Source organism: Phycodurus eques, chromosome 1 (assembly GCF_024500275.1).
Source record: "Phycodurus eques isolate BA_2022a chromosome 1, UOR_Pequ_1.1, whole genome shotgun sequence".
NCBI classification, from domain to species: Eukaryota; Metazoa; Chordata; class Actinopteri; order Syngnathiformes; family Syngnathidae; genus Phycodurus; species Phycodurus eques.
In genome coordinates, this window is record NC_084525.1 from 10,143,470 (window position 1) to 10,282,419 (window position 138,950).

The following is a 138,950-nucleotide window of genomic DNA, read 5'->3' on the forward strand; positions in this document are numbered from 1 at the left end:
CGCCATCGGACGAAAAAATAACCTCATTCTTTAAATGTGCGATAATGTGGGATTGTGTAATAGGTAGGGCTCGGACTCGCTGCCTAAATCCCTATTCGCAGTGACAGTAACAAATAACTAGCAAATCACAATCAAACTGTTACTCCTTGTACTATTCCGAAATAAAAACATGACATTGTCCAACAAAAGAAAACTCATAAAAAATCAGCAGTGACTCCCAACCAGTGTGCCGTGAGAGATCATCAGGTGTGCTGTGGTAATTTATCCAATTCCACCTAATAGGTCTGAAAATTATTATTTACAAATAATGTATCATTGATCATCTATCAGCTACGTATAGTGGCAGGGAGACCAATTAAATGCTCTTCCATTAGATAGCGGTGGATGCACAAAAAAAGTCTGGCGGACATTTTGAGGCTTATGTCTTAAAGGGTTAAACGTAAGAGTAGCAATAGAGGATGTCCGCTCCAGAGGTGGGTAGAGTAGCCAAATATTGTACTCACGTAAGAGTACTCTTACTCAAACAGCACCCAATGCGGAAGTTGAAGTTGTAGTCTCAAGCACAAAATAGTTGATAAATAAGCAATGATTGATAAATAAAAGTAGCGAACGACATTTAGATCATTGTAACGGAGTAAAAGTACCGTTACTTCTTAACAGCAGAAGTGTTTTTTCTGGTCTCGTCAACTCCTGTGACCTATCCAAAGCAGGTCCAAGAGCGCACACAGGCGGAACCTCAGGCCAATGCGCTGGCATATTAGTCCGCCGCGGAGTAATATTCACAATTACATTACATCTGTGTGTGGATGGTGGATGTGTGGAATGGATCTAGCTGCCACAGTTCAAGGAGTACGAAACAGCCTATGACGACAGCGATGACGACCCTACCCACCCAGGAAAAACTCATCGGATCTTTACGATTCACGTAAATGGCATATTTTGAGTTCTAAACTGCGAATTTCACCGAAAGGCGACTGATTTGCATGTATGTTGTTTGCCTCTTCCACTAACAAAGCACAAAGACCTCTTTTCAATCTGGAAAATAAATAACATACACGGTCGCGTCCACCTCCTTTACTATCCAAAATGAAGTGGCCAACCCACGATCGCTACTTGAAGTCACCACTAAAAAAAGGAAAACAAAACTTATATGTTGTGTTAATGTAGTTAACTTCGCTTGTGGTTGTTGGTCAAATGTCAATGATTGGGTAGTCTTATAGTTTTGACCAAAGAATGAGGATGAACTAACATTAGCTAAGTTACAAGACTATTGGTCCACATTTAACTTGTATTGATGTGGACGAATTAGCTTAAATAATAGTACTCACGTCGTTCAGCAAAATATTCGGTATGTCTTGAGTAATCTTTTGAAGAATGCAGTCATTTTGCATGGAGACAAATGCGATGAAACAGTTTACTCCTTAAAAAAAATGGAAGTCCGTGGCATGATCAGAACAAATTTTTCTATAATCTATGTACTTTACTAGCTACTCAAGATGATAGCTTTAAATCACAGCTTTTGCATGATACGATCCTTAAAGCAAATAAGAATTTTCAACCACTTATAATGAATACTGTATTTCCCAAGATATTGTTGTCAAGGTTACAAAAGACTAGCTTTGTGTGTTTGGGGGGGGGGGGTACAACTTCAGGCATCAAGTAGTATTAACTTTGTAGCAGCAAAATTCATAGTTACACACAAGAGCTTTATAAGTTGGCACATTTTGACAGATTCTAATTTTTGGGAAATCTTGTTACTTTACTATTTCTTGCTGGGTAGGCCCATTTTTCAAATCCATTAGCACAGCTTTACTGTATATTTTTCTATGCTTCTGCCAAATTTGATGTAAATTGGTCGAGCTGCACTCATTTTTGGACCTACTGCTGGCCAGGTCCCTTGTGATGTTACTGTAACCTATCATTATGGCTAAAATTTTCTGTCGCTTATAGCACTAATTTCATGAATTTTAACTCGTAACTGTGCTATATTTATTTGTTCTTATGTATTTTAACAACTTATGGAGTGTTTGTTCTTTCTGGACAGTAAATGTTTTTTTTTTTCCTATGCATGTTTAAGTGCCAAATAAACCACACATCACCTGACTGTCATGATGACCATGGCCTTTCGCTTTCTTTGTACCAATTCTAATTTCTTTAAGTTCATCATTATTATGTTGTCTATATGTGTTTAGCAAGCTGTCCAATGATTCTGAAAGTTTCACACAACAACGTTTTTCCCCAACAAAAAAGGTCACAAAATCTCGATCCCTATTGTTTTTCCATTGAGACGTTGGCCAGAAACTGGTGCATTTGAATCCGTTTTAAAGATTAATGACTTCCTTAATATTTGTCGCAAGATAATTATAACACTGGAATAGTCTTTGAAAGATCTGTCTGATAATGTTGGTCTCTTGTAAATGAATTAATCTTTTAAATCTCACACACAGAATAAAATAAGAGTTGAAAAACACTGCAGGCACATTACTTGACAACAAACATTGCAGCCGTGTTTATGGCCTGGTTTGCAGAGAATTAGCCCAAATGCTTTCGACGTGCGCGGCTAGCTGACGCTTCACGTCAACTTTCGCGAATGGATTTTGCGATTCCAAGCGAAGCAGCTACAGTTATTGACGGTCATGTCATCTCACGACATACGTCGACGTACTTGTGACTAACAAATAATCTTGGTGACCAAACGCAGGAGACACTTCGGCGTTCAGTTAGCTGTCAGGCCACGGAAGTTGCCAAGCGATGCTAAAGCTAACTGCGGGCAAATGGTGAAGCTATTCAACGCTCTCTTGCTGTGGGGTAACATAATTGCAATAAAACTCCGGCTTTGATCTCGTATTTCAGATATCTTACTTGGATGGAAGGGAATTCACCCCGTCATCCACAGGGCCGGAGCTTGGCGCCCCGGGCCCCGCGGAAGAGCCGCCGCCGCGAGCCGAAGTTTGGCACCGAGCTGACAAGTTCGCTCGAGACCTGCTCGGGACACGACGACGACGAGGCCCTCGGGCTGTCACGAGCCCCGTCTGTCCTGGAATACGAACGTCGAACGTGCCATTGAGCCAACGGTGGAGCCCCTTCTCTGTAGATTTTTTTAACGAAGTTTATTTTTATTTTATGCTACTTTTCGCCGTGTTGGCTGACTGCGATAGCTTTTGCTTGATTTGGCCTTAACAGCATCAAGTTACTGGATTGTTGATAGTGAGTGCCGGAAGTCGGTTCACTTTTAACAAGATAAACGTGTAATACAATGTCATGTAATGGGAACGCTTTTATTTAACACAAGAAAGTCCGTTTTTTTAATAAAAAAAACCAATTTATTATGCTTACCTGACATGTCATAACCTTCGACCAATTTGGAAGAATGTGCAAAAATACAGCTAAAGATTGACAATAATTTGAGAAAGTACATCCACTAAATGCAACTTAAACTATGTGAAACAGTGTTGCAGTCAACAAAATGAGCAAAACTACTTCTTTTTTTTTTCTATTTCAACACAATGGACATTGACAAAATGAAATCGTTTTCAAATGACTGCACACTTTCTCTTACTGCACAGTTTCACACATATTAAAACGATCATGACCAATAATGGATGACTTATTCCAAAGCACTTTTTTTTGTCAATTTACAAGCAAAACAGACATAACAACAATAACACGCCCAGAGTCAGCTGGGATAGGCTTCAGGACGCCCGCGACGCTGGCGAGGATAAGCAGTATGGAAAATGAATGAATTAATGAGTCCACAAGAGGAGCCAGGAATGTTAAATAAAAACAATTAAACGAAGAGAAAGCTACAGTTTCATTCACTTTATTTTGTTGTTTTGTTTTTAGCGTTAAATATGGTACTAAAGTATTAAAAAAGGTTTTGAATGACTAAAGTTTGATTCGTGAATATGAAATTATGAAAAAATAAGTATTCAATCTATAACACATCTTGTTTACTTTTTTGCTACCATTGTTGAAGAAACCAAACAATGCATTTTTCCAATGAAGAGTGAAGTCAGAGTCATAAACCGATATAACCCCTAACGGAATTTATCAGTCGAGGGATATCCAAACGTTTTCTTTGGCGGACATGATATTCTTATTTTGAAAGTGAATTCGTTGTTTTGAGATCATTCCGGTGTTTGACGCTAAAAAAAAAAAAATGTTTATAAAAAATATTTTGAAAGTGAAGCGTTGGTGTGCGTAATTTCCGTTTCCTGTGAGTCACATTAACAACATCTCGTCTGAGTTAAGCTAAGTGTGCTTATGAGCTAACCTACTCTCATTCTATTAGTGCATTTCTCCCATATAGGAAAACATGTCAGATACGGTGAGGTGAAATTATTTACTAGCGATTGAAGTTCTTCACGTGCATGCAACGCAAAACGAGACACCACAGTACCTAGTGGTTGCCACTTTGTATCTTGTAGCTCTCGTATGCTAACTGTTAGCTCACGCAACTAGCCAGAGGCCCAAAACTCCCCTTAAACATTACCCAGTTTAGCATATAGCTCAAACTTCGCAAAATCTGTTTTCGCAACGTGAATTTTCGACGGTGTTCGAAATACAACTTTCATTGACGTTTTTACTATTCTCCGTTCATTCTGAAGGGATCCTTTGTATACTTTTCACGACAATGACGATTAATAGTGTACTCGTTGTTGTTTTGTAGGAGACAAAACCCTCGAGCCAAGACTGCGGTGATAAGAAGGATGGGGAGTACATCAAGTTGAAGGTGATCGGGCAGGTAGGAGCATTTCTGAAATCTCCAAAATATTGTAACGTTAGTGCTTGTTATCTTGGCACATGACACATTTGATAGGTTTCATGGCAGGATGGACAAAAAAATACATATACCCTCCTTACCTAATAACAGTTATTAGCCTTATTGTTTGATGGACCCACTCTTGTGTCCACAGGACAGCAGTGAAATCCACTTTAAAGTGAAGATGACAACACATCTGAAAAAGCTGAAGGAGTCTTACAGCCAGAGACAGGTTAGCACTCACAAAGTATATCGGGACCTGAACCTCAGATTAAAAAAAAAAAAAAAAACATTATTTCGCAATGTGACAAGTTTTCCCAAAAATGACAGTCTGTCAAAATGCGAAGGAATGGCCACTTCAGCTTAAGTTACAATGCACCAAGAATTTTTTTACTCAGATGATGGAAATTGAGTGTTTTTGTTTGTGGTAAAAAATGCCTTTTTCAGGCTTCTTTTTGTGTGATATTGCCTCGAGAAAATCTGGTACAGAAATGCCTTTAAATTTGAGTAAAACAGCATAATTTGATTATTTCTCAACTTATCTCTTTGACCGTTTAGTTTCGTCTGCTACTCGGTGGACCCCTTCTTGGATTGGCTGACAAGTTTGAGTTAACAATAGTATAGAAATTCTGAGTGGTTCTTAAAGTCAACGGTTCAAAATGACCATGACAGCACAAAGGGAACATTATTCTTGAGAAGAGTATTGTTGGCAGTAGAATACGTTATTTCAGTCATTCAGAATTCAGTCATTTGTTTTTAGAGGCGTGTGAACTGCTCATTCAATGTTTCTTTGAAAATTCCACAAAGATGGTGGCCACTTCTCACATTGATAGTTTAGTTTAATGTATCTTTATCTTAATTAACTCAAGCGGTAGAAACTGGATCTTAAGGTGTGTGCATGTTTTGCAGGGAGTCCCGGCAAGTACACTCAGGTTTCTGTTTGAAGGACAGAGAATTGCAGATAATCAAACTCCAAAAGAGGTGCCTGCCATTAAAAATGATAACCACTTTGGTGTGCTCATCAACTTTAGGCACCTTAATAAAACACATTTTCTTCTCCTGACAGCTGGGAATGGAGGATGAGGACGTCATTGAGGTATATCAAGAACAGACAGGCGGACTTTGGAACGATTAAACCGCTTGTATTCGTACTTTGTATCTTGTTTTTTTATGAATTTATTTTGTTCACTTCCAAACCATCTGGATCAAAACTATCTGGGCTTCCATGCAGTGGGACAGAAAGGTGAGGATGAGGACTGGAGTGTGTTGCAGGAGGGCTCATGAGCTCACCATCTATGTCATGTGATGACACAACTGGGATTTGTATGGGAGTCTCTCTGGTTTCATCTCTCTCAAGGAAGCCATGTCCTGTAATGTCACGTACACAAACATTCTGCAGCAACGGCATCAGGATGTAAACAAGTGACATACAATTTTTGATGTACTTAATTTTAAGCATTGCATTTCCCTTGTACAGAATTGCAAAGCCCAACTGTTTGCTTTGGGGTGGTGATGCAATAATTTGTAAGAGACCACTGTCTACATTTGCAAATGTTTCCCATGAATTGATGTGGTATTGGGTATGGATTGTTTCTTTTTTAAATAACAATGTTAACTGTGCTTGTACATGTTGGTCTCTGTTTTAGAGTGTTTGAGAGATAAAAACATGTTTATCTCCTGTGTGGTCTACTGCTCATATTGGAAGTTTTCATTGTGTAAATAAAATGCTTGCTGCATCTGTTTGGACACACTTGGTTGGCTTGAACTGTTGTGGTGGCAGCTCCTCTCCATGCTGCTTCAATCCTATATACAGTAGTGTGAAGTTCCTAGAGAAAATTCATGTTTGCACACACACGTATGAACAGTTGAACGTCAGCTTCACTTCAACTGCAATGTCCAAGATGATGATCCAGGGAAAGGTCACAGTCTCCCAGCGCTGTGTGCTGCAACCATTGCAAGCTTTTACTGGATTCCAAGCACTGATAATTCTCCAGAGGAACTTTGATACAGATGGTTTGAGATTCTGATAATTTCCAAATAAAATATTTATGAAAGGAGAATGTAAGATCTTGTATTTTTGTTTTGACTTAGATGAGGAGCTATACCCCGTGTGTCAGAAATGTTCCAGGACTGTTGTTACAAATAGATTTCAGTGGTTCTTAGAGGTCCTCTATTTTGGCTATTTAGATCTCCATAGAGTGACTATCTGACATGTACTTAGTAAAAAAAAAAAAAAAAGTAATTTTCATTATTTAATTTTTTTAAACACCTTGGTTTTATCATACGAGTGTACAAAAAAGGCACCTCTGACACGTTATTAGGATTATTATTATTATTAGGATTCCACATAGTTTCTAGGCAGCAAACGCCCCACCACAACATGATTAGTTCCTGCGTCACAGGAAAGCCAGGCTACGTAGATGTAATATGACGACCATCCCAAATGTGTCACAGTTGTACAAAATAAAAACAAAAAGTTTGGTATGGTTAGGTTTAGGGCTAGGGTTGGTGATTTAGGATGGCTTAGTGGGAAACATAATAAGGCCACCACACTTAAGTCACATACTGTACTTTTACCGTCTGGAAGCAGTTGGCCGTTTTCTACAGGGATACAACAGCCAATTATAGTGCAACGGTGCATTTACTGGAGCCAGTAATATTGGAGCAGGGCAAGTCCTGCCTAGAGTTGGAATCCTAATAATGCCCCTCTGACAGCAACAGTACCTCTGTTTGACCCAGTTTTGTATCCGCTTTGTCCATATTTGGCTAAGACCGCCCCATTTCCTCTGATTGGTTGCCTCTGTGTAGAAGACCTACTTGTAAGAGCACACGTGTTTGTTATGTTGACAGCACTGGCTCGGGAATGGAAAGGGAAGACGGAGATCTTTGCTAGTGACGTAGATAACCTTGAGAAATAAAAACACTTTTAACAACGTATTGAGTGTTTGTTCATCCCTGCTCTTAAATTGTTTTTCTATATTTTGTGCTACATTGTCTAATCTCACTTTGGAATTAATTAAAAATGATTAACATGATTATTATGCAACCAGTTCAGGGTGTACCCCGCCTCCTGCCCGATGACAGCTGGGATAGGCTCCAGCACGCCCACGACCCTAGTGAGGAGAAGCGGCTCAGAAAACGGATGGATGATTATTATGTGTTGCCTGTTCCTGTGTATAGCAAGCTTTCAGGTGATACCAAACATTTGATAATAGAATGAAGATTAAGAAAGTTATTAAAGTTTTTTTGAAGCTCCCTTTCCATCAGAATCCATTTCTTTTTTTACTGTCTTATGCATATAAAATCATGAGGAATAAAGTTCAACAGCTACAAAGAGCTGAAGTCACAGTTATATACTCCAGGGAAATGAAGTTGAAGTGGAAAACCAGTAGCTTGGGTTTGAAATATATCTTTCTGCTGCCACAGTAACATTACATTGTTTTCACATGGACTTGGAAAACACCAATTTGGACTTGGAAAACACCAATTTGAAACAGTTACAGATTTGACTTCCTCAGAACTATCCATCCATTTTCTGAGCCGCTTCTCCTCACTAGGGTCGTGGGTGTGCTGGAGCCTATCCCAGCTATCATCGGGCAGGAGGCGGGGAACACCCAGAACTGGTTGCCAGCCAATCACAGGGCACATATAAACAAACAACCATTCACACTCACATTCACACCGACGGGCAATTTAGAGTTGTCAATTAACCTACCATGCATGTTTTTGGGATGTGGGAGGAAACCGTAGCGCCTGGAGAAAACCCACTCATGCACGGGGAGAACATGCAAACTCCACACAGGCGGGGCTGGGGATTGAACCCCGGTCCTCAGAACTGTGAGGCAGACGCCAGTTGGTCACCGTGCCGCCATCTTCAGAACTAATGATCTTAAATTTCACGACGAAGTTAATTCGAATCAAATACTGGGTTATCTTTTTCAACAAACCTGTCACATGGTGACTTCACTGGTAGGCATAACCCAAATCTACAGAACATAAGCCCAGACAATACCATGAGGACCGTGCCCACCATTCCCACTGTGATGCCACACCCCACGTACTGAGAATCAGGGGCCCGGGTCATCTTTAACCCAGGGGGGAATGTGATGGTCTGATTGGCTATCACTGAGCTCTGATTCCATGCGAGGGGCACGAGTGACATCCCAGAAGCTGACAAGAACAGTGCTCCAGTGATCCAGAAGCAGCTGGTTACATTTTTCTCCAAGCCAAAGTCGACGTTCCTCAGGGTATAAACACCACCACCGTTCCCCACCAGGCCCGCTAGCAGAGACAGGAGCATGAGGACTTGAGCCGCCGCAATCTCAGGTGGTGTGGACGAATCCGACAGGCTGATGGATCCGCAGTGCCTGACCATTAAGCTCGGGCTTACCTGTCATACACCAAACAAACTCTCCACTGGACCAGTCCCAGGGCTACAACGGTTAGAATCCAGCCCACACAACCCAGCCATAAAGCACAGAGCTGGGAGGGAGAGGGGCTCATAGTAAGTGAACAACCTCACAAACAAGTCCACATCAGGATCGTCAACTGACTTCACTTCCACCGGAATCTTTTGTTATGCTCCATCTCTTGGACTCCAGCATGAGATGATGAACACACACAGAAGAATGAGGAAAGTAAATCCTGGACTAACATTTTAATCCAGGGGTATCCAAACTACAACCAACATGTTAATCCAGTAGTATCCAAACTACGGCCAGGGAGCCATTGGAGGATTTTTGGATTGGATTGGGTTTTTTAGGCCTGCGGCATACACAAAAAAAAAACATTTGACACTGCCTGTGAAGTTATTTTAAGAAAAAAAGGTTGGGGGTGGGGGGTCAGTGCAAAAAGTGTGGGTGCTGATAAAGTGTGGGGCTTGTGACACCTACATCCTCCACAGAGGTGACTCCCATAACAACTTCTACTACTCCTACGACAACAAATACTAATAATAAATTGGTTTCATCTATTGTTTTTCTTTATATGCAAAGATGCAAAAAAAATACTATTAAAATTGTCATAGAAGGTCAAATAATAATAAATCAGTTCCAGAAGTACAGTAAATACTGTCAAACACAATTGACCCTCCGTGTTATATTTGTGAAACATATCACACGAATTATCGTAATGCAGTAAACACCCCAATAAATACTGTCAGCTTTCTACAGATTGCTCCTGTTTTGGCTCTGGTGTTCTCCCCTTTACCAGAAAGCTGCAATTTTAAATGTTTTTCATTGTGTATATATATATAAATATATATATATATATATATATTTACCTACACTGATGGATTGGTTTATTGTTCAGTAAATTAAAGGTGAAGAATGTCAAAGTGACCCTTGCAGCCTTCGTTTTTCCTGCACGCGGCCCTTGGAGAACAAAGTATGTACACCCCTGATTTAATCAGTCTAAATGGAGTGGACAACAGGAAACAAAAAGAAGTGATCACCTGATCTTTTATTGCATTTGCCCCGGTGAAAGGGTGCACATGAGGTGTGGCTTAACAATGCCAATGGACAGATATTGTGTACAATTCCTGGTTAAGCACCAGGCAAGGGATACTGTATCCCGTTGGAGACTTTTAAATCAGTGTCACACATCAGTAAACACCTGTTTGTCAGTAGAAACCACCTAGATGTTTTAAGTCTTCCACTGAATAGAAAACAACAAACATCATGCATTTTAAGGGATTACAAAAGCAAAAAAAAAAAAAATAATAATAATTTCTTTTGTGGCATTGTGTCTCCACCGAGATTTTAAACAATATGTAACAAATGAGAACAAAATACCAAATACAAACCCAGGCAGTGATTTTGCAACTTGGAGATAAGCATATCAGTACTGACATGGACGATGGAGAATAAACCTGTTTTTTGTTTCTGTGTATTTTGGCTGCACGATTCACAAAGATAATTGTGTCCAGTTTCTGGCTTTCTTTCCCAGCTAGATGCAGCCATATAGATATGATTTACACCATCAATGACCTAGGAGATGCAAAGCATCATTTCTCATTTAGCAGGCATTTATCTCCTATCGGCATCCATCAAAATGAAAAGTATGATTTTGGGGAATATTAAAATTTTCAGTGTTTTCAATCCAGCCTTCCATCTTGAGAGATGAATGTCAAAATAGATTCAAATCAATAATCCCATTGAAGTCATAGGATGGCGGCACGGTGGATGACTGGTTAGAGCGTCAGCCTCACAGTTCTGAGGACCCGGGTTCAATTCCCGGCCCCGCCTGTGTGGAGTTTGCATGTTCTCCCCGTGCCTGCGTGGGTTTTCTCCGGGCACTCCGGTTTCCTCCCATATCCCAAAAACATGCATTAATTGGAGACTCTCAATTGCCCGTAGGCATGACTGTGAGTGCGAATGGTTGTTTGTTTCTATGTGCCCTGCGATTGGCTGGCAACCAGTTCAGGGTCTACCCCGCCTCCTGCCCGATGACAGCTGGGATAGGCTCCAGCACGCCCGCGACCCTAGTGAGGAGAAGCGGCTCAGAAAATGGATGGATGGATGGAAGTCATAGGACTAGAAGTGCATTGATTCAGTAATATTGAGCACTGTCATATACAGTACGTGCATAACAGCATGACACATCATGTGCAAAAGAAATCCTTCATGGGATACACAGCCAGTGACAGCGTAACCAGTTAAAAGAGTGTAACCAGTCCAGAGGCCAGTGAAGAGCTTCTTCTTGCACTCTGGGGTTGGGTTTGGTTCCAGGACGGGGGTATTAAAACTGTGACCTCTGCTGTAGTGGCAGACTGTCCAGTAGGCACTTAAGCTGCTCCTCACCCAGATTGATTTTGTCCTCAAGTTTGCGCTGCTCGATGATGAGGGCGGACTTCATCTTGACAAAATGGCGATAGTCGTCCAGGCGTTCAGGGTCCAAGTGGGCCTCCATTATAGTGGACACCAGACGCTCCCGTCGGTCCAAGTTGTCCTTCAGCTCTTTGGCATCCTCATACTGCTGCATTAGCAGTTTGCGCTTCTCAGTCAGGGTGCGCTGATAAGAGGAGAGAAGAGACATCTGTCACCTTAACAGGGCAATTTAGAGACAAACGTAACCAGTCTTCAGAGACGTCTCAAAAGAGCAGCAACCCAGGCTGTAACCTCGGCTCCCGAGTTGAAGGGCACCCCGAAAGATGTCTGACACTGGCCCATATATCAATGACAAAACAACGGCACCGCTTTATACACTCCGAAGACAACATGTTGAAAATCCAGGGCCCTTTACCAGCTATTGATGGCTGGTGGCTAGTAGGGTATGGGGTGCCTCAGAGACTGCTGATATTGGTCAACAGCCCATAGTACACTCATTTTTGTTTTTTATGGGCGCTTCCATGGTCCTTCTTGTGAAAGGTCCCGAGGAGGTCAGGAAACACCTCTGGCAGTATTGTACTGTAAACGAGTACAAATACTGTACTTCATCACTGTCATTTTTTTCTCTCGAATTTGTGCTTTACTTCGTTATTTATTGTTCTGACAATTATCTTATTTACTGCCCTACATTTACTACATAAAATACTACTTAATTCGTTACTAGTTACTGCAAAATAAAATCATAAGCAATTGTTTGTTGACAGAATCCCTGAAGCACAGGGCGTAAAGCGGAAGAATAGTCCTGCCTGTGGTATTCACTATTATTATTCTTGTTTTCTGTGAAGTTTGAAGTAAATCTGACGATGTGCTTGCTGCCAGTTTGACCACACATTTTCGTCTCAACTAATAACAAACATCTGGGCATTTTTCTACCAAAGAGTCAAGGTTTCAGTCACACGTTTCGTATTGATTTACATGGATTTCTGGGGTAAGAAAATTTGGGCCAATTTGCGACATAAAAAGTGACATAAAATCCTTAATCCTTATCCGATTCTTACAAACTAGGGCTCATTTGATTCGTGTATCACGTCTATTTTGATACATAGGTATATGAACATATTTGTTACATACATACAGTAATAGACAAGGTGACTTACCAAATTTTTTCCTGTTAAGATACCCGTGCTCGTACTTAGAAGTAAGTCACTTTCAGGTACTTTATACGAGTAGCTACCTTCTCCTCCGGGGGCGCTCCATCTTCCAGACCGTTGAGCGCATTCTCCACCCGCGCCAAACGACCCGACAGTGACAGCAGCAGGCTCACGACTTTGTCCAAGTCGCCCACAAACATTCGGAACTTGTCCAGCTGGTTGGCCAGGCAAAAGCGCTGCACGGTTGTCTCCACCTCGCTACCCAAAGCCTCGTTGTCCTCTACATCCTCCTGTAGGCTTCGTCGTGCCTCCCGTAGCACCTCCAGCTTCTTGGCCAGGCTTGAGATCAGCTCCTGCTGGAGAGATTCCAGAAAGAACTCACTTATCTTCAAGATGACTTCTTTAAGGCAGTGATTCTCAACCAGTGTGCCGCTGGAAATAATTCAATTTTACCTAATTGGTCTGAAAATTACTCATTTAACACAAATAATGTCTCTCTGATGTATATGAACAATTAAATGCTCTTCCACTAGACACATTACACTACATAATTAACTTGTGCCTCAATTTTTATATGACATTTTTGTTTGGTGGTGTGCGGTGAGAATTGTTTTTCTGTAAACATGCCTTGGCTCAATGAAAGTTGAGAAGCACTGCTTTAAGATCATGCTTTGTAAGGAAGTGAAACCTTTTTACTGGCCAAGTCCACATCCACCTCATCCTCAGAGTCTTGTTCCAGCAATTGCTCCTGCATGTCCTTCATCTTAATGAGGAGCTCAGCTTTTGGAGCTGATGTGTTGTAGTAGGAGGAGCTGGGAACCAGCGAATCTGCTGGAGAGACATCCTCCTCATCTCTCCTAACAGCACCCACACACACACACACGCACGTACACACGCGTGTGCACGCATATATACACACACACACACACACACTTTAGAGAAAAAAAAGTGATGCTGCACAATATATCGAAAACTATGTCATTGCGATTTTGGCACGTGCAATATGCAAATAGCAAAGACAGTATTGTATGCTTTGTTGCATGTGTGTGACATTTATCTGAGTTAAAATGTGCACCCCTCCATACTGGTCTCCTATTGGCTAGAGCGGACTCATAGGCGTAAAGTGAGAATCTCAGCAGCAGGGCAGAGGAAGCATGGCAGACACCAAAGAAGAGGAAATGTACGAGGGCGAAAACAACAAACAACTTGTGCCTAAAATGAATAACATGTCTGAGATCTGGGAGACTACATATAGCTTATTTTTGCCACATTAAATGAATGTATTAAGTTCATTAGATAATTAAAATATAATTTCTTTCCGGGCATATTAAATATCGCAATATCGATATCGCAATATTCCACACCGATATCTCATAATGTGTGTTTTTCCAATATTTTGCAGCCCTAAAAGGAAGATCAGTCTGACTACACTTTTGTTGTTGTGAAAGTATTGAGTTTTTCATGTCTCACCGAGCGATGTGGCTAAACTTGTGGGCACTGGACAATCGCAAACAAATTACAACTTGTTTCAACAAAATAATTGCGAAGCCTGGTGTTCTTATTAGGAAACAATGTTTTGATGCTCCACGCTTTGGTTTTTAGCCACATGTACATAGAAAGTCTTGTTCACTTGCATTGCTCCATGTGCGGCGGGCATTAGACAAACCTGCTTGTGCTGGGCAGCTTGGAACCACTGGAGGGTCTCCTGCGTTGCTGGACCCCCTCCAAGATCTGTTTCTCTTGGAGAAATAGTCCCTCCATCAAATCCATTGTAGTCTTCCTTCCACTCTGATGTAAGATCTCCATCAGGGATTTATCTTTGACCAAGATGTCCCTGACCAGTTGCTCTGTCTTGGCGTCTCCTTGTCCTGTTAGGTTTGACTCTGAAATGCTATCTTTGACTCTGAACTGTTGCGATTCAGGTCCCAGGTCCTTAGTAGGCTGCTGTCTGCAGACATTGAATACTGAGGAGGGCCACATCTCACTGGCATCCACCGAGATGATGTCGGCGCTTGGTTTCATGATGCCAGAGGTATTGCAGCTCTGAGATGGGTTAGTTGGGACCACCCCAAGAACTTTTCTCCCTGACCTGTTAACGTTCATCACAGTTTTTGAGAGCTTAGAGTCATTTTCAGACCTGAAAAGCAACACAATCCCAACATTTTCAAAAAGATTGTGCAGAAATTTGGTACTGGGCAATTAAATATATTTTTCTTCAACTGAAGTTGGTATTACTAGAACAGCAAACTATTAGGTAACAAAAAGCCAAATAGATGTTGCAGACTTGAAGCACTTCTAAAAAGCCTCTTACCAAAGAGGTGAATCCTCCTGCATGGACAAAGCCAGCTGTTTGTCCATCAGCCGCGAAGCGTGACTATGTGGCGAGGGAGAGTGAGGGAGCTTCATTGCAAGATGAGACGAAGAGAAGGAAGATGCTATCTGCTCCTTCTTGCTTTCTACATCTCCTGTGCTCCTGTCAGATTGAGGCATCCTGCGCGGAGAGCCAGGAGGGGTCGGGCCCTTCGTGGTGGTGTCCAAACTGGACGGGGGATGAACCATCACTGGGTTTGCAAGTTTTGCTGAAAGGAAATCCTGGGACAAGCAAGTTGTTTCTGGGCCTAAATGGGGCCTGGATGGTGAGACAGCATTGGCTTGTAAAGGCTGGGCTGGGAGCTGGAAGCCAAGGAGAGGGCCCAGGCTACAAGGACCAGAGGAGACTGCAAAGGTTGGGTTGACAGCATCTGGACCAGGCTGCTGGTCAGTGAAGCTGGAGACTGGAGAATCGTTTCTAGTAGTCAAATGCAAAAGAAGACATTCAGACATACAGCCTAGAAACTTGGGCTCTTTTTCCTTTTAATTTAAATAAATTCTATATTTAATTATTTGAAGAATTGTCAAAATGCTTGATTCTTGGAACAATGTTGATAAAAGTTTTTTTTTTTTAATTGGTTCTCCGGGTTCCCCCCGCAGCCTGAAAACATGTACTTAATTATTATTGTATTGTTTTAGTTGATGATGTTCTCCCTCTTTCATCACTAAAGAAATATTCTCTCATCTTACCTTGCAGGGTCATTGCTCTGCTTCTTTTGAGGATCTCTCCACAGGGATGGAATATTCTACAAAAGAAATTTAAGTTTTAGTGTTGTTCAGCAAAAAAAAAAATCTAAAATGTAAATCTTCATTAAAATAATCATGCGAAAGAACCTACATCCTTGGCTCACCTGAGTACAGAAATCTGCAGAGGGAGAAGATCTGGATCTCTCATGAAAGGACACTGCCTTCTCCTCAGCTTCAGTTTCCAAGATGTTTTCTGCTGAGTAGTACCTGCCTTGAATCTTGGCTTCAGATGTCCTCTTCTGTTTGTTCCACGTGGCTTGGTACTCAGCAAAGGTTCCAAGCTTCTGTTGCTCCAGTAGGACCTCCTCCCCTGGGGGGCTGAGACAGTTGGTTTCTACTGACCGATAAGTCTCCTGAGCCTCCTCTGACATACTTCTCACTTTGGTTTGAATTTCCTTACCTCCACTTGGATTTAAATCTGTGTTGGATGTTGAATCTGGCCTACATGGTTTTGAAAATGCTGGCTTGGGCTCAAAGAAGGTCATTTGGTCAAAAGCTTTTTCTTGATCCTCTCTGTCCACTCCTACCAGATCGATCATGTCAGGTTCTGAGAAGGAATGCATACGTTTGGCCAGGGGAAAATGCTTACGTCCTCTAATGCGTTCATTAGAGTTTTTAAGCACTGGTGCCTCTGCTCCAAGGGGTTCTAGATCACGTCTCTGAAAAGAGGTAGCCTGTAGGACCCTGGCCTGCACCTCTTTCAGATTGTCTTTGTAGGTATTTGAGGAGGAGATGCTGCATGATGAAGAAGGCTCTGCATATTTCCACTCTGCAGGGTCCTCCTCCTGGACATCGCAAGTCAGCGTTGCAGCACTACAGCTTTTTTGCAGCTGAGCTCGCTTCTGCTGCACTTCATTCCGTAGTGTAGTGGCATAACGGTCACCACGCCGACTGGATTTCCCAACACTGGCGACCATGGAGTCGCAGACATTCTGGGATGACACAATACTTGTTGGTTTAACTCCCATTTGAATTCTACTTTCATTTGTCAGTGAATGAAGCATTGGTGTTTCTAAGGGGGATATTCGGTGGTGCTCTTGTGGCACCCAGGGGTCATGGAGCCTTGAAAGACCTATCTTGTGATTACTACTTTGATGAGCTGGGAAAATTCTTTGTTTGTTAGTATGTCTTTCATTTTTCTCTGTGGCCTCCTCTGGGTCACGGTAGTGAGAGCATTCAGAGCTTTGGGCGTCAAGCAGAAGGACATTTTTCAGAAGACCATTGTGCCCTATATTTTCTGTGTGGGCCATCTGATGGTTTCCTTTTTTGTTTACCGGACCAGTGTAAGTGTCATTTTCTAGGTTTGTGGGAGCCCTGGAGGCTGAAGAACAACAGACCAATTTACCGCTGGAGGCCTTCATTGGCAGATCCTGTAAACTGCGATAGTAACTTCCAACACTCTGAATGTGAGGAGCTAGGCTTGTCTGGAGATACAAGGGGCTCTCATCACTGTACTGTTTCGGATGGTAAGGTCTGTTGGTGTACTGAGATTGTCTGACATCATTGCTAGACAATGAAAAATGTTTGTTTGGGTGTAGTTCGTTGTGTTCACCTACTCTGCTGGGATGAAGAAAGTCTTTGTCTGACAGTGAGGTGACGCTATAACTGGACTTGGTGTTTTTTTCTGGGTGAGATATCTTCCCTTCAGTCAGCTTTTCAACTGACCTGCGATGAGTGTTTGGATTTTTTTCAGATCGCTCAGAGTATGGAAACACCCTTGTGGCAACACAACTGTCATTGTGCCTTAAGGGAGGTGGAGGAGACTTGGGCTTCTTCTTTTCTGGTACCTTCCACACTGAACCAACGCTGGGCCTAAATCTACTTGACATCCATGAGGAGTTCTGCTCGTCCAACCATAACCCCTCCTGGCAAGGAGTCTGCAAGTACTCTGGGTGCGCCACTGTAAAGGGCCCTTCATCCTGAACACCCTTGAAAAAAATGTTTTCCATCCTGGTTCCCTTCCTGCCAAGTGAGCTTGAGTCTAGAACCAGAGTGTTGGAGCCACTGGAGAAACAGCTAAATGTGTCTCTTTTGCTTTCTGTACCACTGGGAGGCTCGCTGCTGCTCGTGTATTTAGTCAGGGAACCACGATGTGGTGGGAAAGGAGGAGCAGGATGCCCCAGTTTCTCCATGTGGCTCATTGAGTTGAGATGGCCAGTTAGCAGATGCTGGTTATTGTGGTCTTTTTGACAGGGTGACTCTTTGAGTCTGGTAAAGTCAGATGAACATTTAGGGTTACAGCACCATCATAACTACCACCATTATCATCACTACAGTAGTCCATAACAATTACTTTGAGTTGTTGAGTTTTAAAATAAGCTACAGAATCTCTAACAAGTGAGGCTCACCTTGCTTCTTTTTGTTGCCACACCGACACTGGGGTGGTTTCTCTGCCAAGGGGCTCGGACCCCTCCTCTGTCAGCTTAGAGGAGTGCCAGGAATGAGGCCGTGAGCTCTGATCATTCTTCCTATCAAGCCGAAATGCAAGAAACCATTTAGCTTCTTCTAAATCCTGTCATAATTGCTGCACATTTAAGAATGCACCACTACAAGGTGTAATTATGGAGCTTCTTGTTTGTCTTCCAGAACACGATTAAAATATATGGAATACATATCATTATGAGCATTGCTATATGACCATAACAATATGACACATTGGAGTATTTACCTTCACTAAGTATAACACCATATATTTTGGTCTCACATACCCTTTGAAGCGATTCTTCCTAGGTTGCATGTTGCAAAACAAAGACATGACGGTTTATAATTTTTTTGTGAAAGTACTAAAATGTCAAATTCACTTGCGCAGTAACGACAGACAAGGAATGGGCTAAGTATATAAAAACTAGTGAAGCAGGACAATGGAGAATACATCATCCATCCTTCAGCCCAGAGCGCTATGTGAGCCGAGGGGGCTAGCTACTGTATGTAATTGTACCTCATAGAGCTTTGCAAAATCTTGGTGAGAAAGCACCTTGCCACAAGAACCTCACTTTCCGATGGCATGGTGTGTGGTGATACAACATCAACCATTTTAGCCCTGATAATGGCGAGCAAGGAAAGAGAAAAGGGAAAAAGAGAGAATGATTTCCCAACAGCAATTATTATCCTGAAGCATTTGTATGTGTGAGCTCACTATAGACACAGTAACAAATTCGCCTGGTTGTGCGCCTCTCTCTCTCTCTCTCTCTCTCTCTCTCTCTCTCTCTCTCTCTCTGTCTCTATCGCTCTTTGTTTTTTTTGTTGTTGTTTTTTGTTTTTTTGGTTTTTTTTTTGTTAAACCAGTCCTGTTCGGCTGCTAGGTCAATTATGCTGGAATAGTTTTTCAGTGCAACAGGGGAGGGTTTTTTTTGTTTTTGTTTTTATAGTGCCACTGAGGTTGTTTGCATTATGACAGATATTTATTGAAAATTTCACTCGGATAGAATGAGGTTTTACAGGGGATTGACAGAAAAGAAAAAAGCAGAGGACTGAGAAAAATCAAAAAGACAAGACAGGATGCTAGCTGTAAGCAAAATAAACAAAACAAAGCTTTATACTACAATGCCACATTGGATTAGAATTTTATATGGGACAGTAGTGCAACACCGTTTGAGGGAAGAACAGGACAATATGGGACAGGATAGGACATTGACAGGAGGGGAAGATAATAGGACAAGGGTAGTGTATCCGGCAGTGCAACTGGAGTATGGTGGCAGGAGCTATGTAAATTCTAAACACCTGTCAAAGCAGAGTGCAAGTGGCGGGACATCCCAAGAAATTCGCAAGGTCACAAGAGTCGTTTATACAGTAGCTTTTAAAGAGCGGTCCTGCACCAAGCAACTGAGTCCCATGGGTGTGTGTCTGCGGACACATGCAAGTGAATTGACACCGTGGTTATGTCCCTATCAGCCTTAATTGAAGCAGAAACTCAAGAGCAAGCCAGTCACAAACACCATGACGCATTTTGTCAACTCTGAACGCTAAAGTTAACACTGAACTAGCCCACACTTTCAGTAAAGGAAGGGAGGTCATGTGGGTCAAATGAGGCTTACAGCGATTTGCTTGGAAACCACTGAAACTTGTCAGGATGAACAAGAGAAATGAGTTACTGTTGCAGGGATGTGAAGATTCTATTTCACCAATTTTACAGCATGACTACAACATTTTTGGTTGTTGCTGTCCAAGTTTTAATATAATCGTTAAACAGGCTTATCCAAAAGTTTGACACTGCCAGGCTATGATGTAAGCACATTCTTTCCACTGAGGAATGCAAGGAGGTATTTTCCTTTCCTGCCATTCTCCGGTTGCATGTAGAAAATTTCCTAGCTTTCCTGGTGTTAAAACAATCAGGCTAATACTGTACATTAATGAGCGCAAGCCAGAAGGTAACATGAAAGAAATGTAGAGGGAAAAAAACAACATTATAATCTATGTCCGTATATGATTGGAACCCATCTGTCTCTTCTGCATCTTCCAGAAAGCAAACAGTTGGTATTGAAGAATTGAGACAGATTGTACCATAGTTTGGGAAAAGTTGTTGCTACTTTGACAGTCAAACGTCAGCGTGATGCACAAAGTACGTGTTGTGTTGCCTCCCAACAAGCTGGTCCACAAGGCAAATGCAAATATGTGTTTTAGTCCATTGTCAGGGGGTCTCAGATATCCCACAGGGGAGGAGACACTCTTTTTTCCCAAGAAAAACTGATCCATAGATTTAGGATATCACTCCAAAATGACACATTCACAGTCCACCCAGTTGACCAAGAATCCTTGTGGTTCTGACAGTACTAATTCAAGCAGAGAGCTACTGAGGGGTATCAAAGCTCAACGTGATCAACTTGTGGTATCTGTCTCCAAATTTTTCAAATGCTCCAATTTATCAAACAGTGAAGAAAAAAACTTACCTAATGCATGGCTGTTTTTTGTTTTCTGAATGGTCGGCTAAAATGCACGTTCATGTCACTTTCCCGCAGCTAAGCCTGTAAAGAAGTTATACTTTCACACTAGTGTGACACAAGAGTCTGTGCCATGTAGGCCTACAAACAAGTACAACACACCTTATGCTGCTGGCAGATATCTGCAGGGATTATAAAGGGGGATTTGAGAGAAGGGGAGGAGTTATTGTCCAGCACAGTGTCCTTGCTGTAATCTAGGATTTGGGAAAGTAGCTCAACACTCCATCAAAGGTAATAAGACTGTATTCAATTTTCATAAACAAATGTGTGTCAAATTTCCTGTGAAGCTTCACAGGGGTGCAGTTCAGTACAAATGTAATTCACGGGCCAGAGTTCTTCTGTTTTTCGTCTGATTCTGTGCCCTTGTGGGCAGGCAGGCGCAGCCGAACAGGAATGTTTGCCTGTGGAGATAGCAGACAATTTCACCCTGAGCTCCCTTCACTGTAAAAGTCCTCCACCAGGGGAGGAGACTGCGAGTTCTGCACACTTAAAAGCACGAAACGTCACTACATCATCCTGTCATCTGTCACACAACATTGCCTGATGATTGATGTTTAAACTTCAGTCACCTGAGCATGTGAGCCCCTCTGATTCAACAGCCTGCTGACAACAGGGCCCAAACATGCAGCCTAAGGGGCCAAAAGGGCACCACGCATACAAACGCAGTAACACAAAGCAAAGTGTCACAGTCATCATGGCTGGGCTTATCTGGGTGCCGTTGGTTGTAACAGAAAATAAGGCATGAGAGTAGAACAATAATGTCCTAAACACATCTGCCAAACCTGACACTCTTGCTTTTGTTCAGTTCTAAGCACAATCGAACAAAGCACCAAACACTCACACTAAATGTTCACGCGTTATCTAGCTATTATTATTGCTTACTCACACACTACCATCTGATCTAATCCCTCTTCTCTTTAAAGCCCATGATTCTATCACAGCAGATGAAAGAAAGACACAACATGGCGGAAGGAAAGAGGAAGTACCTGTGAGTGGAATCCACCAAGTCCAGATAGGGTCAAAGCAGCCACTCTGTGTGAACACAATGAGCTGGGTGGGTATGGCCTCTCCCACTCAGCAGTCCAGCTCACCTAGGCAACATGGGCCATACCATCCTCCTGCAGCAGGGGAGGATGCTTGGATACACACACACCTGAGGGCAACTCTAAAATCTCGTTTTACTGAGTCGACCTATTCATATCAGCTGCTTTATCATTACTGTGATTATTACATCAAGTATATTTGTCTCTCCTGGTGAGTAGATGAGTAGATCCCGCAATCTGTGCCCCCCTCACCTACCCCCAAAACAAACCCAATCCAACCCTCCACCCACCTCCAAAAGCTGAAGCCCAACCAGTGGATTTGCAACTCATAATTGGATTCAAACGTCACCAAGCTAAGCAGCCCAGCTCTGAACGATGTCTGAGTACAAGATAGTGAAACACAAAGAAAAATGTTTGCCTGCTTTATCTGGGGACATTCTTGGCATAATCAATTGACAGCACACAATAATATTAAAAAATAAAAACAAATGTACACGTCAAGGTTATTATAGTTAGTAGTCATCGTTAATAGAAAATGAACAAAGTAACAAAAAATAGAATTGAAAAAACATTTTCGGTAACTGAAATACAAATAAAAACAGGAGTTTAAAAAACGACAACTGACTCAAACTGAATTATCTAATAACATCCATCCATTCATCCATTTTCTGAGACGCTTATTCTCACAAGGGTCGCGGGAGTGCTGGAGCCAATCCCAGCTATCATTGGGCAGGAGGCGGGGTAGACCCTGAACTGGTTGCCAGCCAATCGCAGGGCACACATATAAACAAACAACCATTCGCACTCACCTTCACACCTACGGGCAATTTAGAGTCTTCAATTACCCTACCAAGCATGTTTTTTGGGAGGAAACCGGAGTGCCTACTTTTTGACACTATAAATCCATCTGTCAAAGGGGTGGTGGAGGGGGCAGTGGACGGCCACTCGTCAATGGGGTGGGGGTGGGTGATGAATATTCGCTGATCATAAACGGTTCATAAATGTGAGGGGTAACGTTGAAAGTCCTTTCAGCAAAGTCGAGTGTGTGGGGTTGGGGGGTTAGGGGGACGGCCTCTGCCACACATTTCAAAAGCCGCCCCTGGTTCCAACCCATCATCTGGGAGCAACCTGAGAGATCTGATTAAAAATGGAGTCCTGTAACCTGAGAATGTCTGCACTGTCTATGTTCTTATCCTGACACTGTCAGTCGGAAACATTGTATGACACTGCCTTTTCATCTTAGTGATGATCACAGACTAGGGGTGAAACTCCAAGGCTGACAACTTTTAACTTTTTGTCCCTATATTTCAAAACAGACATCTTTACTTTTTAATCCTTACTTTGTCAAAAGAGGCTTGTTACTTTTTTTTCAACCGCCACAGACGACGACACAACGCAAAAAAAAGACTGGTTTGAATTGACTGATTGAGACCTTTGGGACTTAAGGCAGAACGTGAACCAGGGCACATTAACGATTACCCCACAGATTCAGAAACACAAGATGGTCCACACCTGTGGGTTAGCTTTAGTTTAAGAATTGATTAATTTGAGAATTGTTTGATGTTGTCGGCTCCAAGACTGATTTGTGGTGAGAGTTGTCTTTTGCCAGCCTAAAAAACACCAGGTTTTGGCATTCTAAATAGATCTGTCTCATCTGTATAAATGCATACAAGTAATGTGTAATTTTTCAGTTATCATAATTTAGCAGGTTTTCAGGGTTATTGTACAACATTCCCAAAGCTATGGGATGCGTATTGTGCGTATTATGCATATTAACATCATAAAAGGCTGAGCCGCTAGCTTTTTTTTCTTCTTCTCGGTATGAGCACTATGAAAGTTATTGGAAGAGGTAAATTATTTTTTGTGCAGATTTGTTTTCCTCATTGTGCCAATTTATCAAAACGGGTATGTGACTGGGGTAAACTGAGTATATGTGCAAGTTAATGAGCCAACCCTTGTTGCTCAAACAAAATCACAAAATGTCACATATGAACGAAAAAATCGTAATAGACCTTGGCATCATTCCCCGTGTGTATAAGTGCAAAACAAACAGGGGTTCAGCCCCCACTGAAGTCCTTGACAAAGCAGCCAAGGAAGCGAGGGAGAGATTCTGTTTGTATTCTCCTGTAAACTGGACAAGTGGAATGTAGAGTAAAGTGGGGAGTTTGAAATGGATGCAGAAAAGGGACGAATACTGTTGATCAGAAGTGTCAATTCCCGGCCTGCGGGCCACGCAGCAATTTCAATTTGAAGTCAGTATGACATTGGCCCGCACAACGGCATCAGCCAAACATGGAAAGATGACAATGTTTCTTGTGGTTGTTAGAGCACAAATGTGACTGCAAAAAGTGTTTTAGGCCTTGAAAATCACATTTATAGGAATCGTACACAACAGAAAACTTTATGGACGTGATTCACTATTATTATTCTTGCTTTCTGTGAAGTTTGAAGTAAATCTGAAAACCCGCTTGCTCTCAGTGTGACCCAGAAAATTAAATGGCTCGAGTGCACGCTGCCATTGTTTGTTTTTTAAAGGTAGCTTGCTTGGCTAGCTCGGCGGCAATCATCGTAGTTACGAACTCAAAATCACTGGATGATCGCAATTTCAACAAGTGCTGGTAATCATATGTTAAATTACTTTGGATATTGACTATTTTTGGTGTAGTATTTTGTTGAAAATATCAATGACTGTGTTAAGCGGCAGCCGCTGCTGACATCCCCATTAATTTGTGCTGTAGCTGCTACGTAATCATCCTGGGGTCCACATATGATCAACAGTCCAAATAATAGATTAATACAGAACATAGTACATCAATACAGTAGTTACACATAATTCATTGATACAGTATTCACTAAAAATACATGCTGCAGTCGAACAAGTTAACAACACAAAAAACACCAATTAATAATTTGATAAGATATGAAATGAAATAGTTACAAATATATATATATATATATATATATAATTCAAGCAAGACTTTGCAGATGAAAAGAGCATCAAGTGGATATAATAAAACCAAAGCAGGCATGTCAAACTCGCAGCCCGGGGGCCACACCCAACCTGCCACATCATTTTATGTGGCCGGCGAAAGCAAATCATTTGCGTAAACCTCCATGATTCTTGCTAAAATATGTACCAAAATTTCACATCGTAATATGTAATAAATAATAACATTGCTATATTGCAAGCATTTTTGTTGTTGATACCAAACCCCTTTTTACAGTAACTTGAACATTAGTTGAACAAACTATTATCCTTGACTTCGGGTTTGAAAACTAGTTATCCATCATTTTATTGTGTGTCTATAATACTATGATCAGGCGATGAAACATTTATATAGTTTCACGGTCATAACGGCCCTCTGAGGGAAATCGTATCAACAATGTGGCCCACGACAGGTTGGACACCCCTGCTGTGGATAAAAGGAAGGGATATGGAGGCGCAAGGGAGGATGAAAAAAGATGGATGATGAGGATGAAAAGTTCTGTTTGGATCATGCAAATGTTTACTACAGATGTTCGTGTTCACAGGCACACCAACAAGATTTAAGAGGATTCAATCAGCTTTTGGGTTTTCTTTTAGGGCACACACGAAAGCATTCTCAGGCCTATGTTGAAAGAAAAACTAGTAGTATAGGCCTCATTGTTGAATTGTGTTTAATACATAAATACATACATACGTATTTCAGAAAATGACTGATTTCATTCGGTACAGATGTATTACTATGGAATAGCTTCATCCAGGAAAGGAAGGATGAGCAACGCCACATCTGAGGCCATGATCCGTAGTCAGAAAAGGGTGGAGTGGCCTCTTCGGGTCGATAAAGAGATCCTACATGAAGTGAAGGAGTTCAAGTATCTTGGGCACTTGTTCACGAGTGACGGAAGAATGGAGCGGGAGATCAGGAGACAGGTGGATTGGTGCAAGCGTCTGCTGTGATGTGATTGCTGCATTGGTCTGTTGTGGTAAAGAAGGAGCTGAGGCAAAGCTTTCAATTTACCAATCGATCTACGTTCCTACCCTTACCTATGATCACAAAATGTGGATCATGACCGAAAGAACAAGATCACTGGTACATACTTTCCTCTGCACGGTGTCCAGGCGCTCCCTTAGAGATAGGACGAGCAGCTCGGTCATTCTGAAATAGATATTCATATTTAAGTTTGCCCCGCAAAAAACACCTTCCTGTGGTGACCCTAAACAAGAAAAGTAGCTCTTGTAACTTTCGTACTCCATTTTTTATTTTACTCTTAATTAATCAAGGAGTTGAATCAATAGTTTTACTTTTACCAACCCTAACCCTTACCGAACCCCAAACCTGGCTCAATAAAGGTTGGGAAGCACTGGACTAGAAAGAGAACAGCTCAACTAGAGATGGTTGATGGCGCCCCCTGGTGGTACTAAATTTGAAATAGCTATTAATGCACTTGCACCTCCAAATTACCAGGAACATTTAGTTCCTGCGACTCATTGTTGTTTTGCATTCATAGTGAAACGAGGTCCCTAAACATTTATGAAAATCAGGTCAGGTACAGTGGATATAAAAGGTTTACACACCTTTGTTCAAATTCCAGGTTTTTGGGATACAAAAAAAATTGAGACCAAGATAAAAAAAATTCCAAACTTTTCTACCATTAATCTGACCTAAAAGCTGTATAACTCAAATAAAACAAACATTTAAAAAAAACATATTTTCGAGAGGGGAAGTAAAAATAAAGAACTGAGCTATAACTCCTCATAACTGGGGATGTTCCTGTGTTCAGAATTAACTAATCACTTTCAAACTCATGACAAATGGGAGTCAGGATATACCTGTCACCATTTAAAGTGCCCCAGATCGACCTCAAATAAAGTTCAGATCATCGAGTTGGCATTTCCTGACATTTCTTTGCTTTCTAGCAGAAGCCTAAACATTGCCTGGTATTTGGAACTGTTCATAAGTCCCTCCACCTTGACTGAGGCCCCAGTCCCAGTTGAAGAATAATGACCTCAAAGCATAATGCTGCCATTCACATGCTTCACTCTTGGTATGGTCTTCTTTTAGTGATGAGCAGTGTTGTTTTTGCACCAAACATACCTTTTGGAATGAGTTCAACCTTGGTTAAATCTGACCAAAACATATTTCTCCCCATGTGTTTGGGAGATTTCAAGCGGGTTTTTGCAAAATGTAGCTGAGCTTGGATGTTTTTATTTGAAAGATGAAGCTTCCATCTTGCCGACATTCCCAAGACAATATACTAAACATTCAGTATTATTATTATTTTTTTTCTGAGCCGCTTCTCCTCACTAGGGTCGCGAGATAGGGTTGGAGCCTATCCCAGCTGTCATCGGGCAGGAGGCGGGGTACACCCTGAACTGGTTGCCAGCCAATCGCAGGGCACATAGAAACAAACAACCATTCGCACTCACAGTCATGCCTATGGGCAATTTAGAGTCTCCAATTCATGCATGTTTTTGGGATGTGGGAGGAAACCGGAGTGCCCGGAGAAAACCCACACAGGCACAGGGAGAACATGCAAACTCCACACAGGCGGGGCCGGGGATTGAACCCGGGTCCTCAGAACTGTGAGGCTGATGCTCTAACCAGTCGGCCACCATGGCGCCTAAAGTAATTGCTGGAAATTTCTGCAGCTCCTTCAGTGTTGCTGTCAGTCTCTTGGCAGCCTCCCTGACCAGTATTCTTCTTATCTTTTCATTCATTTTAGATATCGGCCTCTTGGCAACCTCCCTGACCAATTTTCTTCTCATATTTTTGTCTTCATTCATTCATTCATTCACTCTTTTAACATGTTGAACTGTTTTCTGATTTTCAGTCTTGTCTTGCAAATCTTTAATTTCAAACTATTCAGTGAAGTCCTGTAGAAAGAAACCACTGAGATCTATCCTCAACCAGCATATTAAATGGGAAAACATTGCTACCTCTTTAAATCTGGTTCGAGATTAAAAGGGGATCTCCTAAGCAGCCAATCATAGAGTCCTGAGGGCAGAGACAAAATCACATTCGATAGCGTCACCCCACCAAGCACTTGTGTCCAAGATGCTCCTCTTGCTTGGTGTGGCTGCCCTCCTCTCTGTGGGCTTCTCAAGGGAATTGAACCGGACCGCCGGCCTGCTGGCAGACGGCACAGAGCCGTGCTCAGCCTGCGAATTCCGGGAGCACAGCAAGCAGATGAGACTCTACAGCATCAAGTCCCAGATCCTCAGCATCCTGCGGCTGGAGCAGGCACCCAACATTAGCAGGGACATGATCCAGCAGCTGCTCCCCAAAGCACCACCTCTTACGCAGCTCCTGGACCAGTACGACCCACGGGTGGAAGATGAGGACCACGCCACCACAGAAACCATCATCACCATGGCTACCAAGTGTAACTAACCAAATACATTCATTTCATAAACTTTTGTTTGATAAAAATTGACAGAGCACCTGAGCACAAAGCAGAGCGTAGCACCTTAGGCTTTACAAAGCACGTGCAACATGGCCTCAATCAAATTGCCATTTGAATTTTCCTTTTAATAATGTGCCACTAGGAGGAGTGGTTCCCACATACGCCTCACAATCTTGAGGTTGGGGGTTTGACTCTGGGCTCTGGCCTTCCGGTGTGGAGTTTGAGTGTTTCCCACTGTGCTTGCTAGGTTTTTTTTTTTTTTTTTAAATAGGTACTCCGGCTTCCTCCCACATTACAAAACTATGCATGTAAGCTTCAGTGAAGACTAAATTGTCCTTAGGTATGAATGTGAGTGTGAGTGATTGTTTGTCTCGATGCACCCTGCGATTGGCTGGCGATCAGTCCATGGTGTACACTGCCTCTTGCCCAAAGGTCAGGTGGGATAGGCTCCAGCACGCCCGTAACTTGAATAAGGATAAGCGCTGTAAAAAAAAAAAAAAAAAAAAAAAGGATAGATGGATAATGTGTAAATAAAACATTGTATGTGACAAAGCAGTGATTTTCAAAGTGTGGTACGTGTACCACCTCTGGTGGTATGCAAAAGAATCACTGAAATATAAAGATAAAATCAAATTTTATCTTTGTAGTTCGTAGGCAAAACATGAAATACAATCAAACTTTTAAGAATGAATTAAAATATCGCATTGAGTTAATAATTTTTAAAAATTGCAAGTGCATTTAAAAGCGTCTGAAACAGTGGAAGAAGCAACCTCAATAGAGTTCACTTGTATATAACTTAAGTACAATACATTCACATTTAATCTTTAAGACCTGTTTGTTTATAAAAATGTCCATCCATCCATCCACTTTCCCAGCTATCATTGGGCAGAAGGCGGGGTACACCCTGAACTGGTTGCCAGCCAATCGCAGGGTACATATAAACAAACAACCTTTTATAAAAATGTATTCAGTACATTTTAACTTATGTGAAAAACATTTTGGTGGCACGGTGGGCGACTGGTTAGAGCATCAGCCTCACAGTTCTGAGGACCTGGGTTCAATCCCCAGCCCCACCTGTGTGGAGTTTGCATGTTCTCCCCGTGCCTGCGTGGGTTTTCTCCGGGCACTCCGGTTTCCTCCCACAGTCCAAAAACATGCATTAATTGGAGACTCTAAATTGCCCGTAGGCATGACTCTGAGTGCGAATGGTTGTTTGTTTCTATGTGCCCTGCGATTGGCTGGCAACCAGTTCAGGGTGTACCCCGCCTCCTGCCCGATGACAGCTGGAATAGGCTCCAGCACGCCCGTGACCCTAGTGAGGAGAAGCGGGTCAGAAAATGGATGGGTGGATGAAAAACATTTTAATTGAATCATTATTTAAAGTAGTGTTTTTCATATTTCTGTATTTAAGCAAATTCTTAGGCTTATGTTCATTCTGTGCATAAAGTTACAGTGGATTTTTTTTTCAATCTATGCTTTTGGGATGTGGGAGGAAACCGGAGTGCCCGGAGAAAACCCACGCAGGCACGGGCAGAACATGCAAACTCCACACAGGCGAGGCCGGATTTGAACCTGGGCCTTTAGAACTGTGAGGCAGAAGTGCTAACCAGTCGCCCACCGTGCCGCCTCATTTGAACCATTTAATTACTATTTTTGTATTTTCCTATATTTAAGTGAGGCAATGTCCAAACTGTTCATAATGTTACAGTAGCAGTAATAATATTAAATATACTCTTTAGGAATAATGATCGTTGTTGATGAACAGTTGGACCTACTATGCAACTGCACTTCAATTTTGGTGGTATTTTTGGCCGGGCGTACTTGAAGTAAAAAGCTCGAGAACCATTGTGATAGAGGAAATGACCATGTAGACCAGAGATAGTAACATTTATTTTATCAGGTGAAAGAGGATTCCTGTCGGGACCCTGACTATACTGGATGGTGAACTTGGAAGTTGTTGATATTTAGTTAAACATTTGCTGTGAATAATGTCTTCCAGCAGACTCCATTGCAAATGGAAGGTTGTCCTATTGTCTGTTCAGCCTCAGTCCAAAGATCCACACTGAAAACATCCTGAGCGCTCAGCTGTGGGTTCACCTGCGGCCAGTCCATATGGTCACCACAGTCTTCCTGCAGATCTCCCGACTCAAACCCAACAGGGAGGGAAACAACACCTGGGTCAGAGTTCGCTCTTTAAAGGTGGACACTGATGCTGGTGCTGGCTCTTGGCAGAGCTTGGACATAAAGTCTCTCCTGCAGGCATGGCTGCGTCAGCCAAACAGCAACTATGGTATTGACATCAATGCTTTCGATCCTCAAGGAGAAGACCTGGCAGTCACATCTGCAGAGCCTGGAGAGGAAGGCCTGGTGAGTGAATCTTGCATGATTTACTGAGACCAACTCAGTCAGCCTCTTGTTTAAGAGATCGTATGTACTGTAGCTAACTAAACGTTTTACAATGTGAAAATACGTATAGGCAGGACAGTGTATAGTGGTTAGCATGACTGCCTCACAGTCAGGAGATCTGGGTTCTAATCCCCGTTAGAACGTGTTCACATGTACATGTTCTTGTGCTTGCGCTGGTTTTCTCCGGGTTCCACCCACATTCCAAAGACATAAGTTACTCTTGGGTTGAAAGAAGCCTCCAAATCGCCTGTAGGTGTGAATGGTTGATTTAATGAGGCATTGGAAGTTTCACTGTGCAGGCCGTGTGTAGTTACACTTGCATGGCTTAACCTTTGAGACAAGCATATGCTATTGGCAGGTTGCTTACATATATGTGCTCTGTGATTGACTGGCAACCAATCTGATGTGTATCGCATCTTTTCCCTTAATTCAGATGGCATAGGCGCTAATGAGGAAATTCGGCATAGAAAATACAGCTCTGGAAACTGCAAAATTATAAATTTATATCTTTTATATCTTTTCTAAATTTATATATAAATAATATCCAAATTCCATATACGAAGTGTCATATAGCATTTCTTTACAGAAAATTTAATGTCAAAATACCAAAAGAAGCCAGGTGTTTTTTTCTTTTTGTTTTGTTTTTGGTCTTGTGATTCTTTTTTTCCAGAGCTGTAGCTGGGTAGATAGATATTCAGCTATCCATTTTCTATACTGCTCATCCTCTTTTTGGTCACAGGCTCAATCCCAGCCGAGCCCAGCACACCCCGGACTGGTTACCAGGTCGCAGGGCACATGTAGACAGACAGCTATTCACACTCACATTCACAGCTGTGGACAAATACCTGCAGAAAACCCACTTAGGCGTGGTGAGAACATGCAAACTCCTCACATGAGGGTGTCAGCTGCGAATTGAACCTGGGACCACACAAGCATTTTCTGATGACTTAACCCTAAGTATAGTGAAACCTCTGAACTCAAACACCATGATTATACTGATTCTAACCCCTAACCACAGAAATGTGAGGCAGATGTGCTCACCACTTGATACTTACAACTGATTCCTTTCCAGCAACCGTTCATTGAAGTCAAGATCCTGGACAGTCCAAAGAGATCTCGTCGTGACTCAGGCCTAAATTGCGATGAGGAGTCATCTGAAACGCGCTGCTGTCGTTACTCGCTGACCGTGGACTTTGAGGAGTTTGGCTGGGACTGGATCATTGCGCCCAAGCGCTATCGAGCCAACTACTGCTCAGGGGAGTGCGAGTTCTTGCACTTGCAGCAGTACCCGCACGCACACCTGGTAAACAAGGCCAACCCACGTGGCACGGCAGGACCTTGCTGCACGCCCACAAAGATGTCGCCAATTAACATGCTCTACTTCAACCGTAAAGAGCAGATAATCTACGGAAAGATCCCGTCCATGGTTGTGGACCACTGCGGCTGCTCCTGATAAACACAACAGGCCAGCATGAAATCATAATTTCATGCAACCATTAGATACACTCGTGGATTTGTAGCACCTTTACAGTTTTAAAAACAATGTCAACAGTAATAATATAAACAGCAGCACAGTACCGTATTGTTGTCCAGTGGTACCTTGACTTACAAGTACACCAATTTATGATTTTTTTTTTTTTTAAGGTAATGACCTGTCATCGCTTGATGGATGTTTTGCTTTATGTTGGGAGCCATAACTAGACTTACAAGCAAACTTCAGATACTCTGAATTCAGATACATGAATGAAGTTAAAAAAATGTTTTTGCTGTAGTTGTAGCTGCAGTTCAATACCAAGCGCTGTTAGCAATAGTGGTGGTGGTTCTGTCTATTGTCTACTATCTAAGCACATAGCATTGACTTTAGTTACTGAGATCAGTTTTGGTGGCATCTAGCAGAATGCCGCGAGTACTTACACGTATGCAAGGGGCAGAGGCTCGCCTTAAGACAACATTGTTGGATGAGTCAAGTCGTTGAACAGAAGTATAACAAGGGTGCACAAGGGAGTTTGGTTGTTTAGTGTCAATTGAGCATGGATGATTGTTTTCACTGGTGTTGTGTTGCTAATCTGGAGAGGGAGTTGCTAACCATGAGCAGCTAAAGAGCTAGGAGTGATTTTTGTAAAAACGTAGAGCAGTGATCCAAGGAGTGAATTCTTGACTGATACGCTCTGATGCTAGTCAACTGGAAACCGCGTAACAGTGGGAAATAACCGCTAAATTACCAGAAGTATCGAGGGAAAAAATAGACAGCTTCAGTAAATACGAATCGTGTAATGCTCACACAGTTGTTGCTGTTGTTGGAGCTTTCCGCTTGTCCCAGTGTACAGTAATCACACTTTATGAAACCAGTTTATTTTGTTGACCTTCTATTTTATGTTTTTATACTACACAGTGTTTTTTTTTTTTTTTTTTTTCCCAATTGTAGTGTTTTTGTTTTGGGCTGTTTAAATGGCATTTCAATTCATTTAAATGGGGGAAATGTATTTCATATATGAGTAAAGTGAGTTATAAGCTTGGCCACAGAACAACTGAAACTCATAAATCAAGGTACCACTGTATTTGGTTTGATAGAGGGATGCAAGATCTGTTAGGCTGTGATTGCTCCCTCCTGCTTCCTGTCCTTTCTGTCTGATTTGAGCTTTGACCAAAAGAAAAGCCTGCAGGATGTCGAGCATGTGCTTTTATTTGATAAACAATGAACTGAGTGCCTTTCCTTCCCTGTGCATGTTTGCAAACCCCATGCTGAGAATCACAGACCATTAATTTATCAGAACATTTCACAATTTTGTTCTTTTTATATCTATATATATCATGCAATTTTACTGCTTTGTGTTGTAAGGTCTTCAAATGGGAAATGGGTTATATACAACTGGTGAAATTAAGGGAGATGTAGCACTTTGGTCCTGCAGCTGCAAGAATTAAACCAAGAGGACGGAAAAAAAAAAAAAATCTCAGAGGGAGGTTTTGTCTTGGTTTGATGCTGAGTGCAGATGTCCTGGCTGTTGATGTACTTCATGGGTATTTTTGACCCAAACATGTTCCTGGAACATAAATGTCCACATGTGACATTTCTCTTATTGCACTGAACTTGAGTTCACAATCTGTGATGTCGAGTTGCAAGCAAAAATATCGACAGTATATTAGAGTAGTTACTATACTTAACTAACACTCATTCAATAAGGAAATGGCTCATTCTTGGCTATTGGTTACTTTTCAGTGTGATAACTTTTGGGAACAATTGAGGGTTTTTTAACATGATATCACCAGAAGCTGGAAACATCCTTCCATCCATTTATTTTCCGTACCACTTAACCTCACTTGGGTGGTGGGCATGCAAAATGTGATATTGGTTTGGTTCGATAGTAAGTGTCGATATTTTCTTGCCTTTTTTAATGAATTTTTTAAAATTACCAACATGTAAAAATATGAATAATAAGCAAATGTAACTGATGGAGAAATCACCCATCTTCTGCGGTGCAGTCTAAGCAACAGAGTATATTTTACAAATAAGTGGTTCCTTAGAAAATAAAAGTTATACCATAACTAGCTCAGCAGCTGTGACAGCATTATCTATATTCTTGGCATTGTCATTATTCACAGCTATAGTTGCAGGTACATCTACAAATAAAAAATGTAATCGTGTCAAAAGCTTAATTTAGTTAGGTAGTTCAATTCAAAAAGTGAAACTCATATTCTATAGAAATGCACTTACACACAGAGTGAAATATTTCCTGATGTTTTTCATGTATTTGTACAATTTTGACGATTTTAGCTTAGAGCAAACGAGAATCCAAAATTCACCATCTCTCAAAACTACTATATTACATAACAATCAAGAAAATGATTTTTTTTAATGTAGAAATTAGGCAAGTATTTTCCCAAGTGTTTAATGACTATATAATGCATGACTACTGAAATAAATTGACTTTTCTACCATATTCTAATTTATTGAGATGTACCTGAATATTTGGAGACAGAGAAAGTTGGTCGGATGTTTGTTATTTGCCTGACTTTCAGTTCTCACAAGCTCGTACTCTGCCTCATAACTACATTTTCGACTATATCACATATGTAGTATGTGGAGGACAATTTTTGAAACTGTCTGTATAAAAAAAAAGTTTTTAAAAATCGCTGCTGGATTTGTTTTCTCTACAAACGGCGCTTAATTCTACATTTCGCTTTAAGTCTGTGTTATAGGAACTGTCTACAAATTACAGATCCCAGGGTGACAAATGTGGAATAAATCATCCATCCATCCATTTTCTGAGCTGCTTCTCCTCACTAGGGTCATGGGCGTGCTGGAGCCTATCTCAGCTGTCATCGGGCAGGAGGCAGGGTACACCCTGAACTGGTTGCCAGCCAATCGCAGGGCACATAGGAACAAACAACCATTTGCACTCACAGTCATGCCTACGGGCAATTTAGAGTCTCCAATTCATGCATGTTTTTGGGATGTGGGAGGAAACCGGAGTGCCCGGAGAAAAGCCGCGCAGGCACGGGGAGAAGATGGAAACTCCACACAGGCGGGGCCGGGGATTGAATCCGGGTCCTCAGAACTGTGAGGCTGATGCTCTAACCAGTCGTCCACCAGTGCCGCCGGAATAAATCACCATATATAAAATAAAAGACGTTTTTTTTTTTTTTTTTCCTTTTTCATTGTGTTTGCTGTAGTAGTCTGCAATGGGAGTCCACTACTTACTACAGGTCAAATTTTGCTGATGATATATTTTGGTTAAACTCTGCAATTGTGAGAAATATTCACCAAAAATCAACAAAAACACTTTTTTTCCCATTCTGATTGCTGTAGTAGTTGGCAATGGGAGTCCATTACTCATTACAGCTCAAACTTTGCGGATATCTTGCATTGTCGACAAATAGTGCAATTAATTGTCTTAAATATTTATTATTTACTTTCTTTTTCAACTTGTTCTGTTCTGGTGGATATGTATGACTTTTTTTTTGCTGGAACAGTTTTGCTGTGCAACAGGGGAGTTTGAAACTACTTCTTCTGCTTATTTTGTTTTAATTTTTTTTTTCAATCATTCTGATGTTTATTGAAAATGGAGCCAGACAGCACTGCTCAAAAATCCAGCATGGATTTTTTTGCTGGTGTAAGATGGTTAATGCTGGTCAGATGCTGGTGTTGCTGCTGGACCAGCATAGGACTTTAGTAGACCAGCATGGGTTGCTCATGGACCAGCATGGAATGTTGGTGGCCCTAGCATGGGATGTTGGTGGACCAGTACGCGATGTTGGTGGACCAGCATGGGATGTTGATGGACCAGCATGGGATGATAGGTGGACCAGTACGGGATGCTGGCGGACCAGCATGGGATGTTGCTGAACCAGCATGGCATGTATAGTGGAACAGTATGGGATGCTGGTCAAGCAGATTTACCACCATAGTTGTTCCCATGTTACTTAATGGTTCGAGCTTTTGATGTATTGGGGCAATCTTTATCATAAGAGCACACCTCACAGGTATGACTGCTCTCCAGGGAAGGGGCGTAGCAACAAATCCTGGGCCCCGATACATAAGACTCTTGAAGGGTTCCCCACCTCACCTAAAACTCACCTCCACTGTGCCCTATACACACACTGTAGTCGATCCTTTACTTGTTTTATTATGTTTTGTGACTTGTGTTTTAAGTTTGAGCTCACAATATTGTATATCAAAATGCCGGCGCAGTGGTGTGCAAAGGGTGGGGTGCAGTGGCCTCAGGCATCCACCTTGGGGGTCCAAATGAGTTGGGGTGGGCACTGATGTAACCCCCGCCAACCACCGCTGACATTTATTTTTCTAGGGGGAAAGTCTTCGATCCGTGCTGCTGAACGTAACTGCTGTGAAACAATCATTAAAAACAATTTATATTGATGTACTGTAATTCACCAATCCCTCACTTCATTTGCTCCACCACAGGTAACACAACACCAACAGCATGCTAGCTGCTTACTGATGGAGCAACTCTCCTCCATCTGTCTGAACCTTTTTACACACGATGGTGAGCAGGAGCAGTTTCTGATATGAGCGATACGGGCCGTCGCCCATGGCGGCATTCTGTGGGGGGTGGCTAATTTGCCAGAAAAATTTATCCAAAATAATCGTGAGAAGCTTCTTCATGCAACAAAACAATGACTCAAAACACACTGCCAACACAGCATAGGACTTCATCAGGGGGAAAAGGTGGAAGGTCTTAGACTGACTAAGTCAATCACTGGACCTTAACCCAATAGAGCATGCATTTTACCTCCTGAAGAGGAGACTGAAGGGAGAAACCCCCAGAAACAAACAAGAACTGAAAAAGGCTGCAGTAAAAGCATTTCAAATGAAGAATGCAACAGTCTGGTGAAGTCAACGGTTCGCAGGCTTGATACAGTTATTGTAAGTAAGGGTTATGACACCAAATATTAAATGTTATTCACTTTCAGTTAATTCAATTGTCTGTTCCAATACTTTTGCTCTTGAAAAGTGGGTAGGTTCAAACAAAAGGTGCTCTGTCCTGAGTTGTTTAACACATCTAGATGTAAATACCATGAAATGAAAACTGGAATTCTGAACTTTTGTACCATATTCATCTTTTGATCTGAAACTCAAATGTCTTCAGTATACAACAAAAACAAAGGAATTGACCTTGCCATTCGTATACTTTTGGAAGGGACTGTATATGAAAAAAATCCTCAAAACTTTACAAAAGTACAAGGCTCCCTCCGTGCCGTAGTAGAATATTCCAATCCCACTCACCCCCACCACCCCCCTCCCACACACACACACTTCGATGCCCTTGCTGCAGGGGCAGAAGCGGGTCAGCACCACATAAATGCACCGCACCGTGGGACCGAGAAATTAAGACAGGTCAGTACCATGCCAGCCGTACACTGCTCTACATGGGAATAAAAAGCCTCAGTCTACAATTACACTTACAACAATGATACCTTATTTGGTGTACATGCACACTGTTTAGGAGAAAAAGTACTGTGCATCTTCTCGTGTTAGTTATTTCTTGCAGGCCATGTTGCCATCAGGCAACTCTCATATGATGCAGTATGAATATTGGATACAGGTGATGTGGGTCTCATGCATCTTAAGAGACTATTTTTCAACCTACTCTTTCCTTAAAAGTAATAATTTCTTCAGTGAAAAAAAAAATAATTTCAAATGCACACTGATTTTTTTGTACCCTAGCCACATACCAGATGTTTCTGACAAAACAAACCGCATAAAAATAAAAAATAATTGTGATTTCTGATGTTTTTTTTATTGTATTGTTTATTTATTTATTTATTTTTGTGTGCGTGTGTGCTAATGCCCAAAGTGAAATTTCAATACAAATGAATTGAGTGGAGGGGCGGGAACATCGCAGGACTCCCTCATGAAGATGGCGGCCACTCTGCATGTCGCTCCAACTCGCTCTTCAAGTGCAGGCTTCATGTAGTGTTATATAAGATATCTGTGTGTGTGTATAACCAGCAAAACCGAAAGTGGATAAACAAAAACAAGAAGTAGTGATATTTTCCTTTCACCTTAAATAAAATCGTGCTCCATCCAGCAACTTGTAATCACTTTTTAAAATGTAAAAATATTTTTGTATTATTTAGTCAAACCAATAAACTTCCTCTATCCTCTAAATCTGTAATTCCCAATCAGTGTCACATGGCACATTAGTGTGCCATGAGCGCTCTTCAAGTGCGCCAATATTTGTGACATTTTTGTGTGGTGGTGTGCTGTGAGATTTTTCAAAGGTAAAATATGTGCCTTGGCTCAATAAAGGATGAGAATCACTGCTCTAAATCAGTGATTCCCAACCAGTGTGCAGAGAGCACTTTTCAGGTGTGCTGTGGAAAATTATCAAATTTTACTTAAATGCTAAAAAAAATATTTACAAGAAATAATGTATCTTTGTTCATCTATTTATGCCAGTGAGGCATAGTGACAGACAGAACAAATAAATGCTCTTCTATCAGATAGCAGAAAGTACATACAGTAAAATCCACTTTTTGTGACATTTCTGTGTAGTTGTGTGCACTTGCATGGCCTTTTTTTTTTTTTTTTTTTATCATAGATGGCTCGGCTAACGTTAGCTGCTAGGGTATATTTGTTTATGCTGTTCTGTTATTTTTTTTTGGGGGGGGGGGGGTTGGCTGCATGTCATTTTTTTTACCAATGCGATTTGTACTACAGAGCAGTTTATAATTTGGAAATGCAATACTATACTAGATAAATTTTATTTTCCAGACTACAAGTCACACTTTTTCACTGATCCTGCAACTTATAGTCAGGTGTGACTTGTGATTTATTTATTTATTTATTTATTTTAAATCTCTTCTTTGTGCGTGTTTTGACTGGTGTGATTTATGATCAGGAGTGGTCTGTAAAATACAGTACATGTATTTGTGAATGTGAGCATGTGTGTTAATGCCGTCTGTGTGTCTCAGATGATTGAGCAGAAGACATCTTGAACACGTACCAAACGCCCGACAAGGCTTGTGTGTTGCGTTTAGCTGTTTATATTTTATTTATATAACAATTGGTTCGCGTAATGGTCCATTTAGTGATGCTTCATGTGCACACGAAACCACCTTGCTGGCCAAGTGTATAATCACAGACAACTGTATCTTAGGCCACATTATGTGTGATTCATTGCAATATTGGTGGTTGTTGTGGTACCTGGAAATAACTATGAATGACAAAATAAAATGTTTGATGAAATATTGTCGATATGAAATAAAATATTGTTTGAACATAATCTGTGTGCGTAACTGTTTCCAAAACGATAGTAATCATATACAGGCACATCTACAAACATTTGAATAGGGTAGAAGACTCAATTGATTTCAGTACTCACATACATAGTCATTAAACACTTGGGAAAGTACTTTTCAGAGTGCAAATTCCTGCCTAAATTCTACATAAAAAATACATTTCATTGTCTCATAATTGTTTGTTCTTCACAGAAACTGATATACGATGTGACAGTGTCCGTATATTCATCCAGGCTGCCAGCTGAATTTTCAAAGACACTCCAGTCTGTGCAGTCTAAACAGCTTTGAAGTTCCATCTTTGCTTCACTGGTCCACATTTTGACTGTTTTCACTGTAGGCTTCGCACATTTAAGTTCTTGCTTGTACGTCGGTATTAAGTGAATTAAGCAGTGATCAGACGAGCCCAGGGCTGCACGAGGTATAGCACGGTATGCGTTTTTTACCGTAGTGTAGCAGTGGTCTAAAGTATTATTTTTCAGTCTGGCGTGCATTCCAATCGCTGACTAATTACAAGCGACGATCCCCCCAAGCTGAGAACAATAGCACACTAGCCAACGACTTGAATACCTTCTATTGCAGATTTGAAAAAGACAGTTTCACTCCACACACCCACCCGGCCGCACCCGCGACCACAACCACACCTCTGACTTCTGCGTTAACCATCCATGAACAGGATGTGAGACGCATCTTCAAACAACAGAAGATTAACAAAGCGACAGGACCGGACCATGTGTCCCCATCCTGCCTCAAAGTCTGCGTGGACCAGCTCGCTCCAGTCTTCACTCAGATCTTTAACAGATCTTTGGAAATGTGCGAAGTTCCATCCTGTTTCAAACGCTCCACCATCATTCCAGTCCCCAAGAAACCTGCAATCTCTGGTCTGAATGACTACAGGCCTGTCGCTTTGACATCTGTGGTCATGAAGTCCTTTGAACATCTCGTGCTGGACCACCTCAAGAGTGTCACAGGTCCCCTGCTGGACCCCCTGCAGTTTGCCTACCAAGCGAACAGGTCTACGGATGATGCAGTCAACATGGGACTGCACTTCATCCTAGAACACCTCGACAGTGCAGGGACCTACGCAAGGATCCTGTTCGTGGACTTCAGCTCAGCGTTCAACACCATCACCCCTGAACTCCTTTCATCCAAGCTTCTCCAGCTCAGCGTCTCACCTGCCATCTGCCAGTGGATTTACAGCTTTCTGATGGGCAGGACACAGCAGGTCAGGCTGGGGGAGGCCACCTCATCCACACGCAGCATCAGCACTGGGGCGCCCCAAGGTTGTGTCCTCTCTCCGCTGCTCTTCTCTCTCTACACGAACGACTGCACCTCAGCGAACCCGACTGTCAAGCTCCTGAAGTTTGCAGATGACACCACTGTCATCGGCCTCATCAAGGACGGTGACGAGTCTGCATATCGACAGGAAGCGGAGCGGCTGGAGCTGTGGTGCGGCCGACACAACCTGGAGCTGAACACGCGCAAGACGGTAGAGATGATCGTGGACTTCAGGAGGCATCCTTCGCCACAGCTGCCCCTCACGTTGTCCAGCTGCCTTGTGTCAACCGTCGAGACCTTCAAGTTCCTGGGAATTACAATCTCTCAGGACCTGAAGTGGGCGAACAACATCAACTCCGTCCTCAAAAAGGCCCAGCAGAGGATGTACTTCCTGCGGCTTCTGAGAAAGCACGGCCTGCAACCGGAGCTGCTGAGACAGTTCTACACAGCGGTCATCGAATCAGTCCTGTGTTCTTCCATCACAGTCTGGTTTGGTGCTGCTACAAAAAAGGACAAACTCCGACTGCAACGGACAATCAAAACTGCTGAAAGGATTGTCGGTACCCCCCTACCCACCATTGAGGACTTGCACGCTGCCAGAACTAAGACAAGGGCGTGCAAAATCCTCTCGGACCGTCTGCACCCCGGTCACCAGCTCTTCCAGCTCCTTCCCTCAGGTAGGCGCTACCGATCAACGCAAACTAGAACTAGTAGACATTCCAACAGCTTCTTCCCTCTTGCGATCAACTTCTTAAACACCTAACCTATAATTCCATTACAACAAGCTGGCAATTTTTTGACTTGAGTTCGTTGTCACATTTCTGTGGGGCCAACATATGTATTACTCGTGCACTCACTGTAGTTGTCTCGCCATGCTGCACTATTTGCATATACTGGCCACTCATGCCAGAGTAGCATCTGCTCCATTTGCACACTGATTGAGGAGTATCGGTAACATTTGCACAACCAACATTGTCCCAGATGATCGCACTACTCGTCACTTTAAACCGCATACACTCCTTGAAGTCTCAGCGCCCTTTGCACAATGGTCATTGCACTGGACTATTGCAATATTAGTTGTTCGAACTGCTCTAAGTGCTAGAGGACTCTACATCTTTTTGCACAATTGTTTTTTGTCAATGTCTTTATGTCCCCAAAGTGTTCTGTAAATTGACTGTCTGTTGTACTAGAGCGGCTCCAACTACCGGAGACAAATTCCTTGTGTGTTTTGGACATACTTGGCAAATAAAGATTCTGATTCTGATTCTGATTCTAGTTTCTAGAGATGGTGAATTTGGAGTTGTCGTTTGCTGTAAGCTAGAATCTTCAAAATTCTACATGAATAAAAAAAACAAATCATGAAATATTTCAGTGTGTGGTGCATCTCTAGAAAATGAGTTTCTCTTTTTGAATTGAACTACTTAAAATTAAGCTTTTGACACTTATTTATTGAGCTGTACCAGTATGGCAGCTTTTGTAATGTGTTTGTCAACTTTGGAGAATGGCATAAACCCACATTTTCACGGAGCTGCTTGATCGGGGTCTAAATTGCTGTGTCAAAGTGTCACACATCGCGCCAAATTCTGAACCACTTCCTTTTTATTCTGACGTCATCATTTCCGGCCCCTCCCCTAAATGAGGCAAGCCTCGATACGCGACTCGTGGACACGCCCCCTTCATTACTCGACACACGCCACAAAGACTCGGCACAACCCGTAACATCACAAGGTTAAGCGGTATGGAAAATGAGTGAAAACCCACATTTGAATCATTGAACAATATTTGTCCGAAAAAGCGACATGGCTTCTTTAAATGGATTTTAGTGGATGACTGAATCAAATAATTGTCATAGACAAGAATATTGTTAACTCTGGAAAAAATGCATTTAATTGCATTTCAAAATTAAAAAGTAGAACAACTAATAGAAAAGAATCAAACCTGGCCAAAGTTAAACAGACCTAAGCTTCAAGTGCTGAGTTAGGACAGTTCTTTTTTTTTTTTTTTTTTTTTTTTTTTTTTTTTAAGAACAGTATTGACGTAATGGGCGGCACGGTGGGCGACTGGTTAGAGCGTCAGCCTCACAGTTCTGAGGACCCGGATTCAATCCCCGGCCCCGCCTGTGTGGAGTTTGCATGTTCTCCCCGTGCCTGCGTGGGCTTTCCCCGGACACTCCGGTTTCCCCCCACATCCCAAAAACATGCATGAATTGGAGACTCTAAATCTACCGTAGGCATGACTGTGAGTGCGAATGGTTGTTTGTTACTATGTCCCCGGCGATTGGCTGGCAACCAGTTCAGGGTGTACCCCGCCTCCTGCCCGATGACAGCTGGGATAGGCTCCAGCACCCAGCGCGACCGTAGTGAGGAGAAGCGGCTCAGAAAATGGATGGATGGATTGACGTAATGGTTTCTGTTGGCAGTTGAAAAGTTGGTTCACGTGAGGGGTGAAGTGCTTCGGTTGTATGAAAATCATGATCAACGGGTTGAAGTCCCACACCTAGTTATTTCTCTTTGTCGATGTTTAGAGGTTTTACGCAGGAATTTAAAACAATTATTTAGGTCAAATCCTTAGCTTGATGTAAGTTGATCAACACCATTTTGTCCAATTCAACTAAAATGCATGCACATTTCAGCTGGTGATGTTGTGCAGGAGGCTATCAGGAACTAGTACCTCTAATGCCTCATATTTTGGCACGGATAGCCCCCTTTGCATCAAGCACAATTAACTGCGCAAGCATGAATTTGGCTTTGCAGTCCAATTTGCCGAGCCGCAATTCAAAGAGCACTCTGTTTAGAAGTTAATGGACTGTCTTTTTTTTTTTTTCTGCATAGTTCCATGTTTCTCTTGGATTCTGTTTTTTGTCAGGAGAACAAGTACGTCAAAGAAGATTTGGTCACAGAATCAGCACCCATACTAAAGATTCACAGTTTGTCAAAGAGTTGGCAGGAGCTATAGTATTTGGGATAAAATTGGCTAACAGGAGTCTGATATAGATGTGTTTCCCATCAGTAAGACCTTCAGATGGCCTCTGACTCCATATAAACCGCAGTCACTTAAAGGTCTGTGGATCCTATACACCTGCTGACTACTGTATTATTTCAGCCTTCTGCAGTCCAAAATAGTTCCCATTGGTTAATGCTTGAAATACTACAACTCATACTGTAGTTGTAAGGAGACAGTTCCCCTCACACACTTAGTAATGTCAGTCTTAACAACCTCATGCATTACATGTTGTCTGTCTCAGACGTGTGTCCCACACTGCCGATATGTTTTTAAAAAAAATAACTTTATTAGGGGTCAGATATGTACAGTACTACATCAAAAGACATGCGACCAGGCTAAAAATAAACTAGCTTTTGGATTCAAATATACTGTACACGACGGCGACGCGGAGTAAATGTCTTTTGCGGTGTCAATCAATGACGTCACTGATCGGATCGGCGAATTATGACATTAAAGCCGATCGGCTGATCAGCATAAAATGCTAATTATCTGCCGATACCGGTCAAGCCGATCAGATCGGTTTAAAGTCTACTTTATTTTGGGGCGATGGCTTTTTTTTTTTTTTTTTTTACCTGACACTCATTGTGTTTGTCTTTCTCAGCTTACTACAAAGAGTGACTCCAGAAAAAAAAAACGGACGACGCAACGGTGGATGCTCGGGTGACAAAATGTGGAGGTTACATCACCGAGAAGATAATGATCATGACCAAAAAATGAACTTTAAGTCAGAGGTTCTCAACCTCTCAATGACATCCGGGGACATGTAAAACCACTAAGATTGTGTTATTGTTAATGTTATTGTTGTGAACTGTTATTCAATGTTATTTTTATTATAGATGTTATTGTATTAGTTTTGTTTGGTACATTTCATATGGTAATTGAATAAAGTACCAGACCATAACACCAGCTAATCGTTGCCAGTTATGTATCATGAGTATTGATAAATGTGTTGACTGAATAGGATTAATTAATGTTCAGGAAAATCTCTAACGAGTTAAAAAAATTGTTTATGTTTATCTTACTATCAACATAGGATGTTGGTCAATGCTGGTTGACATACAACTATGCCAGTCAGCTCTGGTTTTACAGGTGTCAGCAGCTACCAGTATGCTGCTGTTGCACCATTGGTAGCTGTTGACACCAGCAAAACCAGGATGCTGGTGCCATGCTGGTTCCAGCAAGACCAGCACCAAAACACAACAAAAACAGCATGTGCTGTTTTTTGCTGAAAAGGACAGGACAGGATGTGGAAAATGAGCAAGGCAGTGCTACTGATGTGGTGCAGTGGGATGCTTTTTATAGTGTCTAAACATCTGTAAGAACCTGTGAGTTGATATCTTAATATAACTTATTATTAGTTGTCCCAGCATAACCAATCGAATGGACTTGATTAGTGAATGAACACCATATCACATGCATGTTAGTCAACTGGTGTACGGAGTTGCTGTGCCAGCACAACGAAGAAGGGTGGTTGCGGGTGAGGGGGGGGGGGGGGTGCAAGCCAGTGAACCCATTCCATGGGGGACGCCACCCACTCCCCAAGACCCAGGGTGGTTCCCCCAGCCCAACTGAAGCACCCCGACCAATCCCAAATGGAGGGGCAAGGGTACCAGTCCACCTGATCATGCCTCGTGCCAGTTCCTCAGGGGACCCTGAATGAGATGTGAATGTGCCCAATGTGCGAAATATGCACAGTGTGAATAATAAAAATGTGCTGAGTGTGTGAAGTAAGAGGCTAGACTCCTGCGGGCTGGCTCTGCCCGACCGTGTGAGAAACCGCAGAGAATCCCCTCCCCTGGCCAACACCGACCACCACCCAGCGACAAGAACAGGGTACGGAAGGCGGGCCCTCCCAAGGCAGGATGCGCTGACACCCTAACGTAGGCTCCAAGTCAGCCCGAGCGAAAGAGGGGTGACAACTACGGCAGAGCGGCTCGGGGAGAGGGAAGAGGAGGACACAGGCCCAGGATACAGCAGCACGGCCCCAGCATCCCTAGCGGCCTGCACCACTGATCCAGAAGGATAGGGGTTCAAGTACAACCCCAATACCAATGAAGTTGGGACGTTGTCTTAAACATAAATAAAGACAGAACACAATGATTTGTAAATCATGTTCAACCTATATTTAATTGAATACACTACAAAGACAATATATTTAATGTTCAAACTGATCAAATGTATTGTTTTTAGCAAATAATCATTAACTGAGAAATGTATGGCTGCAACACGTTCCAAAAAAGCTGGGACAGGTGGCAAAAAAGACTGAGAAAGTTGAGGAATTCTCATCAAACACCTGTTTGGAACATCCCACAGGTGAACAGGCTAATTGGGAACAGGCCTTTGCCATGATTGGGTAGAAAAGGAGCTTCCCTGAATTGCTCAGTTGAATGACAGCAATTTAACCCAAGCAAAGATGGGGCGAGATTCACCTCTTTGTGAACAAGTGTGTGAAAAAATAGTCGAACAGCTTAAGGACAATGTTCCTCAACGTACAATTGCAAGGAATTTAGGGATTTCATCATCTACGCTCCATAATATCATCAAAAGGTTCAGAGAATCTGGAGAAATCATTGCATGTAAGCGGCAAGGCCGAAAACCAACATCGAAAGCCCGAGACCTTCGATCCCTCAGGCTGCACTGCATCAAAAACCAACATCAATGTGTAAAAGATATCACCACATGGGCTCAGGAACACTTCAGAAAACCAATGTCAGTAAATACAGTTCGGCGCTAAATCCGTAAGTGCAACTTGAAACTCTACAATGCAAAGCAAAAGCCATTTATCAACAACACCCAGAAATACCGATGGCTTCTCTGGGCCCGAGCTCATCTAATATGGACTGATGAAAAGTGTTCTGTGGTCCTGACGAGTCCACATTTCAAATTGTTTTTGGAAATTGTGGACGTCGTGTCCTCCGGGCCAAAGAGGAAAAGAACCATCCGGACTGTTATGGACGCAAAGTTCAAAAGCCAGCATCTGTGATGGTTTGGGGCTGTGTTAGTGCCAATCGCATGGGTAACTTACACATCTGTGAAGGCACCAGTAAAGCTGAAAGGTACATACAGGTTTTGGAGAAACATATGCTGCCATCCAAGCAACGTCTTTTTCACAGGCACCTCTGCTTATTTCAGCAAGACAATGACAAACCATATTCTGCACGTGTTACAACAGCATGGCTTCGTAGTAAAAGAGTGCAGGTACTAGACTGGCCTGCTCGCAGTCCAGACCTGTCTCCCATTGAAAATGTGTGGCACATTATGAAGCGTAAAATACGACAACGGAGACCCCGGACTGTTGAACAGCTGAAGCTGTACATCGCGCAAGAATGGGAAAGAATTCCACCTACAAAGCTTCAACAATTAGTGTCCACAGTTCCCAAATGTTTATTGAATGTTGTTAAAAGAAAAGGTGCTGTGACACAGTGGTAAACTTGAGCCTGTCCCAGCTTTTTGGAACGTGTTGCAGCCATCCATCCATCCATCCATTGTCAACACCGCTTATCCTGGTTAGGGTCGCGGGGCGCTGGAGCCTATCCCAGCTGACTTTGGGCAAAAGGTGGACTACACCCTGAACTGGTCGCCAGTCAGTAGCACAGCACATATAGACACGCACAACCATTCGCACTCACATTCAGACCGTCACTGAGTTGGAACTGATCCCACGCTGCCCGCACCAAAGTCAGGCGAGTGCACCACTACACCATCAGTGACTTCGTGTTGCAGCCATAAAATTCCAAGTTAATGATTATTTGCTAAAAACAATAAAGTTGATCAGTTTGAACATTAAATAGCTTGTCTTTGTAGTGCATTAAATTTAATATAGGTCGAACACGATTTGCAATTTGATTTGTATTCTATTTTTATTTATGTTTAACACAACGTCCCAACTTAATTGGAATTGGGTTGAACATGCAAGTGACCCTTTGGCGTGAACAGGAGTCTAAAATGCAAAGATATGATTTGGTCACATTACATTTTATTTACATTACTGTTGGATATATTGTAGAAGTTATAATTTATTTGCTTAGCTTGCATTAGTATTATGGACAATTTTTAGAAAGAAAGATGTCTCGCCTTCAAGAAGATGACTCAGCAGGAATCATCTGAGAGAAGGACGTGGCCGGGACGTGGCAGGTGTTGGTGCCATGTTTTCACCTTGAAACCCTCCCCTTAGTGTGTTGTGTCTTGTAAACTTAGAAACCTCCCTATTTTCAAATAAATGCAGGAGCGACGGGAGAGATTGTTTAGAGCGTGTTGAGAGGTTGTAACCTGAACAATCTCCCATGCGCCCTCCTCATGAGTAAAATGACCAACGTCTTCATTCCTTTTGTGTTTATTCATTATAATGTTTGGTAAGATAAATCCAACATTAAATTGGTCCTTCGAGCCGGATGTCAACATACCCGAGGATTCCAGTTGTCAGAGGAATGATTACGTCAACAGGGAAACCAGTAACGCATGCTGAATTACTTAAACAATTGTTACAGGCAGTGCAGCATCCACGAAAAGTGGCGATTTGCAAATGTGTTGCACATACATCTGGCACTGACAAAATGTCTCGAGGGAATGCATTTGCGGACAAAACCGCGAAGAAGGCAGCCAATAAATCATTTTTGGGTTTAATAAAACATATTGAGCAACAGACCTTAGATGACCAAACACTAAAAGATATGCAACAACAGAGTCCACAACAAGAACCCAATTATTGGGAAAAACGAGGTTCAAGGCTACAAAATGATATTTATATTAGCACAGAAGGAAAACAAATACTTCCAAAGAACCTATTTAAATGGGCTGCTATATTGAGCCATGGTGTGTCACATGTCTCAACAGGAGGGATGGTGGCACAGATACATCGACACTTTACAACCTATGGTTTTAATTTATATTCAAAGAATTATTGTAGAGCATGCATGATCTGTGCACGACATAATCCGCAAGGGCAATTGCGACCTACTAGAGGTAAATTTCTAGTGTCTACATACCCTTTCCAACGCATTCACATGGATTACATAGAATTAAGTCAAAGTAAAGGAAAGAAGTACTGTTTGGTTATCATAGATGCATTTTCTAAATAGATCAAAATTATTCCCAATAAAATCACCTGATGCTCTGACGGTGGCAAAAGCACTATGTAAAGACATCATTCCAAGATATGGCATACCTGAAACCATTTACAGCGATAATGGGACTAATTTTGTAAATCAAATAATCAATAAAATAGGAACCATGTTCCACATCCATTTGAAAAACCATTGTGCTTACCACCCTCAGAGTGTAGGTCGAGTGGAAAGAATGAATGGGACAATAAAAAATAGCAAAAAGAAACACATGGGTTCATTTAACACACTGTAAAAGAGTCATTTCAGCTGAGTACTCAAATAGGGAAGGTGAGCAAAAGTCTGATAACGGAGCGGGAGCAGATGTGTAGATTCTGAAAACGCTTGCTGGTCAGTGAAGAAAAAAGACACCAACCCGTTTAGTGAGAACTCAGCAGAATGGCACACCCACGTTGGTTACGAGATTTGATAAGCTGTTACGCAGCAACTTTGGCTACTATAGTGTTGGTTTTGTTTATGTGGTACATGGGACGTCCCACCCTAAATGATACAACGCATTTTTTAGATAGGAAATCACCTACCAACTGGACCAATTTGACCAACCCAATAAAAAAAAAAAATGTTGAATCATTAACTCCTACCAAAAGGAGTACAGTTGATGATCAGAACTGTGGGAATGGCTTCCAAATGCGGCAAAACAGGTTAATATTTTGTGCCCCCCGAAATCAAGATACTTTAATCATAATTCCATATGCGGCTCTCACCAATGATGCTCAAGAGAATGGGCAGAATTGGGGAGATAAATATGACTGGTATGCATCTATAGGCTTTGGATGGGAATACCTCATTGGTGAAACAGGTTATGATTGGTCCAGTTGGTCATTAAAAGCAGCAAAAGAACATAGAAAGAAGTTTAACCTAAGCAAAACGACCCATAGTTTAATATTGACATACAAATCGAGTCACCCAATGTGTTTGATGGTAAGTTTGTGGGCATATACTGGCGGAAAAGATCCCGACTTCCAAGTAGCATTGTGTTATGGGAACCGTGTTAAACCAGAAATGCCATTAAAAACTTCAAAGAAAGGTGGACACATTTTAATGGTTAACAAAATAACTACTGATGATTGGTTCCTTGTAGTCACAGGAGTTTCAGGACAAAATAACAATTGGTTACTATTGGTGGAACAAGCAGCAAATGTAGCGAGAAAAGATTGTGTGGTTTGGCATGGGTCCCAGGCCTTTGTTGCGCTTAGTTCCGGCACAATTATCACAAGATTGTATTATTCCATTAATGAACGCTACTGTACCAACTGAGAGGTGTAAATCGTGGGATCCTACATATCCCGTAACAGAAGCAGATAAACACAAACCGATGTTTTCTATTTTAGTAGCACCAAATAATTTCACTTGTATAAACATGATTAGTAAAGGAAAAAAAAAATAGGACCACTTAACGACACACAGTGTAAAGTAACCTTAAAAGTCGGACCAAATTTTATGCCAGTATCACGGAGCGACATCTGGTGGTGGTGCGGAGATGATAGACTGTTTGATAGATTACCTAAAGATAAATCTGGATTGTGCACTATTATCACTTTGATATTGCATGTGTCAGTATACCCTATGCCTGTTCAAGATTTAATGAAAGGGGCACCAATGTTTTTGTCTAATCTAGAACATAGACAAAAAAGAGATTTGTCCTGGCAGGGGCAAAATAATCCGACGTACATCGATGCCATAGGTGTTCCTCGTGGGGTTCCAAATCAATACAAATTGGCTGACCAAGTTGCAGGAGGATTTGAGTCTTTCATATGCTGGTGGTGTACGATTAATAAAAATGTTGATAAGATAAACTATATCCACTTCAATGTACAGAGATTAGGAAATTGGACTCAGAGTGGGTTGGAAGCTGTACATGAGCAGCTCAAAGCTACCTCTTTAATGACGTTCCAGAATCGCATAGCTGTCGACATGCTCCTCGCAAGAGAGGGAGGTGTTTGTGGTATGTTTGGAGAACAATGTTGTACATACATTCCAAACAATACTGCTGCGGATGGCAGCTTGACCAGAGCCATCGATGGTCTACGGACCCTCAATCACAAGATGAAGAGCCACTCTGGGGTAGACACTTCTTTGTGGGACAGCTGGATGGACGTTTTTGGTAAATATAAAACCCTAATTTCACCAATATTGATATCAATTGCTGTTTTTGCAGCCATTCTGACATTTTTGTGGATGTTGTTGTATCCCATGCATTTTGGGCTTTAATCAGTAAATTAATCACCACAACCCCCATGGAGAACCGTATGGAGCTGATGTATCCATTACTGTTTGATGATAAAGATAATGATGATGATAATGATTTTGCTTTAACTGATTTGTTTCCTGATCCAGATGATTACGATGTTTAAACTACAACATTCATGTATGACAAATTTACTCTGAGTGTAAATGTATTTGTTTCATAAAAATGATTCTAGAGTTAAAAATCGAAATGAAGTGACTGTAAGATGATATGAGAATTTGTGCAAATACATGATAAACAGGAGGGAAATGTTGGATATATTGTAGAAGTTATCATTTATTTGCTTAGCTTGCATTAGTATTATGGACAATTTTTAGAAAGAAAGATGTCTCGCCTTCAAGAAGATGACTCAGCAGGAATCATCTGAGAGAAGGACGTGGCCGGGACATGGCAGGTGTTGGTGCCTTGTTTTCACCTTGAAACCCTCCCCTTAGTGTGTTGTGTCTTGAAAACTTAGAAACCTCCCTATTTTCAAATAAATGCAGGAGCGACGGGAGAGATTGTTTAGAGCGTGTTGAGAGGCTGTAACCTGAACAATCTCCCATGCGCCCTCCTCATGAGAAAAAGAAACTAGCGTCTTTATTCCTTTTGTGTCTATTTTTTATAATGTTGGGCAAGATAAATCCAACAATTACACATAACATTTTTGTATCACGTTCTTTCCCAGGCAGACAAGAATCAAGCTTCAAGGTTAATTTTAATAAGAGGGGACCGTTTTTTTTTTTTTAAAAGTTATCCATTTGGTTATTATGATTAGCAGATATATTTTCCAGTGTTATATGCTATATGGCAAGATTTTGCCATTGGTTAATGTTGATAGCTTGTTTATCTTAATAATTATAATAATATTATTTTCAATTAGTATTACTTACAGTTTGCGCAATCGACAAATTACCAAATTGAATTAAAAAATAACGATTAACTGCAATTGTAGAGTTAGAATATGTGTCTTACATGACGCAACAATCATCAGTGTTTTGATTGATTTTTGGTGAATATTTTTGATGATTATTGAGGATAAGCGGTACGGAAAATGATTGAATGAATTTTGATGAATATTTTTGACAATTAATTCTGCAGAGTTTAACCATAATGAAAGATATCTGCAAATTCTGACCTGTTGTACGTAGTGGCCTCACATTGCCACCTACTACAGCAATCAGAATGACGAAAAGTGTTTTTATTGATTTTTAGTGAATATTTTTGCCAATTAATTGCATCCAGTTACTCTATAGTGCAAGATATCCGCAAAATTTGACCTGTAGTAAGTAGTGGCCTCACATTGCCACCTACTACAGCAATCAGAATGGGAAAATGTGTTTTTGCATGAGACTAGTTTTTCCTTACAGGAGCGTCTTCAACCTGTCATTGCAAACAAAGGCTTTTGTACAAAAGGCGTGTTCAATACTTTTTCCCTGTGTCATTTCACAATATTACCCATAACTTAATTTCTTATTTGTTCTACTTTCTTTGTATGTATGGATTACTTGGGTTGTTCCCAACGTCTGGTGAGATTTTCTTTTGATGTAGATAGCACCCTTGGAAATATATTTAGTGAGAAAAATGCTGACACACATATATATAGTACATCCATCCATCCATTGTCTGAACTGCTTATCTTCGCTAGGGCTAACTAATAATGAAGGTGCAGTTCAAATCCTTTATATTGACAAGGCAATTAGCTCTCTGGAACAGAAAGTTTTATCAAACGTACATGCACACACACACGCACACAAACTGTTAATTACTACTGGGGAAACAAAATTGGAGACATTATTTTGTGTTCATGTTAGAAGTAAGACCACAGTCTATGGTAAAATTTTTTCATGATAAGCATTTTATTTACTTATTTACTTAAACTATTTCCATGGGGACGGAAAAGACCCCAATAGCCAAGAATGACATTTATTGGAAAAGGAAACTTAACTTTAAACATTTGGAACATTTTAACATAATTTGTGTATAAAAACAAATATTGATTGTCTAATGTGATATACATTAAGGGGCCATAAACTTATGTTTATCCCGAGCTTGCACAATATTGCGTGAAGTGACTGACGAGGAGTTTAAGTTTCAGTACCTAAAAGGCTTTTTTCTTTCGCTTTCTCTGAAAACACGTGGGCTTCACCATGGCTGTTCTTTTAAGTGGGAATCCCCCCCTCCAGCGAGTCTTTCTTTTATTTTTAAAATTATTTAAAAAGGAAATACCTTATTTATATGTCCAAAACCAAAAAGAATACCTCACCCCTGTGTTTTGGCTTGGTTTTATGATGTAATAAGACATTTGACATGTAAAAGCTCAACTTGTACTCTTGAAATTATCGGGGCGCCTTCCAAATGACAGAACAGCCACTCTTCGCCCATGTGATTGGCTGTCCTAAGAAAAGGGCGGTCGACTCTCATACATCACTGGCGTTGATTGGTTACTTCCACTTTCGAAGGCAAACCAAGTTGTGCCTGTTCAGAATCGTTGACAGAACAAGGAACAAGAACGAAACAAGCCAAAGGCAAATAGAAGAGAACAATATCTTCGGCTCACTCCTAATCTTCTGTTACTTATTATTGTGACCTAATTTCAAATGGTAAGGTTCACAATTTCGTAGTTTGCTGCTCTGTCGAGCAATAATAATGACAATAGTTTGCTTTACTGTAATTCCACCATGCAAATAATGTAATGTGCAGTTATTATATATGCTATTATATATGATAACCTATGTTCAGTTATTATGTATGGTATTATATATGATAACCTATGTACAGTTATATATGGTATTATATATGATAACCTACGCTGCGTCGCATGTCTCATGTTGATAATGGTGGGAAGTAACGAAGTTTACTCACACTCTGTACAGATAATTGTGTAAAAACAACAAAATTATAAATGCGTACAGTCTGTACGCTTTTACTTTTACTTCAGTAAAGGAGTCAAATCGTTATTTGTAATTTTGTTGTTTTTACACAATTATCTGTACAGAGTGTGAGTACTTTTGCCACCTGCGTATTGGCCAGACGTAACACGATTAAATAGCTTAACCATATTTGGTGAGTCCTGATTCTGAGGTAGCACAGATCATTCATTACAAATATCAAGAGTTGCATGTAACAAATAAAATGCATATAATGTTATTTTTAGCTATTATTTGTGGATGTAAATAGCATGCTTACATTATGATAAGATAATTCAAGGCTTGAATGTTGAATTTACATGTTGCCTAGGAGATGGCTCAGTGGCACCAGCTTCAGATGCTGGACTCCAAGTACCTGGAGCAGGTGGACCAGCTGTACGATGACTCGTTCCCCATGGACATCAGAGATTACCTGAGCAAGTGGATTGAGAGCATTGACTGGTGAGATTACGCAGACAGTGTACATAATGTACAGTTGACCACAAGACACACTAAAACTCATCAAAAGAGCATTTGAAACATAGATGCTTGAAAAGATGGCTGTAGGATGACTTTGAATTGATGTCCTTTGAATCGTGCAGGGAAATGTTTTATGTCATCCCTTTTGACAACAGACAATGGTGCTTACCACTATATTCAACACACTGGCGGGCGTACATTTGGTACCTGGGCCGTCAGTGGGGATTTACCCACACCGAACTGAATCCATCAACACTATCACGTCACAATTACAGAAATCAGGAATACTATGTCAAAAATGCCAAAAAGCAGCATCCAACTGTGTGACAGATATGTACAATATTGAAATAATAACATGGTAAAAAACTAAAATATAAATATAATCACATCACGCTGACATAGATGCTGATTATTAAATGTATTCATTTGTACAGGTCGCTAGAGGCATGTTTTGCTAGTCCAAGTAGCTCAAACCAACCAATCAGAGGACAGAATAATGCTGAAGTTATCGAGTTATTGTTGAGGGCCCTGTGAGAATGAATTTGAAATCTTAACTGGCGTTTTTCAATGCTAATTTAGTTAGATGGGCCAGCTATACTGATTGCTACGGCCCTGGGCAGATTAGAGAGACATAGCAACATATAAAGGTTGAAATCTGATTGGACAGAAAATTTAGCCTCCATGTACTGGAAGCAGTGCAGACAAGAGAAATGAATCGACTCAGTTGCTATGCTGGCAACATAGCGATAATGTGCCAGCAGGAAATGTGATTAATACATTTCATGGAACTAGGGCTGCAGCTGTTGAATATTTTAGTATTTGAGTATCCTACTAAAAATTGGATCAAATAATCAAGTGATCAGATAAACTATTTTTGCTTGGTTAAAGAGCAATTATGAATGAGACAATAAGACATAATAAATGACCAATTGGTTTCCTTTTATAGATAATCAACAGTTTGTATTTCTTAAATTCACCTTGTGCTTAGCTGCTAATTGTATTTTCTTGTCTAGAAAAGAAACATTTTCAGTGCGGCAATTGCAAACACAAACAAAAATAAGTAAAACACATATGTAAATACATTTCAGTTTCAACTTAACATTTCTTGTAAGTATAAAAACACAAGGAATTAATTAAAAAGGCATAAACGGCCTTTATGTTGTCACTTGAGCAGCTAGCATTTTACTATGCGACGAAAAAGATCAAATAGGTTCATGGCTGTGCATTTATGAGCTTCGACCAATAAAACTAAAATGAAGACACCTCGAGAGGAAACACAAACACATGACCCATTTTGGTCTAAAGTCCTCTCTGACCAACTTTTCCACGTACTTACAGTAAATGACTCAAAATGTTACCACTTATAGATCAGGTGGTAGTACACTCTGTCTGTGCTTCACTTTTGGCCTATTGGCAAAACTGTCCCACTGAACTCATATGACAAGCACCCTGAATGAAATCATGTATGATACACTGTAGTCTTGAGCATACTGTACATGTCAACATTGTAATAAACTGGCCACAAATTCAACGGTCGTCATAATTAACAGAAATCTAGCCCTCCGCAGGGCTAACGTTATGTTAGTAAGGTTATTAACCTTAATTTGACTGATTTGCGCTACGATAATTTGACCGTGTCTTGGGTCTTCCGCTGCATTCTGTGTCTTCAGCTGAGATGTTGGAAGATTGACAGATGTCAGTTTGAGACATGTGCTTTTGTAATACAGTATGCAAGGTGTGTTACAACGATTACACCAGTGTTTGCCTTGCTGCTCCGTCTGAAATCCACACTTTGAGCATTTTGTCTTGCCTTTGAGTTCTGTGATGTCGTCGCCACCTTTTGCTCCTTGATTCAAATAGGTGTGCTTCGCTTTTGCCTCCTTCCCTTGCGTACGTGACGTAAGCGCATTGTGCCCGTGCATCCCTTGAGCTTTACAATTAAATAAAGGGTTCCTCTAGGAAAATTATTCGATCATTGTTTGCACTTGTGGTATTGCAAAAACTCGAATACTCGTTTCATCCCTACATGAAATAAATATTACTATATTATTACTATAATTAGGCTTTACATGATCAGGATTTTTGAGGCCGATCACGATCAGCGAGTTTAAAAAAACTGATAACCGATCACAAGATGGAGGAATGTGTCAATTTAAATTACCTTTTCATTTATTGTATGTACTTGTGTACTTAATTGCTTAAAAAATTATATTTACAATAAATAATGTATCTTTGTTCCTCTTTATGCCAGTGAGGCATAGTGACAGACAGAACAAATGAATGGTCTTCTATTAGATGGCAGGAAGTAAATACAGTAATTAATGTATCCACTTTTTGTGACATTTTTGTTTGTGTGCCGTGAGATTTTTAAATTGTAAAATATGTTCCTTGGCTCCATAAAGGTTGGAAATCACTGCTCTAGTCAGATTGTGTATTCTAATCAGTCAGGTCAAACCAACATTACAACATGACAGAAATAATGGGTGCTAACTTACTCTAATTAAATTATTTTATTTTTAATTAAATTACTTTGTTTTTAATTAAATTACTGCACCCACACCGAAACTTTAGAGCATTATTCGACAGAACGGCGGCATGTTTACATCCAACCGTTCGTGCTACCACTAGCTTGCTCGGCTCCATAACATTTTATTGCCAGCTTGCGAGCCGTATCGTATTAAAAATACGGGAACATACCTCAGGCAAGCCTTAAACGAACGTCCTCTCCTGTCCTTAGCACCGGTGACCACCAACACACGTTTTCCCCCATTTTGTTCTTATAATACAGTCGGCGCAATCCACTCTTGTTGTCGTCGCCACGGTAACGAGTGTATCCGGTCGCATTTGAGTTGACAAGATAAAGCCCAATGATCGTAAAAAACGGGATGCGGTGGTATCGGAATACAAGATTTTATTTCAGTAGTCTGATAGTGCAATCGTGAACGAGCATATTTGTCTTGTAATTTGATCCGGGCATTACGTGTTGTCTCTCTCAGACGTGTTGTCCGTTCCACACCGCCGACATGTTTTTTTTTTTTTTAAATAACTATTGGCCGTCAGATATTTCCAATACTATGTCAAAAGACATGCGACAAGGCTAAAAATAAACTAGCTTTTGGATTCAAATATACTGTGCACACAGTGACGCAGAGCAAATGTCTTTTTCGGAGCCGTTCAATGACGTCATTGATCGGATCGGCGAATTATGACATCAGAATCATCTTTATTTGCCAAGTATGTCCAAAAAACATACAAGGAATTTGTCTCCGGTAATTGGTGAGAGTGAGTGAGTGAGTGTGTGTGTGTGTGTGTGTGTGTGTGTGTGTCTGTCTGTCTGTCTGTCTGTCTCGCTCTCTATATATCTATATATATATTTTGGACAATTGTGCAAAAAGATGCAGAGTCCTCTAGCACTTAGAGCCGTTCGAATGACTAATATTACAATAGTCCGGTGCAATGACCGTTGTGCAAAGGGCGCAGAGACTTCAAGCGAGTATTATGATGGTCTGGGACAATGTTGATTGTGCAAATGTTGCAGATACTCCTCAGTCTGTGTGCAAATGGAGCAGATGCTACTCTGGCATGAGTGGCCAGTATTGGTCAACAACAGATATGCAAATAGTGCAGCGTGGTGAGACTACTACAGTGAGTGCACGAGTAATATATAATATAAGTGGCCCGACAGAAATGTGACAACAAACTCAAGACAAAAAGACAAAACCCCCAGCATGTTGCAATGGAATTGTAGGTTAGGTGTTTAAGAAGTTGATTGCAAGAGGGAAGAAGCTTTTGGAATGTCTGCTAGTTCTAGTTTGCATTGAGCGGTAGCGCCTACCTGAGGGAAGAGCCGGTGACCGGGATGTGGAGGGTCCGAGAGGATTTTGAACACTCTTGTCTTAGTTCTGGCAGCGTGCAAGTCCTCAAGGGTGGGTAGGGGGGTGCCGACAATCCTTTCAGCAGTTTTGATTGTCTGTTGTTATATGTTGTGTTGTACCACTGATCCAACACATCTCCTGCATGTCTCGGCATCCCCAGGGACTTGGTGGCAGGTCAAGAATCGTTAGCGATCGTTCGCTTTCACGACCTCCTGGCCCAGCTGGATGACCAGCACAGCCGCTTTGCTCTGGACAACAACTTCCTACAGCAACACAACTGTCGCAAGATCAAGCGGAACCTGCAGGTCAGACTGTGCTGCCTGGGACACTTTTTATTCAACATCGTACTCTAATAATCTTCGTCATGAATGAAGTCTAGTTTGACACTGTAATCATTTCCTCGTTGTCTACAATGAAAACTCCACATGCTCCTCTTGCTTATATTCCAGTTTACCTCAGACATTATTCCAAGAAGACACAAATAAATAGTTAGAATTATAATGAATTTATCAATAAAATGACAAAAACAAAAGAAAGATATACTGTACATCATCTTACCACACCATCCAGATCCTTCTACCGTAAAGGCAATTAAACAGTTAAATATATCAAAATGCCACAACTAGTCTCCATTATTATGAACACTATATAAAATTTTACACATTTTTAATCATCGACGCACACATTTCAAGTGCAGTGAATTCTACAGTGCTGTTTAAGATCATCACCATACTCATTCAAGGGGTGTGAAAATTTGATGTGACCCAATTTTAAAAGAGATGAATTTATGATTTTTGTGTCTCGTTGTGTTCTTTATGCACTATTTGTTGTTCATCATTGTTTAGTTTAGCCTTTATATGCTTTATTTTGCATAAATGGTTGGGCACGTACAATTTCCTTATCCATGTAACAATGACAATAAAACCTATTCTATTCTATTCTATTAGGATAGATTCCAGGACGACCCGGTGCACATGGCCATGATCATCTCAAAGAACCTGAAGGATGAGCGCATGATCCTTGCCTGCGCAAAGAGCGCCATGGTAAAACTACAATTGTGGAGTCCTCTCAACAAAATTATTGAAAGGATGGTCACTTCCAGATATCGAGTAAAAGTGATAACATAAATTTGCAGGAAGTTGAGGGAACAGCATCAGCATTGGTGGTGGAGAAACAGAAGCTGGGCAGCAAAGTGAAGGAGATGAGGGACAAAGCTCTGGTGACACATTTATTTCATTCTGTTCTGCTTCAGGTTCAATTTGGTGATGTTTCAAATATTCACAAATGTGTTTCTCAGGTGGCAGATCAAACCATAAAAACCTTGGAAGATCAGCAGGATGAATACGACTTCAAGTTCAACACGCTGAGGAACAGAGGTGAAACCTGCCTGCAAGGCTAAGATACGTAACTGTGACATTATGTAGGTGACAAAAGGGCTTGTGTGTTTGCGTAGAGAACGAACTTAATGATATGATGCCAAAGGAACTGGAGAGGGAGAAGATGATCATCACTAGGATGTGCTTGGATCTGAAATCAAAACGGCAGGTTGGTTCCTCCTTGGATTAAGGCTGCAGAAATTTGATATCACACAACAATGTCGGCTGCAACCGTGGAAGTAGAGTGTTAAAAAATTTAATCTGTTAAATACTATAGACAATGCTGAATTTCTGAAGTCTTCTTTCAAATCAGTTTTTGACTCTTTGGTTGTACATTCAACTACAATGTTTTGAGGTCAGACCTTGTAAGATCCATTTGGGATATTTCCCACTTATATCAAATGACTTGAAGTCATGCAAACCTTTCTGTAATCAGGATGTGGTGCTCCAGTTGAGCGACCTCCTAAATGTAACTCAAGCGTTAGTGTCCAACCTGATCAATGAGGAGCTGCCCGAGTGGAAGCAGCGACAGCAGATTGCCTGCATTGGCGGGCCGCCCAACGCCTGCCTGGATCAGCTGCAGAACTGGTGAGCACCGGTACACCGGTAAATTAATAGAAGACATTGATAAAAGTAAGTACCTACATAATCGTTCAAAATTCAGGACATGAATCTCTGTTTATTTGAACATTTAAAGTGACAATACTTGTACATGTAAACAAAAACATGTTGCCATAGTTATAACTGTTGACCTGATTGTGCAAAACCAATTTGATATTTCGATTCAACATATCAAAATTGTCCTGAATCAGCTAAAAAAAAATCATTGACAATAAATTTGTTGTTATTCATTAGTTTGTATCTTTTACTGCCAAAAATACTCACTGTTGATTGAAAATAGTCTTGTATACGTTTCTTTATTTTAATTTGTTTTATTTTGTTTTATTTGTTTTTTTTTTCTTTATTTTAATTTGCCTTATTTGCTGAGTATGCTAATATCATTTTATATATATATATATATATATATATATATATAGGGTTACTATTTCAAATATTGACTATGTGGAGTGCCCTGCGACTGACTGGCGACCAGTTCAGGGTGTAGTCCGCCTTTCGCCCCGAAGTCAGCTGGGATAGGCCCCCGCGACCCTAACCAGGATACGCGGTGTTGAAAACGGAACAGAACGGGACGGACTATGTGGAGTTTTGTTAACAAAAGGCGTTAATAGAATGTTGAATTACTCTCCTGCTTCTTTAGTTTTCAGCACAGATGCTTGAAAACAGGCTATTTAAAAAAAGTTTAAAAACAATATAAACCAACCATGATATTAATCGAGATCAGACAATATGAATAAATTCATCGTGATCTTTTTATTTATTTAGTTTTTTTTGCCAGATTGCCGGCACGGTGGCCGACTGGTTAGAGCGTCAGCCTCACAGTTCTGAGGACCCGGGTTCAATCCCCGGCCCCGCCTGTGTGGAGTTTGCATGTTCTCCCCGTGCCTGCATGGGTTTTCTCCGGGCACTCCGGTTTCCTCCCACATCCCAAAAACATGGATTAATTGACAGAGACAGTAACACTAATAGTATTTTTTCTATAATGGACAATGGAGTTAAGGATCACCCCAATTTTCAGTGTTAGAAGTATTTGTATTTTGAATGCAAAATAGCTGAAGCCTTGTGAAGAGTTAATCGGAACATAACTGCAGAAATATTGGTGATGTTATGCTATTGGTCAACGTGAATATACTTGTAAGTAAAGTTATCGAATAAAATGTCATTGACTTTTTGGATTTTTGCAATATTATTTTTGGTGAAAGTCGCCCAATGGTTGTAGCAGTAATGTGAGGTTTTTAGCCACAGTTCAAAGTGGCATTAGTCAGGCCAAACAAATGGCATGTAAATTTGACACAGCACTGAGAAGAGTAATGTTAACAGGCCTGCCAAATTTGAACGAATAAAACAAATCGCTAAGTTTATAAAATCAGGTTTCAAAACTTGAATAATAAGGGTCACCTCTCAGGTCCTAGACGCTGTAGGCGTGTCAAATGAATGCGCCAAAAGGAATTAAACATATTGAGGGGGTGATAGCTTATACGACGTAAATTCACATTACGAGGCTTAACTTCAAAATTTAATGGTTAGTCTATAATTATAAAAATAAGCACACAAGTCAACTTACCCTCGTTGTTGGTGACATAATGTCACAGCTGAACACGGCACCTGACGACAACAGGACGGTAGGAGGAAGCCCAGTTAGTTACACAGCTGGCACTGCCCCATTCACTAATATCAAGTTACCCACAAAGTCATGTTGTCTCTGGTGAAAGTTTACAAAACTATCCGTCATAAAATGCGCACTGCAGAGTCGTGTTGATGTTCAGCTCGCCATCCATGCGTGGCTTTAAAAAGTCAATCCATTGCATTTTTATTTCATTTTTTTGGGAGCTTAAAAAAAACATCACCAAGCTGTTCTGTAAATTGAGACATCCAGCGAAGATGCGTTTTCGGGGTGTAGCCATCGTTAACTTGCTAACTGTACGCTGGAGTGATAAATGGGGCTTGTTATGGAAGCTAAGCACAGCTAAGACTCAATGAGTAGCCAAAGGGAATGATGTCACCTTGTCCTTATATAGTAAGGGGAGGGAATTCGTGCTAGAAAGTATACGCGCCAGCCCCGTGATGTCACAGGGCCTGTGTTTAGCTCCGCCCACAAAATCAGGAAAATTCAAATGGTGAAAAAGATGCTTAAACTATTATCACAACAATTCAGCACTATATTGTTGTCTTTGCATATGTTTTCAGCACTTCAAACATATTTAATGTATTTAGAAACAAAACAAGGATATCTGATTCGAGCCCTTTTAACGTGTCTCAATAATAGAATTCATTTTTCGCTGCCTAAACCCCCCACCGGGACGATGACCTGACCCTGGCTACTAGGTTTTTCTGGTTTCAAAAGTTGGCATTTATATGTATCCAAAGCTCGCTCATAACTCAAATTTTAGCTTGCAACACAACGCAAAAGAAAATGATGGCGCGGAACTCCAAAACTAAACTAAACTAATCTAAACTTGTACACTGTGGAAAAGTTTAACTCAAGGTACCATTGTGTCTAGACACCATTTCTTACCACCTCTTCCTCCTGCAGGTTCACCACGGTAGCAGAGACTCTTCAACAGTTTCGCCAGCATCTGAAGAAGCTGCAAGAATTGGAGCAGAAGTTCACGTACGAATGCGACCCCATCACCCAAAAGAAAGACTTCCTCGAGGTCCGAGCCCTGGATCTGCTAAAGAACCTCCTCTCCAAGTACATATTGATCATCTCCTGGTCAGTTGTTTATCCACCATGGTGATACTTTTATTTTATTTTTTTATTTTTTTTTGTGCAGCGCTTTGGTTGTGGAGAGGCAGCCCTGCATGCCCACCCACCCTCAGAGGCCACTGGTGCTGAAAACCGCCATTCAGTTCACAGTAAAACTGCGGTAAGAAGCAGCTCTGCTGGACATGCAGCAACCAAAAGCCTACAAAACAAGGCATATTTACGATAGGCCTTGCGCAAATTATTTGCCTTCTGCTGTGTGTGTTCAGGTTCCTGGTGAAGCTGCCAGAGTTTAATTACCAGCTCAAAGTCAAGGCGGTGTTTGACAAGTATGATCTCATGCTGTCACATATACGTTAAAACACTGGCAGAGATGTCGCCGAGACTGCTGAGGTTGCTCAGTCGTGGTGACCCCGGAAAACAAAATATTGCTTGTGCGCTTACCAGGACTGCCTTGGAGACGTCTCCAGACAAGGTGACAACCAATTCACCTGGAAGTCGCTGATATAGGTCTATATAAAGTATATATATGTTGTGTATCTTTAAACAAATATACAACGTATATTACATGTTTGTGTGTTTTTTGTTTTTACAATACGGAGATGGAATGTTATTGATTGAATGCAGAGACATCCACTTCCGGAGTTGCCTGAGTCGCAGCGTCTCTGCCAGTGAGATAGGCCCTTTAACCAAAACATTGTTTGAACTTCTCATTAATATGCCATCTTGCCCTTTTCAGGGATGTGACAGACAAGAAAGGGTATGTCTCCCTTCTCAAATCTTTAAACGTTCAAGTAAGTCAAGTACATTTTTCATGCTGAATGTCAATGAGAGATCCATGTGTGTTTCTTAGGTTCCGAAGGTTCAACATTTTGGGAACGAACACCAAAGTCATGAACATGGAGGAGTCTAATGGGAGCTTGGCAGCAGAGTTCAGACATCTGGCAAGTATTCTTTTATTTCACTTGGTGAGATTTGAATAAAAGGTTACAGGAAACGTATGCTACACTTCTCACAAAAAGTTAGGGGTACAGTGGAACCGTGTCCGTGTCCCCATTTATAACCCGATACGTTCTTAAACCAAGGTAATTTTCCCCATTGAAATTAATGGAAATACAATTAATCCATTCTAGCCCCAAAATGAAATTATATTTACCTTTTTTGACCAGTGTGTGGTTAAAAATATAGTGCAATATAGAAATAAGTGAAAACAATAAAACACAAAAAAAATATGATAACAGTTTATTTCTCATTAATTTTAAGTAAGAAGGGGAAAGGGAAAAGAGGGTTATAGCTACTCATTGAAGAAGAACCTTCTTCCATAATTACACAGGGAAATTCTGATTCAGGTGTTCCCCCACCCCCTTTTTGTCTGTTTGTTTTCTAATTAATTTGTTTATTGTGGCAAAACTAACCGATCCAGGGAAACTTTTCTTTTTCTGTTCAGAAGAAAAATCAGGAAGTGGGACGTCACATTGTCAATTAAAAAATGAATTGCTCTTCTGGCCAATTTGCTGCACATTTCTTTTGATCTTTTTTTTTTTTATTATTGCCTCGCTCACACTATCACCAGCGAACACTTTCTCATTTTTGTCAGTCAAATAAAGAGCAAAAAAAACAACAACAAAGATACAGTGCCACCTTAGTTGCATTGTGTGACGCACAGGAAATGACGGTTGCACTGTGCACAGATATTTCTGTTCATCTACAGTCCCCTCAAAAAGTATTGGAACGGCAAGGTTAATTCCTTTGTTTTTGTTGTATACTGAAGACATCCATCCATTTTCTACACCGCTTATCCTGGTCAGGATCGCGGGTTGCTGGAGCCTATCCCAGCTGACTCTGGGCAAGAGGCGGGGTACACACTGAACGGGTCGCCAGCCAATCACAGCTCCAACTCCACACAGCGAGACCGGATTTGAAACCGGGCATACAACGAGGCCGGATTTGAACCCGGGTCGACAGATCTGTGAGGCACATGTGCTACCCATTCATTCACTGTGCCACCAATAAATAACACAAAATATAAATAGTATTTTATGACGAAATAAATGATTTCCGGCTTTTTTTTTTACCCCGTCAATCACAAACACAATTAGGTTTATGAATGGGTGATCGAGGTTGTGGAGGCAGAAATTCTGTCTCGAAAATATTTCCACCTTACGCCATGGAGCAGACAAGAAGTTTTCACTTTACATCCAAGTGTTAAGCAGAGTCAATGATCGTCACGCAGCGCGGGTAGAAGCACAATGTCGAGCCTTCCATTCGTCCATACCAAGACTGTTTGCAAACTGAAAATAATATAAACAGAGGTAAGTTTTCTATAAAAATTTTGAGGTTCCACTGTATTGGGTAAAATGCGCTCTCACTTTAACAGGTGAACTGACATTAATTTGAACTTCTATAAACCTTTGAATGTCCTACTGTTCAATTGTTGTTCAATTGTTTTCCACAACTTGCTTTTCTCTAACAAGGAGCTCTGTGATAAAATTGACAACAGGATTTGATTCATGAATAGACTAATACATTTCCTGGTTTAATTAGATTTGGTATTTAACGAGGAGTCTTCATCATACTGTTCACATTTTCACATCATGAGACCAAGGTGACACCTAAAAAGCCTCCGAGTCGATCAATCTGTGAGGCTTCAAACAAAAAGTTGCCACTGAGCTCAGTGTCACAGAATGTCATCAGTAGGCTGCAACAAAGATTCAGAGAAACTGGAAGAGTCACAGCAATGTGTAGAAGTGGACATTTTCCTTAAATATGTTCAAGGATCAAACACCTGTTGCGAATTTGTCCATTCATCTCCTTGTAGAGAACAAAGCCCAATATCACTAACTATTTGTGAGTAGTGTTTGGGGTTGCAACTAACGATAATTTGAATAATCGATTATTCTGTTGATTATTTCTTCAATTAATCAATGAATCTGATAAAAAAAAAAAAAAAAATTTAAATCTCAGTCCTTTTATTCAAAAACAGGGCATAAGATTCAGTTACTGGTTTGGTCTGCAAAATATTGATTATTGTTTTCCAAAGTTAAAGCAGATGTTTGCAAATATCATTTGATTCAACAAAGATAATCCATCTTCTTTCATGAAAGACTACAGGAATCTGTGAATATTTACTGTTGAGAGGCTGAAATTCCGAGGATTTGGACAATTTTAAGTTAAACAAGGGCTGTAAACGGTAAATTGATAATAAAAATAATTGTTTATTAATGTGATGATCAATTAGGTGTCGATTAATTGATTAATTGTTGCACCTCTAGTAGTGTATGTACAGAATGTGCAGAATAATTCTGTGGAAGTCTACTAAAAGTGTTTTGTTTTCCTCACAGCAATTAAAAGAGCAGAAAGTAGCAGGAAACCGAAATAGTGAGGTAAGATTTTTACTTATTTGCTACCACTTAGGCCAGGCTGCAAAATATATGGACACAAGTATGTTGGTATGTATAGGGTCCGCTGATCGTCACAAAGGAGCTTCACTCGCTGAGCTTTGAGTCAGAGCTGCAGCTCAGCCAGTCTGGAACTAAGATAAAGCTGGAGGTGATATATTACAATTGTAGAGGATGGCTGATGCTGCCAAAGTAGATTATTGATGATTGAATCTGTCTCAGGCTCTGTCTCTGCCTGTGGTGGTGATCTCCAACGTGTGCCAGCTGCCCAGCGGCTGGGCCTCCATTCTGTGGTACAACATGCTGACCAGTGAACCCAAGGTGACCACACCAGCACATTCATCATTGGCCACTTAACTCCTTCAATTGCATGTATTGTACAGATCTTCATGGCTGTAATCTCTTGAGAAGTTACACTACTCACAAATAGTTGGGGATATTGGGCTTTGGGGTGAAATTTCCGGATGAACCCAAAATGAACTATAGCCTTTAAAGGCAGGGGCAGCGGAACAACTTTAGAAGTGGGGAGTGTGGGTGGGAGGGGGGGGGGGGGGGGGCACAGTACAAGTTTTAGTATTTTGGGGACACTTTTTACCGCCCAATAACCAATCGTCGATGAAGATGGGGGGCGGGGAGGTGGCTGATAAAAATGTTCCATTCCTGAAACGGTATTGTTGTTGAGCAAAGGAGCTCATCACACACATAGGGTAAAAAGTAGGGGGCATGTGTCCCCAACCAATTTGATGGTCTGTAAACCTTTGAATGCAGGTGTCCAACTGTTTAATGTTGCAGTACGTTTTGCACAACTTGCTGCTCTGATATTGAACATGAGCTTTATTCAAGTGCGCTGCAACAACAAAGTACAACTGACAACAAACCCGGAAGTTCTTCTTTAGTCATTAACAGATACCATGGATTAGCAGCACCCTACATTGTCAAATTATTGTACTGTAACAGCTGAATGGCAAAATTCACAATTCATGAATCGACCAATAAATGTTCTGGTTCAATTAGAATTGGTATTTAAACAGTCCTGTTTATCCTGCTGTTCACATTTTGAACCGTAAGACCAAGGTGACACCTCACAATAGATCAACAATATTTCAAACAGGAAGTAAGGCTTCAAACTCGTAGTGGCCTCTGAACTTTCTTAGAGTGTCACCGAGTGTCATCATCAGGTTGCAACAGAGACACAAAGAGACTAGAAAAGTCACAGAAAGGCATACAAATGGGCGGCCTTAGAAATGCTCATCGATCAAACACCTATTGTGAATTTTTCAGTTCATATCCATGTTAAGAGAACAGCAAAATGTGGAAACAGTACGGAAACAACTGAGCAGTCAGACAGTCAAATTAGTCAAATTAGGTTCAGATGTAAAGGTTATTGTGCATTTTAGTTTAGTGTAAGAATGTTTCTTTTCATTTCCCTTCACAGAATCTGCAGTTCTTCCTGTCACCCCCGGCAGCCAAGTGGTCTCAGCTCTCCGAAGTTCTCGGCTGGCAGTTCTCCTCTGTCACCAAGCGAGGCCTGAGCCTAGAGCAGCTCAACATGCTGGCGGACAAGCTGCTGGGTCAGACCCACAACCATAAATCGCATCTATCACAAAAACATGAAAACATGAAAAACTGTAAATAAAACAATCCTCAAGTATATTTGTGGGTTGTTGAGAAGGATCTGTAACTCTCTGCAGGTTCCAAAGCTCAGAGGAACCCAGATGGGCTAATTCCTTGGATCAAGTTCTGCAAGGTAACAAACAGAAGTAATCACACAGCTCTTTAGAATTCCCACGTGGTGGGATAAGATGGTCTGGTTGTTGTGTCTCCACTAAGACAAACATTGCTTTTATTTAGACACAAAATGCCAGCGAGAAAGTTTTTCCCTTCTGGTTATGGATTGAAGGCATCCTGGATCTGATCAGAAGACACCTGCTTTTCCTCTGGAACGACGGGTAAGTTATTCCTGTTTGTAGTGGTGTATTTGTGAAATCTGAAGTGGCCTTGCACACTGTTTACTTGGTACTGTTTAAAAAAACAAACAAAACAAAAAAAACTTAACACCATGTGAGCAAGCAATTGGGAAGAGAAGCAAGGAAAAACTCCCTCTCAGGAAGAATCAGAAGCACCTTTATTTGCCAAGTATGTCCAAAAAACACAAGCAATTTGTCTCCAGTAGTTGGAGCCGCTCTAGTACGACAACAGACAGTCAATTGACAGAGAACACTTTTGAGACAAAAAGACATTGACAAAAACAGTCACTGAGCAATCATGGGTTGCTAGTTATCTGGTGCGGCACGGTGGCCGACGCCACCTGTGTGGAGTTTGCATGTTCTCCCCGTGCCTGCCTGGGTTTTCTCAGAGCACTCCGGTTTCCTCCCACATCCCAAAAACATGCATGGTAGGATAATTGACAACTCTAAATTGCACGTAGGTGTTAATGTGAGTGTGAATGGTTGTTTATTTGTATGTGCCCTGCGATTGGCTGGCAACCAGTTCAGGGTGTACCTGCCTCCTGCTCGATGATAGCTGGCATAGGCTCCAGCACGCCCGCGACCCGAGTGAGGAGAAATGGCTCAGAAAATGGATAGATGGATAGTTATATGGTAATGCCGGTACAAATTATTATTTTTTTGACAATTGTGCAAAAAGATGCAGAGTCCTCTAGCACTTAGAGCAGTTTGAATGACCAATATATCAATAGTCCGGTGCAATGACCATTGTGCAAAGGGCGGCGAGACTTCAAGGAATGTATCAGAATCAGAATCAGAATCAGAATCATCTTTATTTGCCAAGTATGTCCAAAACACACAAGGAATTTGTCTCCGGTAGTTGGAGCCGCTCTAGTACAACAAACAGTCAATTTACAGAACACTTTGGGGACATAAAGACATTGACAAAAAACAATTGTGCAAAAAGATGCAGAGTCCTCTAGCACTTAGAGCAGTTCGAACGACTAATATTGCAATAGTCCGGTGCAATGACCATTGTGCAAAGGGCGCTGAGACTTCAAGGAGTGAATGCGGTTTAAAGTGACGAGTAGTGCGATCATCTGGGACAATGTCGGTTGTGCAAATGTTACAGATACTCCTCAATCAGTGTGCAAATGGAGCAGATGCTACTCTGGCATGAGTGGCCAGTATATGCAAATAGTGCAGCATGGCGAGACAACTACAGTGAGTGCACAAGTAATAAATAATTGGCCCCACAGAAATGTGACAACGAACTCAAGTCAAAAAATTGCCAGCTTGTTGTAATGGAATTATAGGTTAGGTGTTTAAGAAGTTGATCGCAAGAGGGAAGAAGCTGTTGGAATGTCTACTAGTTCTAGTTTGCGTTGATCGGTAGCGCCTACCTGAGGGAAGGAGCTGGAAGAGCCGGTGACCGGGGTGCAGACGGTCCGAGAGGATTTTGCACGCCCTTGTCTTAGTTCTGGCAGTGTGCAAGTCCTCAATGGTGGGTAGGGGGGTACCGACAATCCTTTCAGCAGTTTTGATTGTCCGTTGCAGTCGGAGTTTGTCCTTTTTTGTAGCAGCACCAAACCAGACTGTGATGGAAGAACACAGGACCGATTCGATGACCGCTGTGTAGAACTGTCTCAGCAGCTCCGGTGGCAGGCCGTGCTTTCTCAGAAGCCGCAGGAAGTACATCCTCTGCTGGGCCTTTTTGAGGACGGAGTTGATGTTGTTCGCCCACTTCAGGTCCTGAGAGATTGTAATTCCCAGGAACTTGAAGGTCTCGACGGTTGACACAAGGCAGCTGGACAACGTGAGGGGCAGCTGTGGCGAAGGATGCCTCCTGAAGTCCACGATCATCTCTCCCGTCTTGAGCGTGTTCAGCTCCAGGTTGTGTCGCCCGCACCACAGCTCCAGCCGCTCCGCTTCCTGTCGATATGCAGACTCGTCACCGTCCTTGATGAGGCCGATGACAGTGGTGTCATCTGCAAACTTCAGGAGCTTGACAGTCGGGTTCGCTGAGGTGCAGTCGTTCGTGTAGAGAGAGAAGAGCAGCGGAGAGAGGACACAACTTTGGGGCGCCCCAGTGCTGATGCTGCGTGTGGATGAGGTGGCCTCCCCCAGCCTGACCTGCTGTGTCCTGCCCATCAGAAAGCTGTAAATCCACTGGCAGATGGCAGGTGAGACGCTGAGCTGGAGAAGCTTGGTTGAAAGGAGTTCAGGGATGATGGTGTTGAACGCTGAGCTGAAGTCCATGAACAGGATCCTCGCGTAGGTCCCTGCACTGTCGAAGTGTTCTAGGATGAAGTGCAGTCCCATGTTGACTGCATCATCCGCAGACCTGTTCGCTTGGTAGGCAAACTGCAGGGGGTCCAGCAGGGGACCTGTGACACTCTTGAGGTGGTCCAGCACGAGACGTTCAAAGGACTTCATGACCACAGATGTCAAAGCGACAGGCCTGTAGTCATTCAGACTAGAGATTGCAGGTTTCTTGGGGACTGGAATGATGGTGGAGCGTTTGAAGCAGGATGGAACTTCGCACATTTCCAAAGATCTGTTAAAGATCTGAGTGAAGACTGGAGCGAGCTGGTCCGCGCAGACTTTGAGGCAGGATGGGGACACATGGTCCGGTCCTGTTGCTTTGTTAATCTTCTGTTGTTTGAAGATGCGTCTCACATCCTGTTCATGGATGGTTAACGGCAGAAGTCAGAGGTGTGGTTGTGGTCGCGGGTGCGGCCGGGTGGGTGTGTGGAGTGAAACTGTCCTTTTCAAATCTGCAATAGAAGGTATTCAAGTCGTTGGCTAGTGTGCTATTGTTCTCAGCTTGGGGGGATCGTCGCTTGTAATTAGTCAGCGATTGGAATGCACGCCAGACTGATTTCGAGTCGTTCGCGCTAAACTGTTTTTCCAACTTTGCTGCATAGATCCTCTTTGCAATGTTAATTTCTTTAGTAAGCTGGTTTCTAGCTCGATTATACAGGGCCCTGTCCCCGCTCTGATATGCATCTTCCTTAGCTTGGCGAAGCTGCTTAAGTTTAGCAGTGAACCACGGCTTGTTGTTGTTGAATGTCCGAAATGATTTTGTTGGTACACAAACCTCTTCACAGAAACTGATATAGGATGTGACAGTGTCCGTATATTCATCCAGGCTGCCAGCTGAATTTTCAAAGACACTCCAGTCTGTGCAGTCTAAACAGCTTTGAAGTTCCATCTTTGCTTCATTGGTCCACTTTTTGACTGTTTTCACTGTAGGCTTCGCACATTTAAGTACTTGCTTGTACGTCGGTATTAAGTGAATTAAGCAGTGATCAGACGAGCCCAGGGCTGCACGAGGTATAGCACGGTATGCGTTTTTTACCGTAGTGTAGCAGTGGTCTAAAGTATTATTTTCCCTGGTAGGACAGTCGATGTGCTGCTTGTATTTAGGGAGTTCGTGGTTGAGTTTAGCTTTGTTAAAGTCCCCGAGAATAATGAGGGGTGAGTCAGGGTGGTTTTTTTTCAATTTCGTTGACTTGTTCGGCGAGCGTTAGCAATGCGGCGCTCGTGTTAGCTTGCGGTGTGATATAGACTCCAGCCAGTATAAACGATGCAAACTCACGTGGCGTGTAAAATGGTTTACAGTTCAGAAACAGCGACTCCAAATGCGGGCTGCAGTGTGTGCTGAGCACCGTGACGTCCGTACACCATTTTTCGTTTATATGGAGGCATATCCCGCCGCCCTTCGTTTTTCCCGATGATTCCACGTCGCGGTCCGCTCGATGAATGTTGAAGCCGGGAAGCGTGACGGCGCCATCGGGTACAGCGTCGCAAAGCCAGGTCTCCGTGAGGCACATGGCCGCGGAACGTCCGAAGTCTTTACTGGTCTTTAACAGAAGATGAAGCTCGTCCATTTTGTTGGGTAGGGAGCGTACATTCGCGAGGTGGATCGACGGGAACGCCAATCTGTGTCCTCTCTTGCGGAGTTTCACCTGAATTCCGGCTCGTTTTCCTCTGTGGCGCCGCTTCCGCATCCATGCGCCGAAAACCGCGGACGCCGCTCCGGTGAGTAACTCGGGGAAAAAACTGAGCGGATTTTCGAAAGTTGGTGACAGAAAGTCCGGAGTAGCCTCCTTGATGGTTAGCAGGTCTCCCCTTGTGTAAGTGAGTCGTGTAAGGTCTCCAAAGACGGACGAAAAACACAAAAACAAAGACAATACTAGAGAGCGCGTTACCGAGGCGGCCACACTGGTAGGCGCCATCTTGCACTTTATGCAGTTTAAAGTGACTAGTAGTGCGATAATCTGGGACAATGTTGATTGTGCAAATGTTGCAGATACTCCTCAGTCAGTGTACAAGTGGTGCAGATGCTACTCTGGCATGAGTGGCCAGTATTGGTCAACAACAGATATGCAAATAGTGCAGCGTGGCGAGACTACTGCATTGAGTGCACGAGTAATGTATAATTGGCCCGACAGAAAGAAGAAGAAGAGTCACCTTTATTGTCATGAACATGCATGCATGCACATGAAATTTGTTCTCTGCATTTTACCCATCACAGTGAACACATGCACGTTAGTGGAATACACTGGAGCAGGGGGCAGCTGAAGCGCCCGGAGACCATTTCGGGGTATTTGCACAATGGTCATTGCACCGGACTATTGCTATATTAGTAATTCAAACTGCTATAAGTGCTAGAGGACTCCGCATGTTTTTGCACAATTGTCAAAAAATAAAATAAAATAAATTGTACCGTCATGTCTTCATGTCTTTCTGTCTCAAAAGTGTTCTCTGTCAATTGACTGTCTGTTGTCATACTAGGGCGGCTCCAACTACTGGAGACAAATTGCTTGTGTGTTTTTTGGACATACTTGGCAAAATAAAGATGATTCTGATTCTGATATGTATGCATGATATTGAAAGCCATTTAATTACAGCAATACAAATCTGAATTAGAAAAGTGGAAATATGGATAATAATAGTACCAGTGCTAATCTCAGCACTCGGCACGACCGAGCTCATGTACTGTAATGCACACTATGCAAATTCCTTGTAATGTGTGTTTTAATGAACTTTCATTTTTTTGTGCTTTTTATTATTTAGAAAATGCTAATCTTTCCACACCAATTAAATAAACCTTAAGAAATCCCATGATATGGAAAATTATCAGCATTATAAATACAATTTTAAACAAACTTTGAGGTGCACTGTATCCAACCACAATGTAACGCGGGATTACTGTACTGTACATGGAGATGGTCCTCAGTAAGCTTCTGTTTTATTTGTTGTTCTTGGAGAGGATAAAGAATAAATACATACCTGTGACTTTTGTTATAGTATCTGTCTACATGTGTTGCTCCCCCATTTGTGTTCAAGCAGCCGTTGCGTCAAGCTGTATGGCACCATGACACCGATGCTATTCGTTTGACCGTCTACAGCATTTTGCATTGTTAGCATTCAACTAAACAATTTTTTCAAAAGCAAAGCTACAGTATGTGGTTGTTTTAAATACGCAACCTGTAATTCTCTTCGCTTTATGTTTAGTTTGACAGTAAACTTAAACTGGGATTAGCAATAAACAGCTTGAAGCCCCTTTTTTGTTGAATTGTTTACTATTTGCCCAACTGCTGCTTGTTGTGAAGTGAGTTGATGGAGTTCTCAAGTCAAAACAGAAAATCGGCCAACCAACGGCTCGTAACTCTTTAAGTCTGGTCACTCGTATCGCAAGTATCATAAGTGCCCTGACATAACTTCTGTTTTTAATTGCCTGTTATATAAATATAATTGTCTTGACTTGACTCTCTACTTCCTGTGTATGTGCAGCTTCATCATGGGCTTCATCAGTAAGGAGCGCGAAAAGGCTCTGCTGAGCGACAAGTGTCCAGGCACCTTCTTGCTCAGGTTTAGTGAGAGCAGCAAAGAAGGAGCAATTACCTTCACTTGGGTCGAACATGACATGCACAGTGAGCACTGGATCCGCTTGTCGCATTGTTTACTCAAGTGTGTTCAGTTTATTTCCACAGGATTTTGTTTCCTCCAGACAAGCCCATCTTCCACTCAGTGGAGCCGTACACAAAGAAAGATCTGAGTGCCGTCTCACTGCCCGACATCATCCGCACCTACAAAGTGATGGCAACCGACGACATCCCTGATAACCCGCTCCGCTTCCTCTACCCAGACATCCCAAAAGATGTGGCCTTTAAGAAGTACACCAAAAACTCTGAGTGTAAGCTTGCCTTCTTTCCTATATTTTATGAATAAAATATAATGGTGCCTTGACTTACGAGTTTCCCAACTGAGGCGTTTTCCAGTTACAAGCTGTCACTTTGTCAATTTATTTGCTTTGTCTTGTGAGACAAAATTTGGAGTTCACGAGCAAGTTTTCTAGTGTGGTAAAACAACAAAAATAGCAACAATCGCTAATTCGCTTTCAGCTGTTGACTGAACAGGGCAAAAAGTCAAACGCACAAATACAAAATGAATACACTTGAAAGGAGCATGGAGCAGATGCTCACACTGAACTACCATCATTTCTCTTGTATAACACATTTTTTCCCCCTGAAACATTATCACAAGTTGACAGAATGCAGTATACATAGGTATAAGGAGTATGAAAAAAATACTTTCACATTGGATAAATGTTTACTGATACCTAGGGGTTGTGAAACAGGTGTACTTTCATTCCAATATGTTATGTAATGTCTAATGTTCCAAATTTAAATAATATTTAAAATTTAGATCTATAGCTCTCTCTCTCTCTCTCTCTGTCTCTCTCTCTCTCTCTCTCTCTCTCTCTATATATATATATATATATATTATATATATATATATATAGACGTTAAAGAGCACGCCCCCAGTAGGTATATATATATATATTATATATATATATTATATATATAGACGTTAAAGGGCACGCCCCCAGTAGGTATATATATATATAATATATATCTATAATATATATATATATATATATTATACTGCGATTGGCTGGCAACCAGTTCAGGGTGTACCCCGCCTCCTGCCCGATGACAGCTGAGATAGGCTCCAGCACGCCCCGCGACCCTAGTGAGGAGAAGCGGCTCAGAAAATGGATGGATGGATAGATATATATTATATATATATACCTACTGGGGGCGTGCCCGTTAACGTCCGCATGCTGTCCTCAGTCACGTGCCCGTTAACGTCCGCATGCTGTCCTCAGTCACGTCCGCCTTTCCTCTATATAAGCAGCGTCTCGGCAGGAAATGCTCCCAGTTAGTCAAGTCAAAGTCACACAACAACATTTACAGATTTTGGAACTCGGTGCACACATAAGGCGCCCTGTCCATTTTGGAGAAGATTTAAGACTTTTAAGTGCGCCTTATGGTCGTGAAAATACGGTAATATGTGGTCGCTACTTCGCGGACTTTCACCTTTTGCGGGGGTAGTCCAGAGCCTAACCTCCGTGATAAACGAGGGACTACTGTAACTGCATTTCCATTCATTTCATCGGGGAAAGATGATTTGTAAAATGCATGTTTTGAGATACGAGCGTGGTCGCGGAACAAGTTAAACTCATATCTCGAGGCACCAGTATTATTGCGCTTGTGCTTAGATTTGTAAAGTATGTCAATCCGCCATCCAGCTACAGAGCCCATGGACGTGGAAAACGCAGGGAAGAGCGGCTACATGAAGACTGAGCTCATATCTGTCTCCGAAGTGTAAGCAAAGCATTCAAATGATCAATGTGTTTCGTCAATGACCTCTGAGTTGATGACCTCTGTCATGACACTGCAGACACCCGGCCAGGCTCCAAGAGAAAATGATGCCCATGTCGCCCGACGTCTACAGGTTTTTGGAGCAGTCGGTCTGCCCTGCGGACCTTGATGGGGTGAGACAAAACTAACCTCAAGATGAAGCCAATACGCTTTACACATAAAGGTAATAAAATTATCTTTTTTTGGCTTTTTCTTCCCAGATGACGGCAGACTTCGAGGGTTAATAATGAGCTGTTCTGTCCCGATTCGTTCATTCAAAGAACTTTGTTATTCGTAAGGTCATTTTATTTCTAAATACTGTCTAAAAGAGAATGTGTGCAAATGAGAGAAAAAGTGTATAAAAATAGCTTGCCAAAAATCTCAAAATCTGTTCAACATATGTAGCAATTAATACACTATAAAAATGTGTCATGAAATATTGTTTCAAAGTAATAATAATTATTAACAATCATAAGTCACTGATGGTGTAGAAGTACGCTCACCTTACGGATGTGATGCTCAGTGATGGATGTGATTGTAGTGTGAATGGTTGTCCTGAGATTTTTGGCGACCAGTCCAGGGTGTTTTCTGCCTTTTTGCCCAAAGTCAGCTGGGATCGGCTCCAGCACACCTGCAACCCTGAGGAGGATAAGCAGGATGAGAAATGGTTGTTAGCTATTCCGAGGCGCGTTTTACCAAATGAAAGAAGGTGGGAAACATGGAAATAAGAGATTTTCTTTTTCTTCTCCTTTCTTGCCTTGCCACCCCAACAACACGGGCCATGTCAAGTTCCTTGATTTATGTCACAAAAGATATACTGTACAGCAGGGGTGTCCAAACTTTTTGCAAAGAGGGCCAGATTTGGTCAGATGAAAATGTATGGGAGCCGACCATTCGGCCTGACATTCCTCGAACCATTAACATTGTAAATTAACATGTAAATATTTAACTATATCACTTTGCTGTCTGCAGCTAGGTCGATATTGCAAATGAGAATCTGTTTTCAATTGCATTACCAGGATAGTTAAAGGTTAAAATAATAATAAATTAAATACAAATTAACTATTTTATAAAAGTTGACTGACATTTTTTGAAACATGTATTTATTGATTTTGTTTTAACAAATCACATCCCAGTGCATTTTGACAAAGAATAGTATAATCCCCCTCCATTCTAAACGCACTTTCCCAGCTTTCTCTGCCACTGTCTTCTTGCAATCCTGGAGGGATTCTCCCGGGATCCTCTTCAGCTTCGTCATCACGACCATGTGATGGCACCCACGCCTTTAAAACGGGTCCCCTTGATCACCCCCATGAGCTTGGGAAAAAGGAAAAGAAATCACATGGGGTCAGACTGGATAAGTAGGGAGGTTGCTCCAGCACTGCCATGTTCTTCTCAGCCAGGAACTCTCAATGCTTAGGGCATTGCTGGCATGCATGAGTTGTCCCCATTTTGTTACCTCAAAAACCCATCATCAACGGTGGGTGCGGAAGATTTCTAAATCAAATAGACCTAGCGAGACCACTGGTTAAGTGAATGTTATATTTGCGTTTGCCTTCTAGCGTGGAATTAAAAAGCCACATGACATGGGGGAGGAAGGATTTCCCCAATCTGTCAGTGGAACAGAGCAGTGACGGAGCCTGTCAGTGAAGTTGCTCCTCTACCTTGAAATGGTGCTGAGCAGTGGTTGCTATGGGATTGTCCATAATGGACAGAAGCTTGTTCAGTGTCCTCACTACTACATGTCAGCCCACTTTTCTCCTCAGTTTAGCCAGTGTTGTGTGTAGTTTTTTTTAAATCGTTAAGCTTTTGGGTCACCCCTCGTGTCCCAAGCAGCTGCTGAGTTCGCTTAACCTCAGATTTGACATTTCGCATCAGCAATTTTTTCCTCAACAAACAAACCACAACCCAAAGCAGAGAACAAATTGTCAAATTGTTTAATATATATTTAATCTGTGAGAACATTTCCTGAAATCGATACATCCAGTCACAGCAGCAACAACTAACACAGACAGAGGTGGCAATCAGCTCAAGTCTATATGACCTTCTGGTCTGGTAAATGTGTCATAAATATTGCAGTTATTGTGCTTCTACATTGTTTTGATTGATTCAAGACATTGTCATGTCTTTCATCATCCAAAACACACAACCCTGACCATTTTTATAGTTTTGCATGGAGCTTTTCAAATTTGGCCAACACCTTCCTGAGTTGTCTCCAGAAGAAACAGTTTCCCAAATTTCATGTGATACTTAACAATCTGTGCTACAAATATGTAAAACTGTCACCACATTAAAAAAAAAAAAAAAAAAACATTCAACAGCTTCAGCACAAACCATTTTAAGCCAAGGGGTCAAAAGCTCTGCTCCTAGTTGTACTGTCACTACAAACAACCTGAACTTTGGCTCATTGTTGACATTTTTACACCAGGTTTTTCCATAATAAATAGCAAATAACTAAAATAAAAACGTTTTGGGAAAATGTAAACAGCAAAAACATTTTACAGTCATAATATTGGGAATGACATCTTAGTCATGGCTTAATCCACCACAATGCCACACGAATAGACCTAGTCATATACACACACACGCTCAACTTTTATCTTAAATACATGAATAAATAAATTAATACCGAAACACATACAAACACACAAATTGTTCGGACACGTTACATTCCACCACATGCCGATGTTAAACAAACAGAGGTATTGTTTACTACACCTGCCTAAAACAAAATAGTGTACCAGCTGCCACTAAATGAAGCCAGCATTCAGCCTTTGGCTGGTACCATCCTGCAAGAGGCTACAAAAGTTATGCTAATGGGAAATTACAGTAAAACTCTCACCTAAAACTACTCCAACATACATAGAAAGTAGTACAACACCAGCTAACAACAACATGATTAAGATTTTTCTTAGGTGCTAACATTTGCTGTCATCAGAACAATGTACAAGTATATATAAAGTTCTGCGCAACACGCTATGGAGTTGAGCTGGTCCCTCCAGACATATTACAACATGCCATCCAGGTTCTTCTCTGCGTTCTCCTTTGTCGCTGGGTTCTCCTGAGAACTGTACAGATTGTGGTAATCGCGCAGGATGGTGACTACATCATGGTGGCCGAAGTGAACCGCCTCATCCATCGGCGTATTTCCCCACCTGCAATGCAAGTGATTAAGTGACGTTTCTAGTCATTGCATTTTCACTTTCACTGTCTGTGCAAAAGGTATGTTTTGTATTTTCAACACCACTGAAAATCAAGTGCAATCACTCCTCTAGTGCTTAGTGCTTCTTAAAAACTTTTTACAAGTACCACCTAAAAAACTATTGTAGCTCTTCAAGTACAGCCATGATGGTGGGCCAAACATTACAACAGGAGTGAAGTCAGGCCTGAGTGTTCATCAAAAACGAGGCGGGGGTTTTATTCCTTCGTTTACTGAGGAGTGACAGTATGTTCTGGATTATCCCTGCAATAGGTGAAAGCAATGAAGTAGTAACCACATTTTTTTTATCATACATATTTTAAAGCAGTATGACCAGAATCCTATTAACCTCTACCATACTCCATTATCAAGACTTTCTAAACACCTTTTAAACTCTTAATGCACACTAGTAATGTACACTATGTACATTTTATTCCTTGTAATATGTTAATGTTTGTTTTAACAGTTTTAACATTTTAGCCTACAAAGTATTTTTTTTTTTTTTTTTTTACCCGCCCCCAAAAATAATTGCAAAAATCGGGACATATGGCAAATTATACGCTATAAGCCAAATTCTCCCATTGGTGCCTAAATTAGTATTTTACGCGCCTGGTTTGTGTGTTTTCAAGTGACACCGACTCTGGCATAATGACTTCTGACACACTCCAGCGTACTCGGCCAGTTTGCGCGTAACAGCTTGAGAGAAGTCACTCATTGAAGTCTGCAACTGGGTAAAATTCCCGGAATTTGGACTTTTCCTGAGACATGAAAGCCTTTGAAATCCAAACGAAGACTATGTCACACTTTAGATGTGAAATTAACGCTCGTAGAACAAACAGAAGTTAATAGTTGCCTGTGAGGCAAGCACCGCTGGTCTAAAAGGCTAAGGGACGAGTTTTTGTTCTCCAATCACTGTATAACATATTGTACAATATACTGTGCTTATGAGTGAAAGTGTTTGGAAGGCCATCAATAAGAACGTAAGTGAGCCAGCTGTTGATAAGCGTTGCGCAACAACCATACTAGCGTCACACACGGGGGCGCATCACTTAAATGACATGATAGATCAAATATGAACAGAATTACTCCATATCTAACACCATCACACCATCAACATGACTGCAATTACTGAAAGCGCCACTTTCATACAAACTCCTAAGACACAATGTAGCATGTTTGAAATTAAAATGCCGCTTGCAGAACGTGGATGAAAATTTATTCATATGCCATGATATATTGACATTCCGCCCTCGATCGGCGTAATATGGTCAGGACATATTACAGCCTTTGAGCATTCGGTGATGGGCCAGGTGTCCGTCAGCGTGCTGAGTCAGCCGCAGGGTTACAAACAGCAGCCATTGGAGGCTCGGAGCACGCGGGAGAATCATGACGTGCAATTTGATGTTTCATCTTCCTGGGACGCTAGACTTACTACAGCCTATGGAGCGCGCAAAAGGAAAGCTTCTTAAGTCTTAAGCAGAATACGTGCAAGGCCTGATATGAGGGAACGCCCACATTTTATGGGTTACTCCACCCAAAGCAGAGAAGACATGCAAGTGATAGACTGAAGTGGACGGCAGAAAAGGGTGCAGAGGGAAAAGTGCAGAGCTGCGTGCCTTTTCGGACCTAAGCATTTTGGAGAATATAGTATATTGATATACAGTGGTGTTTTGAGATACGAGCAGTTTGTTCTTTTGTTTTTTTCTCAAAAATTTGAGAAATAAGCTCTGTATTGTGGCAGTGAACTTAACTCCAAAACAAGCAGCAGTTTGGCAAACACTGAATAGTTAGTCAAAAAAAAAAGAAAGCTATTTAATGCCACTCCCAGTTAAGTTTACTGTCAAACTATACCTCAAATAGAGGGAATAACAAGTAGAATTAAAACAACCACACAGCTTTACTTTGGATAACTCCGTTTAGCTTAATGCTAGCAAACAATGTAAAACGCCATAGACGAGCTAAGGAATAGCATCTGTTTTAAAGTTTTGTAACGCTTTAAGCAGTGGATATTTGAACAGAAGCAACACATGAAGACATAATATAACAAATATAAAAAATTTTAATACTCTGCGAAGAACTAATATTACTGACGTCTTCATTTACAATATATCTGTATTTCTGTATTATACTGATGGTGTAGTGGTACACTCGCCTGACTTTGGTGCGGGCAGCGTGGATACAGTTCCCACTCAGTGACGGTGGGTAATGTGAGCGTGAATGGTTGTCCGTGTCTATATGTGCAATGCGACTGACTGGCGACCAGTTCAGGGTGTCGTCCGCCTGAAGTCAGCTGGGATGGCTTCAGCGACCCTAACCAGGATAAGCGGTATTGAAAATGGATGGATTATACTGCCCCCAGGTGGCCAAAGCACACACACCAGAAGGACCAGCACAACGTCCATTGAATTAACAGGAAAAATGTTGCAAAAACTTTCCTGTTGTTTACATTTTATTAAATTATGCCATTACTGTTGTAATGGACAGTCTCTCGCCCGATGGCACTGTGACCGCAAAACTCCAGACCGAGCGGCATCGCTGTCGCCGCTCCCCCGCCGAGGAAGACGACCACGGAGATGCGAGATTCAATTTAGCACACCGATGCTAAATGAATTACAAGCCAGGAGCATCAAAGCTGAGACCCAGACATCTTCGTTTCGAACCCAGACGCTAAATTAATTAACTTCCAGCCTGAAGAGGCTCACCAACAAAGACGTCTCCTTCCTGCTGTGTTCCGTGACATCTGCCCATGTGGGCTGGGACAATGGATGGGGCACTAGCGACACCCACTGGTGATCCAGTTGCAACACCCACTGGTGATCCGCTGCAACCCCGGATTAACTAATCACAATCTTCACTGGATTTGAATGTGATATATTTTAAGAACCTTACATGAACGCCACTCGTGACTATTTCTGCAAATTTGAATGTCTAATGTCAAATCTCTTGTCAACTGAACCGGATGAAATGTTTCACCCCACACAACACAAATGCCACATTGCAAATATTAGTGTTCTCAACAACCAGATACAATTGAAACATTCGTTACCGGAATTAAAGAGGATGGGCGCGTAACAATGCAAAGCTGGACAATGGTCTCGTTATCTTAAATCAATAATTAATATTTTATTCCACTGGGTTTAAACCACAAAATATTCCTAAAATAGAAAAATAACATTCAAAGGCGGTCCCGGAGGTGGTGGGAAAGGAGTGGCCATAAAACCTCAAGCTACCCTTTTTGGGGGGTCTGCTCTTGTCTCGTCCGACCAATTTGCCGAAGACTGGCCCCAGCCTTGACGCCTCCACCTCGCACCACGAGGTGGCACGGATAAATTGGACCCTTCCCCACTGCAAGGCATCCTGCCAGCGCCCCAAGCTACCCTTTTTGGGGGCCTGCGCAAGCTCCGTGGGGGCGGAAGCGGGCAGCACACGTCCGCTCTGAACGTCTTGCGAGCAGTGATACCCGGGCTCCGGCCGTCCTGCCTGGGAACTTTTTGTGCTCCTTTCCGCCAAATCCACCTGTTCCCCGTGCGGACCGGACCAGCAAAACATTCGGAAGCTCAACCAGTCTGCCTCCCTTGTGTTCAACACACCTAAATCCAACATGTGGTCTACTAAAAGTACAGATTACTGCATATTTGGTTTGAAACTAATGAGAACAGGAACCAAAGTTATATGCATTGTCATCCCATGCTCACTCCCAACCTCACATCACAGTCAGTCTCTTTTATCAATGTTCGTCTGTCCTTTGTTTTGTTTTCCTGCATTGTTTCCCTTTTGTAGATTCCCCATGTTAGTTCTCATTAAATTTTCCATAAAATTCACTACCTGCATTGTTGTGTGCGTTTGGGTTCGAGAAAAAACCTCCGCCAGTCTAGAACGCTTATCTAATTCATGTAGGCTGTGGAACAGTGGACCAGCTCTACACCCTCGGCAGGGTCCTCGAGGGTGCATGGGAGTTCGCCCAACCAGTCTACGTGTGTTTTGTGGACTTGGAGAAGTTGTTCGACCGTGTCCCTCGGGGAGTCCTATGGGAGGTGCTTCAGGAGTATGGGGTGCCGAACCCCCTGATAAGGGCTGTTCGGTCTCTGTACGACCAGTGTCAGAGTTTGGTCCGCATTGCCGGCAGTAAGTTGGACTCGTTTCTGGTGAGGGTTGGACTACGCCAAGGCTGCCCTTTGTCACCGATTCTGTTCATAACTTTTATGGACAGAATTTCTGGGTGCAGCCGAGGCGTAGATGGGGTCCGGTTTGTTGGCCTCAGTATTGCATCTCTGCTTTTTGCAGATGATGTGGTTCTGTTGGCTTCATCAAGCCGTGATCTCCAACTCTCACTGGAGCGGTTCGCAGCCAAGTGTGAAGTGGCTGGGTTGAGAATCAGCAACTCCCAATCTGAGACCATGGTCCTCAGTCGGAAAAGGGTGGAGTGCCCTCTTCAGGTCGGGGATGAGATCCTGCCCCAAGTGGAGGAGTTCAAATATCTTGGGGTCTTGTTCAGGAGTGAGGGAAGAATGGAACAGGAGATTGACAGGCAGATCGCTGCAGTGTCTGCAGTGATGCAAACTTTGTATCGGTCCGTTGTGGTGAAGAAGGAGCTAAGCCGAAAGGCGAAGCTCTCGATTTACCGGTCAATCTACGTTCCTACCCTCACCAAGGGTCCCGAGCTGTGAGTCGTGACCGAAAGAACAAGATCCTGGATACAAGCGGCCGAAATTAGTTTCCTCCACAGGGTGTCCGGGCTCTCCCTTAGAGATAGGGTGAGAAGCTCGCTCATCCGGTAGGGGCACAGAGTAGAGCCGCTGCTCCTCTGCATTGAGAGGAGCAGCGGCTTCCTTGGCGTGGGAGCTCGGGCATCTGTTTAGGATGCCACCCTGGTGACGTGTTCCGGGTACGTCCCACCGGGAGTAGACCATGGGGACGACCCAGGACACGCTGGATAGACTTTGTCTCTCGGCTGGCCTGGGAACGACTCGGGATCCCCTCGGAAGAGCTGGAGGAAGTGGCTGGGGAGAGGGAAGTCTGGGCTTCCCTGCTGAGGCTGCTGCCCCCGCGACCCGACCTCGGATAAGCGGTAGAAAACTGATGGATGGACCTTCAAAGTGGTAGAGGTTGTCCTGTACAGAAGATAATATTCAAATAGTGCAAAGTTGTCGTGCACTGTGATGGAGTTTGTGTGCACACCCTTAAAAAAGGGTGTGCACACCCTTAAAAAAAAAACAATCGTTGGTGGGGGAGAACCCCTATAACTCCCCCAAGGTGATGGGGAGTGTATAGGGGGGACTTTGCCATCTCAAAGGTGCCGCGTACTTTGTTGTACTACACTTGAATAATCCCTGCTCTAGTAGTTACCTGTCTCTGGGGACCGGGTTGACCTTACAGGCCTCAAGCAAAAAGCGAACAACCTCAGTGTGGCCTGAAAGACAAACAAACATGCACAAACACATAAGCTATAAACTCTCCAAACAAAATGTTTTCAGATCTTCACCTTCAGCTGCAGCCACATGCAGAGCAGTCCTGGAGTCATAATCCCTCTGCTCCATGTCCATGGAGGACAATGCAAACCTGCAGAGACAAAACACAGACTGAGAGGGATTCAAGGTGGACAACACTGAGGACACAAATATAATCCAGCTGTATTGTGTTGAAGGTTTGTGACATGATGCTGTACCTCCTCAGGGCTGACACATCTCCCGTATAAGCAGCAAACAACAGATTGATCACAGACTTCACCTGAAAGGACCCAAAGAGGCAAATTCAGCAAGCACTCAGTATCAGAAAGTGAATGAATTGGGAGATTTTCCACTAGGTGGCCGCTCAGAGCACTAAGTGGACAATATGAGACGTCAAACAAGTCATCACTTACCCTCTGGTCACCTCCCTCCCTGCGAGGATCCAGTTTCTTTGCAAAGTGTCTCAAATTATCATAGTTGTGAAAGTTGCAGAGGGAAACTAGATCCTGCAAGATGACAGCAACACATTTAGGTCTTTCTCACCATCTTTAGGTGTTTACATATTGCACTTAGTTTTCACGGGACCTTCATGGGGTATGCAGGAGGGTACAGGGACAATGGTGACAGGGCGCAAGCATGCCCATATTTGGCGGTGGTTGCAAAGCAACCGAACAGGATGCTTCATGGTGCCTTTTCCCACTGGTTTGGCCATGGATTATTAATGTGTATTTTTCACAGTTTTAACGGAAAGTCCTGGATTTTACTTATAATGAGGAGGAGGGAGGAGCTGAACAGTAGCTAAAAGAAGGGTATGGGTTCATCCGATTTTAACGGCACGGCAGCATCTCGGGGAGGCGGGGGGTGTGGTTTAGGCTGGTCCGTGAGCTATAGCTCCACGAAGACTGCTTCAAGATGTATATTTCAGGCTGACCAGTGAGCAGTTTCTTTTTCACCCTGTCGTGATATGTCATCTATTTGTCTCAGAGCTCTGGACACTGGGACACCACATTAATTAATGATTCCTCCATGTTCTCCTCACCGTACAAGTCTGCCAAAATCTCCTGCTATTGTCACTCTGAAATCACTCCACCACAATCTCTCCTACTGGATGCACTAAAATGTCATCACAGCATACTCATGCAGCACATACACAATGAATGGGTCTCTGCCCTTGTGTCTCTAGCTTTCTCTCCGTCTCTCTTTCTATCTCCGTCTTTCTCTGTCGGTCTCTTTTTTTTCAGTCTTGTTCTTTTGTCATTCTCTGCCTGCCACTCTCTTTCGATCTCTCTCTCTCTCTCTCTGAGTGTGTCTGTCTTAGTTTGTTTGTCGCTTTTTCTATAGCCGTCTCTCTCTCTCCATTTTTCTGTCTCTCTCTGTATGTCTTTTGTCTTTCTAAAAGCAAGTAAAGCTGATTTAAAAATATGTCTGTCTCGCATTCTCTTTCTTTCTCTGTCTGTCTTTCTCTATATGTTGCTCTTTGTCACTTTTTGTCTCTATATTTGTGTTGTGTCACAAGAAGAGTTAACAGATTTACTTTTGTAATGGTTTAATTAATGGCTATATTTATGTTTGTAAGATAATCTATTAGGCAATGACCTCTTACGTGTACAGTTGAAAAAATGGCTAATAAAGTTCAATTCAAACAAGAAATATCTCTGCCCGTGTCGCTTTCTCCTGCTATGACGACATGTTTAAATGACCAACGCTGAAACTTTACCGTGCAGAATTGGATTCCTCGCCCACTGTTGCCCAGCTTGTCGAGAGGAGGAGACCAACACATGATGCCCATGACATTTGGAACAACAAGCAGGATCCCGCCAGCGACGCCAGATTTAGCTGGGAGACCCACCTGAAACCAATTTGAGAACGTGAGCTGTACAACATACAGTGGGAGGAAAAAGTATGTGAACCCTTTGGAGTTTCTTAAGTTTCTGCATTAATTGGTCATAAAATATGGTCTGGTCTTCATCGAAATCACAAGAATAAACAGAGGCTGCTTAAACTAATATCACACAAACAATTATGCTTTCTTATTTATATTGACAATAATGTAAAGATTCACAGGACAGGGAGGAAAAAGTAGTCTCTGAGAAGCTCTACAATTAAGAATTGTTGAATAAACTTGGTAAAGGTTATAAAAGTATTTCTAAAAGATGATGTTCATCAGTCCACGACAAACTGTCTATAAATGGAGAAAGTTCACCACTGTTGCTTCTTTTCCAAGGAGCTACTGTCCTGTAAAGATGACTGCAAGAACAGCAAATTGTTTAATTGTTTAATGTTTGAGTTTCCTCCCAGACAAGTTGAACTGTCTGGGAGGAAACCACAATGGAACAAAGAAAAAAATTAACACCACACCAACATCAAAACCTTATCCAAACTGTGAACCATGGTGGAGGGAACATCATGGTATGGGTGTGCGTTGTTGCCTCAGGGCCTGGTCAGCTTGCTATCATCAATGGAAAAAGGAATTCACAAGTTTATCTAGCTATTTTGCAGAAGAACAAAGCTAGAGAGAGCAGACTTCAATGGTTTGGACATGACCAGAGGAGAGATAGAGAGTATATAGTTAGAAGGGTGATGAGGGATGGAGCTGCCAGGCAAGAGAGCTAGAGAAAGACCAAAGAGGTTTGAAGATGTAGTGAGGGACAACACGAGGGAAGTTGGTGTTAGAGAGGAGGATGCAGGAGATAGGCTTATATGGAAAACAATGACACGCTTTGGTGTGACCCCTTGTGGGGCAAGCAGAAAGGGAAAGAAGTTCAAGATATTTTGCAGAACTTGAGGTCATTTGTCTAACAGTTGAAGTGCAAAAGAGGATGGGTGTTGCAACAGGACAAAGATCCAGAATCAACAACAGAATTACCTCCAAAAAAGAAAGTGTGTGTTCTGGAGTGGCTCAGTCAAAGTCCTGAGCCCATCCCGAGATGTTGTGGCATGACCTCAAGGGAGCCTTTAGCAGTTTTGTAAAGTGGAATGGTACAAAATTCATCTTGACCATTTTGCACATCTGATCCGCAACTACAGGGAAGTTTGGTTGAGGTTATTGCTGCCAAAAGAGAGTCAACCAGTTGTTAAATCCAAGCTTTCGCTTACTTTTTCCTCCCTCTGTAGTGTAGCAAATACAAACAATTTTTAAGTGTTTCCCAAGGGCACAAGTGACAAACTCAAGGCCTGGGAACCAGATCCACCCCGCCACATCATTTAATGTGGCCATGAAAGCAAATAAGGTGTGTCTACTTCCTGCTTTTGGCTAATTTTGGCTTATTTTCATTTTGGCAGAAAATCTGTATGGAACTTGCAATTTTTCTCCACTATAACCAGTTGTAGATGCACTTATTATTACCAAATCCATTCTCAACTTCAAATAAAGACAACAGCCCCTTGAAGGGGCATAACAGTGGCCCTTGATGAAAATTAGCTTGACATCCCTGCACCAGCGGGACACAGATACTTACATGAAAGGCGAACTGTCCAGAGAAATCATACATTCCACATGAGTGCATCAGGCTGAGTGTGTTGCGCACTGCCTCCGGGCTCAGTACACGCTCTCCTGTGATGGGACAGAAGCCACCGTTGGCGAGGGTTGCTGCCATTACACTGGCACTCTCACAGGTCACCTCAATGGAGCACAACTGGCAGAAAACCAAATCACATTGTCAGTATCTCTGGTAGTCATTTCTCTTAACCCGATTACCTGATCATCTTTTACCTGGAAGTAGAAGTCCAAGATGGATGTCATGTCCGTTCCTTCTGGAAAACACTGGAAGCACAAACACAGAGTTAACATGACTCAGCTCAGTTTTGGAGACAGAAGGAAGTCAAGCCACATGTGGACACAATCTTCACAATCAATGGATTTTATTTTGAGAGAATTCCATGTCACTTAAGGCCACCTGACACTTGCATGGGTGTCAAACTCAAAGCCAGGGGGCCAGCTACAGCCCGCCACGCAATTTTATGTGACCCACTAACACAAATAAAATGTGTCTATTTCATGTTTGTTGCAAAATTTATTTGCTCTTTTCATTTGGGCTTAGAACGTGTGCTGAAATTGCAATTTTTACATTTTATTCTTTTTACTACAACTAGTTTTACAAGCCTTTTTCTGCAAAACCATTAACATAAATTGGACAATGGTTGTATATGCAAATAATTGCTTGCCACCATTTCCCAGGACTTTTGGGGTCTGGAGATTGGTGAGATACTGAGAGACGAGGTTAATGACAGCCTTGAAGTTAGGAGTAGGATCTCGTAAATAAGTACATTGTGTAACGCGCAGAGATTTTGAGAGCATTTTGGACCGAATGTAATTTACAGCTGGATTTGGTAGGCCAATGAGAAGTGAGTTGCAGTAATCAAAACAGAAGTGTGTGAATAATGCCGCTTTTCCATTACAAGTTCCAGAACGGCCTGGCCCCGCTCTGCCACGGCCTCGCTTGGCCTGGCCTGGCCTCCGTTGCTTTTCCTTTAAAACAGGCAACACTCAAAAGTGGGATGGATTGGACAAGAAGGCGACATGGTTGTTTCTTGTCGCGGCTTCCATCTCGCTGTATTTCATCATGCCCGCACCACCTCATTCGACCACACCCCCGCACATAAGCGATTCACAAGTGGATGCCCTTCAAGCCTCTCATGAAAACAGTCGCCTAATCACGCACACTGCGCGACAGTTCAGTCAGGTTCGGCGGTGTCGCTCAGTGTGCGGCAATATTTAGATGACATGATTGTCAATCAGATGACAGTTACATTGTGGCACTCCTCCGTCTGCGTTTTAGAACCAGGTCGGAGGAGGTTCTGAAAAGCAGTGGCATTGTCACCGCTCGGCCTCGAAAAAGTCTAATGGGGAAGCGACCACACGTGGCGGAGTGAGGCTGGTTGGGGTTAGAACCGGTACAATGGAAAAGGGGCATAAGAGTGGGAATATTGTAAGGGTCTGAGAGTAATGGATGGATACGGAGGTGAAAGTACGCATGGCATTCATGTGTGACCGTCCTCCTATCTAGAAACAATAGCTGACCTTCTTTTCCTTCAGGTAGTAGCCGATGGCAAAGTTTCTGTCTCCAGACTCACGCTCAGACTGGAACCTGGGATACAGCCAGCATGGATCAACTTTGTTTCATTCTCAGTTAAATATTGACACACTGTTAAACTCACGTGGCATTGCTGAAGCCGACATACTCGTTTCCTGCCAGTTTGTTCATGAAGTTCATAACCTGCAGGTTTATCATTTAAAGTCATCATGATGTGGAAGTATAGTACAGACACCGTGACTTACTAAAGCCCCAACCTATGTGTTTTTTAAGTTGCTTGATATTTTTATTTTTTGCTTTGCGATCCAAGTAGGGGTCGGCGAAATACAGTATATTGTGAACATTGCTTTAACGAAATTTCACATTGTCGAGTATTCATATTGTCTCGAGAAGAAAACAACCAAATGGGTGGATAGACAGCAAAGGAAGAGGAGAGAAAGAAGGAAGTGCATCAAAGTCCTCATTCACCGAATCAGCGGACAGGATTCATTCACATGACTCAGTGGCAAGCATTTCACATGAAGGAAGTATGCATGAGTTTCCCGTTTTAGCGGATGATTTAATAGTGAGACGTCACTAGCCTGGAAATGGTTAGAATTTAACAAGACTGATGTCGTTCAAAATAACATTGTATGCAAGATGGGCCGAAAAACAGTCACCATGAAAAGCAGTTCAATGACAAATCTGTCGTACCACTTGCGAACAAACCTTACAAAGGAGGATGAGGAATAAGTAAAACTTTCCGACTCTCCAAGCATGACTACCGCTAAAGAAAAGGGGGATGTGTCAAGGTACCACCGTATTTCTGTTTGTTTGTTGAACAGTCAAGCAAATGTATTTTCCAATCACTAGTAGTGATTATGTATATACATATGTTGTAAGACAGCTGTAGGTGGTGATACTCACATAGTCAAACTTCTCAGCATTGCTGGCTCCTTGCTGTAACACAGTCACAAATTACTTCGCTTCAGTCTTAATTAAGACAAGCCACAATAATAGTAGCCTTTTCTCTCACGCCGCCAGTCACTTTTATAAAGTACTGCAGGGGGCACTCTTGAGCCTGATGTTTTATGAGTGTGAGCAACTGAGCACACACGTACACAATGTCCGGGTTATGCTGCTTTCCACCAAATCCCCTTTCACCATGATTATAACCTTAATCTCCCTGAGTGCACTAATCTGACATTTCTGAAAACCTGCCCAACCAACTCAATTGAAATCAACATTGGGTTGATAAATCTAGACTATTTGACTTGTCTGTTATATTACCTTGATGAGAGAGGTACAGACGATGGCGCCGGCGTTCACCATAGGGTTGTGTGGTTTGTCTGCAACACACAGTTCAAGATCACATCTGAGAAATCACATCTCTTATAGAAATGACATTAGATTTGCAGATTTCAAAAGCAAAATAACTCCAGGTCAATATGAAAAAAAATATATTGACTGCTGACTTTTTGGACCGCCAGGCTTGCTCGGACAACCAACAACACACACCGTCCAGGTACTCGGGTGAAGTCTCACGAAGGGCTACAAAATTCTAGGGAATTTTCAAATTTGAAACTTTCCATGGGAATAATGGGAATAAACCTGGAATTTACAAATTTAAAACATGGCTCTTACTTAATAGGGAACATAATATAAATATCATTGGTGAGAATATATTTAGCATAATACTGACTCAAACTAGCAGGTTTCATGTAAGTACAGTTAAATATGAAGAGCCCATTCCATGTTGAAGGTTTTGGCAAAAATTCAGAGCATTGTCTTGAGAAGCTTGAGCGAAGATGCTGTTTGAAATGCATGTTGAATTGCATTTTTGTTAATATTTGAACGATTTTGGTTGGTATGATGAGTAATACAGTATTTAACTCAACTTTCAAGTTTTTGTTATTCGACGAAAGAATTGATTGTTCAATAAAATATTGAAACTTAAGTTAGTTCTACTTACAAATCTGTTGAAATGCCATGCTATTTAATCGTACATTTTGTATGGATGTCTGCTCATGACGAAACATGTTTAAATTTATGGTTCTTATTTACAACATTTCCAATGGAAACTTAACAGAAATGTACCAGAAATTTTCATCTCACCACACCCATACCGCTCTGATACAACCCATCCATCCATTTTCAATAGTGCTTATCCTCATTGCGGCTGAGTTGGAGCCTATCTAAGGTGACTTTTGCCCAGAGGTAGGGGTACACCCTGGAATGTTCGCCAGCCAATCGCAGGGCACATATAGAGAAACAAATATTCACAGTCACATTAACACCTATGGACAATTTTGAATCTTCAATAAAACTAACGTGCACGTTTTTGAAATGTGGGAGGAAGCCAGACTACCCGGAGAAAACCAATTTGTGCACAGGGAGCACAAGACGACAGCCCAGATTAAAGAGTACTATAAAGCAGATGTGCTAACCACTCAACCACTCTGCCGCCCCCGATGAAACCTCTCATCAATAATTCATCCTGCCTCCACGGCAACGGCCACCTCTTTCGGACAGCCATGACAGTCAGAGGCGTGCAAGTGTGCTTCCTCACCATCCTCATTCAAGAAAAGCTTGTTGAAGCGCAGGCCGCTGGGCTCTTTGCCAATAAATCGGTGCACATACTCTGTGCCGTGGTCGTGAACAGCGATGGCGTATTTCAGAGGCTTCACGCAAGACTGCAGACAGAAGGGCACCTTGGTGTCACCTACAGTGTGCCTGGAACAAAGACGCACATGTATGGTGGCACACAGTCATAAGCAATTCTTGACACAAGGTACTGTACAGTGAACCCCTGCTTTATTTCCGTTCACCTGTATTGCAGATTTTAAGCGATAATACAGGTTTGTGGGTTTTGGAGTTGCACACCTTCAGTGTAGTACCACATTGTGTCACAACACGCAGGGCAGCACTGAGCTCGACTAGAAGACGTACAACGTAATTAAGAGCAAGAAGAAAAGGCAGCAAAGGTCCCCAACTAAATTCCAATAATAGCCCACTGAGCAGAGGGAATATATGCCAGTGAGTATTGTTGTATACTCTGTTTGTATGTGTTACTGCTCCATGTAAAATAGCAGTTGTTTTAAGGCTTATAATTACCATAACATCGCTGCTTATTTCCATTAGCTTGTCTTTGTTGGCTTCACATTATGTTAGTAATTGAATTCAATGTAATTGAATGAAATTTCAATTAAACCACAACAAAACCGAGATAATTGTTTTTGACAGTAAAGAAAAAAAGATTGCTGTTAATAAATACCCGGAGTCACTCTCTTTTAAAGACCACAGACAAAGAAGACCTTGGTGTGTTGATAGACTCCGACCTGACTTTCAACAATCATATAAAATCAATCACTACAACAGCATTCTACTAGCTGAAGAACATATCCAGAGTGAAGGTTTGCATGTGCCAAGCAGAAGGAGAGGCTCATCCCTGCTTTTATTTTAAGCAGGCTTGACTATTGTAATGGTCTTCTGACTGGACTCCCCCAAAAGAGCATTAAACAGCTGCAGCTGCAGCTGTTTAATGCTGCAGCTCGGGTTCTGACCAGAAAAAAAGAGATCTGAACATTATATTCCAATTCCCAGTCTTTACACTGGCTCCCAGTCAACTTTAGAATAGACTTTAAAGTTCTGCTACTGGTCTATAAATCACAAAATGGTTTAGGTCCTGAATACATTAAAAGACATGCTAATGGAATACAAGTCCAGTAAGGCTCTGAGATCTGCTGACTCAGATGAGATAATGAAGCACAGAGTCCGAAGCAAACATGGTGAAGCAGCTTCTAGCTGCTCTGCTGCAGGCAAATGGAATAAGTGACCAATAGAATTGAAGTCAACCCCAAGTGTCAATGTGGTTAAGTCCAGGTTAAAAGCTCTTATTTTTTTCTCATGCTTTTTAGAACATTTCCATTTTTAAATGATCTTTCCTGCACTGTATGTTTTAAATTTTATTTGTTCTCTTTGTTTTGTAATGTTTTTAAGCTTTTCTCTTTATTTTTGAAACGGTTATGATCATGTAATGCACATTGAATTACCTTGTGTATGAAAGCGCTATATAAATAATTTAAATATTATTATGTATTTTCACCTATCGCAGGTGGGTCTGGAATACACCCCCCCCCCCCTACAAACAGAGGTTCACTGTACTGGGATGTACATTACAAAGTGAAGTTATACCTCTGACCATCCACAGTGCACAAGGAGACGGCCCACAAGTCTGGGCTGAAGCGAGCCAGCTGGGGAATGTAGTCAGCCACCTGTAGGAAAATGTCTTTATAACAAATTCAACTGACTCCACTTAGCCAGTCCGGTCTTTGTATTGTCACTCACCTGCCCTCCGGACATGTTCTTTGCATTGTCGTAGAGCTCGTCAATGTGGTGGCAAAACGGTTGGAAGTCCGGGATGACAAATTTCTTTCGAAAGGCTTGAGTTAGCAACACAATGTTGCTCTGCACGCATCTGCACACAAAAGAAAACGTACTGTATTGAAGGAGGGATAGTATGCATTTTTTACTCACAATTTAAAACAGTTCCCATGTATCTTATTGCCATGTCTGTGAGATGCTTTCCTCAAGAGGATCATCAAAGTTAAATTAGTCCAATTTACCTCCTCTTCTATTATTAGGCTAACACAGAGTACAGCTTTCATAACCATGATGACTAGGGGCCGAGCTCGGCCGCAGTTATTTGTTGATCCCGAACCTACAAAAACAAAACAATGGGGAACTGCAAATTGTTTTGCATCTTATATCTTCTCTACTTCATAACCAATACACCAAATTTCACTGTCAATTAGTGTGAGGCTATATGTAAATGGCACAATCAGCAGACACATCACCAAACCCCAATACCAACATTTGACTTCCATGCAGGAGGCTTGGGTTCAATTCCCACTCAGCAACGGTGTGAATGTGAGTGTGAATGGTATTCTGTGTATTTGTGCCCTGTGATTGACTGGCGAGCAATCCATGTGTAGTCTGTCTTTCACCCTAAATCAGACGGGATAAACACCAGATCCCCGCAACCAGAATAGGTAGCATAGGGCTGGATGGCTGGGTTAACAATGAATATTTAAATATTGAGTGAAATGTACAGTGGGAACCCCTAAGTTGAACGTGGCAGTCATTGAGCAAAATTTTTAACAAATCCTGTGATACTTCTGAACAGTGAATTAAGTCCATAAGTGTGTCTGTCTTCTGTGGGTTTTTTTTTTGTCACCATCCAACTCCCGTCATCAAATTTTAGGGTGACTACATAATTAATTGCATTTATATTTTAATATAAAAAAAACAACATCAGAGGTTGACCAGCATCTTAAAATAGATTACAGTGAAACACCGCTATATCGCAGCCCATCTTTTCTGCACCAGCTATAGTGGATTTCTAAGATTGATTGCTTTTTATGGATTTTTACAGTACAGTACCTAAATTGAGACTTGCGTTCAGCATAATACCACATTGTGCCACAACATGCAGGGCCACACTGAGGTCTACTGGAAGGGATGCAGTGCAATTAAGAGCAAGACGACGACGCAGAGAAGGTCCCCAACTAAACTCCAGTGATAGCCATTGTTACCCTTAGAGGAGTGACTATTTACCCACGAGTATTTTAGTACTGAATGGTCTGGTTGAAAATGTTGATGTTTAAATATAGACTTCACTGTATTTATGTTTTTGTTGTATGTGATGCTGCTCCAAATGTGTTCAAGTGGCAGTTTTTGAAGATTTATAATTACCCTAAATCCAATGCAAATTTCCACAAGCCCGTCGATTCAGTTTTTCCATTATATGTTTGCATTAAACTAGCCATTTTTTGTTATTATTTGGTTTGGTTAAACATTTTCGTGTTTAAATATACAAAGTTTAATTTGCGTTGGTCAGATTTACAGTGGGGCTCGAAGGCGACCACCTGGTGGCCGGGCCTGCTCCCACGGGGCCCGGCCGGGCACAGCCCGAAAGGGTAACGTGGGTCCCCCTTCCCACAGGCTCACCACCTGTGGGAGGGGCCATAGGGGTCATGTCTTGGACACACAGGTGAAGAGAGGGGCGGAGCTGTCAACTGATCACCACCTGGTGGTGAGTTGGCTCCGATGGTGGGGGAAGATGCCAGTCCGACGTGGCAGGCCCAAATGCATTGTGAGGGTCTGCTGGGAACGTCTGGCGGAATACTCTGTCAGAAGGAGTTTCAACTCCCACCTCCGACAGAACTTTGCTCATGTTCCGGGAGAGGACAAACAGTCTGAGTGGACCATGTTCCGTGCCTCCATTGCTGAGGCGGCCGACCGGAGCTGTGGCCGTAAATTGGTCGGTGCCTGCCGTGGCGGCAATCCCCGAACCCGTTGGTGGACACCAACGGTGAAGGATGCGGTCAAGCTGAAGAAGGAGTCCTATCGGGCTTTTTTGGCCTGTGGGACTCCTGAGGCAGCTGATGGATACCGGTTGGCCAAGCGGAATGCAGCTTTGGTGGTCGCTGAAGCAAAAACCCAGGCATGGGAGGAGTTCGGTGAAGCCATGGAGAAAAACTTCCAGACGGCTTTGAGGAAATTCTGGTCTACCAATCCTGTGTCTCAGGAGCGGGAGCAGTGCACCATCAACACTGTGTATAGTGGGGATGGGGTGCTGCTGACCTCGACACGGGACGTTGTGAGCCGGTGGGGAGAATAATTCGAAGACCTCCTCAATTCCACCGACATGCCTTCCCATGAGGGAGCAGAGTCTGGGTTCTCTGAGGCGGGCTCTCCTATCTCTGGGGTTGAGGTCACCGAGGTGGTTAAAAAGCTCCCCGGTGGCAAGGCCCGGGGGTGGATGAGATTCGCCCGGAGTGCCTCAAGGCTCTGGATGTTGTAGGGCTGTCCTGGTTAACACGCCTCTGCAACATCGCGTGGACATCGGGGACAGTGCCTCTGGATTGGCAGACTGGGGTGGTGGTCCCCCTTTTAAAAAAGGGGGACCGGAGGGTTGTCGGGAATTAGAATCTCAGATTCAGGAGGAGCAGTGTGGTTTTTGTCCTGGCTGTGGAACAGTGGACCAGCTCTACACCCTTGGCAGAGTCCTCGAGGGTGCATGGGAGTTCGCCCAACCAGTCTACATGTGTTTTGTGGACTTGGAGAAGGTGTTCGACCGGAGGGTGTGTTCCAACTACAGGAGGATCACACTCTTAAGAAGGGGGACCGGAGGGTGTGTTCCAACTACAGGAGGATCACACTCGTCATCCTCCGTGGTAAGGTCTATTCAGGGGTGCTGGAGAGGAGGGTCTGTCGGGAAGTTGAATCTCAGACTCAGGAGGAGTAGTGTGGTTTCCGTCCTGGCCGTGGAACAGTGGACCAGCTCTACACCCTTGGCAGAGTCCTCGAGGGTGCATGGGAGTTCGCCCAACCAGTCTACATGTGTTTTGTGGACTTGGAGAAGGTGTTCGACCGTGTCCCTCGGGGGGCCTCAGTATTGCATCTCTGCTTTTTGCAGATGATGTGGTTCTGTTGGCTTCATCAAGCCGTGACCTCCAACTCTCACTGTTGGAGGTCAGGTCAGGGATGAGATCCTGCCCCAAGTAGAGGAGTTCAAGCATCTTGAAGCTCGGTCATCCGGGAGGATCTCAGAGTAGAGCCGCTGCTCCTCCACATCGAGAGGAGCCAGATGAGGTGGCTGGGGCATATGATTCGGATGCCTCCCGGACGCCTCCCAGGTGAGGTGTTCCGGGCATGTCCCACCGGGAGGAGACCCCGGGGACGACCCAGGACACACTGGAGAGACTACATACTTCGGCTGGCCTGGGAACACCGCGGTATCACCCCGGAAGAGCTGGATGAAGTGGCTGGGGAGAGGGAAGTCTGGGCGTCCCTGATAAAGCTACTGCCCCCGCGACCCGACCTCGGATAAGCGGTAGAAAATGGATGGATGGAAAAAAGCATGGCTTGTTACGGCATGACTCGGGGGTGTCTCTTGACCTGAAGGTTGTGGGTTCAATCTTGAGCCCGTGATCATGTCAAAGTGTCTTTGAGCAATATAATGAACCCCTAGTTCCTCCTGAGGCTGTGTCACCAGTAGGTAAATGAGGAGACAGTGTTAAAGAAAGTAGAAAAGCACAATAAATTGAAAGCCCATTTACCACACTTTACCTTTTGCTTGTTTCACCAAAGTAATGTTATACGATAGTCTTCCATTTCTTGAAAGGGAGAGAGTAACAAGGGGCACTAAGTAATATTTTAAAAAGTGTGTTTTATTAAGATTAAATATGTTGTAAAGCAAATTTTTGTTATGGTCTCTCTATCACGTTTTTCACCTCTGGGTGGGTCTGGAATGTATCCCCTCCAGTAAACTGTAAGCCCACTGTATTAAGACTTCATCAAATAATTAGAATTTTTCCTTTGGTCCAAGTTGTTTCAGCCATTAAAAACAAGGCAATGATGTGGAAGTGTCTGGGCTAACAGAGATTTGTGTCACAGCTATCTCTCGGGCATCACTAGCTGTAATCCCAGTAGCGTGGGATCCGTGTGGGGAAAACACACGCTACATTCTACCCACTGCTCACGTGCCTCTTGCATGTGCTCTATAAATAAGCTCCGGAAAACGACACGGTGGATCAGGGCCACGAGCCATCATACTGTACATGCCCTGCATCTGCAAGTCAACATAGTCTGTCAGGCATCGTTGTCATAATTTGTACCAAACCTGCTTTGCCTATGTGCATAGTGGAAATTTGAACCACTAGACACCAACCAAGTCACCCCAGGAGATATTTTTTACATTTGGAGAACAATGAAGAATTTTCAGTAAGCGCTGTTTTTAAAAGGTGATTTTATTAATTATGGCAAAAAGATTATTCAAGGCTACCTCGGTCTGTGTGAAAAGGTAATGACCGCCGTTTTAAAATCATGAATTAAGTGTGGCTAATAAAATTTTGGGGTTAATTTTCACTGACCACATTCAATCCTGATTACCTCCGGACCTATTCATTCAAGAAATCAGTTGAAAAGAACTTGTTTGGCAAAATAAAGTTTCCCAAAAGATCTAAAACAGCTGCTAAAAAAATGCCACGATCCAAAGAAATTAAAGAACAGACGAAAAATAATTGACATCTATCAGTCTGGAAAGGGTTAAAAAGCCATTTCGTAAGCTTTAGGTTCCAGCGAACCACGGTGAGAGCCATAATCTTCAAATGGAGAAAACACAGAACTGTAAAAAACAGTTGTTGTTATTCAAACACGTACTTCTTGAAGAGGTGTCTATCCAGGGCTCCGTCTGATGTCGTTTTCACGGTGACCTTCAACATCTCCATACATTCTTTCAGACGGGGGTCTCCTGTGCGCAGCCCTGTGGTTTTGAGAGCCTGAGGATGGAGGAGAGGATGGTTGGGTGGATAATTAATAATTAGTAAGTTTTGAAAAATAAAAACATTTTAAAAAAACAACAAAAACAATTAAGAGCACTTTTCTGAGAAAGGACTATTGGTTTTAAAGGTGATGAACATTTCTGGTAAATTTATGTATTGCCTTTTGAGTAGTTTTAAAGTATTTTATTGGAAAATCAATTATTTCATTGAAAAAAAAGACGAAAGTTGACATATTTCTCAACCTCCTGACACAACCCATTAAAAAATAAACAAAACTGTGGCCCCCATCCCCAAAAACCCACAGAATGTAAAATAAAAAGCTCTTTTCCCTCCAAAGAAGTCCCATTTAACATGCAGATGAATAATCATCCTTCAGTCTTCTGAAGCCAAGCCGCTGCATTTTTTTGTAAACACTTTCAGGAAATGGGTTCCTTATTTTCATCTGCACTTGCATGCAATCTGCTTGTTTCAGTCAGGATTATGCTAAATGATCCCCCAACTATATTTAAATTCCATATAAATAGCCAACCATCCATTTTGTAAATTCCTAGTTTATTCCCATGAATTCCCATTGAAAGTTTCCAACGTTGAAAATTCCCAGAATTTTGCAACCTAATAAGAACTCACTGTGGTGAATTTGTGTGCTGGGATCTTTTCTTGGCCTTCAGCTATGGTGTAGAAGAGCAGGTCCTCCAGGCTGGGTAGAATACCTGCCTTCCTTCTCCTGCATGAGACAGACAAACAGACAGACAGACAGGTGAGATGAGACTTCAGTCATAAGAATATCCCAAACTCACTGTGCTGTGATATTTCACAAGCTCAACTGAGTTGAGTAACTTAGTGCATTTGCACCAATGTGTCCTTGATGGACTACCAGCCAGGGAGTGTCAGTTATTCTCATCGTGTTACACAGTTTTCCAATCAATTGCAAGCAGAGTCTGTGTCAGTGCAGCAGTTGCTGTTGGGACATGATACTTGAAGGTCAAATCAAAGCAACACACAATAGTGGATGAGATAGTGAATGTGAAATGTTCCCAGAGAGATGAAAGAATGCACCTCGGTCTGGACCTGGCTGGTACTTGCAGCATCAAAGAGAGTTAGTTAGGTTAGGAGGGCATGGGGACACCCAGCTATGAATTAAATCAACATTTGATTGGATTTGCACAAAGCTGTCTGCTCACAGGCTGCTGGAGTGCAATATGGGAGACAGGCCAGCGTGCTGGGAGAAGCAAAGCTGGTCGGACCTTTGAAACCGAGACGTTTTTTCCCCTCTCAAGGGAAGATGATGAAAAAGGATTGGAGAGGATGGGAGATTGGAAATAGCCGATGGTTACGGTGGATGAGGCGGAGGAGCAAAGCAGCTGCTGAAAGGATATGGTCTTATTTAAAGGAAGCATAGGTGAGGGTGGGGGCTACTTCTACTGATGGAAAACACACGAAAAGTCAAATTAAAGTAGAAAGATACTTACAAAGCAACGCAAGCAGATCAACATAGGGAAGAAAATGTGCAGAGAAAATATTCATGAATTTGTGACAATGGACCATACAACAGGTATAGAAATCTATGTAAAGGACTGTGAACATTTTTTAGGCCACCCTTTAGCTTTGTTGTTGTTTAAGTGTCTTTTTCACAGCAGTCATGAAACACTACAATAGACAATCAAATGACATTAGACATTTTTACAAAACTTTGTGGAGGTGCTGTGTGTGTATATACTAAGACAGGGACTTTCGATTCTTTGAGAATCTGCAAGTACAGTAATGCATTTACAGTCGTGCCTTGACATGAATTCAATTTGCTCCCTGACCATGCTTGTAACTGAAAACACTCTTATATCAAATCATCTTTCCCCATTGAAATGAATGGAAATTCCATGAATTCCATCCAGCCTCGCCCCCCCCCAAGAAAAAACACTTAATTTTTGCAATGTGTTTTTCATAATACAAATAGTACTCTATAATATTGTACTTTCTAATAACATAATCATGAACATAATTAAAGAGAATGTAAAGAATTCAACAATTTATATCAAAATTCATTGGCCTTGGCAAAGTTGGCAAACTGGGGGCAGTTTATTACATGTGAATGTATATGGACACGGTCACAACTAAGTGACGCAGTAAGTTGCCGTAATATTAGTCGTTTTCAGAGAACAAACTTTATGCCTGCGAGTATTTTTACATTGTCTGTCTACATGTGTTGTTCCACCGTTGGTGTTCACATATCTGTCCACCTATGGTGTTTTGCATTGTTTGTTAGGATTAAGTTAAGTGGACTTTCCTAAGGCAAAAATATGAGGTTGTTTGAAATTCACGTATAATTCTCATTGTTTTATGTTTAGTTCAACAGTAAACTTAAACTGGGAGTGCCATTAAGCAACTTGAAGACTCTTTTTGGAAGAACTGCTCACTATCTGCCAAACTGCTGCTTGTGGTGAACGGAGTTGAGTTGAGTTCACTGCCACCATACAGTGCTCATATCTCAAATTTCTGCTTGCAAGTTAAAGCGTCACTATATATTTTCTGTCGATATGGCCCTCCAGAATCATAATGGCACCAAACGTCTGTTAGTAATCCCCCACATACTGGAAACTGGCCTGCTACCTAACAAACTGATGGGCGGGCAAGCAAACAAACAAACAAACAAACAAACAACAGTACAATTGTTTTTTTGTCTTTAACAGTTTAGCCAAGCTGTCTCCTGAGAGTCATGCCAGTTATAGTCATTAAAAATACTAGTACTATAAAAGCTGGTACCTAAGACTTTTGCACAATCCTGTATATGGGCATAATTCATTCACCATTCCTCTAATGTCACTAAATTCCAAATTTAGAAGATGCAGTTATGTTTAGTCTTGTACCTATATATGTATATATACATACACACATATATATATATACATGTATATATACATACACACACATACATAAATACATAACATTCTGCACAAACATAACATGAACAAAACATCTGTTTGTTTCTGTCTGACAAGACATAAAAAAAAACTTGTTTCCTTAATGAGGATGGTGTTATGGTTAAAGGTGGAACAGCTGCAAAATCTGGAGCAGTCAGACTCATTAGAACTTCCCTCTGTTTTACAGCTCAGTTGCTTTAAATCTAAATCCAAGTAATAGACATTGTACTGGTGTTCAGATCATTGATCATTGCATTGGGTGCCTCCTGAAAACAGACAGTTGATCCAGGTCACGATATGAAGCTGCCAGGACACTTAACAGAGGGTTATAGCCCACTTGTGAAATTGCCGTCTTCTGGGGTAGTGATACCTTAACTTGTGAGTTCAAATTGTTTTGGTTAGTACAGTTTAGCTGTCTTCTCCTTGCAAGTGTTTTCATTTTGTATTTACGTGTTGGACTGTTTGTCCTGTTAAATAAATGGCACAAAGTGGATCGGTGACTGTTACTCTCGCTTTTTCTTCACTTCACTCGAATGGCGGCGTATCTGAAATTTGCTCGTAATTAAAACTTTGGGTTGTAACACAAGGCAAAAGACAAATAAGTAAATCTACCAATTGACAGCTCTGTAACTCGTAAAACTAGTAAATTGGAGCATTCATTAGCTAAGGCACAACTGTAGTGTGAAAGTCATACAGTAACAGAACAACACAAGCATGTAGTTGGACTGTGAAGTTTAACATTGAAAGAAAATGTTGCCATCACATAGAGCTCAGACTCGCCCTTGAAATCCATCCATCCATTTTCTGAGCCACTTCTCTTCACTAGGGTCGCGGGCGTGCTGGAGCCTATCCCAGCTATCATCGGGCAGGAGGCAGGGTACAACCTGAACTGGTTGCCAGCCAATCGCAGGGCACATACAAACAAACAACCATTCGCACTCACATTCACACCTACGGGCAATTTAGAGTCTCCAATTCATGCATGTTTTTGGAATGTGGGAGGAAACCGGAGTGCCCGGACAAAACCCACGCAGGCACGGGGAGAACATGCAAACTCCACACAGGCGGGGCTGGGGATTGAAACCCGGTCCTCAGAACTGTGAGGCTGACGCTCTAACCAGTCGTGCACCATGCCCCCCCTTTCAGTCCCCATTTGCTATTTGTATTGACAGTAACATATGACTTCCAAATCGTTACTCCTTGTACTATTCCGAAATAATAGTCCAAATGAAATTTGTGTTTTGGTTGTTGCGTCTCCCTTAGAAAAACAATGATTTAATTACAGTGGCACCTTGATTTAACATACTGAATGATGGTGTCCAGTTGGTACGCAACATGCCCCATTGCACCGGACAGAGGCCATTAGTTCCACAATTGGCCGCTGTTTACTTGCCCAATGAACAGGCATCCATCCATCCATCCATCCATTTTCAACACCGCTTATCCTGGTTAGGGTCACGGGGCACTGGACCCTATCGCAGCTGACTTCGGGTGAAAGGCAAACTACACCTGAACTGTTCGCCAGTCAGTCGCAGGGCACATATAGACGCGGACAACTATTCACACTCACATTCACACCGTCACTGAGTGCAAATGAACAGACAGAGAAAAGCTGCGTTGGTCGCGCTATAACACCCCGGCTAACCGAAATGCCAACGTGGCGGCCATGTTGGGGAGGTCGGTGTTCCAATCAAAGGCAAACCACGGACATTGAAATTAAGTAATAGCTCAAAAGGGGGCGTGTTGTATCTACCTATTCATATCTTTGGTGGACCCCCAGGTGTTGTGCATAAGCCTAAATGCATGAAAGTGTGTTCAAGTAGCGACCTGGAGGAAGCTGTTTACAGGTGGTAATGTGCAACGGCACATTCACGACAGTATTCGACCATCACAGTTTAAAGCTAAGTTTGAATAAACTTTTAAAACATTTTCATGTTTTTTTAAAATATGTATTTACAAAGTTTTTTTTGTTTGTTTGTTTTTTTACTGTACTTGGTGTTTTTAGACCACGAAGAAAAGGGATTAAAATAAATGGACAACCGGCTTTGACGAACGACCACTACCCAATTATTCCGTTACATCGAGGTTCCAATGCACTGTAGGTCCTTACTGTATGTTTATATAAAGTATAATATTATAGAGTGCTATTTTTCTAATTGAAAACCCCATTCCAAACATTTTTGCTGAGTTGTTTTGGGGGGGGGCTGGAATGGATTAATGGCATTTCCATTCATTGCAATAGGGAAAGATGATTTGAAATGCGAGTGTTTTGCGTTACAAGCGTGGTAGCGGAATGATTAAGCTATTATCTCAAGGCACCACTGTACTCAAGTAAAGCACAAATACCCCCCCCCCCCCCCCCCTAAAAAAACATTACTTAAGTACAATAACGTACTTGTATTTGGTTATTTTTCCAACCACTGCTCCAGCAGTACAGTCTCAAGCTACTGTACTACTCGCTAACAACTAGCTTCCTAAACATTTCGAGAGGCCTTGCTAATGTTATTTATTGTAGAACAAAAATTTGTGTGCTAACTAACCCTCCCTTGACAAACACACGTTATTACAATCATAATTCGGAGTCTCAGTAAATTACATGAAATCGTGTCTTTCCCATTACTGAACTTGGCTATGGCTGGCTAACATCCGACGCTTATCGCTTTTACTCACTTCTCCGTTGAAGAATCTTTTGCGGCCTCATTGTGTCCGTCTCCTTTGGAACAAAAGCGTCTGGCGTTGTGCTGCTCAGCTGTCGCCGTGGCCGGAGAGCGGCTCCAGTAGCCGGCTGCAGGTGATGCGTGGACTCCGCCTGCCAAATGTCGTTTCAGCTGCCTCTGAAATATCTCCTTGAGCAGTGCCGTTGGCCGTAAATGGAACATTTCAATCCCGTCGACAAAGAGTAAACCTGACGGGGAGAGAATCCAGCAACAAATTGAATGATCACGAGCAGTGGAGTGCGTTTCTCACTGGAATAAAGTCAAGGAGTAACTGAGTAACGGGCCCCCGGTGAGTGGACAACGACCAGCTGTCCTCGCGATAGAAATGTACGGATTTTGATTGGTTCTCGGAAAATTGTACATTCCCAATCCGATTGGTCAAGAAAGCCGTCCATCACCAAATAATATTCCTTTTCTGGGCTGGGAAAATATTTGCAATCTTTCATTTATTATACAAAAAAAAAGACATACGCCAACGTACTAATAAAGAATAGTAAAGGCAGACTATTTATATACTATTTATTTATTATTTAATGAGGCTAATAATAATGACTGTTGCACAATTCAGCCATATGTACTGAATTCGTGTACATGCTGGTCACGGCGATTTGGAGGCAGAATGTTGTTTTGAATGGTCCATGGTGCATAGTGCAGTTATATTATTGTGGTGCTGCGACACCATGTGAACTATCCCGTTAGTGCACATGGTCGATTCTCAACAGACGGGTGCTACCTCAGTATTGTATCACAGATCACAGCACCACGCTCTGGTAAGATACTGATGACACATGTTGGGCTATATTTTAAAGGGAAATTAAAATTGCTTCTGCCAAACGTGCATTCCCACAACAACGTTATTTTTGGATGTCTATAAATCATGTAACATTGCTTCTGCACAACATTTGGTCCACTTGGCTTAAAAATCTGATATTCTCCTGGTTTATAATAACACGGAAAAGCTTTCTCAGCAGGTAACAAAATCTCTGCCAAAAATGTGCCTATGGATATTAACGAAAGACAATCTTGCAAGTGGTGTTGCTAATATTGGTGCCGTGAATATCAAATGTATGATGTGAAAATTGTCAAGAAAAGTGCCAATTTTCTCACCCCCTAAAGTCCATTATTGTGTAAAAATTCCCTCCCCATGGAATCACATCATTTCTACACCCACACATTCTGCAAAGCTTTCAAAGTGAGGGTGATGGGTGCGTTCTGCAGATCCCGCCCACGTTGCTTAGTGGCTGGCTGCCGCCCACCACCAGGCCCGTGGAGCCACCCACCTCCAACCATTGCCACGGCAACCCATCATCATCCTCCTCCTTTTCCTCATCCTCATCATCATCAGTGACTTAAGCTGGAGGAGGACAGGGAGGAGGACAGGAAGGGGAGGGGTGGCCGTGCAGAACAGGGCTGCCACTGAACAGCAGCGGGCGTGGGCGTTCATGAGCTGAGCGATTCTACAGAGAAAGTCTGTGAGTGTGTGTGTGTGTGTGTCTCTGTGTGTGTGTGTGTGTGTGTGAGAGAGAGAGAGTGTGTACATATGCGTGTGAGGAAAAAGATAGGAAGTATGTGAACAGAACCTGCGTCAGAGTGAGTCATCAACTAGTTTCACAATGTCTTGATGTGACGTGAATGCAAATAGCCGATGCTGGCATTCAACCACAGCCAACCGAGAATGATCACTTTCAATGGGCTAGAGGTGGAATTGTAACCTGGCTGGACTTCTGTAGCCCAGTCACATTCATGGTCCAACAGGGGTGTCAAACACATTGTAGTTTAGGGGCCACATACAGCCTAGTTGGACATCAAGTGGGCTGGACCAGTGTAATCACAGCGTAATATATATAACTAAAGCTTGGTGTTTTTCCATCCATCCATCCATCCATCCATCCATCCATTTTCGTCCACTTACCTGAGGTCGGGTTGCGGGGGCAGCAGCTTAGGGAGGGAAGCCCAGACTTCCCTCTCCCCACCCACTTCATCCAGTTCTTCTGGGGGGACCCCGAGGCATTAATAGGCCAGCCGAGAGATATAATCTCTCCAGCGTGTCCTGGATTTTCCCCGGGGGTCTCCTCCCAGTGCGACATGCCCGGAACAGGAGGCATCCCAATCAGATGCCCAAACTCCTTTCAATCCTCTCTGACCCCCTCCCGGATGAGCTAGCTTCTCACCCTATCTGTAAGGGAGAGCCCGGACTCTTTTGGTCACGACCCACAGCTCGTGACCATAGTTGAGGGTAGGAACGTAGATCGACCAGTAAATTGATAGCTTCACCTTTCGGCTTAGCTCCTTCACCACAACAGACCGATACAAAGTCTGTATCACTGCAGACGCTCCACCGATGCGCCTGTCGATCTCCCGTTCCATTTTCCCCTCACTCGTGAACAAGACCCCGAGATACTTGAACTTTTCCGCTTGGGCCAGGATCTCAACTGCGACCTGGAGAAGGCACTCCATCCTGAGGACCATGGTCTCAGATTTGGAGGCGCTGATTTTCATCCCAACTGCTTCACACTCGGCAGGAAACTGCTCCAGTGAAAGTTGGAGATCACGGCTTGATGAAGCTAACAGAACTAAATCATCTGCAAAAAGCAGAGATGAGACCACCAAACCGGACCCCCTCTACGCCTCAGCTGCGCCTAGAAATTCTGTCCATAAAAGTTATGAACAGAATCGGTGTCAAAGTGCAGCCTTAGTGTTTTTTCCTTTGTTGTAATGCAAAGCAATGGAAGTAAATTCGGAAATAATATTTTGTGAACCTTTAGCAAAACAATCAGAACAACCTGATTTCATAAGAAAAAAGTGTATTTTGCTTCAGTTGGTCATTTACGTGCGCTTTATAACTGATCAGTGATTTAAAAGCACAAAACTTGAAGTCACAAGTATTTGGAAGGGAAAAATATAGTGTTGCACTTGAAAATGAAATCAACTTACGCACATGATAGGAATCATTTTTACTCCATGCTTAATAATTCTCAAACCCTAAATATATTCCCTAAATTACAGAACCACACAACTGCAGGCTTGTTACAGTGTTTTTTACTTTCAAAATTCATCCTGCGGGCCGGATTTAACCACCTACCGTGCCGGTTTTTGCCCATGGGCCCTATTTTTGACATACCTGTTGTAGAATACAGTATCAATCCCCAGCCTGCTCAGCAAAGAAGGGAATCAGATGAAACCCATAAAAAGCCGCATGGGAGCTGAGGGAAGCAGTCACTGACAGAGAGCAGTCATCACAATGGGGTTCAAAAAATAAAGTTTAATGTTATGTGCTGTATAACAAATAAAATATATTAGTGTTAAAAAAAACACAAAAAAAACCAGGTGCATAACTAGTTGGTGGAGCCTAATATACCATTATGAGGAGACAGTGATGAGAGGCCAACAAGGCTTCAGGCTGGGGAGCTCCACTGAAAACATCACAATGTCATCGGGAGTCCTCACTAGTTTCTTGACATGAAACAATGACTTCCATGAAAAGTCTTTAAATACAAATACAGTGTGCCGCACGTTAAGACAACATTATCAGCTTCGGAGGACAGACATACAGTCACAAAACAATTCTTACATGTTAGTCACATATACTGTATATTGCATTGGTCTGCCACTGAGTGAACTACCTGCAGGGGGAGGAGTGTCGGACCAACTTGTCAGGACGCACAGAATATTGTAATGTTTCTACGGCTAGACAGCAACAGACATGAAATATGCATTAAGAGATACCTAATCAACATCATCATAGACGGTGTGTAAAGCCGGTTTTATACACCACACTTTCACACTTGAATTTTTTCCTTTGTGACACTGAAAGTTCTTTTTTATACACATGAACACTATTGACACAAACATATACAGCAAAGTTACACTTGACATGGCAGAACCCTGGTTGAGATTAGGTTAACACAATTTGCTATCACAGAACTATTTACACTCTGCAAGGACACGCACCTAAAGGTGAGCCCTGGTGCAATGTCACATCTTCAGTCCTGGAGTACTCTGTCTGCAGATGTGTGGTTCTGGATTCAACCAGCAGTGTGACATGAAGCAATGACTACTTAGCGAACCTGACTGTCACACAGGTCCCCTGCTGTTGCTCAGAAATACTTCTTCACAAATGATCTCCCATAAATATACACAAGACAAGCGAGATGAGAGCTGGAGTCATCCCAAAAATAAAGAAAAGGAACCTGATACTGGGACTTGACCCAAACTCAGTCTCCTGACAGTACCGACGACCCATTTGGTTCCAACACCAATGTTGATTTGGGAGAATGACGGAGGCAGAGTTCAGATTCAGGCCCAGCATAAATGTCGCCAACAGAAGCAACAAAAACAATTGTTCAGAGGTAAGAACACATACTTCTAGTAGAGAAAAGACCCGCTAAGCATGAAGGGGCATGTCTTCATGCTCTCTTGATGCTTTGGCACTGACACAAAGATGAAATCAAGGAAAATAAATGCTCTTCATGAGGCAACATTGGTTGTTAAGGCTCTACTGTGGCTGTGCTTGCTTAGTTTCTAGTGACGGCTGATAACTGCATACTACCATGAGTGAGACCAAATGGGAGGCACTATGTGGAGTCCTCAGGTTCTGACTTGATGGTCTTTTTTTCTGTGTTCCCGGCTGCCCGCAGTGACATCCCATTTTCTGAGAACATAAACATTTAGATTGACAGTGTCAGCGTACAAAAGCAAGAACATAAAAATGAACAGCAGTCAATCAAATCACCACACACTGACCTGTTGCGGGTGTTTTGGTCTCATCTGTGCTGCTGTTGTGGTTGTGGTGACGTTTCAGCTCATTGGCCAGTTGTTTGCCTAACGGGAGGTCCCCTTCTTGCATGGTTTGACTCACGACCCGTAGGTTTATGGGTCGCTCATCTGGAGAACAGACGGATGAGGAGCAATGAGGCTCAGCTCATTCTAGCAGCAATATTAAACCAGATGCTGCACATAGATACCATTTAACATCAATGACAACAATGTTGTTAAGGCAGGGAGGAGACAGAAAGAGACAAACAGAGACAGAAAACGGGAGTGAGAGAGAGAGAGAGAGAGAGAGAGAGAGAGAGAGAGACGCCCCCTCTGGGCAACTGGCTGGAGGTAAACATGCGTAGGCGGCTTAATTACAGGTGCATTGTGGGATTTGTGGGAAGAGTGATAGAAGAAGCTGTCAAAGTGGGTGATGTAGGAAGAGGAGATGAGCCCTGAAGAAAAAACTTGAATCCTCACGTTTTTTTTTTCACAGAAGAAGAATCAAATTCAGAGCAAGCAGTTTACATGCAAAAAAAAAAAAAAAAAAAAAAGCTTTTTTTTTAATGTTAGCCCTAGACCGGAAAGGTGTTGTGATCCAGTTTACCTTGATTCTCCTTGGTGGCGTCATTGGCGGCCCCATTGGTGTTCTGGGTGTTGGTGAGGTACTTCAAGGCAGCAGGGGGGATCCTCCAGTCCAGAGCCTGCAGTCGCTCCTGGACCGCGGCGTCCTGGAGGATTTCCATCTGTCTCGCCAGCAGACGCTCCAGCTGCATCTGAGGATACAAACACAACCCCTGTAACCCCAGACTAATTCTTTTTTTCTGATGGTGTCATTTTTGCAGTGGCTAAAATGAGCTAATTCGGCAAAAAAATTTTGCATTTGCTAATGATAACCACGGACAAAAGTATACCTTACGTGTGTGTTTTAAAGTCCCTGTAAAGTGAAATTAAATGTCTTCTAAAATTGACACAGCACAGACAGGAGTGCTGTTAACAACCCTGCTGAATTTGATAAAAATAAATCGCCAAGAATATAAAATGAGGCTTCTTAATCGTGACAAATCAAGCCGTTGTCTCCGCTCTCAGATGCTGTGGGTGCGTCCGCTGAATGCGCTGAGTCCTAGGAAAATGGATGCTTCTTGATCTAGCATTTTTCTTATGCCTACACATAACTACATTTTTGAGCCACGAAAATATATCCCCTTAAAGCCGACGGTGGGTGGAATGCTGTCTACCCTACTGGGTCATCGTTGGGCTTTTCCACACCATCACAACGAGGCTCTCTAAAGCAGCCACGCCAGCACGAAGCCCTTGTCCACACGGTGGCTCTCACATTAGATTCTCAAAGATCTATGTCAAGACCTCAAGATGTTTGACTTTCCCTCTCTCAATTTCTGTCCTTTTTATGTCGTGTCGTCATCTGTGGAGGTTGAAAAAAAGTAAAGAACCTATTCGATAAAGTGAATAGTCGAAAATACAGATAGGGAAAAAATAGGGAATAAAAGTAAAACACATAAAAAAACACTAAAGTTAAAGGTCTCATGCCATCCTCCCAATTTTTTTTCTTTGATGTCCTTTTATTGGGTTTACAAGATAATTTGTGTTAGAAATGCCCAGTTTGCCCTTTTTCAAGTTGGTCTTTTATGACTGGCAGTCGAGATGGCTGGATTTCTTATTAATATTCAATATGTAAATAAGCTTTGCTATGATTGGATCGCTGTTATTCCTAATTTAAAGACAGAAAATAGCTTTGCTCTGATTACTGCTTGCCGATATCACGGTGTCTTGTGGCTTATGACGGCCGATCCCGTTTGGATCCTTCGATGTGGTCTGACTATCAGCAGAATGAACCAAGCATTTGTTGGATTGTTGCTGAGAAATGTGTGCTGAAATGTGTGCTGAAAGGGGATGTGGGTGAAAAGGAAAAAGGAGGCAGATATTTTTAGGTTGAGCTCGTCCTCCATTCCCATTCACTTTTGAACTGGGACACATTTTGGCGACAATGACCGCCAGTTTCGTTATTTCACTCACAGTTACATAATAAATTACAAATACAGTAAAGTACAGTGGAACCTCGATTTAATGCACTAATAGGGGCGGGAGGTGGTCTTCCGTTACAGGCGATTGTCTGTTATATTTTTTGTGGCCAAATGCACCCATATTACTGTATAGCACATAATTCTTGTTTTATATTTTTTTCATAGCCTAAAACACTAAGTACAGTGCAAAGGTAATGAAAATAAATATAAAAAAGCTTGAAAATGTCTGAAAAATTTGACATTTTATCCAAACTTGACATACTGGTGTGCTTGTTGCAGTAGTAACTAGTGACAAGTCCAGGTGGGTCGCTTTCATGAGCCGCAAGGAATTAGTGTGCTTCCAATTTCCAAATCTGTTAATTAGATGCCATAGATGAACTGCTTGACACACAAAAAAAACCTGTTACTGTACCAAAAATAGCATTTTCCATACTGCAGCACGGCTCCAGAGACATCTCTTAAAGAAAAAAAAACGCCACCATAACGCGTCTCTACACACAGCTCTATGCAAAGATAGATAAAACTCCTGCCATCATGGCCGCCACGTCAATGCATTGTTGAATTTCGCTACATTCAACATGGCCACCACGTAGGCACGGCCATGTCTGTTGGTCGGATGTAGTCATATTGTATATCTGTGACCCGGAAATACAGTATGTGTGTCCCAGTCACTGCATATATTGTGGAACGACACCAGTAAACAACACTGGACAATTCTGGAACTAACATTCAATGTCGGTTTTAGTGACAACTGGAAATGACACACACATTGGACACATACACTGTCCAGAGGGTTCATTACTTCCGATATCTGTTAAATCGGAGTCCGTTAAATCGAGGTTCCACTGTATTGTTGTAAAACACAACCGTGTTGCTGTTCAGCTGAACTGAGGGGGTGGGTATCAACCACGAAGTGGCAGGTACTTGAATATTAATTGACGAAACTACGTCACAATAACAGCAATTCTAAATCCAACCGTTTTGCAAGGCTTATGCCGTTTATTGCCTTATGCATTCAATCGACAAACCGCATAGATATCAAGCTACAGAATGTTATGCATAAAACAGTAGAAAAAAAAATAATTTTGAGGGCAGATACCTGAAAAATCAACTTAAGTACAGTAACGAAGTATTTGCATTTCGTTACTTGGCACCACTGCCCATCAGTGAGCGTCAAGTGAAATGGCGCATGTCACTGTCGCTTTTAATTGGAACGTCAAAGTGTCATGTCCTCCACTGAGAATGAGCCATGAAATCTCTTCCCTCACTGAATAACGTTTTGGAAAATCGCATTAGCTCAGACGTGCACGCTACACACTAACACAGGAAGTCGCACGCACAAAGAGACGTGTTTCCACATTACAATGAATGGACCACGCGCTGTGATGAGGAACATGTTCATCAATAACCAACATCAGTTGCCACAAACACCCACTGACATCAATGTCAATGAGGCCACAGCTGGAACATCACTAATCGCATCGCATCTGAAACCAAATCAGACTTTGGGGGGGGTGGTCATGACCTTCGTGTTTATACCTGCAGATTCCGTCCGATGCTCTCGTCTCCTTTGGACTTGGCGCAGGCCAGCTGCTCCCTCAACATTTCCTGCCTCATGTGGATGGCCTGCAGCGCCTCCTGAATGTCGAAGAAGTTCTCCTGAAGAAGCAAAACAGAGATTAAGTCACTAAGAAGGTGCGGCTCTTCTCGTCATAATCTTTCAAGACTTTGTACCTGATTTACTAAAGGTTTGCACATGCAAAAAATAGGCGCACACAAACAGATGTGGAACCTGCAATCTCGGGTCTGAATGACTACAGGCCTGTCGCTTTGACATCTGTGGTTATGAAGTCCTTTGAACGTCTCGTGCTGGACCACCTCAAGAGTGTCACAGGTCCCCTGCTGGAACCCCTGCAGTTTGCCTACCAAGCGAACAGGTCTGCGGATGATGCAGTCAACATGGGACTGCACTTCATCCTAGAACACCTCTACAGTGCAGGGACCTACGCGAGGATCCTGTTCGTGGACTTCAGCTCAGCGTTCAACACCATCATCCCTGAACTCCTTTCATCCAAGCTTCTCCAGCTCAGCGTCTCACCTGCCATCTGCCAGTGGATTTACAGCTTTCTGACGGGCACGACACACCAAGTCGGGCTGGGGGAGGCCACCTCATCCACACGCAGCATCAGCACTGGGGCGCCCCAAGGTTGTGTCCTCTCTCCGCTGCTCTTCTCTCTCTACACGAACGACTGCACCTCAGCGAACCCGACTGTCAAACTCCTGAAGTTTGCAGATGACACCACTGTCATCGGCCTCATCGAGGACGGTGACGAGTCTGCATATCGACAGGAAGTGGAGCGGCTGGAGCTGTGGTGCGGCCGACACAACCTGGAGCTGTACACGCTCAAGACTGTAGAGATGATCGTGGACTTCAGGAGGCATCCTTTGCCACAGCTGCCCCTCACGTTGTCCAGCTGTCTTGTGTCAACCGTCGAGACCTTCAAGTTCCTGGGAATTACAGTCTCTCAGGACCTGAAGTGGGCGACCAACATCAACTCCGTCCTCAAAAAGGCCCAGCAGAGGATGTACTTCCTGCGGCTTTTGAGAAAGCACGGCCTGCCACCGGAGCTGCTGAGACAGTTCTACACAGCGGTCATCGAATCAGTCCTGTGTTCTTCCATCACAGTCTGGTTTGGCGCTGCTACAAAAAATGACAAACTCCGATTGCAACGGACAATCAAAACTGCTGAAAGGATTATCGGTACACCCCTACCCACCATTGAGGACTTGCACGCTGCCAGAACTAAGACAAGGGCATGCAAAATCCTCTCGAACCCTCCGCATCCCGGTCACCAGCTCTTCCAGCTCCTTCCCTCAGGTAGGCGCTACCGATCAATGCAAACTAGAACTAGTAGACATTCCAACAGCTTCTTCCCTCTTGCGATCAACTTCTTAAACACCTGACCTACAATTCCATTACAACATGCTGGCAATTTTTTGACTTGAGTTCGTTGTCACATTTCTGTGGGGCCAATTATGTATGACTCGTGCACTCACTGTAGTTGTCTTGCCATGCTGCACTATTTGCATATACTGGCCACTCATACCAGAGTAGCATCTGCTCCATTTGCACACTGATTGAGGAGTATCTGTAACATTTGCACAACCAACATTGTCCCAGATTATCGCACTACTCGTCACTTTAAACCGCATACACTCCTTGAAGTCTCAGCGCCCTTTGCACATTGGTCATTGCACCGGATTATTGCAATATTAGTCATTCGAACTGCTCTAAGTGCTCGAGGACTCTGCATCTTTTTGCACAATTGTCAAAAAAAAAAAAAAAGTACCGGCATTACCAGATAACTAGCAACCCTTTACTGCTCAGTGACTGTTTTCTTTTTTTGTCAATGTCTTTCTGTCTCCAAAGTGTTCTGTAAATTGACTGTCTGTTGTCGTACTAGAGCGGCTCCAACTACCGGAGACAAATTCCTTGTGTGTTTTTTGGACATACTTGGCAAATAAAGATGATTCTGATTCTGATCTATTAAACAAGCACACCCAGGATTGCATCTGTCAAACAGGCAAAACTGCTACGCAATTAATTTTGCACATTCTGGGAGGAGTAGATGCAATTAGATTAAGTCAGCATGTGCAACGTGATTTGTCAAACCTGAGACAAATTACGATGGTTGATTTTGCGTCTTAAAATAGCGTGTTTGAAAGGCAGATGCAAACCGGCATTGCTGCGCGTAACCACGACTGCGGTTTCTGTGGTGAGGAAGAGGATAGGGAAAATGGGAGGCAATGGGAAGGACAGATCTTTTTCGCTCCTGTTAACATTTTTGAAATGCCAGAAACAAAAATTACCATGACGTATGTTCTATTCAGCAATGAATTTTTGGAGCATGTGGATGAGCTAAGAGTTCTTCACCAGTCAGAAGAAGGACTCACACTATATCATCTACGACAAAACTCAGCATTAACTCTGCACTTCCTGGCATCTGCATGGGTCATATCAGCGCATTGCGCCAATTATCAGCGGACTGCGCCAATTGGTGCTAGCCTCCCCCAGAGCAGTTTTTCAGATGTGCTGTCCGAAGATTCAAATGCAATCTTACGCAGAATGGGCATTTACTGTACATCCAATTTCAAAGCACTCGGGGCGTGTAAAAGCAAACAAAACACGTTTTTTTTTATGTGGGTTGCTGGCTTCCCAAAAATTGAGTGATAGATTTCTATTCTGTAACTAAGTAATATGATTGTTTACCTTTTTCTCTTACACTTCCAATTTCAAAATGTTGTGCTTGTGGTGCTCCCAAAGATCTCTATTATTTTTTTATTTTACATTACTCTTTTTCATTACTGGGAAACAAACAGAAGAATTCACCTCAGTTTTAATCCTTTTGGGAGACGGCTCGTCTCGGTCCCCACAGCGAGACCTGAGGACAAACAGCAAACTTTTCACATCACAGGTGTTGTTGTGATGCCAGAACTTGACGATGTAGGGCAGTGACGCTTACTTGCTGGTGCGGTAGGTGTATTTGTATGTGACTTCTCTGGAGATCTGCCGGGCGAGTCCAAACAGCTCGTCTCTGCGGGTTAGCAGGGCCGTGTCCCTCATGCAGAGTCGCGCCGCTGCCTCGTTTACTGTCAGCTGCACCATCAAAAAGACAATCATGAGCCCAAAATTGATTACTTCATGTGTTTCTACGCTTGAGGAATACTGTCCCACCTCATGGAGTGTCAGATGCTTTCCGTCCCTCCTTTTGGAGTCGAAGCGTCCGTAAATAGCACTGTACTTGCGAATCTCCTCCTCCCGCCGCGGGTCATCGTCACTCAGCTCAAAGATGTGTCCGATCATCTTTGCCAGTTTCTTGTTGCTCTTGAGCTGCTCTTTGACCTCGGTGAGGTCTGCTTTTGTGAGCCCCGGCGTCATCCTGTCCACACACTCTAGGACCGACTGCACAGCAGCCGCATCCAGGGCCTCCATCACGTCTCTGGGAGAGGATGGGGAGCCCAGGTCAGACGGCGACAGGCTGTGCTCGCTATCATTGCTGTGTCCCGACCAGAACCGTGTTTCGGCATTGCCCGGAAGGGGCGAGCCTACAGATACTTTGTCCCGAGTCAGATCCAGCTTTCCCGTGTCAGAGCAGGTGGCGACTGCCTTGGGCAGCTTGACACTGGATGTGTTGGCTCGGTCCTGGGCACCCAGCAGTGTGGGTGAGCCTTCAGGAAGCTTGTAGACAGGAATGCTGCAGACCGGCAGCGAGGTGAGTGGCTGGTTGAAGATGGCCGGGTTGGTGACCCAGTCGCGCAGCGCCTTCTGCAGGCGGCGTACGTGAAGCGGCTTGCTTGCCATACCGACAAGTGCCATGATCTCAAGGAACTCCTCCTCACCGGCCTCGCACAGCTGCTGCACGTCATCGCCACCCTGCTGGATGAAAGCTTCGTAGTAGTAGAGCAGGTTGGCTCGCTGTAGGATCCGGTAGAGCTGCAGCTCACCCAGCGTCCTCGGCAACACCGCCGCCATGTCTGGAGAGATGAGAGGAAACGGCGTTAATACAAACAGGGGTTATGTGCGACCAACTTCCGCATTCAGCAAAACAGGACAAAGCACTTCCTCACGTAACTGGCAGAGCCCTACAGCAGGAAACTGGGACAAAGCACCTGTAGGAATATTCATCCATCCATTTTCTGAGCCGCTTATCCTCACTAGGGTCGCGGGCGTGCTGGAGCCTATCCCAGCTGTCATCGGGCAGGAGGCGGGGTACACCCTGAACTGGTTGCCAGCCAATCGCAGGGCACATACAATCAGACAACCATTCGCACTCACAGTCACAGTCACACCTACGGGCAATTTAGAGTCTCCAATTTATGCATGTTTTTGGGATGTGGGAGGAAACAGGAGTGCCCGGAGAAAACCCACACAGGCACGGGGAGAACATGCAAACTCCACACAGTCGGGGCCGGGGATTGAACCCGGGTCCTCAGAACTGTGAGGCTGACGCTCTAACCAGTCGGCCAGCGTGCCTATAAATAAACAATATACATGTATTTAACATTTGTGCGAAGATGCCAGCAAAAAAGAAATGAATATTCTAGCAAATTCGGGTTCAAACCAACATGTCATCAGCCAGTAGCAATCGTAGTTTGGCTGCGCACACAGGAAGTCCACTCATCTGTTTTCCTGGTTTTGTCTAATGACGTTCAGCATTGAGTGGATTTAAATAATTGTTGCCTGTTTCTTTACATCAGGTTTGTCCAAACATTTTCTTAGGGACACATGCAGAAAAATCGAAGTGACACTTTCCTCACTTTGTAATTTCACATGCTAAAACCAATCCATTAGTTTAGTTAAAATATACTCAGCAATTATACATAGTTTTAGATATATTTAACATTTAATTTTTTTCAAAAGATAAAAAAATTGAAGGATTTTTCCAAATATTTTGGGTGGCCAGCAGCCCTGTGGGATCACTTAGAATAGATCCACCCCAGAATTGAGCAGCAGCAACATTCCATCTCCACATTCAGAACCAAAACAAGAGCCTACCCTAGCTGACTTTGGGTGAGAGGTCGGGTACGCCCTGAACTGGTCGCCAGCCAATCGCGGGCCACATATAAACAAACAACCATTCACACTCACATTCACACCTATTGACAATTTAGATTCTTCATTTAAACTACTGTGCATGTTTTTGGAATGTGGGAGGAAACCGGAGTACTCGGAGAAAACCCACGCAGACACGGGGAGAACATGCAAACTCCACACAGGAAGCCTGGAAGACCTCAGAATTGTGAGGCGGATGAGAAATGCTCATAGTTATATACACATTTTCAAGTTTTTTTTAAGCTTGTTGGTGAATATTATTTGAGCTTTTATACAGAAATGTTTATTTTTTTAAGTATTAAAGGGCACATGCTGGTGTATACAATTTTAAAAATATATATATTATTGGTGAAATTAAGTTACTTTACAAAATGTGGGTCCTGTATTACTATTTTTGTTTGCTACATTATGTGCACAACAAGCATATTCACTTGTGCCCTGGACATTAGCAATGTTAATAAATGTTACTAAACATGAGTAGCTGTGGGGCACTTTCAGTGTGTAAAAGTAGCTCACAGAAAATAAAAAGGTTGGCGAACCCTTGATATAAAAAAAAGTATTACAATGACAAACGACACAGGCCATGTCAAGTTTTCCTTGTAGCACATGCCAGAGACATGCAAAGAGGTGACACTACACCCTATATTGACCTTGTTCACCCTTACATTGAGCAATAGTCCAATCCTGAGGAAACCTTGTTTGTCATTTCAGCAGAGGAGAGATTGGCAATAGGCACAGTTGCTGGGAGGACCACATGCCTCTCTCCACCCCTGCAGGATGTGTAGGTGGTGGGCTCGCCTCGCCTAGAATAGCCCCGAGCAGGGGCCCCGGGTGGGAAACACACAAAAGCTGTCTGAACCAAGACAGTAGCATGAGGTTGTGAAGCGGTACTAAAAGACCAGACCCAGCTGCTGCAAAGAGGTATCATCCATGATACTAGGTGGAGTTTCCCCCCCCAGTGCGACACTTTGCTATCTTGTCGCGTCAAACAGCAGAATACAATGGAACCTTGAGATACGAGTATCCCGACTTCCGGGTTTATTGAGATACGAGCCATCGTTTGGCAGATTTTTTTTTTTGCTTTGACTTGATAGCAAACATTTGAGTTATGAGCGTTGTGTGTTGGGAGTGAACTCAACTCACTTCACATCAAGCAGTAGTAGTCAGAGCAATTCTTTAAAAAAGAGCCTTCAAGCTGTTTATTGCCACTCCAACTTGAAGTTTACTGTAAAACTAAACAAAAACCAAAAGAATTACACATTGTGTATTTACAACGACATTCATTTTCTTCAGATAATCCATTTAGATGAATGCTAACAAACATTGCAAAACACCACAGATGGGTGAACGAATAACATTGGTATTTACGTCGGTATTTACATCGGTATTTACAACCCTTTAAGCAAACGGTGGAGCAACAGAAAATATAACAATACTCACATGCATATATTCTTTATCCTCTACACTGAACAAGTAATATCTAAAGGCACCACGGTATCTACATGTTGATCTTAGAATTAATGTTGCAGAGGTGTTTGCGGCCATAACTGCTCTATGTGTGGATGTGAGTACCCCTGGGTTTAAGATGGAAGGGGATGCATATAGTGCTCATCAGGCTATGGGGCAAATCCATGCCTTTATTTTTGTGGCTGTCTTTGTCTGTTTTAGGTTGCTTCACATACAGTATGTTGTATCGCGTCCTTTCTGGGTGAGGTTTTAGCTTTGAATAGAGTAATAAAAGTGCTCTGTTTTTATTTGGTTGTTTTTCAGCTTTAGAGACAACAGTGATGGGTCACCACAGTCACAAGCACAGTAATAAAACTTGTATGCTGCAAGACCAAATATGCATATTCTTTTCATCTTGGGTTTTAGCAGTATTGGTATGAACACCTTCAAAGAAGAAAATCTACATGTTGTCATGAGATCATCAGCGTCTTACAAATATACATGACCTGTGATAGGCCATCACTACATGTTTGAACTGTTGTACCAGTGTTTGTGTCTACTCCTGATTCACAAATTTCAGCTTTTATTTTCAGTGCTTGCACATGCAGAGACACCTTGAATCAACTGATTCACAAGAAATTCCCAGCAACTTCATCACCATGGCGACTGCTAACACTGGTGTTTTTTGTCCTTTTTTTTTTTTTTTTTTTTTAAGCTTCTACAAACATTTGTTAAATCATTTGTTATTACTATAATACAACAAGCTGCATAGCAAGTAGACTTTGTGGAGGACTTTGCTTTCCAAATTTCAAACTGACTACAAGTGAGTAAATTGAGACAAGATCATGGTTTCAGTATAGATTCTTTTGGAGACATTGTTGTTTGGTGCTGTGTGTTGAGATTTGTCTAACGCAGGCTCAATAGATAGATGATGAGGAAAGGCTGCATTAATTAATTAAACGTCTGACATCCACATAAATGTCCGCCATGAGTTTCGGTGTGATTGTCGATTCAATTTGACGTTGCACCCTTATGCGCAACAGCAATGTATGTTTGTGACGTCCCGTTTTGCACAATATGCAGTGCACAATACAGTAGTCCAGCACGCGATCCCGTGCACTGGAGTTGCGCCTACCTGGTGTGTTTTGGGCCCCTTTGGTGCGTTCGTGTGGCGCTCCACTCTCCTTCTCCCTCACTCGTCCTCAGCACGCAGGCCAGCTCGCAAACAAAACGGCCCCTGCAGCGTCGACTTGCGCGGAAAAGCCACGGACGCCAATGTAAAGAATCTATAGATAATTTCCAGTTGGAAATAAAAGAAAGAAATCAGAAAGCGATTTATTTGTTGGTTCAAGAGGAGCGAAGCTCGGTTATCTGAGCCTCCTCTGTAAACTTTATTATTATTATTATTATTGTCGTTAAGATAAGCAAAGAGGAAAAATCAGAAAAAAAGACTTCTGTGCGTCCTTTTTTTCTCGGAGTGTGTGTTGCGCGTTTAAGTGTTTGAGTCCTCTCGGGTCTCTCCACTCCCCAGCACAGTCTGAGCACACAACGCAAATGGCACCCACTGAAACACGAGCACTTCCGCCTGTTTAAGAAAATAAAAGTCGGGATATTATAAATAGTGCTTGTTTAACTTTAAGAAAAAACTATCAGAACTCGTAGCTGACGTTCACATTGAAAAGCAATGATCTACAAATTCTTTCTATATTGCTTTACAAAATATATACTGTACATATTCCCATGCTCTCACAAGTAAGTAAGCTTTTTAGAAGTTTCATGTTTTATGTTGAATCTTTTTTTATGTACTGCACTCATAATAAGTGAGTTGAATGTTTTCAACCTTTTCTGGGCCATCACATCAACTCATAAAACTAGTTGTAAACCTAATACACATACAGTACTACCTGTTGCAATCAGGAGTGTCGCAAGGTTTAGACTTTCGGGATGGCTTAGCACACCCTAAAAAATATTTGGCGGGGGCGTAGGTGCCGGTGGAAAATAATTGTGGCCCATTGTGTGTGTGTGTGTGTGTGTGTGTTTGGAGGGGCTTGAGTATTAGGCCTAGTGGCGACACTGGTTGTAATATCAACTCAATGACACTGCACTTAAACCCCAACTCATACTGTTTTTATTCTGATGTCTCTTATAGTCTCTTTCACTTCTTTTTTTAACCTTATTTTATTTAGCTTGTCTATTCTTGTGAAGGGAAGCATGCAAGTAAGATTTTCGTTGCATCGTTTAAAAAAAACGCCTTTTTTTTTGGACCGCGCACATGGCATTAACCGTCTTGAATCTTGAATCTTAAAACTAAGGCACATTATGTAACATTAGATCTAAATCTCACGGCACACCACCCAACAAACAGTCACAAAAAGTAGAGTATATATTCTAAAATAAAAATGATCTTGTCTCAATTTACCCCTCGATGTACTTACTCGGTGTGAAATGTGCGCTTTTTTTTTTTAGTTAAACTCAAAGCTGTTGTTCTGTTGTGTATGACTAGCCACAGGTGGGTAGACAGGTTCATTGGACCCCTTGCCATCTAGTGGAGGGAGGAGCATTGAGTTGTTATGCATGTCAGTATATGGTATAGATAGATTGTTGTGGATAAAAAAAATATTTTTGGACCAATTAAGCGTGTTATATCAAGAAGAAGAAGAACAACAACAACAACAAAAAGGATACTATATCTGATTTAGAGCCGCAACCACCTCAGTGGACCCAAGCTGTTACCAAATGTAGAATCGTGTATTATTATAACATCAATATCAAACATAAACAACAGATATGTGTTTATGTATATCCAGTATATTACATTTTTATTATTTAATACTATCAGAGCTGAACATTTCAAGCTGTTTATCTAAGTCAATGGTTTTCAAATTTGAGTTCCATATTGATGGGGATCTGCAACATAATTTGCTATAAATTATCATTTGCTATGTAAAAAAATTGCATACGGTGATCAATAGGACAAACATGTTAAAACAATTACTCTTCGTTACCTTAGCGTTGGGCTAACTAAAAGATCTGATACAATTGTATGTATCTTGACATATGTTTTCTTTTATTTTTAAACAATAGGCATATGATTACAAACCCTATTTTTTGACAATGAAGGATGTATTTTTTTCAAGACTATATGTGGCCCTTTTTCCCCAGAGAAAAATTATGTATTTTCCAGGATTAAATGGGTAATATTATGAAAATAAAGTTGCATTTTTGAAATTGTTGTTAAAATATTACTTTTTTTCTTACTGTCGTTTTACGCTGACTTTATTTAAAAAAAAAAAAAAAATTGTATTTTTTTCTCCCAAAATATGGATTTGTTATCGTAACATTTAAACTGTTTCTTAAAAAAATACTGTAAGGAACTTTTTAATTCCTATGGCTTTTATGGGTACACATGGTAGTTACGTTACAGTTTTTCTCACTCACTTTGGTAAAAACTGTATCTTGAATCAAAACACCATGGATTTCCTGCAAAAGTCAGTCTCTTGCTCAAAATCCTTTCTTCACCTCTCAAAGCTAAATATTTGCTTCAATGAACATGTCAGTGCCACCAGAATGACAAGTCTGGGTGTCACTGTGTACAGATAAAACAGTCAAATTGCTTAGTCATCCATCCATCCATCCATTTTCTGAGCCACTTCTCCTCACTAGGGTCGCGGGCGTGCTGGAGCCTATCCCAGCTCGTCATCAGGGCAGGAGGCGGGGTACACCCTGAACTGGTTGCCAGCCAATTGCAGGGCACATACAAACAAACAACCATGCGCACTCACATTCACACCTACGGGCAATTTAGAGTCTTTGCTTAGTCATGTCAATGTAAAAATGTACTCTGGATGTATGTTCGGATGAATATTGCGGCTACAGCCTTGACGACAATTATTCCAAATTGTAAATTATACCTGTGTATGAAGGGGATTGCCAAGCGATTGGGCAAGATTCACAATTATACCTTTACTGTTTGAACTGTGGCGCGGCATGGTGACCAACTGGTTAGCACATCTGCCTCACAGTTCAGAGAACTCAGGATCAAATCCGGCCTTACCTGTGTGTCGTTTGCATGTTCTCCCCATGCCTGTGTGGGTTTTCTATTTTCTCCGGTTACTCCGGTTTCCTCCCACATCCCAAAAACATGCATAGTAGGTTAATTGAAAAAACTCTAAATAGCCCGTAGGTGTGAATGTGAGTGCGAATAGTTGTCTGTTTCTGTATGATACCAGTTTCAGGGTGTACCCCGCCTCTCGCCCTGAGTCAGTTGGGATAGGCTCCAACACGCCCGCGACTGTAGTGAGGATGAGCGATACTGAAAATGGATCGATGGATGTTTGTACTGGAATTTGTTGACAAACCTCAGCTCATTGTGATACAGAAAGTAAAAGACAGCACAAAAAAAAAAAAAACAGAACAAAAGAGTGGAAAAAAACACCTCAAGCCATGATTAAGAAGGTGGTCTACAAGATGGACTCTAACAGTATTTCATCAGGAACATGCATTTGTCCTCAGCCTTTTCTGCTTCTACTACTGTTTTACCTCCCTCGCCACACAGCATAACTGCTCTTTCTCTTGTTCTTTTCTTTTGCTGTTGACCTCATTACATTTCTTGTTCTTCCATTGTCAGACATTGCAACATTGTGTTCTGCTCCAATGACAGTACTTGCCAGTTAATAGTTCATCAGCTGCACCTTTGAGCTATTTCAGAAAACTGGTTGATCAATGGTTGAGCTAATGCTTCACACATTTCCCTTTGTTAGAGATGCAAAGTCGAATGAAAATGTATGTAAATACAGTAGGCTTGACATACAGTATTATGACAAATTGTTCAACCATTTTCCATGTAAAGACTTATGCAATTAACTAGTGCTTCAACGTTGATGGGGGTGAGGCTATTCAACAGAGAACAGGACAATATATTTTGATCAACATGACGTATGCAATTGATAATGTAGGAAACAATAAAGAATTGTATCTAATCATTTGCAACTTGTTCAAAGAAATGAGAAACTGCTTTTCTAGATGTGCACGATTGACACAAAGGTGTGAAGATTGAACAAGTCGTTTTGAGAATTTCAATTGTGATCTGAGAAATGTACCAAAGTGAGTGAGAAAAACTGTAAATCGGCGTTAGGAATATAAGGGAGTCCTTGGAAAAACGTCTGATCTATGTTACTGAATTCTGCCTTATGGAAACAAAGCAACCTCAGTAAGTAAGCCAAGGCTTTTATTTTTTTCTTCGTACTTCCTCTTTAGTTTTTCAACACACCCTCAGCTTTACTTGTGGGATATTCCGCTGCCTCTCTCTCCACGTCTTCACGTCTTCTGTGTGCCTCGCGCCCACGCTGCTCCCCGTGTGACGCAAATCCGCGCGTGGGTGGACACACCGGGCGTGGGAGGCTTTCTGCACGGAATACCAAACACGAGCAGGTTACACGCCCACAGACACGAAAGGACTTTTGCAAGCCGACACGCACAAAGTGAGTCTCGGCATATTTCAATGACCGTATTCATGCATCCACTGCACTTTGCCTCTTTTCACTTAAATGGCACACCTTATAAACAGGGCTTGAAAAAGTGCAACAAAAGGTAGTCATGAATCATTGATGCTCAGTGATAGAAAAAGGTGAACAGGTCGAGGTCAAAGCAAGATCATGTATGTCTTCAACGACATAATTCAGGATTACCTCACACCATATCGTTTTGCTCATAGGCACTATTGAAACATGCTCATACACATTACTAAAATGATCTCACACATTTTTTTCCCACTGATATTCACGACTGAAATGCTCTCTCTCACACACTCACACACATACACACTACTATTTGCTCACACTCATTACTGCCACGCTCTCTCACACACAACTGAAAAGCTGTCACACACACTACAGAAATGCTCTCACGTGAAATACTTAAACACTCACCTCCTCAATTTTTTGCTCACACTACTAATTCTGTCTATCTATCTACTGTGTGTCTACTGTAAATGTATAAAACCATTTTAACAATGTAGTCTCGAAATGCACACTTGAAACAGGTATAGGATTTTTACCCACCCACCTTCCATCTAAATCCTTGTCTGAACTTTTTGTGTACATGTATTCGTATGCCGATATGACCTTCCCACATAGTGTTGCTGTAGATGAGTGCATCAGACAAGATCAAATCCAATACTACAGGAGACGACAAAGGAGCATCAGCTTGTTTTTGACCTCATTCTTCACCCACTTCACACAGACACATGCACACGCAACGCACGGCATAGTGCAGAATTAGGAGCAAACAAATTAGAGCGCCAGCAGCAAATAAGATGTGCACACACCCACGCAGCGAGGTGGGTCAACATTGGGCCTGCCTGTTCCCACAAGTCCTTGTTTCCCAAACATCCTGGTGCTTTGTATGGAGCCTCTTCCGACAAAATCAACTGTCTCATGGACAACCTTGATGTCTTATTGTGATATTCGGTTCCAATGTGAACATTCCACGGAACTGATTCAAACACAGCAAATTTGAATTTAATAAGTCCTGTCAGTCATTTCTGAGCATGTTTTCCTAGCTTTGCTAACGTTGTGAACTGACTAACAAGCAAAACAAAAAAAGATAAATTAGCTAATGATGTCGATTTCAAAAATATTGGATTTCTGATTAGACAGAGAATATTTTGAATGCTAGATGCTGGTGGTTTTTAGGACAAGACAAGGCATTATCTATGAATAATTCTCGTTGCAGACAGCATCTCCAGTTCTTTTAAATAAGGCCCATAAGTGAACATGGGAGTTGCCTTTCAAAGGTGAAGGGGCATCAGCCAGCCGAAAGGATTCGCAAACGATGTGGAATGCGCAACATTTCTGCTCCACAGGTCAGTTTATCACCTCTTTTTGATTTTTTATTGATTGTGATTTCCAAACAATAAAACTTCAAACCCAAAACATTCAGTGTTACCAAAGTAGCAGCGCTGGCTAACGTCGGCTCGTTTAGCTTAGTAATGCAAGCGCTGATCTCAACCTTGGGTTACTTTCCCTTTCTCTATTTCTGTCTTTTTTACATCGTTTTGTCGATATTTGGTTCGGATGTGAACATTCCACTGAGCTGCGTTAAACAGAGGGAAGTTGAATAGAGTGGGAATTTGCAAAGCACGAAAGTAGGCAGCTTCCAAGGTTTTCACACTCCCGAAGTCCTGTCAGTCATTTCACAAGCGTAGGTGTGACTTTTAATTTATTTGTGTCTGTTGGCGTCTGCCCTCCCACCTGCTGATAGGGCATGTGCCTCATTTGGCAGGAAGCCTCGTCATATCTCACTTTTCACCGCTCCCTCCTTCTATGCCTTTTTCTTCTTCTTCGTCCTCTGTTTGCTCCCCCCGGAGGAGAACGCCATTTCAATGACACGCCCACGCCTGGGCCTGTCAGCCCCTCGCCCTGTCAGAGCACCCACGTTGCTCCCCTTCTCCGCTCCCAGACAGCCCACATCCTCAGCACTTCAGCAGCTCTTTTAATCCAACTTCCCCCTTTGGTGGAGAGAGAAGTGGGGGTAAACAGGGGAAGGGGGAGAGGCAGCCACCGAAAGGCACAAACGTCCCTCCTCATTTGGAGCCAACATGGTTTCTCAAGTTTGTCGACGGGCGTGGACGCCGCTGGGAAAAAGGCTAGTCGATCTAGTATTAAAGTAGCAGCTTTTTTATCAGGCACAATTCTTGTGTGTGTGTGTGTGTGTGTTTGTGTGTGAGTGTGTGCGTGTGTGTGCGTAAGGCTCCTACTTTGTGTCTGTTGAGTGTGGGATGTATGAGCGGCTTACGTCTGACTGAACACGTGTGTGCTTGTGTGGGCGGGAAGTGTGCACATAGGAGTGATGTAGATGTGTGTGTGTGTGTGTGTATTAGAGGACATTGACTGTGTGCGGGCATTTTGGGCAAGGATGTGTGTGGGCGTAGCATGTGCAGTCGGAGGTTATACGACATGCAGACAGAGACAGTAGCGTGTGTGTGTGTGTGTGTGTGTGTGTGTGTGTGCATGTGCATGTGACTTTCAATAGGCGTCTGCAGTGTGAAAATCCGCCTTGACTCAAAGTGGAAAGTGCAAATGACCATGGTGAACACAGAGCAGCCTGGAGATGAGTCACACCCAGGCAACCCAGGGCCCCGAGCTGAAGAGACGGTTGACACTCCCAAGGAAAACCAAGGCCACGACAGTTGCAGTCAAAGCAAAATACTATATACTTCTATGTTGGTAGCAGGGTGGACGTGGCCAAAACAACAAATAAAACAATCCATTTTCTTAATTCCTAAATAAAAAAAATATGAAAATCAAACTCAGGTCCCTTATCTGACACCATACAACCAAACCGGAGAAAAACATTGAAAACTAAATGATTGGCAATTGCCTGGGACCCCAAGACTTCCAGGGCTCCCCAAAAGTGATTAAGATTTTTTTGTTCAGTTCAAAACAATTATTATTGTTTTAGTCTGAATTCACATGATTAAAAACATCAAAATGCATAAGATGTCACAATTGTTTCAAATAGTTACCCCCTCCCTTTTCATGCAGCGGACAATTGCACTAGGAAAACAAACTTGTTGACATGTTGTGAGGACAATAAAACAAAGTTAGAAACGATGAGTGGAGAAGAGAAGGCAAAAGGAAAACAGATTTTTAAATCAAAACGACCAAAGGTTTCAAACCTTTTCACAGTGAATGCGCGTAACCGACAACTCTTGCAAGTAGCAGTGACACTGCTGTCAGTGACGGCCAAGGAGGATGCAGCAGACATGAAGTGGAGAGTGACAGAAAGTCAAAGATAATTCACCAAGATGTAAGTATTAATTAGTTTTTAAAATTCTTATCGTTACAGTAAATGTTTTTAGATGATTTACTTGTTACATAATAATCATCAAGAAGGCTTTTAAGGACTTTATCGATTTTAGGAACTATGAGAATTTTCTAAAATTCACACTTATAGTTGATAATAAACACTAATATTCAAAATCTTTGCAGTCCATGAATGTGGAGGGCTCGATTGACTGGGTTTGCCTTCGGTCCTCAAATGACAAGCTAGTTATAAATACAAATGTTATTATTATTATTATTAATAGGAGTAGTAGTAGACAGTTAACAGGAAAACAGCACGCGTGTCATTGTTAATTTTAGTATATGCCGCCATGGGTTGCAAAAAAAAACAGATGGCGTGCCGCAATTCCCCCCCCCCCCCGGCTGTAGTTTGGAAACCCATCATGTGTTATTCTTTATAAAAGTCACACCAGCTATCAGAGATGAGGAAGACAGAACAATGCCAATTTTAAAACAATGAGGGCATAGGCATAATTTGCATGATTACTGCTGTGAACTTTTTGATGTGCAGCCAGCAACAACAGCAGCAGCATTTTGGGATTAGAGTCACCGCCTCCCCCCCCCCCCCCACGCACACGCCCACCACGCCAGCACAAGTCCCTGACTCAATTAGAAACAAAACCTCTGCAACTTCCTGTCACACAAGTACCCACATGCTGCCCCACCCACCTCGCAGCACCGCCAGCACAGTGAGCGCAGTCACTGACATTCATACAAAGAAGAGCAGTCGGCACACAAACACTTTTAATTACAGATCACATCTCATGAGGAGGCGGGGGCACTGACTGCACCTTGACATGGTGCGCACACACACACAAACACTATGTAAGCAATGGTCCACAACAATGCTTCTACGTTTGAGCCTTTAGCTTACTTCAACCACATACAGCCAGAAGTGGTACTAGTACTCACACCCTGTACTGTAAAAAAAAAAAAAAAAAAAAGAAGACTGGTAAAAGTAAAAATACTGATTCAACTCCACTGCAAGCCACTGAAATCTACTTAAATTCAAAAGTCAAAATGTTTTTTCCTTGTCAAATACAGTGGTGCCTTGAGATACGACTTTAATTCATTCCATGACCACGATTGTAACTCAAAACACTCACATCTTAAATCATTTTTCACCACTGAAATGCATGAAATTACCATTAATCCGTTCCAGCCTCCAAAAAAAAAAAACCTACAAAATGTTTGTAGTTCTTTCTAATACTAAAAATAGCACTCTATAATATTGCATTTTATAAAAACATACAGTAATGACATCATCAAATAAAATGTAAAGAAATTCAATAGTTTTTGTTTCAGTTCAATGGACATTGTGCTGCTCCTTCCGGTGTGTGCACCCTGGCTACCAAGGGGCAATATTATACAGACATACATATATTTTATACATACATGCATGGAGACAGAGGAGACGTTGCAACTCCTCAGCCGTAATACTTGTCGTTAAAATATATTTGCCTGTGAGTAGATATATTCAGGATTGCACAGAGCAATTTTGGTCTCGTTCTCAAAGGAGCACCAGAGGTTGTTGCTTGGTGCTTATTTTTTTTCCCGACCCAGCAATCTCATGGATTGAATTTAAAGTCTGACAGCAACCTGGGCAAAGTACAGCCCGTGGGCCACATCTGGCCCATCCGTAGTTTCTCGCTGGTCCTCAAAGCCTTCATAGGATAGTTTATTAAAACAATGCAATTTACTGCTTTATAAAAAGACAGCAAAGATGAGACGAATCTGCTGAAATATACTTTCTGTCATGAACAAAAAATATGCATTATTTTGAAATATAAATTACCATAGTCATCAAACAGAATTAGATTGAATTAGTCAAATGATTGTCACCTTTTAGTTTTCAAATCTCAGTTTGAAGCGTGACGACATGAAGTTGCTTTGTTTAGTAGCTCATGCAGTATCAGTTCAACAAAGGGAGTACTTGTCCAGAAAACTTAAGATGCCAAAATTTTGTGTGGTTGCAGAATGTTCCAATGTGACTGATCTTTAGCCCGTACAAATTACCAAATGACCCCCATCTTAATCGGAGTCCAGAGGGCACGCAATTTTGAATATTTTTTTTCCCCTAATAAATGAAATCACCATTTCAAAACAGCATTTTACAGTTTTCTGATATTAATTTTTTTGGATGATTTTAAACAAAATGGGGAAACTGCAAAAACATCATTTGAGAAGGGGGCCATTAGTTTTTCACAGCACTGTATACACAATAGGATATTAGCTATAATACACAACGTGGAATTGTCTTTGTTTTATGTTTAGCTTGATAGTAATCTTCAACTGGAAGTGGCAATAAAGTCCGAAGCAGTTTTGAAGGATTGTTCACAATCTGCCGAATTGCTGCTGGTTTTCTGATGTGAGTTGAGTTCACTGCCACCATGTAGCACTTGTATCTCATATTATTGCTCGAAAGTCAAAGCGGGAAATCACTCCAACGACAAAGAAACTCAGGTTTAATTTAAGTTAGAATTTTGCATTTTTTTAATGCTGCTGTGGTTTCATATGGGTAAATGTCGCCCATGCTATTTTCCAAAAGTTATTTACAACTCAAAATTTTAGGCAGTTTCTACCTCCGCTTGCTCCTATCTTGGCTTGTGCTGTTAAGCGACTCTGAAGCTCCATAGGCCTCGCTGGATTGCATTAGGAGGCGAATAAATGCTCCAGTAGTCAGTGATAAAATACCGAGTAGTAAATAAAACCTACAGTGGGTACGGAAAGTTTTCAGATCCCCTTAACCTTTTTACTGTTTGTTATATTTCAGCCATTTGCTAAAATCATTTAAGTCCCCCTCCCCCCCCATTAATGTACACACAGCACCCCATATTGACAGAAGAAAAATGCAATTGTTAAAATGTTTGCTGATTTATTAAAAAAGAAAAACTGAAATATCACACAGCTATAAGTATTCAGACCCTTTGTTGTGACACTCATATATTTAACTCGGGTGCTGTCCATTTCTTCTGATCATCCTTGGGATGGTTCTACACCTTCATTGGAGTCGCACACCTGTCTATATAAGACCTTACAGCTCACAGTGCATGTCAGAGCAAATGAGAATCATGAGGTGAAGGGAACTGCCTGAAGAGTTCAGAGACAGAATTGTGGCAAGGCACAGATCTGGCCAAGGTTACAAAAAAAAAATTCTCCTGCACTTAAGGTTCCTAAGAGCACAGTGGCCTCCATAATCCTTAAATGGAAGACGTTTTGGACGATCAGAACCCTTCCTAGAGCTGGCCGTCCGGCCAAACTCAACAATCTGGTGAGAGAGGTAAAGAAGAACCCAAAGATCACTGTGGCTGAGCTCCAGAGATGCAGTCGGGAGATGGGAGAAAGTTCGAGAAAGTCAACCATCACTGCAGTCCTCCACCAGTTGGGGCTTTATGGCAGACTGGCCAGATGGAAGCCTCTCCTCAGTGCAAGACACATGAAAGTTTGCTAAAGCACTTGAAGGAATCCAAGATGGTGAGAAATAAGATTCTCTGGTCTGATGAGACCAAGATAGAAATTTTGGCGCTTTAATTCTAAGCGGTATGTATGGAGAAAACTAAGCATTACTCATCACCTGTCCAATACAGTCCCAACAGTGAAGCATGGTGGTGGCAGCATCATGCTTTGGGGGTGTTTGCAATCGAAGGAAAGATGAATGCGGCCAAGTACAGGGATATCCTGGACGAAAACCTTCTCCAGAGTGCTCAGGACCTCAGACTGGGCCGAAGGTTCACCTTCCAACAAGACAATGACCCTAAGTACACAGCTAAAATAAAAAAGGAGTGGGTTCAGAACAACTCTGTGACTGTTTTTGAATGGCCCAGCCAGAGCCATGACTTAAACCCAATTGAGCATCTCTGGAGAGACCTGAAAATGGCTGCCCACCAACATTCACCATCCAACCTGACAGAACTGGAGAGGATCTGCAAGGAGGAATGGGAGAGGATCCCCAAATCCAGGTGTGAAAAACTTGTTGCATCATTCCCAAAAAGACTCATGGCTGCATTAGCTCCAAAGGGAGCTTCTACTAAATACTGAGCAAAGGGTCTGAATACTTATGGCTGTGTGATATTTCAGTTTTTCTTTTTTAATAAATCTGCAAAAATTTCAACAATTCAGTTTTTTTCTGTCAATATGGGGTGTGTGTGTACATTAATGAGGGGGGAAATGAACTTAAATGATTTTGGCAAATGGCTGCAATATAACAAAGAGTGAAAAACTTAAGGGGGTCTGAATACTTTCCGCACCCACTGTAAGTGCTGGCATGCTAATTTGCTGTGGATATTGTTTTTTCTATTTTTGACGTAATAGGCAAAGAATGTAGGTTAAAATATCCGTAACTGTCGTCAGCTAATGCAGCCATGTACAGTACACTAATTTCATGGCAATCCAATACACAAGTAATCAAAACAACAAGATTTCTTTAACTTGTATAGGAAAAATCAGAAACAATGCGAACTTTTATTTATGAAGAACACCTTTATTCAATAATCAAACAAAATCAGCAGGAAACTTTCAGGCCAAACTTTACCAATTGGTTTTAAAACTTTAGCGAATTATACTTTGAGCAACTGACAAAGTAACGGTGTAAGTTAGCGATGCAAACTAGAACTAGATTGATAAAAGAACATCTTTTAGAATGTATGAACTTGTGCATCAATCTTATCTCGACTTTAATTCTGCCACAGCTTTGTTGATGGAACCCATTGACAGAGTAAATGCTGATGGCCCACTAACATACACTTCTTGGATAACGGTCAAGATAAAAAATGCATATGCATAACGTTAAAGACATACACATCTTCATAAAAATCGTGTGAGCTAAACAATTAACATGTGGCCCTTCAAACTCTGAGGATACAAGTGCATAAGTAATCCTTACTACTCATTGATTAAACCCATTACACTCATCTTTATACAATCGTAATAACAGTAAAGACATGTAATAGTTGCAACACTAACAAATTCACACGTATTCATTCATATCTCAGAAATAGCCATTTATTTTGCTGTCTGCTATTGTGTGACTGCAAAATGGCTGCTTCATTGTGGCACTTCAGCTCACAGATCTCTGGTGAATTGCAACGAGATATTGAGGCTCTCTGCATCGGCATTCACGGTGAAGACAGCTTGAGTGACAAAGACAGACCATTTGTAAAAGAACCATAAAAAGAAGTCTGAAGACATTAAGATGCATTTGTGTTCATTTTCATGGAAAAGGCCTATTAAGAAATAGGAGAAAGATCGTGTGTGTGTGTGTATATATATATATATATATATATATATATATATATATATATATTATTGATCAAAATGTATGAAAATGTCCCGTATAATATCTGTTTGTATAATGGCAGAACAAAATGGCTTTGCTAACGTCTGACGAATTAACAAAAACTGTTAAACAAGCTCATGATAACATCTGAAAAATCACACCTTACTTGCATGTCTTACAGTCAACCAAGGTTGAGACTTCCCTTTTATGTTTTTACACCAGGTTGTCATCCTTGTAAAGTTGAAAAAGTCCATAATCCTTACCTATTTTGAATCGGTAAGGATTAGAAAGTATGGATATCTGTTTCCGAACGGAAGGAGTAGAAGTAAAAAAAACAGTCGCAAAAATAAATACTCAAGTAAAGTACAGATATCTGAAAAAATCTACTTCAGTACAGTACTTTTCACCCCTGCATAAAGCTGCCATTTTTCATGAGTTCATTGCAGCTTCGTCTAAACAGATGCAAATCATATCTAAATGTCTAATTCAGGCTAAACTAATAACAACTGTACATTCTCTCCTTAGGTTAATTTGAATGTCAGAGCTCCCACTGTGCTGACCCAGCAGGCTGCGGGGGCCCGAGGGGGCCCAGAGGGACACCACGCCAGGCGGGGCCCAACTGGCCTGCCTGCTTGGCTACGGGCTACCCACGAAGAGCCTGACAGGGTGGGCGTTATCTATGGCGTAATTGATCCAGCCGGGACAAAAAGGTTCCTTGTTGAGGCCGAGGAGGATGTGGACCAAAGTTTGTCTGTTAACTGTAAAAATACATGAAAAAAAAGATATCTGTTCTTACAACGCCAAAATAGGTTGGTTAATTTTTACATCCTCCGCAAATGATGATATAAGGTAAAAAAAGAAAAAAATAGAGGGAGGTAAAGTCAACCGCTGTTGAGATCTTTGCATCTTATGAGGTGTGGGGGGACAGCAGCAAAAATGGAGCGACATGAACCTGGGAGTATTAACAACGATTCAAAGCAAACCGTTCTCCATCCATGGCCTTGTTTAAAGACCCTGGAAAGTAAAATCATAGATTTGATTCTGAATACATTCTACATGTTTGCAGATAATTCCAGAAAATGTGCAAAGACTCAGAACTATGTAGTACTAAATTGTGGCAATCTAGATTTGTCACATCAAACTATTTTTCACCATTTGAGTTTTTCATATTTTTTTTGGGTGGGGCTAAAACAGCGATGCCTGACACACATGGGCCTCCAGCATGAGTCCCCCTCCCCAACTATATAAGAACTTGACCGCCTTTGTTCGCATCAATGGTTATCCTGCGCAATTACGAGTTACTTAGTTATTATTACTAGCTAGCTAAGCCTATTCTCCAAAAAGGCATTTTCACTGAATGCCACAATTTACAGAACAACTTGATGTCGTTATTGAAATTCCTAAGCGAGGTGGTGAGGCCACTGGCCGAGAAGAGCCGCGGAAGCCTCTTAGCTCACGAGCTAGCTGGCGGCTAGCACTTCTTGTGATGGCCCTGCAATGGGATATATTCCGGCAACCGGTGGCTTTAAGCGTTATATTTCCACAGCTCAAACAAGTAGGGCTGTATAGGTGTTTGAAAGTCTAGACAAAGTAGCATCCATTTTTCAGCAGGGAGTGGTTTCACGTATTCAACAGATATGTCCACAACGTCTGAGAGGGGAGACAACGGCTTGTTTTTTTTCAAGATTTTGAAGCCTCATTATATACTTGGCGAATTTCTTTTTTTTCATCATTCAAATTTGGCAGGCTTGTTAAGAGGACTCTTCTATGTGGTGGGTCAAATTTAGACTAGCCGTTCACATCTGTCGCGAGGATGGCTTACTATTGAGGACAACATGCATACACTGGAAAAAAAATACCTCAAAACAAGTACAACTTTTTTAAAAAACAGACATTTTGTCCCTAAAATATGGAACAAGTATGAATTGGCTTAAGATTCATAAAATTAAATCTTGTATCTGTAAGCAAGTCTTTTTGTCTTGTTGCAAATGTTAGCAAAATGTCAAAACAGCCTTTAAATAAGTGCAGTAAGATGTTTTCACTCAAAATAAGATTCACTAGGTAAGATTTTTGCAGTGTATACATGGACCAAAAACTGGAGATCACAATGTCAAATAACGGTCAAAAGCCTTGCCTTAATTCTACTACTACAAAACTACTCTCTTTCTTTTTCTTTGTATTTTCTAGCAGTCTGGATGCCCTGTGACTCCATGCTGCCACAGGTAGCCCACTTGGACAGACAACTTGTTTGAGCGAGGAAAGTTGGCTGGAGAGATATAGTTGAGTGTGTGGAACGCTCCCATTTTAAAAATGGGTTAGGATGTTTAAAATTGCTGTGTATCCATATTCCAAATCTTTTGAGTACCTTGAAGGTAGGAAGATGTATTTATATATATATATATATATATATTTTTAATTTAAGCTAATTTAACATTCTGGGACAAAGCCATCAAGCTTTGTAGCTGGTTGATGAAAATGTAAAATGTTCTCTTGTGATCATGTTTCATGCATGTAATTTCCAAACGTGATTATGTTAACAGAATGGCTGCAAAGATGCTTGTAATGTGCTTAATATTTTAAGATGAAATACAACATGGAACATGCTGAGAAATGTGAAAGCGCCACTAATCATCCAGAGCGTAACCCTTCACACCAAAGGACAACTGTGGATCCCGTGATTTGAAATCATTGATTCAACAAGTTTTATCGATTAACATCTGATGATGGAGCTCATGATTCATATGTGGTTGCCCAGGTAATGTCCTCGCTCTCCTGGGACTTCATCATGGCAATAATAGAAACTATACAGTAAACAATAAGGTCACAAACGGCGCTTCAAATACTGATCCAGTAACCATAGACTCCGCAAAAGGGCAGGCAACCCAGACTGCAACCAAGGCAGGGCCGGAGTCAGGAATTTTTCAGTGGTGTGGCCCAAAATTTAGTTGGGGTGGGGGTGCTGATCGAACTTTTTGCCCCTTTAATGCCGATCGTCAACCGGGGTACTGATTGTAATGTGACCAGATTTTTTTCCACAATGATTGCCCACGCATGAGGAGCATATAGCCGCTCTGCCCCTGAACCTAGGGCCCCAATTTGAAGGGGACCGTATCAATGACGAAACAACGGCACCACCGGAGGCTGCAATGAGAACATGTCGGAAAGCTGTTGCTGGGTAGGAGGTGGCCCAAGAGACACAGCTGATATTGTTTTTTATTTAAATTAATAAATAAAAAAAAAATCTGTTTTTCCATTGTCTTGGTTTTTTTGGGAGGGGGTGCTCCATAGTCATTTCTGCTTGGGGTGCCCAGGGGGTTTAGAAAAGCAATTTTCTGCACACTTGGGTTCTGCATGTTGCGAAGCAGCAGCATGAGTCCTGGGGGGGCTGCACACATATCACACTAACAAATTCACTTTGACATTTTTTTTTTTTTTTTTTAAACAATATTCTTACTTTTTGAGGAAGCGTAATACTGTCCTCCTACACACGCCAATCAGAAGCCAGCGCACCACGACCTCAATAACCCACCACACGCACGCCACTGGGGCGAGGTAGGAAAAAAGGCAATCCTCTCAGTGCGCTACTGCCATCAAGTGGTTAATGAGACAACTTCTACAACATTCTGCAGGATCCTGCATGCAGGGAAGACTTCAGAGCATTTCATGTGGTGCTAAAGCTAGCGCAACATTCCTACCAGTCATCTAACATTTAGCTTTTTACACCATGTATTAATTCACCTTTGTGTTATACACTACTACCAAAAAGTTCATGAAACTGGGCTATGTTGTGTAATTTTGATCTTTGCTTAAATTTTGAATGCGCATCTAAAACTGTTCAATATTTCAGATTTTTTTTTGTACAACTTGCTTTTCTCTAATCAGGAGCTGAACAGCACAAGTCACAACCTTTTTCTTTGTTTTAATTTTCCAACTACATCCACTTTTATGCCTCTCGGTAATTCTTCCTCTCTGTCTATATCTTTATTGCAACCTGCTGATAACTGACACTCCGTGGCCGCTTCCTGTTTGAATGCAAACAGCACGAGGAGGAGGACTGTATAAATACAAATTCTTATTGAACAAGAAAATGTATTGGTACATCCATTGTGCAGTTTGACGTTTGGCACCTCGTTAGAAAACAGCTAGTTGTGCAAAAAGTAGTGACACAAACAGTTGAACGTGCATTCAAAAAGTTTACAAAAGGTCAAATTACCAGCGCAGGCTCGAGATCAGAAAGATGAAAGGCATTTAACAATACATGTACAGTATTGGGAAATCTTTGGCATTTTATTTTAAGTGGTCACTTTCAATGAGAGTCTGACGACAATTCTTTCCCGAACTGCAGTCATCACACCTCTAATCCATGATACAAACCATCTGAAATGACTACGATGACAGAAGGGATTTAAATACTGTTTCGAGTATTACAGTGCTTTACTGGGAATGTGGAACATTTGGAGAGTAAAATCGACTTGTTGAATATTGACGTAAAAACTGGTTTTGCATAAAATAAATGCCTCCAGCTCAGAAAAGCACAAAAATAGACAACTCTTAAATTAAATTAAATCACCATCATATCACCTTATTAAAGAGGCACTTTGTCATCAACATAAGGCTTTAAAGTCTTAAAGTGACACCCAAGTCCAACTACTGAGATTTGAAGTGTTTTTTCTTTTTTTCTTTTTTAAATTTGCAGACCGAAACACATCTAGCGTCTCCTGCATTTTGTTTCAGTCTGTAGATGTTGTGGGGATGGGGCTCGGTCCACATGCGGGTGCGACGCCACAGTCACCGGTATTTCCGTGCGCCATCACCACTGCTCCGTCATTAGGAACCTGACGATTAAGACGAGAAATAGTTGACACATGCCATCGATGTTTGTGCTCACACATTCACGGCAATGTCATGGAAAGAAGAGCAGTGGAAGTGAGAACATGCACGAAGACATCTTCACATACGGTTATACGAATGCATATACCACTATGGGAGGAAATTTCAGTCATTCGCAATACTGAAATTTTATGCTCACACAAGACTGAAACTCTCATGCACTACAGAAACACTTTCATATACATGACTGAAACACTCTCACACTACTGAATTTTTATGCTCACACGATACTGAAACACACTACTGAAACATTTTCATATACAGTGGGGCAAAAAAAAGTATTAAGTCAGACACCAATTGTGCAAGTTCTCCCACTTAAAAAGATGAGGGAGGCCTGTAATTTTCATCATAGGTATACCTCACCTATGAGAGACAAAGAGGAAAAAAACAAAAAAATGCAGAAAATCACATCT

The 138,950-nt window shown here is 42.1% G+C and overlaps 9 protein-coding genes and 1 long non-coding RNA gene across 26 annotated transcripts in view; 4 read left to right on the forward strand and 6 right to left on the reverse strand.

Annotated features, from left to right (window-relative positions):
* Nucleotides 1-3,213, reverse strand: part of map3k2 (mitogen-activated protein kinase kinase kinase 2) — a 26,461-nt gene extending 23,248 nt beyond the window's left edge. For all 3 annotated transcript variants that reach the window (XM_061676370.1, XM_061676390.1, XM_061676379.1), the window contains exon 1: nt 2,863-3,213. The gene's annotated coding sequence lies outside the window, so the exon portion shown is untranslated. The remainder of the gene's footprint in view (nt 1-2,862) is intronic.
* A 995-nt stretch (nt 3,214-4,208) lies between these two features.
* On the forward strand, nt 4,209-6,508 carry sumo1 (small ubiquitin like modifier 1). 2 transcript variants are annotated; one of them, XM_061677595.1, is made up of 6 exons: nt 4,209-4,327; nt 4,670-4,744; nt 4,917-4,994; nt 5,672-5,743; nt 5,829-5,858; nt 5,994-6,508. In XM_061677595.1, exons 1-6 carry the CDS (start codon nt 4,316-4,318, stop codon nt 6,066-6,068), a joined length of 342 nt encoding a protein of 113 aa, XP_061533579.1. In that variant the 5' UTR covers nt 4,209-4,315; the 3' UTR covers nt 6,069-6,508. The 2 variants fall into 2 exon arrangements, with proteins under 2 accessions (XP_061533579.1, XP_061533667.1); XM_061677683.1 differs by having other exon boundaries at nt 5,829-6,508.
* A 2,115-nt stretch (nt 6,509-8,623) lies between these two features.
* On the reverse strand, nt 8,624-9,265 carry LOC133403151 (claudin-34-like). Its single transcript, XM_061677817.1, is given in 2 exon segments — nt 8,624-9,154; nt 9,157-9,265. Coding segments are annotated over 2 exon segments (594 nt in total). The 3' UTR covers nt 8,624-8,669.
* Nucleotides 9,266-10,136: 871 nt separating this feature from the next.
* Nucleotides 10,137-21,878, reverse strand: LOC133402531 (protein Shroom2-like). 10 transcript variants are annotated; one of them, XM_061676422.1, is made up of 12 exons: nt 21,781-21,873; nt 20,744-20,818; nt 18,796-18,897; nt 18,566-18,583; nt 18,206-18,325; nt 15,962-18,065; nt 15,801-15,856; nt 15,052-15,528; nt 14,407-14,877; nt 13,429-13,597; nt 12,824-13,096; nt 10,137-11,773 (listed from the first exon to the last, which is right to left on the reverse strand). In XM_061676422.1, exons 3-12 carry the CDS (start codon nt 18,888-18,890, stop codon nt 11,501-11,503), a joined length of 4,056 nt encoding a protein of 1,351 aa, XP_061532406.1. In that variant the 5' UTR covers nt 18,891-18,897; nt 20,744-20,818; nt 21,781-21,873; the 3' UTR covers nt 10,137-11,500. The 10 variants fall into 10 exon arrangements, with proteins under 10 accessions (XP_061532406.1, XP_061532414.1, XP_061532440.1 ...); XM_061676430.1 differs by lacking the exon at nt 21,781-21,873 and adding an exon at nt 20,897-21,195; XM_061676456.1 differs by lacking the exon at nt 20,744-20,818 and having other exon boundaries at nt 14,407-14,829; nt 21,781-21,878.
* Nucleotides 21,879-27,875: 5,997 nt separating this feature from the next.
* On the forward strand, nt 27,876-32,197 carry LOC133403213 (growth/differentiation factor 8-like). Its single transcript, XM_061677947.1, has 3 exons — nt 27,876-28,203; nt 30,224-30,591; nt 31,703-32,197. The coding sequence occupies exons 1-3, from the start codon at nt 27,876-27,878 to the stop codon at nt 32,081-32,083; spliced, it is 1,077 nt and encodes a 358-aa protein (XP_061533931.1). The 3' UTR covers nt 32,084-32,197.
* A 21,284-nt stretch (nt 32,198-53,481) lies between these two features.
* stat1a (signal transducer and activator of transcription 1a) lies at nt 53,482-78,315 on the forward strand. The gene is made up of 24 exons (XM_061676485.1): nt 53,482-53,618; nt 54,256-54,386; nt 58,440-58,584; nt 59,227-59,322; nt 59,415-59,498; nt 59,577-59,655; nt 59,733-59,824; nt 60,092-60,243; nt 62,807-62,965; nt 63,048-63,140; nt 63,247-63,306; nt 63,717-63,737; nt 63,831-63,921; nt 66,319-66,360; nt 66,437-66,526; nt 66,598-66,696; nt 67,811-67,946; nt 68,067-68,122; nt 68,227-68,324; nt 74,124-74,263; nt 74,341-74,526; nt 75,925-76,000; nt 76,077-76,170; nt 76,258-78,315. Exons 1-24 carry the CDS (start codon nt 53,616-53,618, stop codon nt 76,279-76,281), a joined length of 2,247 nt encoding a protein of 748 aa, XP_061532469.1. The 5' UTR covers nt 53,482-53,615; the 3' UTR covers nt 76,282-78,315.
* glsa (glutaminase a) lies at nt 77,949-104,967 on the reverse strand. 2 transcript variants are annotated; one of them, XM_061676503.1, is made up of 18 exons: nt 104,627-104,967; nt 99,669-99,765; nt 98,920-99,038; nt 94,042-94,171; nt 93,889-93,968; nt 92,264-92,427; nt 90,985-91,043; nt 90,622-90,654; nt 89,840-89,898; nt 89,703-89,769; nt 88,395-88,445; nt 88,141-88,317; nt 86,400-86,531; nt 85,096-85,188; nt 84,901-84,962; nt 84,718-84,794; nt 84,582-84,645; nt 77,949-79,191 (listed from the first exon to the last, which is right to left on the reverse strand). In XM_061676503.1, the coding sequence occupies exons 1-18, from the start codon at nt 104,833-104,835 to the stop codon at nt 79,044-79,046; spliced, it is 1,821 nt and encodes a 606-aa protein (XP_061532487.1). In that variant the 5' UTR covers nt 104,836-104,967; the 3' UTR covers nt 77,949-79,043. The 2 variants fall into 2 exon arrangements, with proteins under 2 accessions (XP_061532487.1, XP_061532477.1); XM_061676493.1 differs by lacking the exon at nt 77,949-79,191 and adding an exon at nt 84,056-84,346.
* A 2,955-nt stretch (nt 104,968-107,922) lies between these two features.
* LOC133402601 (NGFI-A-binding protein 1-like) lies at nt 107,923-121,066 on the reverse strand. Of its 3 annotated transcripts, none has more exons than XM_061676533.1 (9): nt 120,665-121,066; nt 116,976-117,005; nt 116,206-116,907; nt 115,994-116,127; nt 115,861-115,912; nt 113,010-113,129; nt 110,036-110,204; nt 109,417-109,557; nt 107,923-109,324 (listed from the first exon to the last, which is right to left on the reverse strand). In XM_061676533.1, the coding sequence occupies exons 3-9, from the start codon at nt 116,845-116,847 to the stop codon at nt 109,248-109,250; spliced, it is 1,335 nt and encodes a 444-aa protein (XP_061532517.1). In that variant the 5' UTR covers nt 116,848-116,907; nt 116,976-117,005; nt 120,665-121,066; the 3' UTR covers nt 107,923-109,247. The 3 variants fall into 3 exon arrangements, with proteins under 3 accessions (XP_061532517.1, XP_061532509.1, XP_061532500.1); XM_061676525.1 differs by adding an exon at nt 118,749-118,886 and having other exon boundaries at nt 116,206-117,005; XM_061676516.1 differs by having other exon boundaries at nt 116,206-117,005.
* A 3,803-nt stretch (nt 121,067-124,869) lies between these two features.
* Nucleotides 124,870-136,827, forward strand: LOC133402620 (uncharacterized). The gene is made up of 5 exons (XR_009768545.1): nt 124,870-125,009; nt 126,262-126,391; nt 127,561-128,337; nt 134,173-134,313; nt 135,835-136,827. It is a non-coding gene; the product is annotated as an uncharacterized LOC133402620 (long non-coding RNA).
* Nucleotides 136,828-137,913: 1,086 nt separating this feature from the next.
* The window catches only part of LOC133402612 (major facilitator superfamily domain-containing protein 6-A-like), a 25,093-nt gene continuing 24,056 nt past the window's right edge, over nt 137,914-138,950 (reverse strand). For both annotated transcript variants that reach the window (XM_061676555.1, XM_061676546.1), the window contains exon 7: nt 137,914-138,482. In XM_061676555.1, coding sequence (XP_061532539.1) covers nt 138,378-138,482 — 105 coding nt within the window. In that variant the 3' untranslated portion in view covers nt 137,914-138,377. The remainder of the gene's footprint in view (nt 138,483-138,950) is intronic.

Bases quoted from the DNA above. Each gene is read 5' to 3' on its own strand.
- LOC133403213 (XM_061677947.1), top strand. From the start codon at position 27,876: ATGCTCCTCTTGCTTGGTGTGGCTGCCCTCCTCTCTGTGGGCTTCTCA. The intron at 28,204-30,223 runs GTAACTAACCAA...AATGTCTTCCAG, and splicing joins CATCACCATGGCTACCAAGT to CAGACTCCATTGCAAATGGA. The intron at 30,592-31,702 runs GTGAGTGAATCT...ATTCCTTTCCAG, and splicing joins AGCCTGGAGAGGAAGGCCTG to CAACCGTTCATTGAAGTCAA.
- glsa (XM_061676493.1), bottom strand. From the start codon at position 104,835: ATGTTCCATTTACGGCCAACGGCACTGCTCAAGGAGATATTTCAGAGG. The intron at 99,766-104,626 runs GTGAGTAAAAGC...TGTCTCATGCAG, and splicing joins AAAGATTCTTCAACGGAGAA to GAGAAGGAAGGCAGGTATTC. The intron at 92,428-93,888 runs GTATAACTTCAC...TCTTTGTTCCAG, and splicing joins TGCACTGTGGATGGTCAGAG to GCACACTGTAGGTGACACCA.
- stat1a (XM_061676485.1), top strand. The intron at 68,123-68,226 runs GTAACAAACAGA...GCTTTTATTTAG, and splicing joins CTTGGATCAAGTTCTGCAAG to ACACAAAATGCCAGCGAGAA. The intron at 74,527-75,924 runs GTAAGCTTGCCT...TCCGCCATCCAG, and splicing joins GTACACCAAAAACTCTGAGT to CTACAGAGCCCATGGACGTG.
- sumo1 (XM_061677595.1), top strand. The intron at 4,995-5,671 runs GTTAGCACTCAC...CATGTTTTGCAG, and splicing joins AGTCTTACAGCCAGAGACAG to GGAGTCCCGGCAAGTACACT. The intron at 5,744-5,828 runs GTGCCTGCCATT...TTCTCCTGACAG, and splicing joins ATAATCAAACTCCAAAAGAG to CTGGGAATGGAGGATGAGGA.
- LOC133402531 (XM_061676403.1), bottom strand. From the start codon at position 18,890: ATGGTTGATGTTGTATCACCACACACCATGCCATCGGAAAGTGAGGTT. The intron at 15,857-15,961 runs GTGAGCCAAGGA...TTTCTTTTGTAG, and splicing joins CTGCAGATTTCTGTACTCAG to AATATTCCATCCCTGTGGAG. The intron at 14,878-15,051 runs GTAAGAGGCTTT...GTTGCTTTTCAG, and splicing joins CAGGAGGATTCACCTCTTTG to GTCTGAAAATGACTCTAAGC.
- LOC133402601 (XM_061676516.1), bottom strand. From the start codon at position 117,003: ATGGCGGCGGTGTTGCCGAGGACGCTGGGTGAGCTGCAGCTCTACCGG. The intron at 113,130-115,860 runs GTGAATTCTTCT...TTGCTTCTTCAG, and splicing joins CCAAAAGGATTAAAACTGAG to GAGAACTTCTTCGACATTCA. The intron at 110,205-113,009 runs GTATAAACACGA...TTGTATCCTCAG, and splicing joins GCATCGGACGGAATCTGCAG to ATGCAGCTGGAGCGTCTGCT.